Source organism: Tauraco erythrolophus, chromosome 9 (genome assembly GCF_009769465.1).
Source record: "Tauraco erythrolophus isolate bTauEry1 chromosome 9, bTauEry1.pri, whole genome shotgun sequence".
NCBI classification, from domain to species: domain Eukaryota; kingdom Metazoa; phylum Chordata; class Aves; order Musophagiformes; family Musophagidae; genus Tauraco; species Tauraco erythrolophus.
Window position 1 is genome coordinate 15,628,982 of NC_141473.1, and position 130,726 is coordinate 15,759,707.

Here is a 130,726-nt window from a genome sequence, read left to right on the forward strand (position 1 = left end):
ACTGCAGCCCTGCCGAGTCAAGCTTAGATGACCTCAAGGATGGGCAGTCTGTCCCCTCTGGTGTTAGTCCCAGGGCTACACAAGCCCTCCTGGGGAGAGAGTGCTCTCCCTGGACCTCCCAGGCCCTGGTCTGGGGCTGACTCCCCTACGTCCCTGGAGAACCCAGTACAGCCCTCACTGGCTCTGCCCCAGCCTCTGCCCACCCCAGCAGCCCCTGACCCTCTCCAGCTTCTCCATCTCCCTTCTGAGCGAATGTTTCTTGCTGCTCATCTCCATGTGACCCCTTGTCTTCCAGGCTGTTCAGATTCCCCTTGGAAAATTAAAGCATTTCCATGGTCAGGAGATGGAGCTGTGTTCCGGGCACAGAACAGGAGACAGAGCAACAGCCAACTCCCACATACCCTACTCTGATGAAACACAGAAAAGCTGACAGCAATCCCTTCCTGACTCCACACACGAAGTAAGAGCTCAGTCCAAGGCTTAGAGCTCTGGAATTGCTCCTTTCTCTGGCCACAACGACGGCTGGATGCCAGGACAGACCCAGGTCCTGCTTTGCGATGGGAGGATGTTGGCCAGCAACTCCTTGCCCTGAAAGCCAGAAGTGGTGATCCAAAAGCATGAAGGTCTCCACCACCTTCTCCCTGCCCGTACTGAAAACACGGAGATGGGCCAGTACAGGTGGGGCTTCTGGTCAGCCAGAGGGAAGAGTCCCAATGGTTGCAGGGCAGAGGGGAAAAAGACAGAGACGCAAAGGAGCAAGAGAAGGGATTTATTATACTTCAAATTTCAAAGCACCAAGACGTGCCAGAAGACATTCATTTCCATCAGGTGTTCAGTAGAAAGGCTGGGCTGATAAATGCCACTGCTGGGGTCACGGCCTCCCCAGCAAACACCCCAGCCCCACTACTGGTGCCCAGCAGCCAGGGCTGACGCTGCAGCAAGAAACTGTGCAAAACCACCAGGCTTAATGCCCTTGGCACCAAACACGCAGCTTGTCACTGCACGGACAAAGACTCAGCAAAGTGCAGAGCGGTGGTGGCGGGTTCTCCCACAGGACAAGGGAGCAGGAGGCCAGGCCAGGCCCAACAACGGGCCAGAGGGAGCCCTGGGGTCCTGGCACAGAAACGCCCACCATGTTGCTCCCAAGGAGCTGATGCCACAGAGCAGCACCTCTGCCAGGAGGAACCACTGCAATACCCGTAACAGAGACAGAGCACTAAGTCTCTGCAACATTCATCTCCAGAATATAAAAACAGTTTAGGCTTCCCAAGAAACAAAATTCACTCCCATGGAACTGACAGGGCCAGCACACATGTACATGTATACCCAAACACACTCTCTGATCACAGACCAGATGACTCCACGGCTTCCACACACACAAAGGGAAAGCTTTCTTTCACCCAAATTAGAACCAAATGATCCCCTCGTGATTCTCTCTGCCTCTGTGCCTCGTGTGCACCACACACACAGCCCTGCCGGGACACACTCACTGCCGTCACACTCAAACCCCTCCTGAGCACAGCTCCCCTGAGCTGTGAGGTCCGCTCCTCTCCTGCGCTGAGAGGAGAGAAGCCCTCGGGGGCCACAGGGGGAAGGAGATCACAGCTCTGCGCTGGAGGATCCTCAGCACACGATGGGCTGAGAGCAGCAGACACAGCACATCGGGTCCCTGCGCCTCCTCCACGGCGTACCTGGCACCAGGGGAAGCTGGTGGCAGTCGCAGCTGCCTGGCCCTGTGCAGTGAGAGCCACCAGAGGACGCAGGTCAGCCCAGGTGGAGGGAGGACACAGCAGCAGCACAGCGGGGCGCCTCACGATTTCCATAGTAGCAACTGTCAGCAGTAGTGTGAAGGGGGAAGGCCTGTTCCAGGGCCAGCCAGACTCTGGCTGCCTTCAAACACAGCTCAGGCCAGAGATTTTGGGGTGTCTGTGCACACACGCAGAGGAAGATTCCCCCATTCCCAAGCACTGGGAGGGGCTGGATCACAGGGCTCTTCAGCCCTGGTGAGAGTAGGGCCAGGGCAGCTGATGAGCAGCAAGGCCTTTTGGTAGCCAGGCAGCGCTTCCAGCGTGGTTCCAGCCCACAGCCTCTGCTGGGTGAAGCCACACAGCTCTGCCAGCAGCAGAGCCCTGCACTTGTGAGGAGCTCCAGTTTGCTGGGATATGTTCCCCAGTCTGCAGTCACCACAGAGCAGCACTGGGAAAACTGGCACCCTTCAAAACAGCAGCATGGCAGTTGGCCCAGGGTGCCGGGTGACAAGCGGGTGTCACCAGTCCCGTTCCGAGGGCTCCCGGTAAGGCAGCCCCAGCTGAATGAAGACATCTCTCTCAGTGGGAGTGGGCAGAGTATGGCCAGATGCCACCTTGACACCGCCAGGGCCTCGCACCACGGCCGAGCTGAGGGCGTGCTCCGAGAGGCTCATGCCCTTGGTCTTGGCCAGGGCCCGCATGGAGCGGTTGAAGTGAGCCGATCCGGTAAAGTAGAGCAGGGCGCAGGCAAACTCACTGTAAGGCACCACGATGATGTCAAGGCGGCGGTGGTGCCGGGCTGGCCCGGGGAGGCGGCACACCCCCAGGTACTTCTTCTGATCACCGTTGTCCTCCTGACTCACCAGGTCATCTGTAAGGAAGCCTGGAGAGAGGGAACAGGCAGAAAGGAGCTGAATGGCGCAGACCAACACCCCCACTCCAAACTCCCCACTGTCCAGGCAGCAGCTGAGGTGTCTCATAATGTGCTGCGGGGTTCCAAGGGCAATCTAGTCTCAGCCCCAATAGCCTTACACAGACAGGAGAAGCCACACTGAGCTGCAGCAATACTCCCTCCTCAACACTGGCTGCAGAGCTGCCACTGGAGCAGGGCCGCGACCAAGGGCAGTACTCTAAGGACTTAGAAGATGTCCCGTCCTTAGGAAAAGCAATCACCTGCTCTTCAATGAACACCATTCACCTCATTGCCTCCTCAGTTTGGCCGTGCTAAGAACAGGTTTGAGCACCACATGCCAGTCCCCAGCCCTCTTACCGCTCCTGTGGAGGCTGTCCAGCAGCTTGCTGAACACCCCACGGTGAGACTGCCCATCTGGGTGAGTGACCAGCACATCCACGTCTCCACAGGTGGGCTTCCCCCGACGGTAGGAGCCACATGCCACACACAGAAGCCCAGGCTTCAGCGCCAGGGCAGCTTGTTTGACCTGCAAAGAGAAAGAGGGATGAGGAGTCAGAGACCCGTCTCTTCATGCCCTTTCCATTAAGGCAGCAAAAGACCTTGTGCCTGCCTTGTGGCCTGTCCTGTATCTCCAGGGTCTCCATACAGAGCAAACACTTGGCAGACATGGCAAACTGCCCCACCAAGGAAGCTGTCTTGCTGTCAGGAGCCATGTGAGCTGAGGTGGCCTCCACCCACTCCTGCAAATGCCCAGCACACTGCCACACAATACAACGATCTACCATCAGTCATTAGCAACTGAGTGCACTGGGCTGGAGCTGAGTTGGGACAAGCAGGAAGATGCAGCTGAGGAGGCAAAGTACGGCACAAACTTTTAGAGCCTTTGGGTTTTGAGACAGCAGGAGAGAAGAGGTTTTCGAGCTCTCCCCTGGGCCAGGAGAGCAAAGCTCACCAGCTCTGCCCACAAACAGAATCAGTTCAACACAAGATGGTCACAGGTCCTGTTTTCAGAAGCAGAGGTGGGCTCATGGAGAGTCTCCCCAGCAGGACCCAAGACAGCAGAAAATCTGTGAGTGTCCCCTTGGAGTCCACTCCTGCCAGGAGCTCTGCCTTTGCAGGAGAGCTGGGCTCCGTGACCTGGAAAAACCATAAATGTCCCAGCGCTTTAGGCCAAATGAATGCCAACATGCTGCTGCCAGCAATCAGACACATAGAATCAGAACTTCCCCTAACAAAGCCACCTCCAGGCTGGACCCCAGCTCCTGTTGTGGGCAGACAATGCTAATTCTGATGGCTTCATTCATTAAATTCTTAAGAAAGGCTCCTAGGTCCTTGGACAGGAGTAAAGTATTCTCGGTCTGATCGTGCCAATCATCCTGCTGGCAACAAATAATTAGGGGCTCAGCAATTCCCAGTGACGAGGCCATCACAGAGGCTGGGGTTCAGGAAGGCAGTGTCCATGCCCACAGCCCCTTGTCACTCTTGGGGATCATCCTTCATTAGCAAGAGATAAACCCATTAACCTTTGCCCTAGAGGTGCTCCAAGAAGCCACAAGCCTTTCTCATGCGGAGCAAGGCCTCCTCTGGTGTCCTTGCCCCCCTTCTGGCTTTAAATGAAGATTTCTAGAAAACTCCCAGCCCCACCCAAGAGCCTAAAAGCTCCTCAGATCTCACTGTGACAGGCAGCACAGACAGTAACTAATCCCTCATTCTCTCTCCTGGGCCTGGATCAGAGGTGTGTGCGTGTGTATGGAGGGGAGCACAGTAATCCCATCAAGATAACAATAGACTCAGTCCCAAGAGCCAGCTCCTCGACCCAGCCTGCCTGGGAAAGGGACCACTCACCACCAAAATGGCTAATCCGGCACACGGGACTGACACCCCAGCAGGAGCCTGGCAGGAGTGTATTCTTCGTGGCCAGGCCCTGTGGCCGAGTGACAGGGTCACGCTGGCTGCTGCTTCCATGGTGATCAGAGAGCACAGGGGTAGCAATGATGGTGTGTCCCCGAAGCTCTCTGCTCACATTAGGGTACACTGGCTTAGCACCCCAGAATCCTGGAGTGCCATGGCATGGTAGAGCAAGCAGCACCCATCTGCAACGTGAATCCCCTTCGCTTCCAGCAAGGATATCCATGCTTGGTCTCCCCACTGACAACCAGCTCACTGGGTGCTCACAGTTTCCTTTGGAGAAACAGCACCAGGAAGACAGCTCAGCGGCCTCGGCTGAAAGCAGACACCTCAGAGGAGATGAGAGGCAGGAAAGAGGAGCTGGAAATCTGCTCATCCCACCATGCCACATGCAGCCTTTTTCAAAGCAGTGTGTAGAACTGACATCTGTGAAGCATCCTCCTCCTTACCAGGCGCTCAGACTGAACCTTCCTATGGAGCAAAGCAAGTGCCTTGTGTGCCCATGCCCAAAAAGGGTCCCCTAGGCACTGATCCTGCTCAGAGGAGAGGCTGAAAGAGCTCAGCTATAATGGCAAAGGACATTTCCACGGCATGCACCTTCCTATCAGGTCCCAGCAGGTACTGTACTCTGAGGGCCCAGGGCCAAGCTACTCACGGTCTGTTCTATTTCTGCAGCTTCCTCCCGAGGCATGCGCTCCAGGAAATCCGTGTAATGCTTCAGCCCCACAGCTTGCTGGCTGGTGAGCGTTGCTTTGGTGCGGATATCGTCCAGCGTCCGGAAACCCTAGTGCAGACCATGTGATGATATTCAAACATCTACTGAGACTTTGCTCTTCAAATAGTTTCAACCAAGATTCGGGGAGATTGTATTTAACCTGTCTCAAGTCCAGACCAGTACAGCTTCTGAGATCACATGTAGGAATCACCCTAAGTGATTTCTAAGTTCCTAACATGTGGTTCCTAAAAGAAGAGACTTAGGCAATCCCACTACCCATACACACCTCTAATCTCCATCTGACAATGACTCTGAATCTTAACTAAACCTGACAGAAGGCTACTGCTCTTAAGGCACGGTGTTCCTGCAGCTTGAAGGAAAACAAGCGATGCAGGTAAAGGAACAACACCTGGACTATCCCAATGAAGGAAAGCCTACAGTGTGAACACAACCATAAGACAGCAACGAATCCAGTCACAAACCAAACACTACAGGAAACCAGGCGTCGTTAGCTCTGTGATCAGGAAACAAACTGTTTTAAAGAAGGAACCCAGCAAGCAGCCTGGGTTGCTCATGTTGGCACAATTACTTTCACCTCATTTTTACAACTGCCAGACAAGGTGGACGGCTGCTCTGACAGCTACAGGAGCCAGCCAGGCCAACAGGCCAGCAAGTGGATCTGGAGCTTTCATGGCCAAGATGTCCTGGCTCAAGCCTGGCTCTTAGCAGCGTCATTACAATGAACGGTGGCTCCAAGCAGCAATGCTAATGGAAGCAGCAGTGTGTTCCCCACTCCTCCTATTGCCCATCCTCCACCCAAACTCAAGTCTCAGCCAGGTGCACTCCATTCTCCTCAAACACACCCACAATGGGACCCAGCCTCACAGCTCCTCCCATAAAACCAGACTCAAATCCCATCCGTGGATATTGATAATCAGAAACTATTTGTGAAAGCAGAAGCAGTCTCCAAACCCTAGTCTGAGAACCTCTTGCGTAAGGCTCTAAACTTACCTGCTGGTACCACATCTGAGCTGTCTTGACCCCTGCTCCCCAGATGTTGGAAAACAACTCCAGCACAGGCACACTCTCACTAATGTGATCCAGCTTGCGCAGATGCCCACTCTCCAAGATCTCCAGGATCTTCTCTGCCATTCGCTTCCCAATCCCAGGGATTTTACAGGCCTCCTAGTGAGAAACCAGAGCCGCTACTGGAAAAGTGAAGGCTACAGACAAGCTGGGGAGCTGCTACCCACTCAGAGCCTGGTTAGCCACTTGATCAGCAACTGATAAGCAGCAGGACTAGTTCTGTCTGCTGCTCTCTTCTCTAGGCCAAGCCTACATAGGCTACATTGATTCAATGCCAAGTGGAAAAGGATAAGCACGCAGAAAAGGACTGAAACACTAACACACTGAATGGCTGGACTGTCACAGTCCATCAGGCCTAGATCCAGCTAGTTTTATATATTATCTCCAACAGTGGCAGTTGCTGATGCTTAAGAGGTAGGTGAAAATTTCCCTGCATTGAGCCTGGAGAGGGCATTTATCTCATGAGTACTCAGATCTGGCCCTAAAAGACTCAGACTCCACTTTTCTGCTTATCTGAAAACACCACAGCTGGTCAATAGATGAACTTGCACTTGCTACACAACTTCCATCAAAACCCTCCCACAGGAGGGAACTGCCAAGATCTGAAGATAAACTATTCCAAGTACAGAAAGAGAAAGGAATCTGGCTTATAACAGAGTAGGATGCTGGGTCTATCTCCCTGCTCCACCATCCTGGGAAGGTGTTTTACCTGGTAGGAGGTGACTGGTTTGTGGTAGCTCTTGAGTGCATTGATGGCTTTGGAGTAGCCCAGAGCTCTCCACTTGTCCCCTTGGACAGAATAGGCTTTTGCCAGCACTTCCAGCTTCTCTGTGATGCACTGGTTGTGATTATCCTTCTTGCTGTTGGAGGAGTGGGCACAAACCCACTTGCTGGCAGGCTGGGCCACTGTGGAAGAGCTGTCACTGGTCTCCTCTGACGATTTCACAGGGTAGCGGCCAGAAATCAATGCTTCTAGATCTCCCTGAGTGACACCAGCATCTTCTCCTTCACTGTCTTCATCATCAGAGACTTTCTTTAGGGAGAAGTAGAAAAGCAGCCATGTGAGAATAAGTGCATCCTCGCATATGTCCCCTTGGCATAGGCTGCTCCTGAGGGTAGGAAGTCAGAGCACTAACCAACCTCCAGGGCATGCAGTGCTCAAATTGCAATCTCTGGAAGTTGTTGGTTATATGCATACCATAGCTCTTCATGCCCCGAGCTACACATACATCCCTTGAAGCCACATGCATATCTCCCAGAACACAGGAGACTACATGCTGCTGTCCACCTGTGATCCAAGCACACATGCACCTCCTATAGTCAAGCCCCTGAGCCCTAACTGAGGTAAGACACTGGTTAAGTGAGTGAGTGCTGCCAGCAGCATGGTACAATGCCGAAATCCCTAAGATCCTGACTCCCTGCTCCCACTGTGAAGCCTTTTGCTGGTCTGGTGGCTGCATAGACACATCTCTCACATTCAGACTCTGCACCCTCCACCCCACGATGCAGATCACAGAAGATACACACTAAACTCTGTTTTCATGTTACAGACACAAAATCTTAACAGGGTAGTAGATTACAACCCCCCATTTTCTCCATGGCTATCTGCGAGAGAAAAGGGGGAGGAAGGAATGACACAAAGGACTCCACATTCCTCAGTGACAGAAGAAAGAACCAATGTATACATTTGCTGATACCCTCAGCATTAGGATGCTTCAGTGTGGACTTAAGAAACAATGAGCCTTGGCTTCAGGTAATGAACAAAAGGGGATAGAGGTGGGAAGCCGCACAGAGGTTTTGTAGACTGCTTTACTCACTGGGGTCCCCCTCTCCTAATGTATAAACAGAGGAGTCCATGAAGATCCAAGAGCTCCTGTACTGTGGAAGTAACCCTGAATGGCACAGGGCTGTTTGGGATCAGTCCAGCAATTACAAGCGGCACACAAGACCTGTTACGAGTTTCTGCAGAGTGAGAGCCTAAGTCAAAGCCATATCCTTACAACCTCTGGCTCTGCTGCCAAGGAGGTCTGGAGAGACAATTCCTGCAAGATACAGAGCTAAAGTCTTTAGGAAGAAGAGGCAGGATGTTCCTCTTTTGTAATCTTGTTTTATAACTCTGAAAATTGGGCCAGACTGAGGATTTGGTAGACTAAAGCAGTTTTATTCACCTTGAAACTCAACTCCCTTAAGACGCTGCTCCCTCTAAGGGCAGCAAAGCCTCAGAGTGTTAAGATCAGTTAGTCAGACCCTGAAAAGCACCAAAGGAGCATATTATCCAAGCACAATGCAAACAACTGCAGCTGGAGCACACAACTCCCATTCTCTTGGCCAGCAGTATCACACAGGTAAAACAGCACATAAACCCCTAACCCTCTACGCTTTGCCAACGAAGCTGATGGACTCTTTACCACCATATTTACAAAACCAACTAGTCCCCTTAGCTTCTAAGATAGTCCAGGATCCTACAGCAGCTGATTTGCTAGAGCTGGTGAGACTGGGATGTGCATGGTTCATCTGGAGCACAGCACAGGAGCCAGGATAGCAGCTGAAGCCCAGAAGCTGGGACAATACACCACCTGAGGGAGGGGGTCAGGCAGGCAGTCTGGGCTAAGAGCCCCAGAGTTCAGCCAGTGAATAGCTGGCACCATTTGCAAAAGCTGCCTTGCAGAAAACTACTGCATCCAGTTGCCAGTCACACAGTGGTTGCTACAGTCTGACTGGTAATAGGATTTCCTCACGGTTTACATCCAAACAGAACTCTCAGAGCAAACCCTGTTCAGTATGAAACACTGGCACACTCATCATCCCATAGAGAAAAAACATTCACCTAAACAAGAAAAGACACTGTGCTTAAGCGGAGGCTACTTCTAAGCTGAGATTTCAGCTTCACTGTTGTAGCTGGGTCTTAAAAGTGGCTGGTGCTGTCTTTAAAGCATATCCCATGGGTTCTCCTCTCCTCTCCAAACTCACATAGCCTTAAGCTTGGGACAAGGGATTTTACTCAACTGTCTACAAATATTGCTTCTGCGCACAGACTAACAGGAAATATCATTACTTGAGAGGATTTAGAAGAAAAAAGGCAATAAGGCTTCAGACTACAGCAGCAGTCTGACCATCCAAAGTAAATCTGAAAAGAAAGCAGGGCAGATGCCACAGGACCCATGACAGTAGAAAAGCTCCTTTCTCCCGTTAAGTGTGGGATCTGTTAATAACGACTGCCACTAAATTAGATTCACAAGAAACAGCAAAAATGGGGTTACTGCAAAGACGACGTGGTGAAGCAGCAGCCAACTCTGTCTATAGCACACTGGATAGTAAGTCTGGGGAGAAGAGATCCCCCCTCCACATCTTCAAGAGAAAGTCTAAAACAAAGGAGCTGCCATTTAGTGAGTAACTACAGGGTTTTGTGAAACAAAATTTGCGACAACACCAGCATTACAAGGCAGCTGCTGCTCTAAGAGGTCTGGGGTAACTTTGCTACAGATAGATTTGAATGATGCCAACACCCAAAAAGAATTCAGCAAACTTCAGCAAAAATATAGAAAAAGGAAAGAAAGCTAACAGCAGGTTGGAGAAGCTGACTCATAGCAGAGGACACTAATAACCCAACACAGATATTTTAAGCATGCCACCGTAATCGTTAGAGTGGCAACCTGATCCACTGCCCATGTGTCTGAACAGAGTGCTTGCCAAGGAGTGGAGAATGGGTCAGTATGGCTCAGGCAGAAACATGGGATGAAATATCAGAGACAGCTTCCTGAAAGCAAGAGATTCTCAGCCAGGGAATATTCCTCAGAAAGATGCAGGAGAAACATGATCACCAGAGTGAGCCTTGGCCTGATCAGAACACCAGGACTACTTCAGCTGAAAATGTTCTGATGGGGATAGGAATTTAAGGGGTGTGTTTTCTACTTTTAACACCTACAAGGGACAAAGAGAAGCAGTAACCATGTACACAGGCTGAGTCTGCCAGCACCAACCCACTGAAACATCCAAACGCCTTCCCTTTGCTGAGAAAATCTGGCACAGTAGCCCTGCAAGGACAGTCTTAGCCAGGAAAAGCAGCACGCAGGGTCTGTTCACAAGGAGAAGGGTCTGTGTGGGAAGCCTCACCTCAGCCAGCTGCTGCTGCTGTCCAAGAGTGCCCAGGCCTCGCTGTGAGGAATCCTCCACCTGTTCTTCAGTATTTGTTTTCACTTCTCCCTCCTTTGCTGGAGGCTGGATTTCTTCACTGCCCAGGACCTGCTGCTGCTTCTCTTTCTGCAGTTCTCCCTCCTCCAGATACCTGCCATAGATCAGATGACTGAGTATAGGAGGAGGACTTTTCAGCCCCCAGAAGTCTGACTGAGAAATCCTTCTGCATGTTTTGGGATGGAGCAAAGAACCCACATGAATTCTACTCTCCAAGGTCCCAGATTAATTACTCTGGTTTTGGCTCACTTCCCCATTTTCCATTCACCTTGCTGACCTGCAGCTTCCAATCCTACTTACCTCACTCTTAGACTCTTTCACCAAAACTTTGCCAAAACATTTTGATCCTAACCTGTGGCTGCCTGCTGCTCCATTCCATATTTCATCTGTGCCTAGTTGTCAATTTTCTCTCTACTTTTCATCTCCAATAAGTAAGAAACAGCATTTAATCCTCAGTATCTTTAAAAGAAATCTCCTTGTTATCACTAATGGATTAGGAAGAGGCACCTTTAGCACCTGTAGCAAGTGATAGGACCCCTCTGAGCACTTCTGGGCTCTATTCCATGTTTTGCTACCCCACAGAATGGCAATTGGTCACAAGTCACGAAATTTCACAGTCTGTATGGGAAAAAGCAACTTTGAGTCATGCCCACTGGAGCTGCAGGGAGTTGCAGTCTGAGATTTTGAGCAGAGGTCAAATTTCAGTGCTGTTCAGTTTAGGATAGAAGTGCCGTAAGGAGGAATGACAGCATGGCATTTGCATACCTGTGAGGGATAAAGACTCGATAGCCAGCGGTATTCAGCAGCTTCTGATCTCTGAAGCAAGCACTTAGCCAGGATGCCTTCACTAGTTGCAACCCTGAAGGTAGCCTGGTTAATTTAAGGAGCCGAAAGGCCCGATCACAGTCCATATCTTCAGCCACAATGACATGTGTCACCTCCTTTGAGAGTTGGTTGTGTACGACACCTCCATTCTGGACAATCTGCTTGTGGAAGATCTCTGCCCTGGCTTGGCCGATGCCAGCTTGCAACACATAGGCAGTGACCGATTTCAGCCACTCTGCTAAGGAAAACACAGAGGCAGGAGCTCAGTGACAAAAGAAACAATGTCCCAAAGCAACTGGGCTACATATCTTGTGTAGGTCTTGATGGCACCAAGAGCGACAGGCAGTCTTTGGGAGGCATCAGCTGGACACACCAAAGCAAGCTGGTCATGGTCTCTACACAACACACCTGGGAGCCAGAAGTAGCCTTTGGAGGAACAGCACCTCCAGTTAAGAAGGTGGGTATGAGTCTTATACTCCACATCATAGGCACGCAGGACTTACCCTCAGGTATCTCTGTTGCTTCCTCTTTTGGGATCTTTGGAGGGACGCTTTTCCCTGAGTCATCCCTCACCTTCTTCCTCTTGGGAAAGGCTTTGACAATCCCTCGTGCCTCCATAGGCTTGGTGAGAAGTTTAGCTGCAACTGCTAAATACCAGTAAGAAAGAGGGAGGTTGCTTACAACAGCGATACAAACACAACAACTTAAGATTCACTTGTTTTTGTTCACTGTCTTTGTTGGTTTGAGGTTTTTTTTTGTTGCTGCCTTTCAAAAACGCTCACCCTGAGGGAGGCACCTGGAAACAAGAATTGCAACCCACAAGGCCAGAAAAATTAAAGTTAGAAACCACCAAAAAGCCACTTAAGAAGACCCTGCTTGAACACTGTAGAAACCACTAAAGCTAAAATAGAAAGTATTCAACTCCTTTAAAATTTCGGAACTCCTTCCTGCCCAGCCAACAGAAAAAACTTTATTTTCCAGACATTTCTTAAACATGTTCCCATGAAGAGGGAAACACCTCTCCTGCCAGTGCTGAAATCCAGGCACCAAAGAGAGGAGATAAAGCAGCTGATCAACACTGTTTCAGACAGGCACAGGCAGAAAAGCCCCAACCCAGCTTCAGCTGGAAGTAGCGGATTAGTAAAGATTAATCAGCCAAGTCCAACACAGTTACAACTGCAGCTTTACCCTCACAAGCCTTGCAAAAGGGAGCTTTGGAGCCTTAACTACTGGGCCAGGTTATTGGGAAGTTTCGTTTTCTATAGCCCAAACAAAACCCTCTCCCATTGTATATCCCAACGGCCCCTTCCACCCAGCTGCAGTGAAAGTTTCCTCTTTGTGCAGAACTTTGTGTTTTGCTTAGAGACTTCTCACACACAAGCCAGCAAAAACCTGTCATGCCAAACTTGGAAGAGCCAAAACCAGTCCCACCTGGCCATGTCTTCTCCCTGTGGCCACTTTCCTATCCAAGGGCTAAACCCAATCCTCCAGAAGACCAACTCAGGGCTGGACTCAAGTCCATGCTTCTGTGAGGTAGAGTTCAGCTTTATGGGAGAAGAAACCCCATGTTTCTAAAACTCAGCTTCACAGCAATGTGTGTTTTCAGGACATTTTGACCCCACCTCCTCCCCGCGAGCTGTAACACTTTCTGTTATAGGAAGGCAAAAATCCACACCAAAACCTCCCCGAGCTCCTAGGTGCCCAAGTCCTCCTCGGGACCGGGAAGGATGTTTTTCCAGGCAGCCTTTTAACTAATCCAAAGCCGCACACGCACACCGGGCACCGAGCTCGCCCTGCCGGCGTCCTCAGCCCACTAACCCGGCCCGCCCCAGGACGGGCGGACCCAAACCCTCGGGTGACGGAAACAATTTCCCCGAAACCTCGCGGCGGGGCCGGAGACCAGGGGAGGCGAGTGCCGGGGGAGGCGGACGGGAGCCCCGCCCCGCGCCCCGGCCTGAGGAGGGACGGCGAGGGAGCCTGGAACCCCCCCACACCAGCGGGGCAGCGGCCGGAGCCCCCCGCGACCCCGGTCCCGAGCAGGGGAAGGGCCCCTCCAACCAGATGGGCCGCGGGGGCTCCCCCGCAGCCCCGGCACCGGGCCCTGCCGCGCAGCGCCTCTCACCTACGGGCCGGGTCGGCGGGAAGTGCTTCCGGGCGGCCGCCGGAAGCGTCCGCGTTGCTGTGGCGACGAGGCTCGGCCGCCATGGCGGTATCGAGCTGGCTGGAGAAGCTGCGGGCCGCTAGCAAGACTGCGCTGGTGCAGGACGGTAACGGCGGCGGCGAGGCGGGATAGCCCCCTCTCTCCCCCTCGACGTGCTTTGGGGTGGCTTTAGGGGAACGGAGGCTGCGGGGACAGCCCGGGGGACGCTGGGCCGTCAGCGGGGGGACACGGCCCCAGACGGCGGGACGGGGCCATACACCCAGGGAGAGGTGTGTTCCTGTTGACCCTCACCACCTGCCTTGCCTCTAGGGAAGCGGAAGGTCCATTACCTGTTCGAGGATGGGAAGGAGATGGCTGAGGAGTACGACATGAAGACGGGTCAGTTAGTGAGTAAGTGGTGCTGCCAGCTGGCGCCCGGCAGACGCGGGGGGCGGCGCGCATGGCAGCAGGTCTGTGCTCACAGAACTGGGGTGTTGAGAGGGACCTCCTGGGAAGGAACAAATCGACGCTAAATGTTCTGGGAGATAAGCATGCCTGTAGCTGAGTTCTGCAGGGACATAAGGGGCCAGGGCTCTCTGACTTCCATGGTGTGGCAGACCTTCCTTTAGCCCAGGACCTTTCCCAAACAGCTCATCTGTCATGACAGACTAAATGAGATTGCTGTCTTGCATAGCCAAGAACCGAGTCTGTAGCACATGCTGGGTCGAAATATGCTTTTTGGTGGCTTCTGCAACTGCAAACAGCAAAGTGCCAGTTATGGCTCTTGTCCAAAACCACATCAGTTGCGGCACAGCACCTGCTGCAACCCCATCATGGCTTCAGCACCAAGTAGCAAAAAAGAGACACTCAGTACAGAATTTCTGACTTCAGGAATAGGCCATCTAACAGATCCACTCACACCAAAGTGGAAATGACTAGAATTAAGATATATATGTTTGTATCATCTCAGTGTGCTGGGCAGCTTTGGCAGTCATTTGCTGCAGTCCTTCTTATAGAGCAGAATAATGAAAACCCTTCTTCTCCCTTCCACAGGTAGAAAATGGCGAGAGAAGAACACCCTCGGGGGCTCCGGCAAGTGGCAGGTTGAAGTGGGAGAGCCAACCTTGCTGCTCCTGGGAGCACTGGAATCAGAGCTCATAAAGGAAAGCAGCTCCAATGTACGTAAGGGTCTGCAGGCACAACTGCACCTAAAACTACCTAGTCTTGTGCTTACAGCAGTAGTGGTGGGTCACAGATCACTCACAGCCCCAAGAGACAGCCTTAACCTGCCCAGCACTCTACTACAAATCATCCCAAAACTGTGGGGCTGGGTACAAAGAAGGCATAGCTTAGGTTCTTTTGGGGTCTTCAAGAGATTTGTAGTTTCCTTAAGTAGAGAAACCGTACTGCTGTGTTGGCCAACTACTGTTCTGGCTTCCGAAAGAGTAGGCTGAAAGGAAGGGTAGTGCCAGGACAAGTCAGTGGATGGAAAACAGAGGTAATGACGACAAAAGGCCGACACAGGCAGTGCATAGCAGGCTGCTCCTTGCCATAGCACAGCCTGTTTCATCGTTACGTACCTCTGGCTTAGGAGGCAGAGGCTCTTCTGAATTCAGCAGAGCCAGGACTGAATCCAGCAGGTCCCTACGGTAGGCAGAGCTCAGTATTTGGTTGCCTGTGAGGAAGAGGCCTGGTTTCCCTGTAAGCCTGTAGTGCAAGACTCCCTCACTGAACGTTCTCAGCCTCCTACAAGCAGAGCAGGCAGTGCCCTGGGTAAAGGCAGAGCAGTGCTAGCTCTGGGACAGCAATGCTCAGGCAGCTTCTTGAGTTATTCTGTAATGTTCCAGTGTGAAAAAAGAGCTACTCCCTCGTGGAGCCTCTCGAGGTGGTACAGGAAGAAGGGGACAGGGAAGAGAGGGGCAAGCTGGAGGGGCCTTGCTAAAGTTACTTGTTTGCTGTAGCCTGTCTTCATGAGGAAGGATACCCTGACCAGCTTCCAGTGGCGGATCCGTAACCTGCCCTACCCCAAGGAGGTCTACACCGTCTCTGTGGAGAAGGAGCAGCGCTGCTGCGTCATCCGGACCACCAACAAGAAGTCAGTAAGGACAGCACTGCCAGTGTTGACAGTCCCTCGGGGTGGGCTGGCACAGAGGGCAAGCTCGTGATTGCACAGAAGAGCTGTCCTCTCCTGCCTTCTATCCCTAGTGTGCAAGGGCTGAGGAGCCACACCACACAGCTGCATGTCTCCAGCTGTCCAGTTTCCACTCCCAACTGCCCCAGATACATTTATGGTAGAGCCCCTCCAGCTCTGCACTGGCCTTTGCAAACTTACCTTGCAGTTTCAATAGCATGGTGTTTGCTTTGTTCTTTCTGTCAAATGTCACTCCTTTAAAAAAATAGATCCCTGCAGACCCTTTGAAGCTAGGGCATCCCATCCTCTCCTCCCGACACGATACTTTGATCTAGTCATAGTATCTCGGAATGGTTGGAGCTGCAGGATTCAACAGGTACAGCAAAGTCTGGGGCACCCAGGCAGACAGATCTCCCTGCAAAACCTATCCTGTAGTCATAATGCCAGTGATATGATCTGGAGGTAGGCAAGAAAAAAGAAAAAAAGGCAGACCGAATCTAGAAAGGAAGCACCTCAATATTCTGCCAAAATAAATTTGAGATGGGAGGAAAAAAAGGAAAAGGCTTTTAAGCATCATTCTTATACTGTGTCATTACATGGCCTGTCTCATGGAACAAGAGACACACTGTGCCCCAAAGCATTTACAGCCTCAGTGAGATAAGCCAGGATGAGCAGTAGTGTTGGGAAGAGATAGCAAGGAGCGATTATTAGCAGAACAAGGGAGGATATTGGAAGAAAAGTGAAAGCTATTTACAAACTGGGATAATACACCTGTATGGAAAGCTGGGCAGGCTGCCCGCTGCTTGCCTTCCCTCCTCAACATTGCTGCAGAGCAGAGAAGGATCAGATTAATAGGTAAAAACGATCCCACTGTTTCCCCATCTCCCCTCTGCCCTCTTTAAGCCGCTCTTTGTAGCTGGCTGTAGGTGGTGCTGTTGGCAAAGAACTGCTCCACTTTGGCTGCTGAACGCCTTTCGGACTGCAGGACCCACAAGTTTTCTATCTACCACGTCAGAGGCCCTGGCAAGGGGATGTTTGAGCTCTGCACATGAGCACACCTGGACGCTCAAAAGCAGAAGGTGGCTAGACAGGGGGAAGGGGGAGTCTTGCCCCACGAAAGTAGCAAGCAATAAGCAATTACAGCTCTGATACAGAAAGCTGCTGGCCTGAATCTACACAGAAGGATTCACAGACGAGCAGCCATTTAGTAGGGATACCTATGTAGCAAAGATGAACAAGATTCCCATCAGCCACGTTTGGGTACCCATAGAGCTAGGACAGGAAAGGAGTATGTGACCTTATGTCCAACCCCATACTACCACAGACAGGCTTATCAACTCCTAATCTTACTAATAGTAGTGTGTATGTGGGAACTTCTTTGCCTGCTTAGATACTGCAAGGGTAGAGTGTACCACTGAGGCTTCACCCCTCCCCTCCCTGACTTCAGCCTTTTTTGTCCCACCTTCAGGAAAACAGTAGAGTCCCGCCACAAGCAGTCAACACCTACACACTAATAGCCTAAAGATAGTTAAAGGACCTGAAAGCAGCTCGTGGCCTGTATGTGAAACATAAGGACTCTTGGAATTAAAACTGAAAGCCTCCTTACTGGGGACAAGAATGACTTTGCTGTCAGCAGGGAGAGCAGGGACAGACTCCAGCACTAGAACACTTAGTACGGGAGTACAGGCTCCAGGATATCTTACATAATTTCTCCTGGGTCTTGGCCAGGGCAAGGCACCACTCAGCAACTAATTCCAAGATAGCAACAAAGGCATGGAGTCCACAGAGAGAGCATGCATCACTACAAGAGAGAAAGGAAGCCTAGGAGCCTCTCCAGCCCTTGGAAGTCAGCCACGCTGCTTCTGAGCAACAGAGCTGTGCTGACCGCCAGCCAGAGGCACAAGTAATGGGATGGGTTGCCAAGTCACTACTGAGTAGCTCAGCTCTAAATTCTCAGCATACCAGTAGCCGTTTTCCCTACAGGCTGACAAAAAGTGGGTTTCCAGGAAGAAAATAATAGAGGTGACTTCACATACGCATTGTGGATCTCAGGCCAGGACCCAGGCTCAGAGTGCAATACTGCCCTTGGCCATGGGGTGAGAGGCGAGGGCAGAGAATCTACCTGCCTCGGCAGGGATAACCACCCATCAGCTACCTCCTCAGCCCAGACAGGAGCTCTTCACTTCCACCAGTCACTCCCATTCCCTCTGGCCACGGCAAGGGCTGCTCAAGTGGGATTTGCTTAAAACCTCTTGCTGTAAAATAAATCCATTAAACTAAACTCTAAAAACAAACCCAGAAAGCCACCTCCCCAAACGCCAAACCTGATTCAATTATTGTAGCGAGAGGCAGTGGTAATGTTAGGAGGAGGAGGGGGTGGCTAGGCAGATCTAGTTTCCTTTGATCTTGTCACAGATTTTAGTTTGAGGCCAGCCAAAGCCATTCTTCTCCCCTTCTCCTTAGTCCTGGGGCAGCAGAATGCTGCTGTTTCATTGATGACTCCCAAGGCCCTTTGAAACAGTGGTTTTTTTTCTGTGTACTGCTTTTTTTTTTTTGTCTAATCGGTAAGAAGTTAACACTTCCTTAACATGTCTTTGTGTTCATCTAATCTCTGCTGTTTAACCTTTGACATCTCCCTTATTATCCATGTCTGCCACCTTTTCCAAATACCGACAGCAGTGACAACACAGAACGGTTTGAGCCCTGCGGTAACAAGCTGTGTACATTCCTCCCACTGCACCAGGAGAGCCATTTGCCCTTTGTAGCTGTTTTCACCGTGACTTGGAAAATAAACTACAATTTGGGCAGAGGTAGCTAGAGAGGCCAAGCCTCACACACAGCCAGCTGAATGGCAAGACCCCCTCATGACATGACAGCAGCCACTGCCTGTTCCTGCTCTGCTCTGGGCACCTCAGAACCAGCTACAGGCCAATTTCTTGTGAGGATTTCCCACGAGAGTGCTAGAAGAGTCTGAAGAGCCCAACCATGCTTCCACACGGCATAGAACCACTGACTAGTGTATTTGGTGCAGCCCCAGAGAGAAGCAGCAAGAAGGGCAAGCCATGCCAAGCAAGAAAGGTCTCGGGCAAACACAGAGGTCTACAAGGTTCTGATCCCAAAGTCTTAGAAAAGCTGCCTAGTCAGCTTATAACCCCTCCAGTTCTGAGACATATCCCCTTTCCTTCATATTGAGCAAATGCCAAGGTTTGGTCAGTGGAGGGGGACAGGCTGGATATGGAGCTGGTGCATCCTCTGCTTGGATGTGAGAGGTGATCAGGAGACTGAGATAGACCAGGGAAAGAACAACTAGGGGAGCTGGGAGTGTACAGGAGCATCACAGCCACCATGGGGGCTGCATGGAGACCCTGCAGAGCCAGGGCTCAGGTGACTGTGGGGAGCTACATCTGGCGCTCTGTGCCCAGGGGTATGCCCGAGCACCGCTGTGCCACTAAAGCAGGAAGTTACCTAGGAAGCACAGAAAGAGTCCAAAAAGATGGGTTTAGGAAGGACTGCAACACAAAATGGTGCATCGCTCAGGAAAGTAAGTCAGAGGGCACAAGGGCTTTGACAGCTGCTTTGACAAGAGCTAATGGGAGCTGGTACTTAGAAGGAGTGAGAGGCCATGAGCAGGGACAAAGACAAGGCACACCTCTTGGTAGGGCTGAGTAGTCTGTCCCTAACTATGTCTGTCACTACTCAAGGGCAAGCTGTATGGACCAAGCCCACTCTTACACACCAAAGCCCTTTATTACTTTGCCAGCTCTGATTTCCAGTTTGGAGGTTTGTTTCCAGTGCTCCTGTCAGCCTGGGGCTCCAGCAGGCGCACAGCATGGCACAGGGTCCTCCTGCCAACCCCGAGAGATCTGTTGTCCTCATCTGCACCTTGTAGAACAGCACTCCGTAGCTCAGCACTGCTACTGGGGGAACAGGAACTTCACTTTCCTCATTTCTGTCTCCTCTTATTTGTAGGTACTACAAAAAGTTCTCTATTCCTGACCTGGACCGATACCAGGTCCCCTTGGATGCAGCTGCCCTGAGCTTCACCCATGCCAACAACACCCTGATCATCACGGTGAGGTTTTAGCCATGCAGAAGAGCACTCTGCCCTTCTCTTTATGTCCACAAAGAAGTTAAAATTCTTAAACATGGGGAAATGAAGCAGAGCAGGGAGATCTGCTGAGGGTCACTGATGAGCCCCCTCCTCTGTCACACAGTCGGTGGGAGTTTCAGATTACACCAGGCATGCTGACACTAGCCCGGACAGCCCAGGCCGCAGGAGGGGCTCTGCTTGCTGCTCAAGGTGACTTGCAGGTAGAAGAGTGTCTGTTGTGCCCCGTTTCCATGTATTCCCTCCCTCAGGCCTGAGCAAGCTTCCACTCTCAGTGACAGCAAGTTTCTCTTGCCTCAGAGTGTAAGTGTTAAGAGTCCAAGGACCTGCTGCGATTAGAGGTCTCTCAGTCTTAAAAAAAAAAAAAAAAAATTAAAAAATACCACCTGCTGCTTTGCGTCAGAGAGGACACACTTCCACACACATGGTGGAAGTAAGAGACTAGCAAAACGGGCACTTACTTGTTGTTGTAAGGAGCAGACAAATGCTTCAAGCAGCAGGTGCTCGTCTTCTTAAACGTAGAAGTCAGCTACCCAGAGAGCATCTCCTCGGAGGGAAACCTCGCAGCAGAGCTGGGTGTGCACACGCAGAGGAAACAGGCCAAGAGAGCACCTTGAGTCCTTCTGAGCTGCTCTTTGCTATGGGCCAAACCCTTGCCAGAAAGCACCTGCATCCACCACTGAACTGCAGCTGGGCAAGGGAGCTCTGGGAGGGGAGACAGAGGAACTGCAACTCTTACTTCTCTGTCTGCCTTTTTAAAAAATGCATGTTGAATATATACAACATGTGAGCATACAGTCGGCGAGCACACCAGGGGACGGCACGACACAGCTTGCCAGGATATTCCAGAGGGTTGGTGGGGGCCAGGACTCCACATCCAACTGGAAAGTTTTACTTTCACTGTAAAAGACACTCCAGATCTTGGCAAATGTCCCTAGCTTAGTGGCACCACCTCTCCAAAGGGGCTTTGGAGGCAGCTGATAACAGAAAGACCTCCCTTAGCAGGCGGGCTCCAGCTGTGCTGGTAGCACCTGGCCCCAGTTGGTCTGCTTGGAGCAGAGGCTGAACAGGAGTGCTAAGGGAATTTCTCTCTGTCCTACAGTACCAGAAGCCAAAGGAGATCCTGGCTGCAGAAGAGCAGCTGCAGAAGGAGCTGAAGAAGATAAAAGCAGCGAACAACGGGGATGGTGACTGTAAGACTCAGTAGGCAGTGGCTGCCAAGAGGCTGAGGTGGGGGGCAGGTCTCCAGAACAGGTTCACGGTATTTATTTTGCCTTTTCCAATAAAAACTGGTCCTACTGTTAATGGAGACATTTGAAGGAATCTTTGCAGGCCCAGGGAGATAGCAGGGCAGTCAGTCTCTTTACTGCCTGGTCTGCTTTACACAGACATTTATGATCCTTCTACGAGTTGTGGGAAAGGAAGTGCACCACATCCACAGCCGGCAGTCCTCTCTCCGTCTTCCATGAGCAGAAGCAACATGAAAGCTGGGTAGTTCCCCTTGGGATTTCCCTCTGTGTGCCACCATCACTTAAGGCAGTAACATTTGGAAAAACAAGATCCCCCTCCTCACATCTGTTACCTGCCTGGGATGTGCTTGGAAGCAACTCCCTTCCCGTGCCGTTGTGTCAGGTCTTCTGTGCAGTTAGAAGGATCCTCTGGCGACTCTGGTATCTCTGCAAACTGCTTCAATGCTTGGACCTGAATGGGCACAGCCTACAAAATGGAGTGAAGAGGACACCCAACTGCTTCCTTGCCACCAGCCATGCGCAACGTGCATGACTTGCAGAAGGGCGGCTGTGCAGAGCACAGGAACGGAAATGCAGCCGCCTTCATTTGCATGGCATGGAAGGGAAAGTAACAACAGAGGCCACTGGCCAGCTCAGGAGTAGCAGTAGCACACCCCTTCCATGAGGGCACAAACATGGCTCATCACAAACCTCGCTGCACAGACAGCACCCCATGCACAGGACAACCCCAGCAGTGCTGCTTTAGCAGCTCTGTCTCCAACGAGCTACTGTCTCTACCCTGCACCAGCCATCCCTGTGCTTAGATTTTGGCATGTCCTTTCATCCCAATTCATATTTGAATATCTTCTACCCAAACAACCCCTACTTTTGAGTGTTGGCACCACCATGGCACTGCAGCTCTGCTCACTGCTGCTCTGCAGCTTCACCCTAACCTAAAAGCAGCTACAATAGTGCAGGACCCACCAACATGGGCTGTGGAAAGGCACTGGCAGTGTTGCAGGAAGGGCTGTCACAGGAGTCGTTGCCTGCACCAGTGATACTTGTTCACCTGCTCAGCTGAGATGCTCATTCCTACTCTGGGGCTTGCCCAAGTCCCAGTGCAATAAAGAACCTCTTCTCCCACCCCACAGTTACTCTGGTTCCTTCACAGCCTCTCCCTGGGGACACTATCAAAGACAATTAATATCTCCATCCCTCCCTCCCAATTTCATTAAAGGACCTGTAACACACCAGGATCTGAGAAAGAACAGACCTTCCCCACTCCCAGGCTCTGCCAGCTCTCCCCCTCATCTTCTATCTCATGCCTAATCACTTACCTAAAGCTCTCCTCACATGCAGAGCCCCAAGTGCTCCAAACAATACAGCAGCAGTGTTTAGCAGCCCCTGATGCAAAGCATCATCTTTTCAGCAACCGCTCAGTGTCACCAATAGCCCAGAGGTTCCCCCAGAATCATTATCTTGGGCTAGCAGTCTTTGGGATCTACAGCTTGGAGCTGATGGAAGATGGTTACAACCATGGCATCTTTTTACAGCAGCAGAAGAGTGCTTGGGGCACTTACATACCAACTCTGCCACTTACACAAGGAGAATATGTAACACCATGGTAGCGACAAGGGAGCCGGCAGCAAGCAGGCACGAGTGGCAGCAGAGCTGGATGAGGAACTGTGACAGGGAGCCGTGCTGAAAAGATCCTTGTGAGAATGTCGTCTTGCAGCAAAGCCATGCTTTTAAATTACTGCGCACCCAGGGCTGCTGCCTCACGTCTACTGGGAATGGAGGGCTGCCTTCAAGCAGGTGAGAAGCTGGTTGGTTCCACTCCCTCCTGCTCAGGCAAGGGCTCCAGCAAACATCCTCTTCCAATTTTTGTGCATCACAAGGGAAGAGCAGCCTCACGACAGTGGAAATTACCTATTAAGTTCTAACAAAGGACCACGCTGTGTGCTTTGCCCTAGAAGTGCTCCCAGTTTGTGATGCAAAATCTCTCCTTTACCTATCCATGATGCCTAAACTCACAGTCTAGTAGGGTTCACACGTCTCCTTCCCCAAGGAGTACCAGATCTCAAACACTGCTGCATTCATGCAGAGCGCATTGATCCACAGACATCAGCATTCATTCAGGCAGCACAGAGCACGCTGAAAGCTAGAGTTGTTCTGAGATCCTGCTCAGGTTCAGAAGGTTGACGCAAAAAGGAGCAGAGCCCACTTAGATGTGCCTACAGGATCCCAGTAAATCTCACCAAGGCCTTGGTGCTTGCACTAGTCCAGTTTGCTGCTTCGTTATGCAGGGAGCGAGCGAGTTGCAGATCCTACTTATTGATTTGTTGTTTAAACAAGTGACATGAGATCCAAGATCCCAAGAACTGCCTTCAATGCAGCAGTGTCACAGGGTCTAGGCAGGAAGAGAGATCTATTGGACATGGAGACAGTGTCTGAAAATAGGCCCAACCTCCTCTGCCCAGCCAGGCCTCTGTGATCAGCAGGTAACATCACAGCCCCTTTGGAACTTGAAACAAAACATACAGCCTCTTTTGTTTCCCTTCAGAGTTTTATTTAGCAAAACGCGACCATTTCAGCCCTGCCAAGTGCACAGCCCGACCTGACAGCCAGCTTGGGGAGGCATACACTGAAAGCAGGGCTGGCTCTGCCTTTTAGCTCAGTTCTTGCTCCTGGCTGAAGGACAACACAAGCAGCTGTCAGGAGAGCAAGCGCAGGTGAAAGGTGGGCCCTGCTCCAGGCACCTTTCCCTTCCACCAAATCAGTTCACCCCACACACAGCCTAGACTTGCTTCATATGGCTCAAAGCTTGGCTGATCTCAACCTGACCAGCACACACAGCTGATAGGGCATCCCGGCTCAACTTGCCCCTCAAATGCTGGATCCACAGAAAATCAGAAAAAAAGAAGAAAAAAAAAAAGAAAAAAGAACGCAGTTAAAACAAACCCTGACTTGCACAAAATAAAAAGGGTAAAGGACAATTGGCCTTTATTTCCACTAACAGGCAGGTGAGGTTGAGAAAGTCTGGCCCTTTGTGCACTCTTCAATGTAGCTTTCTGGCAGGCAAAAAATCTCCTTCAGAAGCCTCGAGGGCCATTCTCACCTCTCCTGCCCTGCAATTCCCTGAGCCAAGTGTCAACTCTGCTGAGTTGGGGTGACCAGAAGCAGCTGTGGTGCCCTTCAAGGAGTCGTGAAGTCTAGGACGTGCAGGGCTGATGCCAGGGCAGCGTACAGATGGGTGGTACTGAAACGAAGGCAGTACACTGGGCTGCTGGTGGGTGAAGACAGGTGAAAGCTCTGCAAGAAAACAGGAGAATCAACCTTTCCAGCAACCGGTCAGCCCAAAGACCCCAACTCATGTTGCAGACCCAAAGGCTGAGATGCCTGGGCAAAGCAGGCTTTTCCCTGCATATAGGTTAGGTTCCCCATGGTGGCCTCACCCCAAAGACAGCCCAGCAGCCACTCTCCCTTCTTCTCTGGCAGCCCAGTGCCCATGTCTCTTTAGAACAACTCAGAAGCTCTGCTGCTGCCCAGCCTCTAGCAGCCCTCACCTGCAGGCACCGAGTCTGCCGCTTATCCCAGAGGCGCACCACGCCGTAGTAAGAAGAGCCGCTTGCAATCATATGGTTCTTATCACTCCGTATGCAGTACAGGGCACTGTCATGGGGCTCTTCCCACTCCTGGACGCACTTCCTGCATGGGCATCAAAAAACAGAGTGAGGCTGAGCCTTCACTCCTCCACCGCTGGACCTGAGGCCTAATTGGCCTGAAGGAGCTGGTTCAGCTGCAGGCAAGTCCCCAGACACAGCACAAGGAGAGCCCAGGAGCCTCACGCAGGCCTCGGACAGCAGCAGAGTAGGCTCACCTGGTGCTGGTCCGTATGTCCCAGTAGCGGATGTAGGTGTCGTACCCACAAGAAAGCAGAAGAGAGGGCGTTTCGTAGAAGACATCAAGGACTCCAGCTCCACGGTGGAAGTCAGTCCCTAAACAGGTCAACAGCTGACCACTGCAATGAAACACAACAGGAGAAGAGTCATTCAGAGCAAAGCGCCCTCCCAATTCAGCTGGCCACAGCGGAGATGGTGACACAGAAGTCTCCTAGATCTCATCTCTGTGATTTAACACAACACAAAAGCCTGCACAGTTTTCCTCTCCCACCCCCAGCTTCTGGTACTGGCTGGGCCACTAACTGTCATGGATGGTGACCAGCAGGAGTCACAGCTGGTGAATAGGAGGAACAGGTGCAGCTGACACCTAGCAGAACAGGATCATTTTCTCCTTGGGACAAGTGACCAATACTCTGAACAATGGGGCTCTGTTTCCATGGGAGACAATGCTCAACTTAGTCGAACTCCAGATAATCTGCAACAGTCACTCACCTGGTCAATCCCGTCCCAGACTTCGTCTTTCCAAATACTTCCCACTGGGGTATTTCCCCATATCTTTCACACACAGCTCAGATCCAGAGGCAAATCAGACCCTCCTGACCCAGTCTGCCGTGGCTGCATTCCTCAACCCCCTCCAGTTACACTGGGTACTGCAAACACTGTATCTAGGGCTGAACATGACAGTCAAGAGCAATCACCCCAGGGCTGCTCTGGAGGTGACTTTCCAAAGGCTAGCTTGTTGTTGTGTTGTTGTGCTTTTGTTGTGGTGTTTTTTTTTTTTTATCCTCTCCTCCTTTTTAATTCCTTGCTTGCTGTCAAAGAGCAAAAGCAAGATCTCCGTGAAGCTCTACGCCAGAAGCTTTGTGGCCGTATCACTCTGCTGCTTGTTCACATGCAGAACCAGCAGCTCACCAGGTGGACAGTACCCGGTAAGAGCTCACCCTGCCAGACTGCAAGAAGGAGCTTGAGCCCCTTTCCTGGGCCATAGGAAATTGTGTCAGGCACATGGCACAGCCTGTCCCCGTTATCACTCCACCTGCCCCAGCAGCCAGCAACACCCAGCCATAGCAGACTCTTGGGAATGGAGAGGACAATCTGCCCAGCTGCTTGAAATGGCCACTTATTGAAACCCTCCTTTTCTTCCTCCTCTTCCTCCTCACACCCTCTAAATCAGAAATTCTGGACACAATAAACCTTGAAGCACCTGTTTTTCAAACCCTGCCGCACGACCACCCCTCTCCAACAGGCCCTTGGTTCTCAGGACAATGAAGCGGTCCTGAAAGCCGACAGCACGGATCCCGCAGTGGGGTCACTCCCAGCATCTCCCCCCATTATTTTGTTACTTTCTGCTCCTTGATCCAGCATCACACAGTTCTGAGGCACATTGCCAAATGCCTTAATTCTGTCTGTAATCTGGGCTAAAGCCCTCGTCGGGGGATAAAGACCACACAAAAGGAGAAATAGAGTCCCAGGAGATGTTAAAACAAGTAAACACCTTTGTGTCAGGAGAGAGAAATTGCTGATAAAGCAGATTAGCGCCTCGAGCCCTGGTGTCCCCAGATCAGAAGGCGAGCCCTGGCCGATCTTTGCAGCCAGCACGCTTCTATGATCACAGAGCTGGCGGCATGCTGGGGCCAGCCTGTTTCCCCACAGTCACTCTCCAAAGAGCAGATTATGTAGAATAACAATTTCTTTGTGGCTGTGTAATTCCCTCCGTGACCGTGGCTGTGGGCAGCTACATTGGCCCTTGATGCCAGGGCCCTAGCAACCATTTAGAGAGGCCAACCAGCCCTAGCGATGGCCCCCCCATGCAAACCTCTCGGACAAGCTTTAACATCAAGTGCATGAATTAATCCCCCCCAACACGAATCCAGGGGTGCTGGCTTATTGGACTTTGTGTTTCTCCAGGCAAGGGATCGAGGGGAGTCCAGGCTTCAGCCCTTTGCAACCTTCTCACAATACATTAACCCTTGGAAGGTTACTTCCAAACCAACCTGCACCTGTATGCAGGTCGAGAGGTTGAAGCATTTGCAGTCTGAGCACTGGCAGCAAGAGCTGTGGGGTTTGGCTGGGGCAGATGGGTCCTCAGCTCCACTATGGATGGATGCCCATGGATGGGCATCTCTGAGCTCTGGCACTGCCCTGCCCCTCCCAAGCACACAGATCCCCTCCATCTACCATTCTGCAAAGCCAGCAGGACAGACTGACATGCACACAACCTTCTCAAGGCTTCCACAAATCCTTCTTCATCCTACAAGTTATACACATAGCCCGGAGTTGTAAGACATACAACAGAAGCACGAGGAGGAGTCAGCTGCTCTCCCAAACAACAACCCCTGGACTACCTGCGAGATGCATAAGGGGCCAGACTGCCTAACCTGCAGAGTCCTCTACCAGTCACTCAGGCAGGAGCAGGAGTTACTCACGGGAGACGAGCTATCTCAGTGAGCCCTAGGCAGCACCAGCAGCTTAGATCCCTCTCTCCCCACTTCTGCATGCTACTGCTTTTTTCTTGGTTTTGCAGTGTAGCCCCTGGACTGGTGCTCTGAGCACATGGCAATGCGGGAGAGGAAACCAGGACTGGCCATGCAGCCCAGCAGCACATCTGGTGAACGTCTCCCACTAGTTAGCTGAAGCCTGTTTGTCTTATTTCTCCCTCACCATCTTCCCTGGTAACACACCTTTAATATGGAAAGGACTAAGTGAGCTCAGGGAGAGAGGAGCGCTGTGCTGAGGAAAGGTAGCAGGATGCAGAAGCACATCCAGAGATCTTTTACTGCCTGGGACCAGCCTTCTTCCTCCTCTCAGGTGCTTGAAATGGGTCACGGCAGATCTCCTCACAACCTCCCACCTCTGAACAAGCACCCGTCACACCCAGAGCAGCCTGGCCACACTAAAGCTTGTCTACAGTCTTCCAGACCAGACCTCAGTCTGCAGTGCTGCAAGATGGCAGCAATTTTTAATGGTAGCCTGGTGATGTCTCCAAGTGAAAAATTTCAGCAAAGTAACAGAGACAGGAGAAACCAGAGAGTCTGGACTATTGCTTTCAGAGCTTCCTGTGCAGCACTGAACACCACCTGTGTGCCTTGCTCCCAGTGATTCTCCATGCCTTCATACCTCACTGCAGCGGTACCCAAGCATCCCAGCACAGTCACATCTATTTTCCTCCCACCATTTCCCTTTCCAGCATAGGCAACAAAAAAGAAAGAAAAGGGGAAAAAAAAAGGGGGGAGAAAAAAAAAAAAGATTAGCTTTTCTCTGTAGGCAGGAAAGGAGCACAGATACTTGCAAGTTAGTGCCGCAAAGCAAACTTTGCTTTGCTGGTTTGTTAAATCAGTTAAATTCTCCTTCTCCAAGAACAGGTCAGTCAAAACACCTTTCGACTGGGATGTCCAGCCCCTGCATACAGCAGAAGTCCTTCAGCAGTTTACAGAAGTAACAAATTAGCTGCTACAGTGAAGCACTTACAATCTGACACCCAGGGAAAATCATACTGTGTTGTACACTGGGCACACAAACTAAAAGATCTAAGTGTTCTGGCATGGGCACACTTAAATTGATAAAGATGCAGAAGACAATTAATATTTTCCCCATTTTTCAGCAGATTAAAGTGTCTCTGGATCAGCAACCACTACGCCAGGCCAGCTCCACATCCCTGCAGCATATGCAGCCATGCTGAGCCCGTGCTAGAAAAGGAACTCTCTGCCACCATAACTATAACTCTCCCAGCCTTGGGATCACAAGTTAGTGCCCACAAATTATCCAGTCTTCATTATCCCAAATACTCCCTGCCCTCAAACCCCAGCCTCCAACAGCTTCCACTTCCTAGAAAGCAACACCCACAGCTAATCCTTAATAACCCATAAAGGGGCAACAGAAAAGCAGCAGATACACCAGCACATCACCAATAGTTTTCTAACAACTTACACGGGCAGAAGATATCTTCTCAACAAGGGAGAGAAAGAGATGTGATCGCTATCTTGAACCTTGTTTCTCACCAGCTTGCAGAGATCACCAGCACCAGCCAAACGCAGCAGGGAAACACCTTCTCCTTCCTCTGTGGGTCCTTTTTCACTCTCCGCACCCAAACACCTTCCAAACAACGTGGTTGATCCTCAGCACTTCAGAGGCCAGGGTGCCCTGTCCTTATTATGCACTACGAAGGTTAGTCTGTAAGTGACTGTGAAGCCTAAGCAAGACCAACCATTAGAAGATCCACATCACCTTCCCACCATGCCCGGGCCCTCCAGCAGTAGCAAGTAGCAGCTGTTTCACTCCCAGGCCTTCTTCAGGCAAGCCAGGTAGTTAGCTGTGCAGATGGTGGGAGTTTTGGTATGTTTTCTGTACTGAACAGCCTGGGTCAGACAGTGCCAGGGTTCAGTCCCAGTGCTGGGTGGCACCAAGAAAAACAACTCTGCACCAGTGGAGCTCTGTGGAGCAGAATCCAGATTTCCTGGAAAGACTACTCCAGAGCCAGAGCTCTCAGTTTCAGCACCTGAACCACAAACCACCTGGGCCAACGCAGCACCTACAGACACACAGGTAGGCCTCCAGTGCTGAGCAAGAACTCACAGATATTCCTACTTTCTCTTAAGCATCTAGACAGACTGAAATCATATTGGCAGTAACCCAGTACCAGCCCACAAGGAACAGAGCCAGAGCAAATCCAGCAGCCCATTTCATCCCTAGCACAGGAAAGTTGTGTTAGCACCAGGCTCTGGACTCCTTGCTGATAGAAAAAGATGTTTAAACAAAGTCCCTGTGTCTGGGAAATGTATCAAATGGATGAGTCCAAAAATGAAAGGCATTTTGTCAGACACTATAAAGAATCATTTGATTCATCTCCATCAATTCCCATGTTCTTCAGAAAAAAAGACTTAAAAATTACTTTTAAAATAAGCTATTTGTTTGGGATTTCCATATTTAACTCTTTTCTTTCCATGCTGGAAACCTAGCCAACCAGCACTGCTATTGTGATACCTCCAGAAGACAGGAGCCTTCTAGCCTGGAAGCAAAGTGAACTACCAAGGAATGGCAGAAACAAGCTGGGTTTTTAAAGTTTTTTTTTCTTTTTAAAAACAGCTACATGCTCTATTCCTTCTCACCCCAGCAATACGAAGACAAAATAAGATCAGTCACAGCACAGCCCAGATGGTTAATTTCCAGATAATTCATGGGATGCTGCTGTCATCAAGTTAAAGCCATATACAGCCTCCCAAGCCACAGTGATTATTTGTGTGACCATAAAAGTTTGGGATTTCCCTCAGACCTTGCTGATAGCTGGAGCCCAAAAGAACCTCCCTCTCTGTACACTGCTCATTTGCTGCAGGTCTTGGCCAGCTGTCTCCGATGCATATGAACTGCACTCCAAAAGCTAGGATGAAACAATAAACACTTTTCTCCCACCCTCAATTTCTGGTGAACCTGACAGATATTGTACAAACATGCAAATTCTACGAAACTGCTGAATTCAGAACATTTGCTGAGAACAGAGATGTGTGAAATTAAGGACATACTCATTCACTCTGGAAACCTCATCTGTGAACTGTGATCATCCCTCAAAGAGGAGAAGCCATTGCACACAAGCAGGTGACTATTCAGAAACCAACCAGAGTTCTAAACCAGTATTTTAGCCCCAATAACTACTTGCAACAAGCCAGGTGGGAAGAATATACTTCTAAAAAAAAAGAGCATAAAGAGCACCATTCAGTTCAAAACACTGGGATTATTTCAGCTGAGTATCAAACAGAGAAAGGAAACAAAATCCATTTAAACATAATTATCCAGAGTGCAGCTTTTGCACAACTTCTGTCATCCAATTTGGAGTGCGCACCAGAATCAAAGGGAAGAGCTGAGCTGTTGTCTCTTCCACGTGTTTTGCAACAGTGGCTGAGGCACCCAGAGGACGCAGCAGCTAATGCTAAGAAGGGAAAGGCTTGGTCAAACAACATCCATAACATACACAAGGAGCAGCACAGATCTTTGGCAAAGTTATTCTTCATAAAGTTATCCTACCCCAAGGGTATCTCAAGACAAGGCTGCTAATTCCTGCAGGGAGATGTGGGATTGGCTTGCGGAATTTTGAGGGAGCACCTCCATGTGAAATGGCTCAGAGATGCTGTCATAAGTGATTTTCAGGAGAAATGCCTCTCTCAGCTTCCTCAGCACAGCTGAAGGGACTCAAGGCAGTAGGGGGTAATGACACCAACGATGGTTGGAGATTGTGTCGGGGGGAGAGACAGAAGAGAGAGTGTTGCCTTCTTTTCTTCTGCTTTCTCTGAATTGGCCCACACACGCTTTAAATGGTCCAATAAAAAGATACAATTTCTTTACCTTTCCAGCTCTGGGACCCTGTGAGTTTTTGTTGTTCGGGTTCCCGTAAGGTTAAGTTCAGAGGATAAACTGACACACTGGGCTATGGGAAAAAGCCAGTTTCTTCAAATAAAGCCACAACGGTGCAAAAGAGACCCTGCTGGGGCTTTTATTTGGGAAAACAAACAGAAATGGCACCAAGCCCTTCTGCTTTACGAACCAATTTAACTATAAAACCAATGTTCTCCCTCTCGGGGGTGAGGAGGGGAGAGAGACAGGACATGACAATAGTCCAAAACCTTGGGGGGAGAAAAAAAAAAGAAGATAGGACAAAAAAGGTTGTCTGCCCCCTTTTCTTTCTTGCCCATGGCTCCTTTTCTTAGCACACGTGTGTTCTTGTAAAAACGATTAGATTGCAATTTGTATAACATGGTGACCCCCAAATTCAGACATTTAACCCCTTTTCTCTGCAAAGAATGTCAAGAATGTCTTCTCTGTCTTTCTTTCCAACGGGAGGAGTAGGGGGGAATTCTCTCAAACTGTGATTTCTTGGGAGAAGAGAAAAAGAGGGAGGCAAGGAAAAGAAGCAGAGAATTCTCAAAGCCTCTCGCCTTTCGCCCCACTTGTGTGGGAACAGGCGGCTGTATTGCTCCCTTTCTGGACAGAGCTCTGCAGGTCTCCTTTAGTAGGGAGACAAAAAAATGGAGAGTCCAAATCAAAACAAAGCCATCTGTTTAAATGAGCTACCACTAGCCAGTGGCAGAGGGGGTTCCTCATTCACTCCTTCCCATTCTTCTCTCTTGCCTCTGTTGATTCTCTCTCAACCCAGGGAAAAATAAAGATTGCTTTTGCTTTGGCTCAGAGGGATGAAACTGATTGATGCGCTTGGAGTGTCCAGCCCCCACCCACGCTCCCCGATTGTTCGGGTCCTTGTAAAGTTGTCATAAATACGCCTGAACAGGAGTGCAAAGGCCATAGCGTGCCCTGGACGTGCACATACCCAAAGGGCAGGAGCTGGCCTTATGCTCATCTGCAGTGAGATGGGGCCAAGACTGCCATGGAGAAGAAAGGATTTAGGATAAACACCTGTATATTCTTCCTCTTACAACAGTTTTACATTTAGTTGAAGATGCACCAGAGCCCTCTTAAAAAAGGAAGGCAGAAGATGCCCAGCTTATGCAAGAGGGTTCAAAAAGACGACATCAAAAAAAACCACACCTCAGAAATCAGTGAAGAACCACAAGGCCCCAAATGGTTTTGAGAAATATGCATACCATGAGAAATACGCTGCACAGACAAGACTGAAGTTATTCATTACAGCCAAGAGACTGAGCTCTGAACACGACAAAGTCTGCAGAAAGGAACAGCCATCCAAGAGACTGTCACTTAAGAGGCTCCCTGCAGCAGCACGCTTTCTCTAGCACCAGCTCAAGTACTTGGCCATAGGCCTGGTGTCCTGCCTCCAACAACGCCCAAGATCTCAGAGCAAGGGAATCAAACCCTACAGTTCAGAGCTGCAGAGCTGGGGTAGGAATTTCCTTCTGGCCTTGTCAAGTGATTAATTCATGCCTGAAGGCAGGAGACCTGTTTATACCTAGTCTTGTTGCTCAAATCACAAGTGGGATTGCCAGCTCCAGGAAGAAGGACCTGCTTTTCCCTTTGCCTAGATCTACATCCAAACTCTGAATCCTACCTACCTTACCGCAGAGGGAAGGGTTCCCAAAGACCAAATCAGAAATCCGAAGACAGTTGTTGTGCCAAACTGATTTAATAAGAACAGGCCAAGGAAGGGTTCACCTGAAGGCAAGAATTCCTCTATGACAGATCCCAGTCTGCCACTTCACCAATCTTTTCTTCTCTGAATTTCAGGAAGAACGCCTGGTGTTTATGTTCCTAATTAACCAAAGGACATATAAACAAAAATATTCAGAACTGATGCTTTAAAAGAGTAACCGAAGCCACCTGTGGACAGGATGAGGAAACAGCACAGCAAAAAACAAGGAGAGCCTTGGAAAAAGAGAATGACCAGCATCTGAGGAAGGGCAACTACCTATGGATCATCCCACTTCAGTGAGTGGAGGCAGTAGAAGGCACACATTTGCATTCACTTACCTGATGTAAGCACAACCCAGAAAGCTGTTTCGTTCACTGTTGGACAAGTTTTGGATTGGTTATTTTGATTTAAAACTGTGTTCAGCCAAGACAGAGATGCTGAGAAAGAAACCTAAGCCCAGAAGGAGTAGGGAGTCTCTTTCCCATAAAGCCTGGAGAGAGATTCCTTGGGGGGAAAAAAAAAAAAAAAAATATATATATACTTGGCATGATGAATCTATAGCAAAGCAGGGCAGGAGAGGGGATTCTGCATCTACAGCATAGTGGCATGATTATTCTGCCCACCAAATCCTGTGAAACTTCTATCAGTGCCAGGATAGTATTTGCTGTTGCTTGTCTCTCCAGTTACCAGAGATATCCACTCACTTCTCTGTACTGGATAAATCCAGTTTAAATGCTTGGGTGAAACAGACTCCGCACACTTCTTGAAGTCAGTTACCTTTCCTTCTGATCTAGCACCTCTAGTTCTGAATCCATTTGCTCTCTTCATCCAACTTCTGTCACTAAGTTGGAGGGTTTCAAACTTGTATAAACCTTGGAGTTCAACGCTGTAGAGAGAATGACCTTCTACAGAACTTGTTTTAGAACACAATACTAAGTCGTCTGCTTGTGCATCTTGGACCAAGCTTCTACATTAAAAGCTTTTGTTGGAAACATTTTGTAAGCTTTAAAACCAAGAACTAGATCTGCAGATTCTCATTTCATTTATCTACTTCCACATATAAAAAAAAAAATCTGAGCATGACAGGACGCAAAGCCGAGAAGGACTGGATTTGAGCAGGAAAGCATCAGTAGCGATCAGCTCACCAGGGTGTTCAGTACGATATACTGCAACTGTCAAATCACACTTGCTGTTTAAGAACAGCACAAGGAGCCTGAGTTTTGACACTCTCCCTCCTTGTTGACAATTGCTCACGTTCACTCGCTCAATGGCTCTGAAGAGCCACCAAAGTGGATGCAGATCAACGTATGCCAAAATTTGAAAGACAGTAACTAATTCTCGTCTGCCCCACTGCACAGACAGATGTAACCTAGCAAGGGTTCCACGGAAGCACATACCAGAGATCAGGCAGCAACAAGTTAGCAAACTTCAGCCAGCTGCTTATGATGGTAACGCGGATGCTGGCTCTCAGAGAGACAGAGCACAATGCAACAGCACCACAGGCAAATACAGATTACTAACCTGCTCAGCAATTACCTGGCTACCCTGAAAGACTCCTCCCCAACCCTCTGCTGAGGGCACCAGCTACACACCTGAATCTCCCTTATCCTCCACTCGCAAGTCACTCTCACAAATCCTCTACCTCCCACCTCCCCAAAATTTGCAGACATCAAAGGCACCTGCCTTGAACACCTGAAGAGCAGGGGAGCCTGACGGTCAAGAAATGCAACTCTGTATCTTCTCCTTCCATGAACTATTTTTTTTTTTTCCCCCATCCCTTTGAAAAAGGTGGCAGAGATAAATGGAGAACAAAGAAACAAGAAAAAGCCACAGCTTTGGCCCACACCCTGCCTATTACTTAAGGGGGAAGGAACTCTTCCGAAAGAGGAGGAAAAAAACGTGCTCAGACACAATGGCTCAAAAGGCCAGGCAGCAAACCGGGCCACTTTGTACTGCTAACAAGGGAAACCTAATTACAGGAAGAGGGCAAAGAGGGACAGATAAAAGGGATACAAAATTTCAACATCTGTTGCCATAAAGGGATAAGAAGTGGGGAAACGCAAAGTGTCAGTTTGGTGTCAGTGACGGTGTAAAGCCACTTTCAAAGGGCTCAGGAGAGGGAGAAAAACTGAACAAGAAATTAGAGGGTTCTTAAAAAAAAAATACAACAAAACAAAACAAAAAACACAAAAACCACTCTGCCAAAAATGCTTTCAAAAGTGGGGAGGAGATGGACAAAGACTGGATATTTAAAAGATAGAGGATGCAAGGTGGCTTGCAGGGCACGGCTACCTTTGGCTCAGTTTTCACAGCAGCTCTTGTGCCCTGCATCTGTCATGTTGTGTCACAGGAAAGGACAATGTAGGACTTGTGCATTCAAAGTGTTTACAGCATGAGGACTACCATGCCAGACAGATCACTGGTCGGTCCATTTCAAACACCAGGCTTGGCAGAATAGCTCCAAGAGTTGCTGCAAAGCAACCTATGGAGTATCCTACCTTATCGAGAAGCATCCTTGAGGCACAGGCATTTGTCTCCTAAAGCCATGATAGGCTGGGGAGTAACAGTTCTCCACAGGCAAATGGAATGCTGGCCTTGGAGCTATCCCTTTGTCTCCCAAGGAGTTGAAACTCCCAAAGAAGACAGGAGGTGGGAAGAGAAAGAAAGAGGAACAGGATCTGAAGAAAGGTTCCTTTTCACTTGCTTGCCATTAACTGGCTGTTCTGCTGAGCCACACGCTAGCATTGGAAGATAAGACAGGACGGTGAGAGCAGAGAAAGGCAAAAGGGAACAGAGGGGCAGCTGCCATCATATCCCTCACTGCCATGGAGTGGCAAGGGGACTTGCAAGAGGCCACAGAGTCAGCAGGCCTGATACTTGATGCACGGACACAGGTGAGTATCCAGTGGCCCATACTGTTAATTGCTCTCCTTTCCTGTGCAGACCTCTAATCACCTAAGTTATTCACAGCCCCCCTCCACACACACACACCTTGATCCTGAGCGGCAATAAGTGCATGGCAACTTCCCCACATCTAAAAGCAATCAGATGGTACAGTGTAGCATCTGTGGGATGAGATATGTCCTCCAGAGGTGCAACTAGTCAGCTTCAAAAGCATAAGGAAAAAAAAAAAGATATCCTTCATTACAGGAGAAAGGGCCAGGTGTAGCAGCAGCTGGAATTTCAGCCATCGGAGACAGTGTCTTGGCATTACACGGTCATTCCCCTGCTTTAGACTCCCCTTGACAATTGCTTGTTGCTGCCTGTTGCGGCTTTGATCCAACGCCATCATCTCAGCAAAGACAGAAATGAAAGACAGTTGTGGGGGTGGGATGCAGCAAGAGGCGTTTCCTCTCCCCACTAAAAATTTCCTTGCTGACAAACCCAACCAAACCCTTTTCAAAGCCCAGAACATATTTCCAGGTGAAGACATTATCCCTTCCTCATGAAGGGATGAGAATGGCTGCCTCAGGGTCAGGGAACAGCGAAGGTCATAAATACGAAAACATACCATGACCAAAAGCTACAAGCACCAGCCCAAGGACTTATCTGGCCTGGAACTAAGAAGATCAGTACACAAAAGGTTATTTAAGCTTTAAATCCTTTTGTAGCATGTTCCAGCTCTCAGCTGTCGAGGAAAAAGACCACCTACCCCAAGGGAAGAGAATGCTACAGAAACTGCTGCAGTGTTACTTACACACACCCCCATACAGAAAAACCAGCTAACTGAATTGACTGGTCTTGGACAGCACTAAACATCTAAGTGGTGCTAAAGATCTGAACTTTTAAACAATAAGTCTTAAGCATTGCTCTACCATGCCTTACTTTTTTGATAGAGAAGTTGCCTGGATTCTGCTCTTAGAGATCGCATCCTTGCCATGTTCAGCCTCTGCGAGTCAGACCCTGGCCCTTTGTGGCCACAGGGAAGGGGTAAGCAGCAAATCCGGGGCGCCTGGCTCTGTCTGCCAGATGTTATCAAGACACACTGGGCACAGGAGGAGCTTTTCAGTCCTGGGTAGCTCTAAGATTTTACGTTTCCATGCCATGCTCCCTCTTCTGGAGTCTCCCTGGTCAGACAACGTGCACAAGCCTCAAAGAAAGAAATAGCATTTCCCTACAAGATCACTTCTGGCAACCACTGGAGCCTTTGAAAATGAATCCAAAGCTCTGCTGGGAAGAACAGTTTACGCAGAAGTCAAGATCTGGAAGGACAGCTCTGTACTCCCTTGCTAGGAACGATCACATCAAGCTTCACATGCTAGTTTCCTGGCCATGCTCCCTACTCGGTGTCCTGCCCTGCATGTGCTGACAAGAATCCCAGCTCACAAGCAGGTCCCCGGAGAGGAAAAGACCCAGTGGCATGGTGCATTCCAGCTGTGACAGGTGAAGAGGGAAGAATAAGTTTGACACTCCAGCCACTGCAACAGAGGCCCAGTGGTCTAGGTTGCCTTGGCTTTTTTATTTGCCTGTCACTCAGGCTTTGACGTTATTGAAAGATCAAACTCCGTTGTGCCTGTTCATTACCTTAATCCTATTTTCTACACAGCTTTATTATCTCTTCAGGCTTCCTTGGGAAAGGCTGTCAGAGAGACTGGGGCAGGGGGGAGAGGGTTGCCTATCTCCTCACCCCTGTCAGATGCCTCTATTCAAGAACAGCTGGAAGACTTGATGGGCAGGGGTATCACAGCACAGTCTGGATCCCTCTAGGGTACTCCAAAGGCACCATTGGACTAGGTCGCCAGGAAACATGCACCATAGCTGAATGCACTGGCATTGTCTTTCCTGCTCTAGTTTGCCCTTTGTGAGATGCATCCTTTGCAGTCTTTATTTTTGTTGCTTCGGAGAAAACCAAACTGGTTTATATTTGCATTCGATGCAGCTGACTCGGACAATCTAAACTACAGGTTAGAAGGTAATTTGCCTCAGACCAGCTCTGCATCCACATCAATCTTCCTCTACCTCCTTTCCCCAAAAACAGCTCTGCTGACACCCCTCAGGCCCCTTCTGCCATTGCCCCCCTCTCTCCCCTCGCAGAGCCCACGAGCTCACCTCAATCCTGACGGCACTCCCTGGATAATCTGTGCTGTGCCACTCCTACCCAGAGCACACCAGTCCCGGAAAGTTGAGCTGCTGTTCAATAATCCAGCCAAATATTTGCTATCTGTCCATCACAACACAAAGACCCCCAGGCTGAGAGTTTCAAATTTGTCAGCAGTTGAGTCTCACATCAGGATTTGAGCCCAACATTTCCCCAATTGCTAAGGTCAGCACCTTCACCAAACAGGAACTACTCAATGGCCCCAAATCAGAGGCCACAGCAATTAACCTTCTCAATGCTTATTAAGACAGAGAGAAGACAACGTGCCTGAGTCACTTCCGTAGATAACCTGCCGCCACCTCTCACCTCCCTGAGCTACCAGAAACACCAGCCAGGGTGACATGACTGTAGAGCCTGTGTTTGCCTACGGCTTCTGAGCACCACAGACAAGTAGGTGAATGGGAGGATGCAGATCACCTTCCTCACCCCTCTGGCTCAAGCTGAAGCATCAACTGAGACAGATGAAAAGAAAGGTGTACTAGGCACATTCTGACTGTACATGGGTAAGGGGGAAAAAACAGGATGGCTGTGCAATCAATTAGAAAAGCTGGGAAGAAAAGTCGAGCTGCTCCCTACTGAATCAGAACCACCCCACACACACCCCTTTCCACACCAGCTTGTTCCGTCTGCTACTCCATCCCACATCTCATGTTTAAATATCCCTTGCCTACATGGACTATGGGAATGATTTTACAGCATCTCCAATATTGCATTTCTCACTGTTATTCCCTCCCTATAACCTGGAAGCTCACTCACCTCTCAAGGTCCCAGATTCTCAGAGGTGAGGTGTGTCCACAGCAGGCTGTCCCCGTCACAAATGAACTGTATAAAAAAAACAAGCAAACAAAAAAAACCCACTTACTAATCCTCATGTTCTGAAGAAATAGGGCATGAGCAAGACAGAGAAAACAGGCTACAAGACAGACTTTGAATTCTAGTTGAAGACTATTTCAGTATGTTCCACCATGTTTCACAAGGGGCAGGCAGCAGCAAAGGGAGAGGTGCTCCAGAGCTCTCAGAAGCTGAGCTTCCCAGATGCAGCAGGTCACAACTGCAGAGAACTGGCAGGACACACAGATGTATTTTCATATGCAAAGGGAAAACTTAAAACAGGAGCAGCTGTAAATTGCAACAACATTTTCAAAACAGTTAGCACAGTACTTGGCACATTTCATACACAGCGGTGTAAGCTCCGGAAAGACCCCATGGAAAACTCAGCTACATCCTACTTCATGTCTCCCTTCTGTTTGCTGGCAACTTCTGAGCACAATCATGAATTGGCTGCAGCATCACAGGCCTAACGAATCACAGAATAGAGGCCTCCGGTCCAGCCTGCTTAAAGCAGGGCCAATTTCAAAGCTGGATCAGGTTGCCCTCCCCAGTGTTCAAGCACTCTCTCTATTAGAGGCAGCACAGCTCTCCTGCAGAAATATTTGGCTCAGTTCATCCTCTCCAGCAGGGTCCATTCCAAAGTCCTTTCTGGCAATGCTATGTCCCTGCTGCACATGCTGCCTCGGGAGGTCGCCTGACAGCCGCTCACCTCAAACTAGTAGATAAGACAGGAGCAAGTCCTTAAAATCAAGCAGCAGGAACATGGGTGTTGTGGCTCTCCGCACCACACTGCTTGTTTTGTGCCAACTTCCTATCCTCAGTCCAAATAAGAGAAAACAGCTCATACAAAGATTTCTAAGTAAGCTACAAATGACCTCTCACAAAGCCTCGTTTATTGCAGCTACCAAGAATAAAATGCCAAAACTATGTTTAAGTCATTGCATGAATGCAGGAAACGGAGCCTGCTTTAAATAAAAGCCAGCTCTATGTTTTGCCTAGACATCTTTCGCAGCGTGACATGGAGCTGGCAGCTGAAAGAGGAAAGCAAAATAAGGAAACAGTATCATGTCTGTAAAAATAGCCGTTTTAAATATTTCTTTGATCCTCTACAACATTCTTCCTTTGGAAGTCAGAAGGTGTCTCCAAGCCTCTACTGTACTAGGAAGGCATTCTTGCAGTATCCTTGACTTCTGTGAGAAGCACTACTGCTCTACTGGTGTTACAAGGCACCCAGCAGCAAAGTGGTAAACACACACTCAACTCAATCAAAGCCAGAGAAGAGCCATGTGGAAGCAGGCTGAGAACTCAGAACTCCTTCTACTTTTAGCTCTGTGGTTTAGCTGAGCAACTGGTTTCTCCAAAGCATAGGGACAAAGCGGTATTGCCAATACACTCTGCAAAAGACTCAACCAGATAACATGAAGCCATCTCAAAGAGCTACAGGAACCAAGGAAGAGCTACAGCTACCAAGGTGCTCTTTTTTGGAAGGCTTTATCCCTTCTACCCAAACTCACATACCTGGAGGTGTCCACAAGTCCTGTGACCCTTAGCTGCCCTTTAGGGCTAGACAAGGCCTGCAGCACCAGAGCTATTTCAAAGCCTCTCCAATTAGGCCATCTTACATGCAAAATCTGAGGTTCACTGGCAGTGCGCATGCAATTGACCCAATGCACCTGTAGCACAGGGCTCTTTGCACAGATGCCACAGGTTGAACACATTATTCTTCTCCATGGAAGTCCCGGACCAAAGTGTGAGAGTCTAAGGAAAACCCAGTTCCTGTTGCTGTGCAGCAGCCACAAGGACCAATTAAGAAAGCATGCAGCATTTCATATTTGGAAACACAGTTTCTGCTCAATACCTGCTTTCTCTCCACCATAGTGCAGGACAAGAGGGAACATTTCCCTTTTGCCAATGTCTCCCATCTCAGAGGAAAACAAGCAAAAGACACCCATTCCGATAGCTCACCGTTCAAACCTCATGTCTGGAAAGTAGCACTTTGGTCAGGGAGTCCCTCAGCTACAAAGCTAGGTATTGGGTTCTGTCCCTCCCTCCCCAAACATAATCCATTAATAACTACTAAAGCCAATTACCGTGGTTAGAAACATAATAGCAGTCAGGGAGTCAGTCAAGCAGGCAATTGGGTGCTTAAGATTTTTCTTTTGGGGGACGAACTGACTCTGTCCCAGCAGAGAACACCCTCATGTGGGAGACAGGCCCCTTTGTGCAGAAGGTATGCACAAGACTTTGATGGTTGCCACAGGTCTAAATTAGCATGGAGGCACACCAACAGGGAGAAAAAGGTGGGAGGAACAGAAAGGTCTAATCCCTGCTCATGCTGTCAGTTCTGGACTTCAGCTTTTCCTCCTCAGTCCTTACCACCCACTCCTCCAAAAAAAAAAAAAAAAAAGAAGAAAAAGAAAAAAGAAAAATAGTATTAGATGAAAAGACTTCTCTCCAGCATCGCATACAGGCCTCAGGGCCATAAACAAGTCTCTTCTGGGTAAAGCTGACTCCATTCAGTCAACAAGAATTTTTTTCTCATACTTCAGCAGATCAGGTTTGCAGGCCTTATCTTTAACAGGCTGGAGCCCATTAGCAAGCAAAGATAAGACTTCTCCCAGAAAAGTGGGGCACCTTCACTGCCAGGATTAGAACGCAGCATTCACAAGACATGCACAAGAAGTGGTGCTAGTGATAAACTGTCAAAGCCTGGGAGCGAACTGACCTGGAAGTCTGGATTCCCAGGAGACGACACAGGGCTTCTCACCTCAAGTCTGGTCTGCAGGCATACATCTTCAACCCGCAGGCCTCTCATAACTGGGAACCTCACAGAGGTGACAGTTTCACTCCAAGCAACAGGGCAACGTACGTCAGCTGTGGTAGGTCTAAAACAACATGCAAATTGGAGCAAAGCACATAAAGCTTGGCTCCAAAACCTCTGAAACTGTTCAGCAGAACTGAGGCCTTCAACCAGGCTTGCTTGTCTTCTTCTTGCTTTTGTCTTAGGCAGCACAGAGTGCACACCAAAAACGACCTAGAGAAGTGCAATCTCTTCACAGTTGTTCCTGCCAGCTGCCCAAGAGGAACAACTCAAGCTGTTACCAGCTTAGTGAGTGTAATTTATTTTGCCTACAATGCCTTCAGGAGTCAGAGAGACTGAGGAGACACTAGCTTGGGAATAGCAGAGCACAAGATACTCTATTTACATCACTGCAGAGACGAACCACCTCTCTGAAGTATATATGATACTACTGATGTGCACAGACACTGACCAGATGCATCTACATGCTGCATAAAAATCGCTATGTCCAAGCTTCAGATGGCCTTGGAGATGCAAAGTCCCTTCCCCACTAAGCTTCCCTCTGCCCTGTGAAAGCTGCTGGGTACCAAGAACACAAGCTCCCACCAAAAGGCTCTCTAATGGGAAAATGAGCACCATTGCAGGGCTTCCATAACAGGGCATGTTGTCTTCACAGAGATTCCTCAGAAGGTAAAACAAGCAAGCCAACATAGTATTTCCACCTCTGCTGCACCAGGAAGGTGAGGATTTTGCAGACCATTGAGACATACACTTCATACACGGCATGTTTTTGTTGGCCGAAGCAAGCCATTTTCCAACTCATCTGATACTTTGATGTCCCCCTTCCCATTTTAAACTCCCTACTGAGAAGGAGAAGAGGGGGGGAAAAAAAAAAGGAAAAAACCCACAAACAACAAAAAAACACCTGCTTCCACTGAAGCCAGACCCTCTCTATGTTACAGAAGAGACATTTCATTAGAGGTCATTGTCATTCCCCCACTATAGAAGCTGGGCCAGGGGATGAGAGAGAACAAACACCCTGGCAGTGCTGTTGGAAGAAACACAAGAACTTCTCTCCACCTGACCAACTTGTGGTTGTTGATGATCCCATGGCATTTCTGCCAACAGCAGTAGTTCTCTGGCTACAGTCCAGCTGCAGGGATCCCATGCTGGCTCCCAAGGTGCCACCTACACAGTTTCACCCCACCTGTAGCATCTCTCTTTACCCCATCCTGGACAGAGCATTAATAGATGTGGATGAACCAGAGGCAAAAAGGGAGCTGCCCATCAGTCCTTTTGGAAAGATGCTGCTTGTCATAAGGCTTGGAAACAGTTTCAGCTCGAGAGACAAATCCCATTGTACAATACATACCTTCCTCATTGTCAACCCAGCCTGAGCTGGGAATCCTGCAATGCAAAGCCACTGAAGGAATCTGGGTGAAACAGGCCCTTTCCAACCTCTTCTCTCTAAATTTCCCCCATGCCCCAGGCTTGTGCCCTTCCCCTGTACTGTAAACAGATAGCTTCTCAAGTCCTATTCTGCTCTTTGGGGATTTCAAATCCAGAATCTGCTTGACGTGTGCAAGAGCCTGTTCCTTCCTCCTCACACGCTCCCCCCGCCCCCTGGAATTGGACATCGTTGTTTCATTTTGGAGACTATTATATACAGAGACTCATCGGACCAGGAAACAAAGAAGTTATTACTTGACAGAGCCCTGCAGCTGGGAATGTGGAAGGCAGGGGGAGAGGAGGGGGAGCACTGAGGGAGACAGCACAGGGGGGCTGGTAGCAGCGTTATGAAAGCTATCAACAGAAGATGGGAAACATCTTTTTTAAGAAGTCTCAAGTGGGATGAGAAAAGACGAAGAGAAAGCAAGTCCAAAATGGAGAGCAGAGAAGAGAGAAAGCAGTTGGTGTCGACAGTGCCACGGGTTAAACACACGGGTCTGTGGGTTTGTGTAGCCTTTGATTCAGCACTGACACGCTTTGGCAAGGGAGGCCACCAGAGCTGTCAAATCCTTCACCAACGTGCCCATCAATTGCATTCAGCTCTCCCCGACCCGCACTGGCATTTTAATTACTGTTGGGTAAACTAATTTGTACAAATGAAGGCAACTCTGCCTAATAGAATATGCAAGCTCTCTGACCTCTGACAGGCGATGACACAAGATACAAAGGAGGCAGAGGAAGGCTTTTTATCAGAGCCTTATTACTCTCTATTACTCCAATTAGTTAAGCTCCAGTGCTCCTAATTGGGGGGAAAAATTGCAATTAAATCAATTTTTGATGGGCTGAAAGTGGGTTACCGAACCGCCCTGCCTGTGAAACACTGATATTATAGCAGCAAAGGTCAAAGTCTTTGTCGGCACCTGTGGGGCCCCCACCTCCCCTCTCTAAGCCCCTCCGTGCCCCCCCCGACACACACACGCAGCTCGCTAAGGCGAATCATTAGAACATGTCATGTCTCATCGCGGCCGCCACCATCCTGCTAACCTCATCAGTTGACATCATTACGGAAGGTAACTCCTCCAGCATGAATACAGTGCTAAGGTCACATAAACTTGATGGAGCCCCTGCTGAAGGGCCCAGGAGGCTGGGGAGCAGATGCAACAGTAACAACATTGTGAAGGGGAGAGGAGGGGGACGGATACTCCGCGCAGGGAGTTTCGCACCTCTGGCATGAGCCTTCTCCAACAGACCAGATATACACAAAGGGAAGGAGGCCGAGATAGCAAGGGAAAGCAGGTGCTCCTTCCCCAGGGGCATTTAATTTGCAGGGGGGAAAAAAGAAAAAAAAAAGAAAAAGCACAGCACGAGTTTATCATTTTCTTCTCCATGAGAAAGTGGGCACCACAAACATGCAAGAAGTCCCACCTGCCTTTGATTCAGGTAATGCTGGACAAGCCAGGATTGGGTGGTCAAGCAGGGCTGGTGCTACCCCTTCAGTGCTCCAGACCAATCCCTGTAGCTCTACTTTATGCCTCTTACAGGATGACCAGAGAACTGAACCAAGCACTTCCCGTATCTCAGAAGTCAGTCAGGACAGCTGGGTTATATGCTAACTTAGTAACCACAAACTGAACAAAAATCAGCAGGTAAAGCAGTTGCACCAAAAGTCCAGCCCCTGTCCACAGGCCAAAATTACAACTTTCCAGAACCGGGAACATGGGGAGTGGAAGGCTATTCAGAAGAAGGTAAGACTGAAAAAGCTGAAGAAGCCAATGACAGATGACGTAACTGTCCAAAACCTGAAATAACAAGTGTAGGTTGCATCCAATTTACTACAGCTCTGCAATATCCTTGTGGCTTTTGGCTCTAGACTAAGTCTTCTCATACTCTCAGTCCTCAAGAGCCTTCTCATCCTTCCAGTCCCACATATCGCGCTCCTTCCGCATCCTTGCCACGCGATGCTTCAGCTCCGGACCTTCAGAGCAAAGACGGTGACAAGGTCCATCAAACTGACTTAAACATTTTCTATCTGTATTACTGGCTGCTGTTCTAGGCTCAAGATACTGCACTTCATTAAAGCCTGGTTTCAGGAGTCTGCTGCAGTCTCCTCAGGTCCCTGTACTACTCCATACTCCGCGCAAAGAAGAGCTTCTAGAGTGCTCTGGAACTGAGCTCACATTTGGGCCCAACTGCTTGCACGCATGTAAAATAGTCTTGTACATGGACTCAATAACAAGACTGAGCTCACCTGAGCAAGCAGAGACCCACCGCAGCATAGCCTCATCTTTGCTCAGCAGTGAATAACATTGCCAAAGAGAACCAACAACTGGAGTCAAGTGACCAGGCTTGTTCCACAAACGGACTGGAAAGCACTGGCACGCACGTTTGCTGCTGCTTCCTTGAGACCCGCGTGCACGCCACAGCGTCTCTCAAGGCATCGGTCAGCTCAGGGTTGAACTGTGCTGCTGATATGCATCGCAAATTGCACACAGAGAAGCAACAGAAGAGCTCTGCCTCTCTCCACCAGGGACGCAGCACAGAGAGAAAACAAAACGCATAAGGACAACTGCATGAACACCACAACATTTACAACCACTGCTGTTCCAAGAGGAAAGGTCATGCTCTGGCAAGGAGCACCAGGGACACAGGCACAGATAGACACACTAATAGCTCATTCACATGCTGTCTCCAGCCCCATGTGGACCACTAGAAAGTGGTCCCAGAAAGAAGGTATTTGCATTTTGTACTGAAGGGCACTGCAGAGATGCTGGGTTGAAACAACAGTCTCACATTTAAGGCAGAACTCCAGCGCTTTTGATAGGAGAAACACTCACGTCATTGTCTCCCACATCATTTACTGCATGCCTCAGGTAGAAGGAATGTCAGCTTCACCTCTCCAACCCTCTGCCTTGGCCTATAACTTCAATGTCTTCCTCCAGACTTCAGAGACCCACAGGCTGGAGAACAGAATAAGCCTTTAATATCCTCACAGGCCCAATTCCCAGCATGGTAGACAGGTCACCCCTGCTCTATCAAGTTGATTAGCAGGTACCCAACCCAGACACCTCCATCTTGCCTTCACTGCTTAGCAGCTTCACTGTCTATTGCCTGCCCAAGTCATCTCATACCTTGTTCACCATCCCCTCGCCAGCCCTGCAGCAGGTAAGTTTTGTGAAAACAGGTAGACAGATGTAGAATGTAATCCTCATTTCTGGAGAAAAACTGAGCACAACAACATCAAGACAGATTTCAGACAGGGCAGACACATGCCCACAGACCTCTTCCACACTGCAACAACTGAACAGGAAAATACCCTTTATTACAATCTAGTGAGACCACCCATAGAACAGTCCTGATGTTCCTAGGGCTGTTTGCATCTGAATATCACCCTCCTTTCCCCAAGAAAGTCACTACTAAGGTTACATTTGTGTTTTGAGGAGTTTAGGGTTTTTTTTATTGTTTCTTCTTCTTTTGCAAATGCAAGTGAAATAACCACAGCTGGTATCTGGACTTCCTTAATTACACTATGCATTCTCCCTTCCAACATTACTAGGGCAATCTGAGCCACCTGCACCAACTTCATCCAATGCTCTACTCCCCAGAGCAGCCACTCAAATACAGACTGGCAAGACTCCTGCTAGGTACCCACCAGACAGCATGCTCTACCACTGACTGCTGCACATGCCATCTGCAATACAGTGCAAGGGAACTGCAAGGTGACTTCATAAAATCTCCATCTTGAGCAAATCCCTTGGCTTTATTGGAAACAACTGAAAGGAAGAAACAGGTGAAGCTGCTGGCTGCGCAGCAGGAAAACGTGGTCCCCGGATGAGATACATTGGACACCATCTGCTCCTGGGATAGGGTAAGGCACCTACAGACTATCACACATCTCGGGCAGATCTCTGAATGCCTGGCACTCAATTCTCACCCATCTGCACACTCACCTCTAGCCTTCACACCCAGCACCTATCCCCACCCTTCTGGGCTCAACACCATCACCCTTTCCCCTCAACCCAATGGGGAAGACACTGTGAGCGTGACCCTCACCCACTTCCCCAGCTCCAGCAGCTCCCTCAAGCTCAGTGCTCTGGGCCCACACACAGCCTTACAAGAAGCTCTGAACTCCAGCCCTCGCTTTCTCAAAGCCTGCCCAGGTGTAAAGCTCCAGCGATTCCTTTTTCTTTGTCATTTTCCCCTCCCTCCTTTCTCTCCCCCTAGCCCCACCAACACTTTCAGGCCACACAGTGAGCCAGGACGTTCGAGTACACGAGGACCACTGCAGCAGTCGTGCTGTTTCAGGCCCCCCCAATCCCAAGACAATTTCCAAGAGCCATTTCTTACCCTCCCCTCCCTGAAACAATTTCTGTTAATTGCCTGGTGGGAATCACTTATAGGTGGGGGAGGCTCTCCCCACACACACACCCTAGCCCCTAATTGGCTTACTGAAGTTTTAACGGGGCTTTCACCTGGAGAAGCTGGTAATTATTCCCTTCATTCCCCTCTTGCTTGTACCTGTAGCTTCACACTTGGGGCCTGCATGGCTCCACGGGGGGGACTTTGTTCCCTCTAACTACAGGCCCCACACAAATGGGCCCAGCAGCAGGAGAACACAGCAAGGTGGTAATTTTCAGCCCAGTGTAATTAGCCGAGGTTCTTTCAGCCCAAACTACTGAATGGGGAGGGGACTGCTGGGAGGGTGCGCCATGTGGGAACAGTGGGATGGGGGCTGCTCTCAACAGGCGGACAAAGACTTCTCAGGGGCTCTCATCTGGGGCGAGCAGGAGGAGGGGGCTGAAGCAGGACGGCCGGCCTGGCAGAGGCAGTGGGACACGTGGCGAGGAGGTCTGCTCACGACAAGCATCTTTTCCCCAGCCTGTGGAACAGGGCCATGCAGGATGCCAAAAAGGGGTAAAGGAGAAAAGAGATCCAGTGATGCACAGTAGGAGCATGTGAAGAGTTATGATGCATGGCAGATTCTTGAAGGCCTAGTGCAGCCTACACTCCCAGGACAGGATTTCTAGTCCAGTACCTTTGCACTGAGATAAAGAAAGGCAACAGACTCAGGGAGAGGAAACTGGACAGTGCAGGTCCCAGACACAACAACAAGAACTGTGCTAAGGACAGTGAGAACACTTATTGCTGAGAAAAATCAGGGAAGAATCATTCACCTCCTCCAGCATCTGCACCAAGAGTCAGACAACAACCAGAACCAGGAAGAAAGCAATGAGGGTTCCAGGTTGTCTTTTTGATGAGCCATTTCCCCTTAGCAAAGCAAAACTGCTTTTCATATAGGGACTTCACTTATTCCACCTCCCTTTCTGCTACAAGTCTTCGGTTCTGCAAAACCTACCAGGAAACCTGTTGCATGTGGGTTGACCAAACCACTCGGCTCCCAGTATATTGCTCCTGTGTCGCACCAGACTGGCATCAGCTGTCCCACAAGCCAGAAACCAGCATCCTGTGGCACAGTGCCTCTGTTGATTCTCAGGACTTGTTACTATCTACGCTTTCTTTGAATTATCACCATTGCCTTCAGAATAGAAATCCTTGTCCTGGCTCATCAGCTCCAGGGCTGTAGACAAGTTAAACCTGCTCAGCTGACTTGATGATCACAGCTCCAGTGCAATGTTTTGTTGTTGGTTTTGGTGGGTTTTTTTACATTATTACATTTTGAAAAAACTCATCTTGTCTCCCTTATGACTGCAGCATCCTACTGGAAAGCAAGAATCTGAAAGTTCAGTCCTTATTCTGCAATGAAGACCAAATGGTAAGCAGGCAAGTGAAAAGACGCTCACTACTCACATCAGAACACTGGTTGCATAGGAGTGCTGAGCAAGCCCTAGGAGATGATGCCATCACAACAATCTTGACAACAGGGAAAGGAGATCCCCGGAGACTTGGCATGTATCAAGGAGACAGGCAGCACAACCCTCAGGGCACAGACTTGTAATTTCTGAGCTGCCTAAAATACACAATTGTGACCTGACGCTGCAGCAGGTTGCCTGATTGCACCCCATAATACTCTGTCTTCTCTTCAGATTATAGGTATCTTTCACATTTTATTAAAGACTTCCACAGAAAGGTCCATTTTTCAATTTCAACTCAATTTTTTGCAGCCTCACCCAAGCTGCTTTAAGTCCTTGCCACAGAGATGAGTTCAGCTAGGCATCGTGTGCCTTTAGCTCATCGATGCTCAAGACTTTTTCCTTAAAAGCAACCTTTGACACTTCTGAACAAAATACACTTGCCATGAAATCAATGCCACCATCTGAGAAGCAGCCACAAAGAAAAAATATAAGCAGGCTCAAGTTGACCAGGCCAGTTTCAAGGCTACACAGAGACATATAGTTAACATTCCCAGCATCAGTGGGAAAAGATATGTAATGTTGCCTATGATTATTCCTTACCACAAATCTTAGTGGCCAGGGCTTTTTCTTCTTACAACCCCACATGCTACAAGGGGACATGTAGAACTGATTTAAGTAAATACTCCAGCTATCATTGCTTTGGACAAAAGTCTAAATACATGCCTATGTGTAGAAAATGCCTAAAAAATCATGATGCAAAAGAAGAAAACCTCTCCTATTTTAAAAATATCTCCTTTCTACTTTTCAAGCTTCGGGACTGCCAATGCCAATATGTTTTCAGATGTGACTGGCAGAGTTTCCAGTTAACAAGTATTCCTTTAAAAAAATGCATACATATAATGACAGTTTATCTAAACTTTTCCACTAGAATATATGACAGAAAATGACTTTTCAATAAGCCAGAAATCCATGCATGCCGGCGAGGTCAGGGGGAGGGAAGAATCCTTTCACGTTTGCCAGAACAACTAAAACCCAAGAATGTTTCAGTTTAAAAGTAGGAGTGGGAAGGAATCTGTTTTCCTGGTGCCACAAGCCACGTGTTATTTTTGTCTTATTCTTTTTGCCATACATGCACACATATACAAAATTCATACTTCCCAGTTTAGGAGAATTTTGAAAAAAGCAATCAGGGTGGTGAGAAAGAAGAGAACTTTCCAACAAACATATACGTTCATCATGTTCCCACAAAGGACAGCAGTTCTTTCTCCACATTATGCAGAGGCAGGAGCTTTACTTGTTCATGCTCACAGGGGAAAGAAGCCAAATCACTTCGAAACAGAGTGCTTGATCTTCCTCTGCTTTATAATATTCAAATAATTTCCAAATGAAGGGTGAACAAGTTGTTCAGCAGGGGAGAAGGAAATAATGTTCAGGGGGTTTTAAGAAGCTAAAGACTAGGAAAGGTGAAAGAGGAAAAGTGTGTATATGTAGCACATGCTGCACACAGAGAGGGCCAGGACACTGAGCCATGGAGACACAGGTGCTCTGTGGAGGAGGCGACCAAAGTCTCATCTGCGTTTAACTCAGCCATGAAATGACTCCTAGAGCTTTTCTGCTCTGATCATTCCAGCCCCGACACGGACATGCTTGCAACAACCTCAATTCACTTGCCCTTAAAGCTCTGGGCAGCTTCCCCCTCCCCAGCTCTCCACTCTGCAATATGATTTGCTTCAGGGTTTCCATGCTAAGTGTCCGGAGCATTGTCGACTGTTTGCCCCTAAGCGACCAAAATCCTGAATGAAGCCCCTGTCCTCCATCTGCAGGTTCAGGGCATGCTAGGTTGTGAGCAAGCATCAGAGTGAGAAATAAAAACTGCCAGTCAGGCCAGAAAGGACAGCCTCAGCCCTGTGTGCAGAGAGAGGCACATAAGATTTCATTAAACAACCAGACAACACACATCTAAGACATAAGGATGTTTAGTGGCCATCTCCCAGACAGATCCTGAACTACCCAAAAACCTGCTGAAAAAGTTTTGCAGGAGCCAGAGCTCAAACCATCCTGACATCAATATACAGTAAAACACTGGTTCACAGCACAAGTTATCATCTTCAGTATCTGTCATCAGGCTGGGCTGCAAGGCAGGCCAAGCACTATCGAATTTCAGTGATAACTGAGATTAGCCAGATGAAGACAGGAAAGGGATCAGGCAAAATAGATGCTGTAGATACAGGGAAAAGACATGGCAAGAAGGTGAGAAATAATTTATTATGATGCTTAATGTCAATGTATTGGGAAAAAAATGACACAGAAAACGGGAGCAGGAGGGAAAGGATTGCACTGGAAAGGACTGGGAAAAAGCCCCTTCAGGTCTACGCCTCCTAAGTCTGAAATGGAACAGAGGATTCTCTAAAACACATTGTCCTGTGATGTCAAGAAATATCTGATAAAGAGATATGAAATGCCCCACTGCCTCCTGCCCCTGAGTAAGCTGCTGTCTAGGTGAAGCAGGACAACCTGCTGGCAGTCAGACCTTCAACACTTCATGAAGAGAAGTCTGGAAGCTTTAGATGCACAGGCAGCTTTGCAGGAAACTGTGAAACCACAGTTTCCTCCTGCCCCATTCCCATGTGCTCTGAGAGTTTAGGAAGTCTCATCCAAAAACATACTTGTTAAATAACCATTTTTACTTGGCAAGTCAAACACCCACATGAAGAAATGCCAGAACCAAGCTCGCTCACACATCCTCTGCTGAAACGAGCACATTACTGAAGTATCAGCATTTGATTCTGCAGCAAGTTAGGAGTGTCCCAGTTGAAGCTGTCACTGATCTTTATTGTGTGGATACACAAGACCCAATTACATGACCACCAATTCAGGTTAGGCTGCATCTCTGTGGACTCCAGTCAGAGGCTAGACTGGGAGAAAATGGTGAGCTTACCACATCACCTACATGTGAAGTCCACTCTGAATAATGGGCCAGCATGTACTCGCAACAGTACATGGTTTGCTACTGCTTTGCAGAAGACCATCAATACCAGAGTTGGGGTGGCTTGGGAAAAATACTAAAATCGTAAACAGAGCAGAGGGTATCCTAAGGAAGGAATCATTCACTATATACTCCCGTAAGAAGGTCAGACAAAAGGTTTAAAAATAGAACCAAGTGTTTCTTCCTCAGGACACAACACTGAACTGGAAAGGAGCCTATGAATATCAGAACATTAACGCGTTCAGAAAGAAGAGATGAGCTCTTCACAGAGCTAGTCTCTGCAACTATGAAAGAAATACTGGTCTGGATGTAAATTCTGTCCACAAAAACCCTAACCTCCCCATCACTGGATGTTGGGAAGGAACAGGCAGGAAAGGATCTTTTTGTGCTTGTCTTGTTTCTTACCCCTCTCCCTAGACATGTACTGCTGACCACTTCTGGACACCAAACACCCTCGGGGTAGACTGATGCTGGACTGACCCACCATGGCTAGAAGAACATGAGAAATGTCCACCTTGGTCAAACCATAGTCCATCTAGCTCACTGTTTTGTCTACAGCAGTGGTACTAGCGACACCATTTAGGAAGAACACGCAAGCTTAGCAACTTTCTGTGGTCACTCTCTTTGTACTGCCCCAGCATGCACCATTGTTGTATTAAGGATTTTAGAGATCGTACCCCCACCTAGTCCTTCATTACCAACCAGCTATCCATGAGTTTGTCAATCTCTTTCAAAATGGCTGGCATCATCCACCTCCGTAACCAATCGGAGAGTTCACGCTGCGTGAAGAAATGCTATCTTTTGTCCATTTTAAAGCAATCTCCTAGTAATTTTAAATGTCTCTAGTTCTACTATTGTAGGATTTGGTGAATAACACTTCCACACTCAAGCTTACCCACCACCATCTTACCCTCTGTGTTTCTTTTCAGGCTGGTTTTACCAGAACTGCCTAATAGAGGCAACTAAATATCAGCACATCATTAAACTTCTGCAGAGTGTTTGACTTGGGACCAAACATGGGGAAAGACCACAAAACCAAGATACAAACTAGTAACGCAGCCATTTCTTTGGTACAGAGGAGTGTTCCTCTGTCCCATCTCCTTTTCAGACCCTCTTGGTTCATTGCCCCTTCTGAGGCAGGTTAGAGTTAATTGGTTGCTCCGAGCTTTGATGCTTCAACCAGTCTCAGTCACTCCTAGACCAGCAGGGACCCATATCATTGGCTTCACTGTGAGAGCTAGAGAGCTAACACAGGTTTGAGGACCATCAGAGTCTTGCAAACCATAGTTTGGGAAGCAGAGGACAGAGCCATTGCACAGCAGGAACAGTACTGTTCACCTGCACTCAATACTATCAAAGTACCTGATATTTTCCACCACATACCAGAAGCACGAAGTTCTTGCTCTGCCAGGCTACAAACTTATCTGAAGTGTTCTGCACACAATCCGTGTTCCCAGATTGCTCTGAGAACATCAGAAGACAGATGATAGAGAAACATTATTGCTTTTCTAATTTCTAGAGCAGGTCCCTTGCTTCTCCACTGTCAAAGAGGAGAAAATCCAGGGGGAGTATACGGAAAAGGAAAACATGCTCTAGACCACATGCGCTAATCAATACTCTGTGCAAGACAGAAAATAAGCAAGAGAAAACCTGTTCCATCAGACAGTTCTGCTCCATCCCTATCCCTAATTAAATCAGCCTGAACAGGCGAAGCAGGTCACCGAACAAAGTGCAGGTGCAAAGCTCAAGACAGCTGCACCAGGAGGCAGAGACCAAGCACAGCAATAGTAGCAGTTGCTGCTTGGCTCAGCTTAGTCTGTAATTGCTTCCTCTGATCAGTTCACTTCTTTCTTCAGTCTTTTTTGTCTTTCTTTTTTTTTTTTTTTGGAGCGGGGGCGGGGAGAGGTACACACGCAGATGACCACCAGACTTCTTTTTCCCCTAAAAAAAAAAAAGGTTGTTGGGTTCCAGTTTGCAAGTCTCTATCCAACCCCCACACTAATAAATCTCTGGGACTATCAATCACCTTGGTACAGGTCTCTCTTCTCAAAGGAAATGGGCTCTCTCTCTTCATTAGCTGCCCATGTCTACCAGCCATAGCAGGGCCTCATTTCAAGTCCTCTTTGATAGACAGCTAGGTTTAGAGGAATACGTATCTCAACCTCAGAGGAGAGGGAACAAGGATTTACTAATTAGACAGGGAAATGCACATTAAAAGCTGGCTATAATACCTAGCCCCAAATTAGCCCTGCATCTGTGAAGTGTCAGGATGTCTACAAAACAGTATGAGTACATCCTACACACAGGCATGTGCAGAGGTGGTGAATGAAGCATCATGAACCCACAACACCTTTTTAGAGCAAGAAAGTGGGTGCAGTGGTTGTGCTTTGTGCAGATGGAAGGGAAGGTAGAGAAGATCTGATAAATCCTAGATAAAAAACCACAGAACACACTACTGGCCACACTAACACAGAGAGAACAGACTTTCCAATCTGCCTTCCAGTCTGGAGCTGTCTCGCACTGCTCTGAAAAGAAACCAGAGGCAACAGAGAAAGTCACAGCCATATAGTCATGTCCACACGTTTCCAGTGTCTGATTCCACTTGCAACAGAGGTGCAGGATGCCAGCTATCGAGGGAAGCTGAAGCTTAGCTACAGGCAAGAGGCACTCTGGCATTCTGTATTTTAAAGCATATTAGCACATAAGCCCGATGCACAACTGCATACATTAAGAAGAAATTCCCATTCTTCAGAAGAACCGGTTTCCCTTCAAGCCTGACTATCTCCTCCTAGTCATCTGCTCCTCTCCAAACTCCAGCCTCTCTGGTCCTGCTCCCATCTCTTCTTGACCTTCCCCAGCGTTTCAAAAGTAGCTTGCTTTACTAATCAAGAGCCAGAGTGATATATTTGCCCGTTTTAGACCATCAGCCAAGCATCTTTTGTGAGAACTGAAGTGGCTGGAGAAGGCTGGGCTAAGAGACATCATCATCCTGATGTGTGCCAGACCAAATGTGGGAGAAGTCCATCTCTGAGCCATGCCTGCTCTGCATCAAAATGCCAAAATTCAGCAGCAAGGGTTAAGTCAGAGATTTACATTTATGAATTCTGTAAATACATCACATCTGCAACCTCATCCTGGGCGTGCAAATGACAGAGCCAGCCCAGGATAAAGGCACTGCTGCTATAAACATCCTCCCACTTTGCTAGGAACCACCTTCTGTGCAGACAGGACCTTCCTTCAGCAGTTTCCTACAAACCACATTTCTATGCTTATATATTCCCTCTCCTGAACTGGAACAGGAAATTTTGTAACCGTAGATTGGCAGAGGAACGTACATTGCATATCACACACCTGAACCAAGTCCACTTTTCTTTTTTTCTTCTTTTTCCCCTTCCTTTTCCTGAGAGCACTGACTGATAAATAATCCAATTCCTGCTTGGAAAAAAGAAACTGTCTCCCCCTACTCCTAGCCCAGAGATACAATGCAAAAACTTGTCCCTTGATCTTCCTCTAAGTTATTCCTAGCACCCATTTATAGGTGAAGATGCACATATAAGGAACATCCATGCATGCCTGCTTCTCAAGCTGGCATAAGCCATTTGGACCACAAAGCTATGCACAAGCCCCAGTGCAGCCACAAGACATTCCATGCTGGAAGTCGGACATTGCCTTCCCAGGGATATATCCAAATTCCTGTTGGATACAATAGCTCTAATTAGAGGCAGAATCAGACAGACATGCCTTGAACAAACACTTTGCACAGCATGGACTTGATATGCAGTGTAAAGCTGGCTTGAATTGACTCCACTCATCTCAGTCATAAAACACACATCCCTCTGCTTCAAACAAACTAGTGCATTTTGGATACAGTCTACGAAGTTGATTTAGCAAGTACTAGCATCAGAAAGTTACCATCACCTGCAGCCTACTGTAAACTTTTTAGTTTACTTCAGGAAAACTAGGACTAGCACCTGACTTCATGTGCACACAATCATCACTTTCTTCTCCTAATAAACAGAGAAATGGTAATTTATCATCATTACTCTTCCTGCAGCAGCCTGACACCTTCACTCTGGTAAATTCAGTCCTTTCTTAGTTCTCTCCCAAATATATATTTCTACTTTTAGAAGAACTGAAGGCAGGGGGGAATCCCCCAAAGAGGCCCAGTGCTTCCCTCCTGGTAATGAAACCCTGTAATGGAATGCCCTGCACTCCAATTAGGAAGAAATGCTAATTTTCTCCAGTTGAGCACCCCCTCTAGATGTATCTAATTTGTTTCACTGCTTTCATCTCTCCCCTCCATCACATTTTCATTTAAAGGTTATGATCTGTTTGTGCCCTTCATGCCGCGCCCTGACAAGACACCCCTATGAGAGGTTGCAGGGGCCACGTCGCCCTTCCTAACCCCCTTCCCAAACAAAAACCAAAGCTTTTTTCCCTCCACTGCCTCTTTAAGAAATGCAGAAAGATGAAGAGGAGGAGCGGGGAATTGGGAAGACAATAATTAAAAATAAAAAGTAAGCCCTCTTGCCAGTTGGGTTGTTGGTTGTTTCCAAGAAAAGGTTAGAAACCTTTGCACCATGACCAACACCAGTATGACCAGTGCAGGCCAGCCAGGAGAAACAGCACTGCAGAGCTTTGCTACTTATGCAGATCCATTTTAGGAACAGCTGCCATGCAAGAATACCCTGTTGCAAAAGGTTTTGAGATGCTGAATTGTTTGGCTTGCTGCAGGGCTGGGGAATACATTCTCTCTCATCTGTCACAGAGAGAGTCTGGTCAGAAAGGACAAGGAAAGTTGGCTTAGCTGAGGAGAAAGTCTCAGTAAAGCTCTTCTCACTCCTCTCTAAATGGGTTATGCCTTGTTCTGGGAGTCTGTTTTGATAAGTTCCTTCAGGAGAGCAGAGGCTTGAGCTAGGTAGCGTAGGCTTTGGAATAGCTCTTCATGGCATCCATGAATTTGTGCTTCCATGGTTCTGGCTGGCTGCAGGTAGGCTTGTAAATCCTCAGGGCAGAACCCATCTGGACAGGATGCTTGCCCAGAAGAGCTTTCTACAAAGGCTGTATCTGTAGCATACATGAGACAAGCATCCAGATCACCATTCTGGTGCCACACCACTCCCCACGGAAATTTCAAAGGGCATTTTCACCAAAAAAAAAAAAAAATTAAAAAATAGAAAAATCCACCCACCAACCTACCTCTGTTTCGTCCAATGAGACCCCTTTGCAGCCTGCCCGAGTATTCTCAAATAAAACAGTATCCCTGGAGCTGGGTCTTCCCTACATGCACACCCTGCTCCTAAGCTAAGACATTCATTGCTTGTCTTCAGTCTCTCCCTCCCTTCACTTCAATTCTCCTCTTCAATTCTTGTCAGTTAGAAGGGAAATTTCTGACCTACATTCTCTAGACACGAGTTTCACCACACATGTTGTCAACACCCTAAAAGTTGAAAATGCCCAAAGAACCTCTTTGGAGGCAACACAGCTAAGTGGTCTCTGACTGAAATGGAGTGGGAACGGCTGGGTTCCACTTGTGGTACCGCCTGAAACAACTACCCTCTTGAAAAAAGGAGAGGAACAGCTGGATACCTTGCTCAGGCCGAGCATCGATCAGCCTGTTCTTGCACAATAAGATGAAGCTGGAAAAGTACTGCAAGAGTGTTTTCTGTTATTAATAGGCACTTTGCTAACACTGCCCAAGATAACCAGCTCCCTCTCATTCATTTCCTGCTGCAGCCCCTGAATCCCGTCGGTCAGAAAGCTATATGCTCCATTACAAGCTATTTCCTCTCCATGTTTGCAATGCCTCCAAAAGCTTTTGCAGAAAGTCCTGATGATCCCCCCTCCTGCCCCCCTCCACAGACACGGCTTCCTCATAACTCGACTTTCTGGGACCGCAAACGGAGCGGGTAGGAGGCACACAAAGATTTACTCTTTACAGATAGCACCCTTGCCCTTTCCTCCCCCCAGGCCCCCTCTCTATCTGGTCCATGCGAACAAACCCCGAGTGGGAAAGAGTGTTTGGAAGAGGCCTGTGTCTGGGCCAGCCGCCTTTCATCCAGAAGATGCCTCTTCCCATTGCAAAATACAAGCATTGTGTGAAAACATTTTAATATATTCATGCACATTCCTATAGCTCACAGGAGCGAGGGGGTCCCAGCACCCTCCCTCCCTGCCTTCCAAATGATTTTCATAGGCAGCAACGCACTGGGAATGCCACCTGTTTTCTCGAATGCCCGCGAGTATGTAAATTGTGGGAATATGCGGGCCAAGCACTGCGGTTTTATTGTGCTGCAGAAAAGATTTTACTAATTACTTGCCTAAACTCCAAAGCAGTACGCCTGGTTTTTCACAAAGCGGGAGAGCAGGGAAGGTGGGGGCAGTGGGAAGAGGAGGGGGTGGGGGGGTGGGGAAAGGGGGTAGGGAGGAAGAGAGTAAAAGGAAAGAGAGAGAAGGAGAGGGAGCGCAAGGGATGCATTTCAAAGTTTCTCCAGCAATTGGATGGGGGGGAGCTGGGCCCAATGTGAAATCATAGAGGTCAAAGGTGGGTCTCCCTCCCTTGTGAGAAAGTGGTGAATCAGGACGGTTTATCAAACGATCATTTTCTTTTGAAACTGGGAGGCAGCGGCTGGGACAATTCTGCAGATGTGCTTGATGAGTTCGGGACAAAAATGGGCTGCCTCCTCCCCCCTCCCCCCTTTAAGGTCTCCCATCAGGGGTTGCTTCTCCCTCCACTGCTTCCAGGACCCTCCCCTCCCTTCTTCAGTGGTCAGCTGAGACCCCCACCCACTGATCGCCTTTGTATTCCTGGCCTTTGGACACACTGACAGGGCCCTTTATGAGACCCCAATCAAGACCCCCATGTCACAGGTACCTAGTAGAGATACCAGACCCTTTTCAAATGAGGAACAACAAGGAAAATATGCTGGCCCATTGTCCCAGCACGGCACCAAGGGAGATGAAAGGGACAGGCTGCTCCCTCTCCGCAGACCGCCTGCCAATCAACCCCAGTTATTAAGGTCACGATGTGGAAATTCTTTTGACCTACACCTAATCAAAGATGCACCAGGGCCTTTTGAGACAACATGGGGGAAGGTGGGAGGGCAGGCATCCCCCTGCCCTCCCCACCCATAAATACAGTGGAGCTTCCAAAGAGAATTTAGTAGGAGTTACCCCAGTTAGTGCCACGGCACACTTGCCCCAACCACCGCTGGGGCAACTGAGCTATGCTCCATGCTGGCGTCCAGTCTCAGGAGAGCTGAAGCTAAAAGCCTTCCTCACTGAAAAGTTACAGACTGAGCAACACTGGAGGTAGCTCAGAAGTCACAAGTGAGGACTCTGTGTGACAAGTACTAAGCATCCTCTTTCCCATTCCCAAGAGCTTTGGTTTGCATAGGCTGTAGGCTTCACGAAACATGCTCAGCACCATTTGAAGTCCACCACACTGGACCCTGAAGAAAAACTCAGTGGGCACAAACCTATGAACCTCCAAAAGCTGAAGCACCTGGAAAAGTGGATGCCAGTAGTGCAGAGCAGACATTCTGAATCCTCCTTGCACTATGCAGGATGAAGATACCAAGATGACTTTGACAGTGGTAATTCTTAGGACTATGCAGAAATCTCTCACAGAGAGGAGTTAGGACCCACCTACAGTGACAGAGCAATCAGATTAGTGGTACAAAACAGTCAGAGCATGGGTCAGATGGGATCAGAGAAACACATCCCACAACACAGCTCCAGAGCACTTGGAATATGGACAAGATCACTTGGCCCTGAAAAGTTGTTCTGTATCACTCAGTGGCTGACAGCCATCACCACGCACTCAGTAAGAGAACATTTATACACAATACTTCAACCTAACGACAGTGACACAAGAAGTGACAGACTACAGTCTGTGGTAGTTCACACAAAAGGGCAAAAAAATCCAAACCCCAGAGCAGAAACGTTTTTTCAACATATATAGATAGGAGGCTTCCGCAAATATATGATTTTGAATTAGGTCTTTCAAAAGAGCCACATAGTATAAATCATGGCCACACTGGCACACATAAGACCAATCTTGAAGAAACAGAAACTTCTGGTACCTCTCTATGTACCATACCTACTAGCATGCAGGGAATACCCTTCCTGATCCCATTGCCAGCTTGCTGCTCTCGTCCTGTTGGCATCCTTCAAACTCCATCTGGATCAAGCTCTTAGAGAAAGGCAAGCAAATTTGGGGTGGTGGTGGCGTGAAGACATGCACAGTGTGATAGTCACAGCAACCACGCAGCAGGTTTCATTATGCTAAACACTTTGCTCATGTGTCAGCTCATTTTCCTCTGCCTTTTATCCACTTTTAGCTCAAGAAAAGACACCAGTTCAGCGCAGTTATGAGTTCCCCAACTCCCATCGGAGAGCCCACAGAAGATATCAGCCTACCAGTGGTGACCAACTGGGTGGAAGATGAGAAGTGGAAGATTCTAAAAGAGCTTTGGGACAAAGCTCTTGTGTTTACACAAATCCTACTATACTGCTGCTCCACTGCAAGTCGTTGCCATTTCTAAAATAGTTCCCTTGTTCCTTGGCTCTTACACAATTGTTGAAGCAGGTGTAAGACAGTTTTTTCTTCTTGATGTTAAACAACTAGCTCCTAGTTGGTTTACTAGGAAATTACTTAGCTACAGCAAGGCATGGCCTGGTTTAGGCTGTTGTAAGTCAAGATCCAAATGGTCATCCGTAAGGTGCAGTGCTCAGAGCAGATAGGACTTCAGCACTGCAGCACAGAAGACAGAGGTTAGTTTCTTACTTCAGGGCAATATCCTCCACTATCACCCTCCTTTCAAATGCCAATGGCAGGCTGAGGACCAGCCTCCCGCTGTCCTCCGAGTGAATCAACACTCCTTTAGAGGGGCTAGGCTGCTATCTTAGGACACTACACCTCCTCTTCCCACCTCAGGGCATCAGCTCACATCCTTCGAGTGACATCTCTGGCCTCATCTGGGAGGAGTAATAGTGGAAGCTGAGCCTGGTTAGAACCATCTGCACCTGGGGCTCTCACCGTGCAAGAAAGGTCCATCCCTCTCTGTCCCTTCCCGCCCCCAAAAGCAGCTCTTTGAAAGGCAGGGGAGGGAACAGACACCGCTCTAATTGTAGGAGTGAAACCTGGCATCCTCCTGCCCATCTACCTTTGCACTCCATTTCTGATTCTCTTTGAACCTCTGGTACAGCTTGTCAGGTCGCTGCCCTTCCGAGAGATCAGAAAAAAAAAATATGGCAGTGATTACTATTTTACACTGATTTGCAAGCTAGGAAAAGAGAGAAGAGAGGAGAGAGAGAAAGAGAGAGAGAGAACAGCCTCCATGTGTCAGGCTATGAAAGGGCTGTGACTGAAGCCACCTGAAAAACAAACCCTTAATTTAAATGTTAATGAAAGTGCTGAAGAGACATCAGAGGCTTTCCTTTCTCTATAAGGAGCAGAATCACCAGGTCTAGAATTTATGGCCCCCTTCACCTCCCCTCTCCCCTTCCCTGCTTCATCAGCCAGAGAAGTTAGGAAAGGAAAAAAAAAAAAACTAATTTTAACATTAACTCCACACTTCCACCCTGGGATGCAATTGCTAAATTATCTGTTGGCAGGACACTGATCAAAGGTGGAAAAACAAAGGCACACTGCACAACCGAGCAAAGGTAAACAGCAGCCAAGGTCTGGTGAAGTTACCTTCTCCCCCTGCAAATTTAAAAAGCAAAGAGAAAACGATTGGAAACTGCAAATAGAAACTGCAAACCATAAGGCTGCCAGCCCTGTCAACTAAGTTTCTTCTGTCACATCGATTAAACAGACATGGATTCTCCTGTGCAAATCAAGCAGCACAAGAAAGATGCTTCCTCCAAGCTTTCCGAGACAGACTTTCCCCTCAAGCAAGGGGAAAGATGAGAAAAAAACTGCAGAGGAAGAAAAAAAAAATTCAATATGCAACACAGCTCCACAGGATTAGAAACAGATGTCTGGACTCTCAGTTAGCTACTGCCTCTCAAAAGCTGCTCACCTGTCCACAAACACTAGAGAGCCAATTCACATAGTCACAGAAAATATATACGTTAGAGTACTGGCCAAAAGTGACAAAAAAAGGAGCAAGTTTTCTGTCGTGTGAGCTTTAGAGGGCAAACGAAAAAAACTGAAGTGAAGAAAGGTAAGTTGTCGTTTCTCAGCCTGTAGAAATGCTTGCATATGTGTTTGTTTCTAGAGAAGAGAGAAAAGGGACATGTTCATGTGTTCACCCATGTGAAGAAGACTCAATACAGTCATTATCACACAATTAAAGAAGGTAAAACAAAGTCGTCTTCCTCCCAACATCAAGGGAACAGTCAGGGCACATGGATAAGACACAGGTGTCATTTTAGCTCCAGAGGGGAGAAACTGATACTCATTTCCTGCTCTTCAGCTTGGGGGTGAAAGAGCACCAAGTCAGTTATGACTATTGCATACATCTAGAAACCCGCAGCCAGATCCCTCTCCGAGGTCAGTAAGAGATGATAGTTAACGCCACCACTAACTCTGCACGTCCACCCTGGGATCTCACACTTGAGCAGGTTCTTCCTGCCCCTGCTTAAGAAACAGCTGCAGGTCAGAGTCCCCTCTCAATTATTCAAATCGAGCAGGCGCTACAGAGATCCCCAAGGACAGCAGAGCTATTGCTGCCTGCTATTTTGCTGGCAATGCACAAACCAGAATAAAACCCAGTTACTTGTCCCAAGTCCTAGCAGACTCAGAGGTTAATTGCACAAAGCTAGGTCAAAACAGAGCACCACTACAGCCAACAGCTCATCTTGAGATGCAGTAGGGGATATCTGCTGATAAAAGCGGAGGAAGAAATGAGGCGGGGGGGGGACATTATCAAACATTTTAACTGCTGCACATTAGGTACAGTTAAAACCACTACAAAGTTGCTCTGACTCAAGTGGGTTGTTTTGTCCTAACGCAATCTGCAACATCAGTTTGTTTCACTTTCACAAAAAGTTTCCAGTTAAGCATTAGAAAGAAGCCCTTACAATTAATCATTTTGATTGTTCCCAATGGAAGAGAGGCTCAGGCAGTCAAGGTGCCTATCAGTAAGGTGCCTTCCTTCCTTTGCCCAGCAAGTTTTGGGTATGTTTTACAACTTGTCTGAGGGGCAGAGGTCTCCCCAGATTGTGCTTCCCCATAATACTCCATGGGAGAGGCAATTAGAGTAACAGATACTCAAATCAGCGTGTTAAAATAGAGGAGCCAGGTCTCAACTACACCACCACATAAACAGAAGAGATAAGCAAGCCTGGCTTTTTAAATTCAACTGCTCATAGAACTACTAATTTTCCTTTAAATTAAACATTCAGTGCAGAGAGCTAGTCTTTGGTACAAACTTTCCTCCTCTCTGAAGTAAATCTGCAATTCAACAAGGCAATATTTGCACGGAGAGGTCATATACTGCAGTAGACCAACGACACAGTTGGAAAGGAGAAGACCGTCTTTTGGGCTTACACATCCAAAGCACATCTCTGCTGCGATAGGGCACATTACGGTTGCCTGACATTGCCTCAGACTGCACCAAAGGTTTCCTAGCTCTCTACAGTTGCACACTGAAAACCATTTTTGTGTCTCCATCATCTCTTTTCATGGTTTAAAATCTGACACACTTCAAGTACGACATGAGAACACCAGCTCATTATAAATATTTTAAAGTCTAAATAGCAAATGCCAGTGGTCAGACTCAGCAGGAGAAGCCCTCTTAGATTTGAATACTTCAATCCAACACCAGAGAAATCCTGAATTCGAGATTAATAATGAATTTAACATCAAGGTCCACTTTTTTCTTTCCCCTCCAGCTTACAAGCTTCTTTATTATTAGGGAAAAAATTGCAACAAATTTTCCCCTAAATAAACGGACATTTCAGTAGTACAACATATATTGTAAGACTTATGTTTCTGTAGCCATAAATGCCAGGCAATCAGACCTCATTTTCTCCATAAACCTGCCCCTCAAATCAAACAGTGTACAGTGGTCACTTCTCTTCCCTGGCTACTGCCACCTCAGGGAATCACAAGACATGAAGGTGCCGCTATTCCACTAGAAACCCTTGGGTTTGACTCACTTTGCACATTTGAATTGGTCCACTGCACTCAGGCTTGCCCTGGTCCCTGAGCACACATAAGTCACTGCAGTAAGCACCAGTAAATGAAAGTTTAACATCTGCATGACGCAGAGTTCAAAAGGCAAATGAACTCGGAGGGAAGGGGATTACAAGCAGCTAAGAAACATGGTTTAGGGTATACAACCTCTTTAAGTACAGCATTTTACTAATCCATGGAAAAGGACAGCTTTGGAGACCAATTAAAACAGTTGCTGGAGCAAGCTGAGGCACCCTGTTTTAAGGATACTCTCAGACTCTTTCCTAGTCCCTGATGTGGCAGGCAATGCGTGACCTGCTGTCCCCAGCACATTGACCAGTACATCTATGCAGAAGACCTGAAAACCCAGAAGAAACACAGTGCCCTCCGCATCCCCACTACCCCACAGGGCACTGTTAGGGATTGCCAAAGCAATGAAGGTCCAATAACACACATGGATGTGAAGGCACTTCCATGGCTGAAAAGGGTATGTTTTAATAAGAAGGTAAGATCTAGTATTCTTGGTACCCTTTTACTGCCTTTTACCCTACTTAATCTCCCTTACAGGGACCATTCTGTTCGCAGGCCCTTCGAGCATCCAGCCCAGCAACACTACACAAAGAGCAAGGAAGCTTCCTGCCTAGCTCAGCACATCTGCAGGAGGATCTCTGTAGTGCTACAGGGAAACTGCGGACAAATCAAAGCAGAATATCCAAAAGAGATGCCTGAAGCCAGAGGAGCTGCACTTCAAGGGCACAAGTCTCTGAAGTTTATTTTGAGCGTACAGGCACTGCCCATGAGAGCAGCAGTCCTGCAGAGCACGACTACAACAGACACAGAAAAAAACCCAGCTGTGGGTCAGGAGCACATGGGATGCTTTCTAAGGAAGCTTCACACACAGCGAAATACCACTGAACAGCAGTAAGAAGTTTCAGTCCTGTCCATTAACAGTTGAGGTTCAGTAAGAATACGACCCTGACTACTCTAGAGACTTAGTCCTGGCAGCCCTCCAGGTGAGGAAACTGCAGCATTGCCAAAGTGCTTTTGAATGGCTAGAGCTAGAGAAGCCCTCCCTGCTTCTATCCCACCATGCACAACTGCTTTGAGCTGTTCCTGAGCTCTATGTGTCCATAGTAGAGAGAGCTGCCGGGTTCTCAGCAACGATGGACCAAAATACTTAAGTGGTTGGAGCCGGATTCTACAGCAGTTCTACACCAGCAGAACTATCCGTTCTTATGGAGGAGCTCTCAGTTTACACGAGCACAAGCAAGAAGTGAGAATAGGGAGGGGACATCAAATGCTTAAGAGGAAGTGAAGGTTATAGGCCACGTTCAGCCTCACTGAGGAACAAATGCATCCAAGCTCCAGAGAGAACGATGGGGACTGCAAGGGAGGAAAAGCTTTACACACAAGCACATAGGGAATACATATGGGTGAAATATGGGCTCTTGCAAACAAAACACAAACCACAGAGCTCCCCAAAGCAGATCTTGCTAGAAAGCAGATATTATCTTTTTGATACTCACCCTCATTAGACAGCAAGCAATAAAACCTATTAGTGAAAAATTCATCTCCCCTGCCCCTTGCCCTGGCCCTCCCCCACCACATGCCCTCCTGCTCTGATCCTCTCTCTCTTCTAGGATGGCTGTGATTTGTTCTGAGAAGCGACAGGTTTATAGGTTAGCCGACACCTTCTCTCTGTGGAATTTTAATTAACTTCTCCCATCGTCAATATGTTAAGGAGCAGGGTTCCCATTATACGAGGTCAGCAGCGTGTTTCAGGCCCTGCTATATCAGCCGTCAAATTGAAGAATTAATGACGTGGCTAATTGGCTTTAATTCTCCACACCCCCCTCCCCAAAATATGGAGGGGTAAGGCAGGGGCAGTATGGTGGGCTAGTGGAGGAGGCTGGTACAGTCCAGAGTCTCATAAAAAAATGAGAGTGCACAATTTAAGCCCACTTGTTCATGGAGTAGCTGTTCCACCACCTCCCATTTATCACCCTGCAGGGAGGAAAGAGGTGGTGAGGAGACAGTGGGTAAATATTGTGACAGAGAGCGTGCACAAGCGTACACAACAGGGAGAAGAACACTGTCCTGACAAGAGGCCACCTCAGTAGGTCATCACTTAGGAGTAGGAAGCAGCATGCCACTGGGCTCTAACCAGCCATGGTGCAAGAGACAGAGCCTATCTGCTAGAAAAGGGGCCCTCACAGCATGGAAGACAGCAAAAGGCTTCTATCTAACATCTTGCAGCAGCATTAACACACATGGTGCTTCTTCAAAAACACTATCTGTCTCAAACACTCGGAGCAACGGGATGAGAGAATGGCAAAATTATAGCAGGCCTCAAGGGTCATTTCCCTGATAATGCCGTTAGCTCCATACCACTAAGTTTCTGCCCGCAAAACATGCCTGGAAATCTAATGGGGACAGCAGTTGTGGGAAGTATTTTGCTTTTGCACAAGCCTAAAATTCACTGGTTGCAGACATCATACGGGCAGCAACAATAGCTGTTCTTCCCTCCCTTGAGGAAGAATCTCTCTTGCAAGCAGAAGACAAGCTTAACAGTGAACCAAAGAGACAGATCGCTGCTGGCCAGTGTAAGATTTTAACAGCAAGAGTTTAAGTTTCTCAGATTTGCACTTTCTCAAGAATGGGAGCACTTTGAAAAACACCCTGGAAGACACTGGTGTAGGTACTGCCCTTGCCCCCCATGCTGAAGTTGTAGCATGATGCCCACACCAGAGGCACAGGGTTACAAGCATGAGAGGCTGGAAAACCTCATCCCTGAACTCCACTTCCATCTTTCCCAGTTCAGTATGCTCTATGCTCCAAGGAAAACGAGCTCTAACCACTGAACACAGCCTCCAGCAGGGACCTTTTTGCTTGGCATCTCTTCTGCCAAAGAATGAGAATAAGAGTTGGCATCTTTTCAACACAGAAAGCCTCAAGGGGATCCAGCTCTTTGCTTCTAATTAGCGAGTCAGAGTTTACTCTGCAAGTAAGAAGGAACAGGTCCCATCTGAGACAGTAACAGGAACACAGGGCCACTTTCACAGCCTCTTTATGAGGGGATCACTCTGCTGTTATGGGGAACACAGATCACACACTCTTCCTTGAAATTCTGTTGCAGGCACAAGCACATGATCAGCCTCTGCCCAAATCAAGTCCCTGAAGCATCACACTGGTGCCTCGGAAAGATTTCTGGATGCACAGCCTGTCCAACTCCTTTACTTCTCTTTGTTGGAAATTGGTAATAAAGAGATCTCAGTTACCTTAACAATGGGCTGATAGCAATGGACCACACTCGATCCTCTGTCTGCAGTGTATGTAGACACTGTCCAACTCTGCCCGCGGACAGGGACCAAACCTAAAGAGAGAGATGCATGTTATGCCACATCACCCAGGAAGTGCAAAAGGTAGGGTGCACGCTGTCAATGTTGTGCTGGAAGAGCTGTCAAAACTGCCATGTTCACCTTCCCTAAGTTCCTCTCCCTGAATTGCCATTACCTATTTTTGAGGAGCAGAGCCTTCAATCACTGGCAGAAACAAGCACTTAAAGTTACACAGAGATCCAGCTCATGTGTGTCACCTTCCATCCCACTGGTAATGGAGAGAGCTCCCCCATCACCACATGCTCTCTAGGGCAGCACTCAACACAGAGACTTTTCATCTTCTGTAGTTAAATAAACAAGAAGTGGGATTTGTTCAAATCTCTGCTGTTCTCATGGAGAGACTTCATACCATCCCTGAAAAACTTCCACTCATTATCTATAAAATTAACTGTTTGCTACCCTGTAAAATATTTTTTTTATAAACCCACCCCCTTTCGACCAAGTTTCTTCAGTGTACCCCAGGGTATTTGCAAATACGCCCCCCTTGCTCACTTACAGTGTGAGAGAATCTCTTCCCTCCCCCATCAGTGCAATACATGCACATCACCTTCCACCAGTTCACCACACACATCCCTTTGTTTCTGAGTCCTAACAGAGTCCCCCGGATTCTTGTTGGGCCTCTGCTTGTGACCCTCATTTTCCCTACTTTGCCCTCTTTCTTGGCCCACAGGACTCGAGCCTCTCAGTTCTCTTTAACAGACCCCCAATGTTTCATTTCAAGACTTCAAAGCTGGGAGTGCCCTATTTGTTTGTTTGTTGATAATGCCCAGGATTGCAGGCTATTCTTGTCAGCGGGGAATTTAGCACCTAGTGTCAGCAAAAGCAGCAGAAAAGCTTAACTCTTTTAAGGCATCCCTATCTCCTACAGGTTAAAAATATTGGTCAGAGCACACTATCTGGTGCCTATCACACAGGAATGTACATTAGCAGCTCTTCAGGGCTTAGTCCTAATCAACAGTCAGCAGAGCCCTCAATAGCTTAGACACTTAGAGCCCCTTTAAAAGGCTGGTAGGGATTCCCTTCCACCCTCCAAGAGTCTCATTCGTGCAAACAAGGCAGCCTACAAAATAGATGATAAAAAATAAGAAGTGAACATCCCTGGAGTCTACGCTGTGGGGAGCGCTGGGTGGACAAGATCTCACACTAGCTCCCAAAAAAATAGCCTTAAAATTCCCCACTGGCCTTCAGGAATTTGTTCTCAAGGTCGGGTAGGTGTGTCCTCCAGCTGCCAGAGAAGCAGCAAGAAGGCACTCTCCCAGCAAAGAGGCTCCACCAAACAGAGAAGAGCAGTGCTGCTTAAATGTGAGACACAGCAGCATCAAGGCCTTGCTCCTAGAAGGCAAGCAGCATCCCCAATGGTGCCCTTTGCATCTGAACACTGCTCTACCTGGGAGTGATTTTTACCCAGGAGTACATCCACACAGGGGACCAGAATAGATAGGGTCATGCTGCTCAGAAGCCTGTCAGATAGTTACCCATTACCACACACTTCCTGTAAGACCTTGAAAGAGGCATTTAAGCCTTTCTTTGCCCCAACTTCCATTCTTGCAAAACAGGAATAGCAGTTTTTCCTCTTACCTTCCTTAATGCTCTATGATACATATCAGGGACCAAGAGTATCCATCAGCGTACCCTGAGCAACAGTCAAAGCTTTCAACATACAGAAACTACTTCCAACAATGAAATAAGTGGTTATGAAGATGCTAAAGGTACTGCATCATGCTAGCGGGACAAGGGTGAAACACTTAAGTGGAGTTTCCTGAACTACTAAACCAGAACTGGTTAAAGTTCAGCAGAACTTTCCTCCAGTTCCACATAGGAACAGAGCACTGCCAACCAGAGCCAGAAGGACAAAAATCAACAAAGTCCTGCTTGAAATAGTCAAGAATTATGTGACAGGATTCAGTGATGCCAACTGGAAAAAAAAAAGGGAGCTAACAGCATTCATAGTCTAACCTCACTCCTGGTTTGCAAACCAAGAACCATAAAATAAAACAAAACCAACACACACAAAAAATCCACCACAAAAATATCACAAATCACAAATAAATATACCACAAACCCACAGATTTGGAAAAGACATCATGCTAAACCTTAAAGAGATCAAATATACAACAGAGAACATGTGAAGCAGCACTGCATCAGAAAGCAAGGATGTGCTCAAGATAAACCGGCAAAGTTCAGACCAACTGGCATGGATCTCCACTACAGTGTTAGACAGATGTACAGTGCAAGAAGCAAAACATCAGCTGCTGCTTTCTGCACTTCCTAGTTTAAGTCAGCAGTTGATGTCGTAAAGCGCTGCCAAATCTCTTTCTTAAAAGCCTGGCACAGGAAGCGTCTTTTCAGAGACACGAGCCTACGCCAAGATACGCAGTGCTCCTTCTGCAGACACACAAGACGAGGCTCACAACAGTTCTGCTGACACTTGAACATTCACAGCACAAGACCTCCGAGGTCACCTCTGCAGCAGCACCTGCAGGAACATCACTGCTCACCTTCGCTGTTCTGTCCCGGGAGCCGCTGACAATGAGGCCACCTTGGAAGTCCACGCAGTTCACCTCCTGTTCGTGTGCAGAAAACTTGACGCTGTAGGAGCCATGGATCTTGTGAAGGACAATATTTCCATCTCTGAAAAACAAATCCCCAGGCAGGCAGTCTGTATCCGCTGCATCTCTCTTGAACATGCACCTTCCATTAGTGCTTAGGAGTACCACAAAAAGACCAGGACTGGTCTCTCATGGGAGCTGAAATTTACGCAGCATTATTAATCCTGCACTCCTCACACATCACCTGTTCTCTTGCAATCCCACATCTGGCCAGTCAAAGCCTGATCTGCTGCTCATGAAAATTTTCCTGGCTATCTTTCCACCTTCCACTTTGCGTTAAGCTGCAGAAACTAGCAGAGCAGCCATTCCTCCTCCTACTGCTTTGAGTTTGCCAGAATCCTGGCTGGATGCTGAATGGCTGGAGTAGGGGAATAAGCGAGAGGTCATTTTCACTCATGTCCAAGCCTCAGCTTTTCATTCATTTCAGAGCAGCTGTGCAGCGTACTGTGCTTTGAATTAACTACAAAGACATTTAAACTTTTTTCAACCAATACAGTTACTGGAATTTTAAATGCATTCCTTCATTTTCACCTGTGTTTTGGGCTACAGTTCACAGGGGAGAGTCTCAAGATAACCAGGGCAGACAGCCATGCTTGCATTTCCCAATTCTGTGTTTAAGTGCTGTGTATACTAATAGCTAAAACTTTATAAATAACAGTTCTGTCATTTGCTGTAATTGAAAAAGGTCAGACAAATGCAAAATTAATTGGAGAAGCGTGTGAGTGCTGGAATGCTTGGCAGTTTTCCCCTCTCTCCACAATTGTATCAGTAGGTCTGGAGACAAGGATATGTTTATTAGAAAGCTGTACACACCACTGCAGTGCCAGCAGTTCTGAACATTGGAACAGAGTCTGGCTGCCCTGACTCTAACAGGGAAAGGAGTGAAAATTGCACATCAGTCAGGATTGCCTGATCAATTGATCCTGATTCAAAAATCCTGTGGACACCTAAACAAGTTCAAAAGACAAAATGACACTTTATGAGGTCAAGAGCATGAGACTCAGCTCTTCCACTGCTGTAGTAGAAGCATTTTCAGGACAGAACCAAATCATAAAGAGAAGGAGCAGCAGCAGTTGAACACAGGCAAGCATGAGGACACTGTGTGGCAAGATTGACCCCTCTGCTCTTGGCTGAAGTTAGACAAAACCTTTCCAGCTTCACTGCCACACTCCTTGGGCTTCTTTATTCACCCAACTTACCCCCCTCCACTGACGATGTGGGAGTTGACAAGAACAAAGCGACATACGTCCTCCTGGTGGCCAGAGAAGATAGCCTGAGGGTGACGCTGCAAACCTGTACCGTCTGGACAGAGCCGGTGGGCCTGGATGTTCTCCGCTTGAGACAGGTAAAGATACTCGCCACCCAGCTCCAACCAGGGCATCAAACTGCAAACAGAGAGCAGGTTGTGGGGGGTGCAGGGGCGCCGAGAAGAAAACAAAACAAAACAACCTCACACACAAAAAGATCGCCTATGTAAACATATCAACAAAAGCAAAGGCCCCCTCAGGAGAACTGTGAAGTTGGAGCTGCTGGTCACATGCAAAGGCAGGGCTTAATATAGTAGCACAGCTAAGAAGTGAGTCTTCTCCAGCAACACACAAAGCAGATCACATTGCTGGCATTTTTCTGACCAAGAGCTGAGGAAAATGAAGCATGGAATCTCTGAAAGAGAAGATGGCCAGGAATCCAGTGAGTTTAGATAGGAAATACTTAAGGCTCCCTGACCTCTCTTCATGAGCCCTGTACTTTTTAAGAAACTAGACCATCAGGCATTTGCAAGCTATGCCAAGCATTTCTAACAGAGCCTTCACTGAGGCGCTCAGTGCAAACAGTCAGTCTTGATCCTGCCCATTATTTGCTGATGCCCAACAGAGACCACAAAGCTGCTGCTGTTTCACATATCAGGTCACATCAAATAACACAGGTCTTCCTACAGACACAGTCTTCTACCTCCTGCATTCTCTGTATGCTAATACATAAAGCAGCAGGGTAAGCCTGTGGCTACCCAAGAACTTCATGCTCATCATGTAGAGGAAGTTATTTTTCTACATTCACATCTCTTCCACTGCTGAACCAAAAGCAATTGCAAAGCAACCTCTCGATTTGTGTTGCCCATCTTGTGTTGCCCATACACTCTATCTGCCCCTTGCTATTTACAGGACAGTGGCAGCTTCCCACAGACAGGTTCCAGGCCAAGAGCAGTGGAGTACTAAAGGAGCTGTTCCAAAGTATTTTGAAGACTGAAGTGGAAAATATGCTTCACAGCCTGGGAGACCAAGAGGAGGAGACACTCAAGCAATGTCTGAATCAAGTCTGTCATCACAAGAAGTTTGTTTACTCCTGAAACAAAACCAAAATACAGAAAATAGAACAGGCTACAATGCACATTTAGGCAGTGAGCTCTGCTCAAGATCTTGCTTTTGTGTAGCCACCAGAGAATCAGCAAATAGGCCTTCTGGATACAGCAAGGCCAGATACAAAGAGACATGGGGCTTTCATCCTATGGGGCATGGATGCATAAAATTCTCTCCACTCTGCAGTCACTGCTGAGTGCATCAATACCTATGCAAACATTGAGCAAAACCAGAGCCTTTCCATAGAGCAGCCTTTCAGTTTTCAAACTACTCAGGAATAAACTATTTTGAAAGTAGGGAGGCTTCTCATTAAAACCTGTCTCCCTCTTTTTTGCAGATCATTCATTCTCAGAGGCCATGATTTTCTGCGTTAGAAGAGCCATCATGCACAGCTGCACCTCATAACATCACAACGAGGGACTAGAAACAAGCAAGAGCAGAAGATTGCTTATTAGATAGAAGGTTCCTGCTTGCCTGCATTCATCTCCAATAACAGGCTTTTAGTCACACAAAGCAGTTGAGCATAGGTTATAATGTTCATTTGGGACTTGATCATATGCATGGAAAAAATAAGAGGCACCTTTAGAGCACCAGCTCTGGTTTTAGGTGGACTTTGATTTCCCCTTCCTTCCTCCAACTCCTACGCAGTCCTCTAAAAGCAAGTGAATATCCAGCTTACCTAGACTACAGCCAGTTTCTGTGGCTGTCCTCCTGCTGCAGTTTAGCTTTTTACGTTTTTCTATGGCTTTTTCATAAGGAGAAGTAACACATTTGAAGCAGGATAAATGAAAATTAGAGGATGCAGTTTGGATGGCAGCCTCATTAATTCAGTCCTTGCCTTTTCACTTGGGAAGCTGGTTTAGTAATGATCTCTAACATCCACAGAGCCCATCTTCACAGATGGTTTCAGGCACTTCAAAGGCAGGTATACAACCTGCACCAAAAACCACTCTGCTCTTTACAGCTGTTCCCAGAACTTTAGACAAGCAGTGGCACATTATCCATCGCTTCAATCTACACAGCACAAAAAGGCATGAAAGCTCAGTAGCAGGTCCCTGTTCTTCAGCATCTAACAAATCATAGTCTTTCTCATTTCTCCTTCTATCTGATGATGCGAAGGCTGAAAATTCAGATGTGCTGTTCAGACAAGACCTATCTCATGCTTTGCTTTGAAAGCTGAATACACCCCTTCGCAAGCAAGGATTTAACAACAATCTCCTCTCATTAATGTCAAATATGATTTTTTTTTTTAGTGAAGGAGGGAAGTGTAAGGTAGCAGAATGGCAATTGGCATTCTAGATTTGTACATCCAAATCAGGGGTCAGGAGAAAGCACAGAAGACAAACCAAGCATTCTGAGGGAACACATAAGCCCACATCTTGGATCAAGACATGCTCATTGTGAGAGCAGCACAGAAAACTGCTCATGGTATAAAGCAATAGATAGGAATGTAACAGTTTGAAGCCTGTAGCAAAGATTGCTAAATCCAACTAGAACTGCACAGATCAGAATTAGTGCCAAATTCAAGCTCTTACTAAGAGAGGAGTTCTTGACTCTCAGAGCGTGTTTCTAGGGCAAGACAGCAACTCCAGTTACCCCACATTCAGCTAGCCAGCAACATCCAAAACAGGCCAGCGACATCAGACCCCGTGGATCACAAGGAGCTGGAAACATCTCATTTCAGGGCACAGATGCAAACCCAAGGCCCTGCAGCAGCTGTCACAGAACAAAGTAGAAGAGAAAGGAGCCACTTGCTTGCATTTCCATTTCAGGACTGTCTCCCTCTGGCAGCGTCCGTGCTTCCAGTTCTGAGATATTTTCACCCTTTCCTTCACTGGAACACCAGCTGCTCTGCAGACAAAGGACAAAAGATGAGATTAGCAACCAGGACTGATGCTATACTGACAACAAATACACTCAGGCTGGTCACAGGTATACTCTCATTCTGGTTCCACAAATGATGGAACTGGCAAACATTGATGGTGCCTGAGCCACACTAGAGCAAGCGCACTCCTGAGAGCTGACAAGAAAGGAACACTGAGCAGAATGGGTGCTTATCAGCAAAGAAAGCCATCCCTGATGATAACTAGTGTACAAGCCTTAAATCTGATCAAGGCCTGACATAGTATACTGAATGCAACACAAGTTCAGACAAAATGCAATCAAAATAAGATGACTCAGAAAGAAATTACCAGAACGATCAGAGAAAAAGGACATCATCTTCTAATAAAGACTAAAGAAAGTCATTTAAGATAAGGACAACACCATACACGAACAGATGGAGGAAACACTAGTCAGGAGAACACTGAAACCAGAAGAGTGCGTCTAGCTAGAAGACAAGTAGAGAAACTGCTCCAGACCTTCACCTGACTGACAATCACATAGAGATACAATAATTAGAAATCAAGATACCTTCAGATTAAAAATAAAATTCATTCATCTGTATAACCACCCAATGCACACATGCCCCAAGATGGACCCTCTTTTGCAGCCACTCACCAAAGGTTAGGGAATTCCACCACATTGCTGGAAAATTCTCTACTTACAGTCAAAGTTACTAAAAGAGAGACTGTGGTTCAAAAGCAGTTGCTGGGATACAAATCAAAGCTATTGGGACAAGCTGACACAAGCCAAGATCAACATAGCTCAAGAGGTGACAAAAGGTAAGTACCACAGAGACCTGGGACCAAGGTCTCTTTAGAGTCTACATGAACATACCCAGTTCAAGCAGCTGTTCAACATCTGTTTTGCTTTCATGATCCAAGGTTGATTAAAGAGGGAGGAAAAAGACAAGTTTAGATCCCATCTTTCTCATATCATGAACTTAATTATTCATTATCTTTGCTGGAGCTGCTTAGGTAGAAAATACCAGAAAAATATAAACGAGAAGAAACTCTTGAGGCTACCTTTTGCAACTAGGGATTGTGAACCACATACTAGATTACAAAGGTTTATCCCCCTTTCATGCACTTCTCAACGGCCAGTGTTCCCAGATGCATAGGACGAAGGAAAGATTCTCAAGAGATGGAGACTAGTGCCTGATCAGAACCAGTTCTCTCCTCCCATCGCTACTGTGCCCCCAACTCACTTCCCAAAAGTGGGATTTTTGGGTACTCTGTCATTTTTAAAGTAAATATTAGCTTCCTGTAAATAAACATCTCCTGTGGTTGTTAATGGGTGTAGGAATCTCTAACCTGGCCCTGGGGCCTGGCCAGATTCTCATTTTCCCAGCCTTTCTTCCATAGCCTCAGGCTCCTTTTTTTCTGCTTACCCTTTCCTCCTCTTTTCTATGCTTTCCGGCACTTAGTCACCATTATAATTTGACTGCATTCCTGGGCATGTGACCCATTTTAAACAAAAACAAACCACATACAGAAAAGCTTTTCGACTCCTAGAAAGCTTTGCAACTATAAGTTTATGACCAGTAGAGCCACACCAAATAAAACTGAATTTAGGAAGCTCCGAGCTCTTCACTTCTCCTAACCCTTAAAAAAAAAAATCGTAAAACTAGAGTTTTATGCAAGAAAGGCTAGGCTGCAAGAAGAGGAATTCCTTTTTTAAAGAGAGCACTTCCAGGAGCTTGTGGGGCCAGAGAGTGTCTGAGATGAGGAATGCACAGCACTGAAAGAGTCAGGTCAGGTCCAGCAGCCTCCTCATTGCTTATTACTCTCCCAGACAGACTTCAGGCTCTCTGCCTACATCCAATTCCATTCATTACTCCAAAACACTTCTACTCCCCACACTCAACCCCCAGTTAAGTTCTCCCCACATACAGATTTTAAGTCACCAGCTTGTACAGTGATGGAAAACGCACTCACACTACCACCCCCTCCCAACACATGCTGGCCCAAGCAGACATCCTGAGCTCAACGCACAAACCCTACTAAGACTAGATGTAATTTCCAAGGCTCAAAAAAAGGTGAATCCAAGGTCAAAAAGTAGCGTCCATCTTACACTGCTGGTCACTCCTCTAGTTCGGGGCAGGGGGTGGGGGGTAGGCCTTGATCCTTCTGCTGCTAAAAGAGGAGATTCAGAAGAGAGTCACACATTGCCTTGGCCCACAGCACCAGTTCGTTACTGCAGTTACTCCTGTAACAGACACCTCATTCTTTCATGCAAATCTACAGTTCCTGATGGAAGTGGCAAGGGTTGGGTGAGGAGGCCTTTACAGGGGAGGTCTGGTGGGGTTTTGTTTGGCTTGGGTTTTTTGTTTGTTTTACTGTTAATAGATATATTATTCATGCAGCCTGCCTCCTCCATATAGCAATTCTGGATCCAGCTAATTTAAACGTCTTAGAAGCATCTAGCTTTTATTTGCCAGACGTTTTATTTATTCAAAACAGAGGCAAGGAGGGACAGAACATATGGAGGCCATGAGAAAGGAGATGTAGAAATTGGACTGACACACTCCCCACTTTGCCAATACCAGGGCAGCAGATACTGAACTGCAATGATTTTCAAGTGTTGGTCAGAGACATTTGATGTCCTATTCCAGAAGAGAGTTCAAATCAAGCCCAGTGATGGAACCAAATGCTGAGATATAATTTGATAATTTGATTTGCTTCCTCAATAGCACCTCCCAGAGCAATTCCCAGAATACATCAAAAAACGTGATGATCATCACTGTAATGCATGAGAGCAGTTCTCAAATCTTAAAGTTAAAAAGGGCGTCTCCGTATAAACTTAATCATTTGATAAAAAAGATCTTTTTCTCCCCTACAAAGACTAGTTTGCTTCAATCATGATTAACACATTTTCTGTACATGCAAATCTAAGAATTGTCCCATGATGACCTGAGACAATCAACAGACATCACACATCTACACTGAGTGGTTGACTTAATGAAGTACCTCTCACTTCAGCAAGTTGATTCAGGAGACTAACTCACCTTTTGAAGACAAATGCCACGTAAAACGCTGTAATGGGATCACTATCCACCAGCTAATGAATACCTTGACTTTTCTTAGTATTCAATGCAGCAAAATACTAAGCCACGTGCTTTAAATTCAGTATATGCTTAAGCACTCTGTGAAATCAAGATCTTGGCATTCATGTTCTCAGAGAAGCCACCCAACAGTGAACTTCAAGACTGCTGAAGGCTGACTCACTGAGGAAAGACTGCTATTTCTACCAGGACCTACACAGCCCTGCATCAGAAAGCAACTGAAGTACAGCCCAACATCCTAGAAGGATGACAGGAAGCAGAGGATGAAGGAACCAGAGAACACTGAGTGTGAAAACTCAGTGAAATTCAGGCAAAATGTTCTTAAAGCCCAGAGTCCATCATTTTACCACCTTTGCCAGGGTGTCACAATTGTCAACAGCTGACAAAGTTACATGATCCAGAACATCCAAGGCTGTCTTTGTAAGTAGCTAATTAATCCAAAAAGCACTCCATCAGGATTCCAAACCATACAGTGCAATATATGACCTGAGTTAATGCATGCGTCCAGTTGCATGCACTCCTGACAGAAGCTCCGTTTACAAAGACTTTGTTATACTAACAAAGAGAAGCCGAACATTTCTTACTGCCTGACAGAGAGTTCGAGGATAAAAGCCATCCCAAGCAAACCATTATAAAGGAATTTTCATTTCCCCCTTCCTACCTCACCCCATCCTACAAAAAAAAAAGTTAAAGTATTTTGCTCAAATTATGGATTTCCTCTCTTTCTTGGCAGACTTACCAAAAGAAATGTAATATTCCTTCTGGACCCCACTTCCCAGCTGCTGAAGTGAGAGACCAGGACTATCCCCCTACAGCACCACTGACCCAGGTGACCTCAGCCACCATGGCAGTTGCTGGCCTGGGCCCCAAAAGAAAGCAATGAAAGAATCACTCAGCCAGAGACGAAGCACATCTCCTCCTAAAGCTTCACCTCCAACAGTTTTTGTCCTTCAATGATCCCCTCCCCAGTGAAGGTCCTTTGCCACCAGAAATGGTATTTCTGCAATAGCAAGAGCTTCTGTGCTTTACTGCATCCCGAGGACATTTCTACTGGCCATCTACAATTTCAGCATGTGCCAAAACAATGGTGCCTGCAACAACACATACCATGTTACAGAAGATAACACCAACATGTCATATTGTATATTTTCCCAGCTGCATGGGGCATCCTAACCCACCAAGGTTCTTCACATTTTGCTACATTTTAGGTGCTGAAGAGCTCATCTGGAAATACGAGTCTGCAGAGACCTGCTGAGACCAAATCTCTTCTGTGGGCAAAATCTGCTGTCTGCATAAAAGCTGTCACCGCCTGCCTCAGGCCTGACTGGAAGGGTCATACAGAGGAACAAACAGGTCACAGTGGCTAAGCCCCACTTTCAACCTTGGCCCTGTGGCAGGGGTGGCTAACACAGGGACCAACTGCACTTATTTGTGTAATTGGGACACACCTGTTGAGTGGCAGAGTCTCAGTGCAGTTAGAAGTCATGGGCCACCAACAGACAGCCGAGAGGGAAAAGCTATTTATGTCAGGAGCTCCTGTTGCTGTCCTCAACAAGTCAGCTGGCTTTGAAAACGTCTCTTCCAGGACAAAAATTCCACCTGAATTCTTTTAGCACATGACCTTTATTTAGCTTACCACCACGTTCGCTCTGTCTTCTATGCTCCCCTCTTCCTATTTGACACAGGTTCAAATAACTCTGAGATGGAAGAGAGCTCTGCAGACTGTTCTCTTGCTGTTTCTTGCCTCCTTTTGCGTGTCTGTGCTATCTCAGCTACATGTCACCAGGCTGTGCAGGCTTACTGCTCCACCTCACAGCTCTCATGAATGATTCACCTGCATGAAGCAGCCAGGGACTCTAATAAGAAACAGAGCTGCAGGTAAATTTCTGTACACACAGCAAAGACACACACCTTCACATAGGCTTCCCAAAAAAACATCATCACCAAGGCTGAGACAGACCCCTCTGCCATCAGATGCCCTCTCCTTTACAAGTGATGGCAATGGGAATGTGGCTAGAAACTCCAAGCAGGATTTGGCCTCTCTCAGGGACTTATGTAGGCTTTTTGGAGATGAAATGTGGGCTGCTTCAAAAAACGCATAGCCTTGGGAAGATCTGAGAAAATCTGCAGCTGTTCAATAGTTGTCACATATAGTCTGATTTGAAAGAGTAGACTGCCAGGGCAGTATCTGGATAAAGCGAAATAACCCATAGCTAGTTCACTTATGCAGGTTACAGGGATAACAGCAACAAGCACAGCACACATTTTTTTTTAAGCCCTGAATTAGATAAAATTCTTCTTCCACTTTGAATTCACAAAGATTTCAAGGGGAGCGTAGGCAGGCCTGAAAGAACTCTTACAAACAATTTCACTTTCCCAGACAAAAGGCGGTTTCGATATTGTGGAGCTGTCCTGGCAAATCTGTCCCGCCCAGGACCAGCAGCTTAGGACAGAACATGAACAAATCTAACAACGGTTTCTAAAAAACACTGACTTTTCCAGCACAAAGCAATAGCTGTGTGCCCTCTTCCACGCTTTTGCCGTTATTGCAATATCCTCCCCAGAGTACTTCCCTCTGCATCATATGCACCAGTTCATCACCTACTTCATTTCTGACCTCAAGTAATGAAACTTCGGGAAAACAAGTTTTAAAAGATGAAGGAAACTGAAGCAGTTTTGTGAGCATTCATGCTCCCTCCCCCTCCAGTACTGAAGGCAGGGGTCTCCTATGATTGCTGCAGTTTGCATTTGGATTTGACTTGCATAGATTGGCCACTTCCTGCTCCTGCAGGTGGATATATTTTTCCAAGATCTGGAGAAAACACAGCTTTTATTAACTCACAGAAATGCTTACACAAGCTCTTAAATACTCAAAGATGATAAATTCATCCATTAATTAATCTGTTTCTCTGAACCGGAGAATATACCCTGATCCTAGTAGGTAAGGCAGAACAGGAGACAGGGAGAGACAAAGCATGCAGTGCGACACTTCTATATTTTGACAACAGCTATTAATATATTACAAAGAGCACACTGTCAAGCTATTTAGGTTGAAACTTTTAGCTTGCCCTCTAAAATTCCTTTGTAACAAAGAGGAAATAAGTTTAGCCCAGCTGCAACTTTATTCCTTTCTTCCATGCTTTAAATAAAGAATCACCTTGCAACGAGCTCTCTGCCTCTCCGATTTCTCTAGTCCCAAGGTGGTCCAGCAGGCAGGCACTGGATGAGGGCTTAAAGCACCCTCTGCTATTCCTGGCTCTGACACTGACCTGCTGCACAGAGGGCAGCTTGGTTGACATCTCTCTGCCTCTGTTTCCCCTCCCAGCCCTTGTTTACCCTGGCTATTTAGGCAGCAAGCTCGTCAGGGCAGATACTGCTCTTGGTGGGCCTGTACAACAGCTGGCAAAACAGACACGGGCTACCAGACACAACTGCAATATCACTATGCTCACCAAAAACCCCAAAGGCTTTGTGCTACTGCTCAGCTACAGTTTAGCAGCAGAAAGTGTTCTTAAGCCTCAACTTTTCTGTGATATGCTGCCATGTATTTTTGGAACAAAAATACTCCATTCACCTTACGTCATGAAGACAGGGCCTGACTCTTGCTTCAGCTGCTTCTATGACTGAGTGAAGCAAAAATCTTCAGCGTAGGGACTATCTTTTTACCATACCCATGACAAGGTCTTGCTGCAGTACAGGTCTGTACATAAAATTAACATGACTATAGAGAACAAGTGGCAGCCTGACACAGAGAGATTTGTAGGACAGGTGCCAAGAACCACATCCATCTAAAACCACTCTATACTTCCACAACAGCGGCACAATATTCTATTAAATATTTACTTACCGCTGATTCGAAGAAGAAACAGCACATTTTTAACACGAAGAATGTACTTTAAGAAAGCTTCCGAGTCAGGCCCTGCTGTCCCTCATATGCAGTACTTGTCACTGATGTGAACCTCGTGATTTTTTTTTCCACCTTCTAAGGAATGAAGCGTACAGAAACATTGCTCTAAGCAAACTTCCCTCTTCTTCTGCAAGTGCACAACTGAATCAATACCTTAAATGTTTAACTTCGCTTACATCTGCAAGTCCTGGTTAGCTGAATCTACCAGAAAGGGCAAATATGAGAGATTGCCAATGTTATGAATATGTCTTTCGGCACAACAGCTAGTGTCTGGGATTAAGTCCACATCTTCCTTTGACAACATTAGCACATCTATTTAACATTATTTAAGCCTATGTGTCTTGAGATAATCGTAGCCGGCAATTTTTAAAGGTAGATCGTCAGGATGAGTAGTAGATAATTTTAAAAACTAAATCAAATTGTTTCAGGTATACTACAATTTTTCTTATCCATGCTGCTAACAGCTAGGGTTTTGCAACCAGTTTCTCACAAATTTTCTCTCTTCCCTATTTCAGCATAAAGAAGTTTTATAAGCAAGCTGACTGTGCAAACAGTTGTTTCACATACAGGCTAAAGCCCATTCCCTCTGATCTTCTTGTTACAATTATCTGAAGATATACCTAACAGAAACAACATTTTAAAGAAATGGTGTCATTTTCAAGTTAATCACCCTTTTAAAAAACAGGAGAGTGGGGGTGGGGGGATAAGTTTCACAGCTATCTTACACTCTAGGCTCAAATTTATCTCTATTTACATAGCATTAACAGATGGCTTATCAAATGCCATTTAACAGCAGAAATGATAAAACTATTCTGAGATGGTTTTTTGTTTTAAACAATAAATACTCCCTAGACTACTTTTTAACTTATGCCAGCCTCCCAGGGACCATCAGTTTAAGATTTAATGTTAGAACCATGTACGTTATTTCAGTAAGTACATTTACCATAAACGGTTCCAGCCTTTGCTTTCTCAATTGCGGACAGTATTGCAGAAAAAGCTCTTAAAAGCAAAAACCAGTGTTCACCTCATGCAACGTTATCCAGAACGTGCAACAGAAGCTTAAGCTCTTGAGCAAGTCAAAGCAAAGCTTGACAAACTCAGGATTTACTCTGTATCACTAAGAAAGCACAGTTATCAAGAAGGTCCAGCTATCCATCATCTTCATCACCATTCTATTTACTCAGTGATATTTTAGCTTAAACACCTACTCAGCTCAAACTTAACCTTCAGTGAACAACCTACTAGGTTCCTACTTAGAATTACCATCAGGAAGAAAGACTGCATGTCCAGAAGCTTACCTCAACCCTCTCCCCAACTTGCATTGGTTAATCAAATAAAATATGACTTCTCTCTGCAAATCTCACTCACTCAATTGCAAGAGCAGTGATCTTGGAGACATGCACGAGGAGCAAGTGGTATGGAAGACACATGGCTATTGTGAAACTCTCAAGCTGCCACAGAGACTATTGAACTCTTCTTCAGCCAAGTACAAATTTTACAGCTACACCACAATTCAACACGTGCACTCATGCTGGTTCTTCTGGAGATGTACAGATCCTTAGACCCCCCTGGTACCGTGATACGCCCTTGTCTTTTATCTGTTGCCAGAACTGTCTATCCTACTGGAGCAAAACTCCTGCAACTGTCCCAGATGCTAGATCTCCACACAGGGAAAACAAGTGCTTGGCTTCCAGGTACTGTCCATGAGATCTAGCATGCTATTTCAAAGCACTGAAGATTGTCTGAGCCCTTCCATGAAGTTAAAAGTAATTAAAGGATTCATCGTCCAGATATAGCTCAAGGTTCCTGTATAACCAGCTTGTGATGTCACTTGGTATGTTACCCATGATTGAACTCCCTAGGACAAGGGCAGCGCTGACCAGTGCTAAAAGTAGCACTCAGTACTGGAGTTGTTTAAAGAAAATATGAAAATAGGACTCAGCACAAAAGCACACCCTAGAATTACTAAAAAAACAAAAACAAAAATCTGTTCATAGCAAAACTAACAGCATTGAAATCCCTGGGAACTTATGATAGTCAAACAGCCTTCCCTTCACTTAAACCTTCTGCCCTAGTAAACCTCTTCTGTAGCTGTTTATAGACCTGCATTCCTCTGCAGGGGGAAGTGGTGGTTCTTACACACACTGCACCTGCTCTGCTGTACACCTGATCCCTCCTGCAACTGAAGGAGCATAGTATCACCTTATTCTTAATGAAAAATATAGAACTTCATTTCCTCAGGAGACAAAATCATATATCACAGTAGACAGAGTCCAACACACAGCCATTCTGCAGTGCTTATTCGTGATAACTTCCAAGGGAACTGTGTTTAATTTTCAAGCTGTGAAGACTGAATGGGTTGAAGTGCTGGCCCAAAAACCCAACACAAGGATTTTCAGCACCACTAAAGCTCTGCTCCTGCCTGCAGGAGCCATAATAATTTCTTTAAAGTCTGTGCTATTGATGAGATAGTAATGTGAGACAGCAAAACAGGACTCAAAAATTGACATCCCTTCTTTTGATTTGAGTCACTGGATGACAAACAAGATCCTGGGCTGGCAGCTAAAGAGAAACACAGGAAGGGATTCATAGATCCTAAGACCATAAACTTCCTCTTGGGATCCTGTAAGTAGCAAGGAAAGGCCATCTTGCGCAGCTGTCACAGAGTGGTGTTTCATACACTAGCGTATTTGAGAGAGGAAAGGCCATTTTTGGGTCCCTTCCAACCACTGCAAAGGCCCAAACCCCAAAAGAACTTCATCTAGAAAGATACCGGTGTCACATACTGTAAAGCCAAGAGGGCTCACACCCATTCTTAACCCATGATGTGCTGTTGAACCGGGGTGGGGGGGGGTGGCGGGAAAGAAGGAAAAACCCCAAAAAACAAACCCAGCCTGTCCACAAAACTTTTAAAACCCAGAAGCCAGGAAAAGTCCAAGAGTCACTTCCTCTGTGACAGCCACCACCAGCTATACCAGCAAGCTGCTCCACGAGCAACTAAAAACCACATTACTAGGGCCCCCTGCTGCAAACGCTCATGCACCCAGTAACATATGTAAGCACACTCTCCAGCCTGTGCCCAAACACCAGCCTAGGCCTGGCTCCCTTGCTGTTTCTTCTCTGAGGGCCGTGGAGATCATGGCAGGTGCCACTGCTCAGAAGGAGGGAGGGAGCGTGGGCACACAGCAGCTCCGCCCGTTTCCCCACGCTCCCACCTCCCCCAGCTCGAAGCCCCGCTCAAAAACGTGTTTTCTCAGGGGGAGCTTAGGGGACCGAGCCGATCTGGAGAGCCCCGGGCTCCAACACTTGAGGGCCGCTCCTGCGGGGCCTGGCGCTGAGGAGGCCCAGGAAGCCCCCGCCACGCTCACCTGCTTCCCTACGGGAATGAGAAGCGCCTCCCCACAAACCCCCAACCCTCCTGAGTGAAGTCGAGGTCAGGCCCCACGGCCGCCACGCGCGGTCCCTCCCTTGCCAGGGGCGGCCCCACAACGGGCCCGGCGCCACAGCCCTCCCCTCGCTGTTGGCGCAGACTACAGACGGCGCAGCCGCGCTTCGAGAATAGCACCCTCCCTCCTTCCCTCCGCCTCCTCACGGCAGCGGGGAGCCCCCCTTAGCGACTACGCCAGGAGCGCAGAACGCCCCTTAGCAACCAGCTAGGCCGCAGCATCCCCGGCCTTTCCCAGCCGCCGCGGCCGCCTTCCCCCCCGCCCTTCCGCCGGGAAGGCCGCGCTTACAGGTCGGTGCCGAGCTGAGTGAAGCCGGAGTTGAGGCAGCCACGGGCTATGCGCCTCCAGAGGAGATCGCGGCTACTGAGAAAGCGCAGGCGGCGGCAGACCTGGCCCAGGCGGCCCAAGGCCTGCGCGTCCAGGTAGGAGCAGATGAGGAGCAGCAGCTCCTCGGGTAAGGCCCAGAGCGGGGAGGGGGGGCAGGAGGAGGGGGGGGAGGCGGCCCAGGATCCCCCCTCCGCCTGGGGGGATCGGGGGCTGCCCTTCCTCCCCATGGAGCAGCAGCTCCTGCCCCTCCTCCCCGGGAGCCGGAGCTGCTGCTGCCCGGGGGAGGCCAAGCCATGGACGGGGGCAGCCGCTCCCCAGTCACATGGGGCAGGAGCCGCTGCCTGTCACTCCCCCTCTCCGGGGGAGGAGGCGGTTACCGGAGCGGGAGGGGGCACAGGGCCGCCGAGCCCACTCTCGTTAGCGAATTAATTCATTAACGGGACCCGCTCGGACTCCCCCCGCGCAACTGCCCCTCCCCCGCCCCGGTTCGGTGCACTGGTCGGTATTCTTCCGAGCTGGGATTAGTAATGTCACCAGACCCACGTATTCATTAATAACGTGAATAATTAATGGTGAGGACGATGATCTCAGGTAATCAGAGCATCTGCTCCACCACCTGGAGCAACCCCAGCTCGGCACTGCACCCCTGCGAAGGAAGGTGAACAGCAAGGTGATTAATGCTCATTAATTGTCCCTGAGCAGGGGCAGGAGCGCCTGTCACCCACGAAGTGACGGCAGGGGTCATCTGGTGCTGCACAGCAGTTTTCAATACTCCCAAATTCCTGGGCTCCGTAAAAGAAAGGGTCTTGTCCAGGTAAGAACAGGCCCTGCTACGGTGGATTTAAGGCTGCCTTTTCACACAGACCCTTTGGTGTGGGCCAGGGCTCCGCAGAGCGGGGGTCAGAAAGTGCTTGCACTTCACACGTGTGTGTACATATATACAAGCACATTGCCATGAAAGAACAGTTCATAATAACTGAGTCATTGTTGCCATCCACAGGAGCCTGGAGTACTGACAACACAGAAGAATTCTGGTCCAAAATGGCAAAGTAGCCCTCCACAGACAGTGGGGCAGGAAAATGTGAGTCAAGTGTTGTGTTATTGTTACTTACAGTACTTTCCACTCTACAGAAGCCTGAAACACTTGGGGAAATTTCTCCCTCAAAATTAAAAAATAGATAAATTATAAGAACTTCATCATCTGCCTAGAATGCTTTGAACAGGTATCACTTACCCACCACAGTCTACATCTTTTGCACAGTGGAGTAGGAAAATAAATTTCAGCATATAATGAGGTTACCATAGCATACAGGCCTTTAGACAGTACTTGCATCCTGTTCCAGAAGGTCATCTGTGTAATCTCAAGTATTCATATGACTAAATCACTGACTCTGGAAGCCTTGTATCTGAGAGGTTCAAAACTGCTGGCTGAGAAACTGTCTGGTCCATTTACACCAAGTTTCAATACACCCTGGAAGTCAGGGAGGTTCCAGAAGGCAGCAAATGTTTTATCAGGATTTATAATGAGTGAATCAGATGGCCCAATTAATTAAAAATTTCTCAGCCTAAGTCTGAGCTCAGGTGAAATAGCAGCACATCTGGTAGAGGACTCAAGTAGCCATTTGAAATGGAGGTAATATAACAAATTTTGCTTAATATGAGATTATGGAAACTTGGTGTGAATGCAGTTTTATATCAATTTAATATCTTTTTGATGGCATTAAACTTAGCTCTTTTGTAATAGACTTCAGCAATGTCTGAAACATCAAATTTATTACAAGCTGAATGATTTTTCTGTCTTAAAATTGTTACTGTAAAGACAGATTTATTATCGAGTTCGTCTTTCTCTAGTGGGATCCCACAGAGACAGCTTATGGACCCTACATTATTTAATATTTTTACTAGCAACCTGAAAAAAAAACTGAAATCATTAGCAAGGCTTTGTAGAACGCGCAAAGCGTCAGGCAAGAGGCAAAGGGCGCTTGTGGCTGCATAACCCTATGTTAAGTTTAAGCATAATCAAATCGTGTGTATTTCTATCAAGCCAAATGTAAAGTCTCACATCTAGGAACAAAGAATGTAGGTCACACTGAAAGGATGTAATTCTATCCTGCAAAGCTGCGGTTCCGTAAAGACTTCATTAAGATGAATAATCAGCCGAACGTGAGCTCCTTCTGCAGTGCTGTGACCAAAGGGCTAGTGCTGTTCTGGGAAACAAACAAGAGCCGAAAGGTTCTTTTACTTCTGGTTTTGACTCTGTTGTGACTGCTTTGGAAATAATTTGTCCAGCCAACGTTTCAAGAAGGATGTTGAAAAACTAGAGGGATTTCAAAGAAGAGTAGTAAGAATGATTACAGGACTGTCAAACATGTTTTATAGCGAGACCCAAAGTGCTCAGTCTATTTAGCTTTCTAAAAAGAAGGTTAAGGTGCGAGGTGATCATACCTTGTGAGCACTGAAACAGGAAGAAAAATCTGGTAATACCAGGATCTTCAATTTAGCAGACAAAGAGATAAGATCTCTTGACAGATGGTGATGGGAAACAAATTCATAAATAAAGCATGCTTTTGTAGTGAAGAAAGTTAACTGTTGAAACAGCTTATCAAGATTTGTGGTAGAATCACCATTACTGCATTTTTTTTTTTAAAACAATATCAGATTTTTTTTTTTCCCCCTAGCAAGAGAGCGTAGCTAGAGCACAACTACTAAAACTTAAACCAGGAATTGACCTGGTGAGTCCTAACTCACAGTATCAGACTAAGACAGTCAAAGGGGTCCCTTCTGGTCTTAGGCCCTGCTTACTCTATAGAGGCTACATCTGCATAGTGCATGTCTCCCTGCACTATGTGACACCCATATTCCAGGGTACAGTATTCTCCAGTATGTACCTGTGCCACTTTACCAAGGAGACTACTTGGTGCAGTCCAGAAGGAGTCTGGGTGCAAGTGACACATGCAGTGTGACCCTCTGGGATAACTAGAACCAAGGTATGGACAAGAACATCTATAGAAGCAGGGCCTTAGTGCTCTCCACTTTGTGACCCAAGGTATAAAAACCTGAGATATTTGGCTAAGAGGAAACATGTTTGCATCCATTAATCGTGGAGAGGGCCAAATACGTTCCAGACGGGACACAAAAGTAATAGGAAGAAAAAATTACATTATGTTGCTCTTAAATGTAGCATTGTTTTCTAATATGGGTAATTACCTTACAACATAGCAACAATAATTATTCTTTGCCCAATACATAGGTATCGTGTTATTTTCTTTGTTGTTTTGTTTTTTGGTTTTTTTTTTAAGATAAATGGACCTGCAACTGCCTACACTTGTTCTCAGGCATGGTTTCAGCTACTGTGACTGCTGTGGAGCTGTCAAAGCTGGGCATCACAGGCTAAGAACCCAACAGCACTCGTCTTCCCAGCAATGACAAAGTAAGTGCGTACGTAGTTGTCTGCAGGAGCAAAAACCAAGGAAGATTCTGAACCGTTACTAAAACCATATCATGTGTAGCATGATTATTTCCATTACATTGTTCATAATCTAATAAAGGACTCAGTGCAGGTGCTCAGTGCGGTATAATAATAAAGTCAGTAATATTTCCTTCCCAAATCTTACAGTCAAAGATCCTAATCCTTTCGTGGCCTATGACCATTCTGAACCTCTAGAAAACAGGATAGGGTTCTGTGCTGAAGTAGCAGAGCATTCCAACATCATGGCTTGCAGAGCTAAAAAAAGGGGGCCTTGTACCTGTGAAGCTTGTGCTTTAACAGTGTAAGTCAATGAAATCCAGCTTAGAAGAAACACCATTTCAATACCTGCCTGTCAATTTTTTTTTTGCCGTCTTCAAGGGGTTTTGTTATTTGCAGTGCCCTCAAATACACCTTTCCAGCTAAAGACACAATCATGTGGACAGCTCTTTGTTTTGTTTTTCCTTCCAACCAATGCTTTTGTATATTTCTGAAACTTAAGACACCTCCTCTGCTACTACAGTACTTATCTGTAACACCATCGCTTTGAGGGATTAAAGCGGGTTACTTGTTACACACTTAGATCAAGAGTTATCCGAGTAGAAAGTCTATCCCGTTAGGGTTGGCGGAATCTGTTTTTGATCTTGAGTTGTTTTGATTTTCTCTGAGAGCAAGTAACATGTTATTTTAACTTCTGAATAAGGTGTGCTACCTGACTGTGTCTCTTCTGTTTGGCAGAAAGGATTAGAAACCTCCACGGAACTTGCACTCTATTAAAGCAGAGTGCTCACCGTTGAGAAGCAAGGAGCTGAATTGTTTTCAGATTATATGTGTGTGTGTCTTTCCCACATCAAAGACTTTGATGGAAGCTGTTCACGCTATTGTCAGGAATGCAGAGATTGGCACAAAGGTGATTAGCAAAATTGCTTTTCTGCAGGAGAAGCACAAAAATTATCAAAGGATTAAAGAGGATAAAATTAAAAGGTTATGCTGAATTTAGGGGTAAATTTTCTCCTTTTTATCCCAAATTATGCATATTGGTTTGGTTTTACCTATAAAAGGTCTGCCAGAAGAAATCAGGACTAGAAGCTATTTGTTGTGGGTTCTGTTAAAGGGCAAGGAAAAAACTTCCCTTAAAAATAATCCCAACAGACCCTATTCTGTGTGCTTCCAAACCACGTCTACAAAGAGCTTTTAATGAGTAGTAAGGGCACCCAGCCAGCAGCCATCCCTACAAGGTTCTCAGCAGCCACAGGATCGAGGCTTTTAGTCACAATTATGCTGAAAATTATGAAAGCAAACAATTCCATAATTCAGTTTGTCATCAGTGATGCTGTTTGTTTACTTTTCTTGCTACACTCTGCTGACAAAGATACTAAACTGAGGGGATCGCTTTCATTATCCACTTGCTAGGCACATGCAAGCTTTTGTATTTTGATCAGCAGCTGAGCTGCTTGAATGGTTTGGAAAAAAAAAGGCAATAAAAATGGATTCTCAAATATTTTAGTGTATCAAAAGGAACTGCCGAGCCTTCCAGAAGCTCTCTTGCTTGGCAAAACTGCAGTGCAATAAAAAAAAAAAAAAAGTATCACCTCCCATAGCCAGCAGAATTGTCTGATCTTGCTGGTTCAGGCCCTGTTTATCATTCATTTTATTTTGAACAATCCTCTATTATTTGCTAAGTACCAGCCATATACCTATTTCTTGCCTTTGCACTGTGAGTTTTGTTTGTTTGTTTTACTAATCTGTTATTTTCTGGAAGTCACCCAGAATATTTTATTTGTTTTTAACCTCATTTATCAAAGTATTATCTAAAGCATCTGTTCAGAAAAATGTTCATTTTAACTGTTTTCCCAACAATGACCTTCTTCCTTCCCCCCAGGCCACATCAAGTTGTCACTCACCAGACAGCTGTGGAATTTGGAATCATTCCTTTTAAACGCTTTACAATTCCAAATGGTAGATTTCTAATGGCACAATATGATTGCCACAAAGATCTTTAAATTTCCCAATCCTCCAGGCTTCAAAGGCTGGACCGTCCTTGATCTCCTGAAGGAATGCTTTTGAATCTTGTTCTTTTATAGGGGCTACCTATGAAGATATTTTAGGGGCTTTTTTCTTTCATACTTAGAGCCTGAGGAACTAAACATTCAAATACCCACCGGCTTCTTTGAGAGTAAGATCAAGACTTACAAAGTTGTTTCTAGAGATTCTCAGTTCAGTTTTCATTACTTCCACAGGTTGTTCCAGAACTTTTTGGAGTGTTTATAAAGCAATGTAAGAGTATCCTCAGTCTAGCAGTGACTATGATACTGTTTTATCCTGCATCTGCCTTCCACCTACATAGCCAGTTCATGCAGTTCCTAGCCTGCCATGAACAAGTCTGACAGTGTCCTGACTCATCACGTGCCCGTGGCTACAGACGGGTCCCTTGCTCTTAGACGATGCTCCACTGTCATATCACTTACAAGGTAATAATTTGCTCAAGAAAAGTGAGCATACCTAATCCTACAAGCAGTTTTGGGTCTGCCTTGACCAGGCAGCCAAGACAGAGCTTAATTACCTGCAACAATTACCAATTTTCAGAATTACTAGAGTTCTAGGCTTCCTTCTCTCTTCCCATACAGCCAGAGGAAACATTTCACTGGTAGGCCTTTCTTGCACAGTAGGATTTCTCAATCAGGAGGCTGCCATTTTTTATTTCTTGCTGGTTAATTCTGGTTTATCTTGTCACTGAAACACAGAATTCATCAGTCTGAATTTAGGAGGTTTATAGCGCAGCAACAAGAATCCAGCTGGTGCTAGAAACAGCCATTATGTCTATTCAGTTCAGCTTATGCTAAGCCATAAGGCAAATTTTACCCTCTATCCTCTTATTAATGAAGCAAACATACATATAAAGAATGTAAAGTAAGGTATCCTCCTGTTCGTACGCTGTAGGTCCTAGTTCTGCAATGGAGCACCACACGAGTGTGAGGTCCCACCTAGCAGATTCATCTGTAGGTTTGGGGCCTTTGGCCATAAAGCCCTTGGGAAAAGCACTACTGCTACAGTCCCTCACGTGACATGACCTCTGCTGTGACTGCAGGCTTGGGTATTATTATAAGGAGCAACTGATGCTCTGTTGCTGCAGTAACTGTATGTTTAGATATCCCATATTGCTAATGCACATGATTTTTAAATAGTCTTCAGCCTAACCTCGGGTTTTGTGATGACAACAACAAACTGCAGGAACAACTGATTACTAACCCAGTTTATGGGTCAGGGAACAGGCCTTAGATCCTCATTTACACAGGTTTCTTATGATCATGTAGGCCCTACCTCTCCAAGACCATTTTTGTTTGTTTGTTTAGATCAGTTAAAAAAAAAAAAATCCCACGTCCTAAAATAAAGAATGTTTTCCTTTGGAACTGGAAGCAAACACACTTGATGGCTTTAACATCTGCTGGACAATGCATGGATGGGTGGTGGGCACCTCACACAGATTTTTGTGGCAAACACATGTGCGTACAGCGTGTCAGATTATAAATCCAAGAATAAAGAGTCATTAAAACCTCCCTTCTCTAGCCCACCTGCCACGAAAATAGGCCTTTCAATCTATCTATTTAAACTGAAAATGAGTATCAGGAAGGAAAATGCCGACATTCCAGGGATTCAAGTAAAAATCTCCTCCTCCAGTAAGGGAGGTCTGTCAATTGAACATAAATTGATGCATTGTCTGTCTCCCATCAGGACCCACAAGCCACCCCATGCGTGCATGCTTCTATTCTTGCTAGAAACTGAGATCTCACAGTCCAAGACCATCACAGTAACATTTACGTTGTTGCCTTGATCTGAAACTCTGCATAATTCTCAAATACCTTGTCTGCTTTTGCAGCCTGCTAGTGCCTGGTGCAATTTTTGGGTGCAGATTCTAGTAAGATTAGTTTGCTACCCAGCAGACCACAAGCCCTCTCAACTCTGCCATCAATGCAAAGCTTTCTGCTCTTGTAAGGGAGGAAAGGAGAAAAAGCCACTTGCACTCTGGATCGACTCTTGCCAGAATTCACTTGAGTGCCACGAGTGATAAATTTGGTCCTATTCTTTCTCTTTTCCTCCAGGCTTGCAGTGGACTTATCACTGTTAGTATGTCCGAATTATTAGTAGCATTATATGGAAATGCGTCTCAAAGGATGAAACAACCTGACTGTGCAAGATGCCCATGACCCTGCAGAGGAGAAAGAGCTTCTGACTTACAGGCATCAGTTGTGACTCCTGAAACTGAATTTACTCGTAAGTGATGACCGACAAATCACAATGCTTCTCATAGATTGTTCTCCTTAACTGTAACTGTGCTGCTTCATCTATTTAGATGTTGTGTGCCTCGTAACACGCTCTAAGCCTTATAACTGCGTTAGTAATGCCAGGAAGAAAATAGCTTTTTAAAAGGGGGAAAGCCCACAGCACTTTTTTCCTGTTGCTTATATCTCTTTCCATGCACACAAACTTAAAAATGTGCTTTTTTTCTTTTTCAGCATGAACCTCTGTACAAGGAGTCAGTGAAGCCATCTGCTTGCTTATTTTCTGTCGCCTGCTCTGAAGTGCAAGGCCCATTTGCTGTGTGGATGCCCTAGCAGGTGTTTGGATGTGCAGGTGTGTGCATAGGCAAAGTCCTGACCGCAAGCACAAACAAAGATTCAAATACCAGGGCCTTTCAGCCTGAACCTGACACTGCCACTTTAAAACCAGAGACATGAACATCAAAGTTTTCCACTTCCCAGAAGGAATGGACTATTTTGCACCCTTCCAAATGACGTCTCATCTCTTTGCCTTTCCTACGGAATTCTCTCTCTCTCACACACACTTTTTCTAATGCCATCCCTCCCTCTTCCCTTCAAACCATGGGAAAAACCTAGGAAAAGAAGCTTGCCGACCAAGGGACCGTTTCACTGCATTGTGTTTTCCAGCTAGACCTGAACAGACTGAAATCAATTCAGCTCTCTCTCTCTCTCTCTTTCCCTCCCTCTCCCATGTCTTTTTTTGTTTCTCTTAGATCGTGGTCTCTGCCTTAAGAAAGCCCAGTTTAGTTATATCCATCCCCATAGCAATCAAGTGACCAGTGGTTTTTTATTGCTTGTAAAAACACAGTATCTTTTTCATGGGAGTCAGGTTCGTCTTTGGTTTGAAATGCCCAGTGAGCAGTGGCAACAACCAGCAAAATCTTTGATCAATTCTCACATATCCATTTGAAGTATCTTTAGTAGACCCATCAAAAGAAAGGGGCTTGGTAATTGATATTTTAATATAGTGTACCAGCCTCTCATTGTGTTGTTGGCGAGAGGCTTGATTTGACAGAAGCATGCAGAAATACCTGTATCTGATCTGAAACACTGTGTGCTCTGAAAAATATACATTATTAAAGCTGAAGTCCAGCTGTTGCTATATTAATATCCTCTGTTTTTTATTTGCTCCTACCTTTTGGAAGGTTTCAGTTTTCATTCTGAAATTTTCCAGGCTTGCTCCCAATACCGAGGTTATAACTGCAGGGTAAGAGTCAGAGGAGAATGCGAGAGGGTTCACTGGAAATTTGAACAGGCGAGATTCAGCACAGCAGAGCCAGCAGCCTGAAGAAGGCAGAAGTGTCACTTAAATTTTGATCATACCCCCTGTTGACAAAGGGACAGAATTAAAGTGTGTGTGCAGCCTGACTTTTATGCCTTCCAGTCTTTGGAATAGTTAATTATGCAGTTAGTGTTCCCTTAACATATTTTTCCTTTCCTTGAGTTGTCCACGGTCTCAGGGCCAGATGTGAAGTTGCTGTAAAACAACAGTTTCACTGAATTTAACAGAACTATGCTACTTTACATTGAAACAGGGTATCATCCAAAGACAACACAAAAATTATCTATTTGGCCTATCGAGAGCTTCCATAATAAAGAAAACCCAGCAACCAAGATTAACCACAAAACAGAAGTGTCCAGTGAAAGCCAAAGACCACCTTTGCAGAACACTTTAAGCAAGAAAAATAAAGGTGCTGCAGGTTGTCACCACCACCCAGCAGGCATGAGCCCCAGGGGGGATTATATAGCTTGCCCTAAAAAACATCAATTCTCTCCCAGTCAAACTAGAAAAGTCCAGCCAGATGACAACAGCATGCCAAGAGCTTCTTCTCATGTAACCCCAGTTGACCACAAAATAGCAGGTCTTGATATGCTTTAACAATAGCTAGATCAAAACCAGCACTGCAGAAATCCACTCACCACTTACAAGGTGTTCCACTCAGGCCATGTCATCCATCACCTGGTCCCAGGGTGGGTACATCCCATTTAAAGACTGAATCGTCACCACCTGTGCTACCTGCAGTTTCCAGCTGGAGGCTGGAGCAATCCTAAATACAAGCCATTGCACTAAAACCTGCCTTCCAGTTGGTTGTCTGACTGGCACTGCCTGCTGAGTGTCGGTGAAAGTCAAGCAAAATTGTTGGATGCTCAGCACCGCTGGAAATGCCATTTTATTAGGTGCCTAGAAACTGTTTTCTGTGTCTGGCATCTGACCCTTAGCACTGCGCGTGCTGTGGCTCACCTGCCTTTTGCACCACTTTGCTGTGATTCGAGCTTTGATACTACATTCCAAATCATTTCACAATCGGTGCAACACAGCATAGGCTGGTTTTGCTCTCCCACCTCAAATACGCTGGTAGTATCTGGTAATTGCCTTGCAGCTTAAACTACCAGAGATTTGTAACCAGTATCTTCTAAGTATCTTTATTTTGGCTGCACTCAGAATGTGGCCTAATTAGTTTCAGCCAGCTGCACAGCTTTTCAGAGCTATGTTTCAGGAGAAGAGGTGATTAATTATGACCCTAATTTTGTGCAATACAGACTTCTAGGTAAAGGAATTGAAGTGCTCAGCCATTCAGGTCAGCAAATTTTGTTTGGTTTATACATGTCAGTATTGTGTATGTGTTTATAAATGTTCTCTATATTTAATAAACAACGTATCCTGTAAGTACAGTTTACCAAGTGTTTTTCCTGTAAATGAATATATGCCGAGTAACATGCAGTATAACAGATTCTATACAAAATTGCAGAAAAGGGCAAGTAAATTACTGCACCATGAGAAAATCCTATATGATAATAGATATTTGTCTAAGAGCATAAATGAAAGTGGTTAGAGTTATTTATCTGTACTGCGAGGTACCTCCTGATTAGCGTGCTTAATCATACAAACCTAGCAGTCTCCTAGAAGCTTTAGCACTGTTTTTTCCTTTTTTTTTTTTTTTCCAGAAAAACAACGCTGTGATAGAAAGAGAAAAGAAGTAAAAAAACTTAAATACAGGGCAAAGCTTCGGTATATTGTCATTGTGGGTGTATTTTCAGGAACAGTTTCCCAAGAGCTCTGTCTCTTATATGCTATGATTTCTTCTGACTGTTCTGACTCCTTATTTTATGTAATATAAGATTAAAATCCGAATATAAGCTTTTTCAAACACTTGTAGGTGCTGAAACTGCCTGGCAGCTCTAGTTGCCCACTTCCAGGACTGCTGAACTTTTCTAGCTTGCACATAATTGTCTTGATTGTGTGTAAATGCCATCTCTTGGGACTCCTGTGACAGATACTGTAGGAATGCAATTCCCCTGGAAGTAGCCAAGAGGGATCCACTTCCCTGCACATCTTAAAACATTCTTTGGGGAAGAACTCTTTCTCTCCATCCAGACTCTCAGTTATGTCCCTGAAAATCCTGGGAAGAGGGTTGAAAACAGGGTACACACTCCAAGAAACAAAAGATATCAAAATTAACAAGGGAATGGGGGAGAATAAAGACATTTTACTGCTCGTACAAACAGACGGACAAGAACAGCAGCCTGAGCAACCTGAACTTTGTACGGGAGTATAAAGGCAGCAGATGAACATTGTATAAGAAAGGCAGAGGAGAGAACTACAGTGAGAAAGCGGAGACATGGTGTTGAGACACTTTCAGGGGGTGGAGGGGGGGGGGGAAGATTCGTTGGGCCAAGTGACCTTTTCCCATCCAGCAATTTCTTCTGTCCCAGTGCAGAATGACAATGGAAACCCAATGGCAGCGCAATCTGACATCCACGTCCATAACGAAAGAGATTCAACTCGACCGTGCTGCGCTGCTGCGACCATGGGATGCTGTGAAACAAGCCAGACCCAAGTTTCCAACTTGCCCTCTTTTCTGTTGTTGTTGTTATTGCTGTTTGTTTCCATTCACCCCCTTTTATTCTCCATTTTTTTCTGTCTTGACTCTGATGGGGGCTCTTTTTGTGTGAAACAAGCCCTTCTGATCTCTTTGAAAGGCCAGCTCTTGTCATTCTTCCAGATCATCATTGTATGACATGTTTTTATATCAGACTGACAAAGGAGCTATTTGATCAGGGGGTATGGTGTGTGATTGTAAGAAATTCAGCTAGCCGGTGGCAACCATTGTTCCCCAAAGCGGCTCCCTGACCCCATTCTATTCAAGGAAAAACTCCCTTGGAGTGGCCTCTATTCATTGAGTAACACCAGTCCGCAGTCTCACTCCAGGAGTATGCTCAATTCAGAGGTGTGTCACCGATATTGCCCATCAACCAGCCTTTAACTCTTTCATCAGCATTAGGTTTCCAACACAACAGCTGTTATCATAGGATGAGCTGGGAAGGGGGGGGTTGTGATGCATTCCAGCTCACTGGAGCTCTCCTTATCTTGGAGAAATTTAACCTTCCTTTCAAAAGTTGCCTTGGAAAATATCCGTCTGCTGCTTTACGCAAAGTGCAGCCCAAGTTTGCTTTCCCGTCCCTGTGCCCTGAAACATCCCAGTTTGTTACTCAGCTTCTAAAACAAGTATCTGTGTGCTCACTCAGGCTAACAAGGGACTTTGGATTGATGTAAATGATCTTTGGATTTGGTCTAAAATGATCTGTGACCCTCCTGTGTCCCAGTCCCACAACCTTCCCTCTCCCAAACAATCTTGTACCCATGTGTCCATCCATGGCATCAGTGCAACTACTGGCTGTAAGAAAGAACACATAGCCAAGACTCATCTGTCTCCCTAGGAGGCATTCCATCTCACATTATCAGCAGAGAAAACTTAGGGCATTCCCACGAGCTCTGAGAAGGCTACTCACTAAAACTGCTCCTGCTTCCTTGGATGGAGCCCTCCATGCACTAACACAGAGCCTCCAAAACTCAGGGAAATCAGTGCAAAAGCTCCAGTTAGGTTTAAGAAGCTGTGGATCAGCCCCACAGTCCTGTGCATGCAGTGGTTATAGAGTAGTGCTGTTATCCAACAACAATTTTGGACAACATTGCCATGCAGCCAGAACGGGATCACACTCAGGCACGAGATGGCAAACAGGTATGGGTTTGGCACTGCTGTGATCTAAGGTTTTGAACACTATTGGGAGAACTGCCTAGATGACAAGACTAAAACTGGCCAGCCCAGTACAAATGCAGGTACACAGGTCACTGGCTGTATCTTGGAGAAGGTCTCTAAAGCAAATTAAACTCAGTACATCCACCTTGGCATGGCTCTGCTGCATCTTTCAGTGCAGCATTTTTTCCTCATGCAATGAGCACATCCACTGGCTCTTGCAGACCATCCATCTCTTGACGTGGTCGCAGTGTCCCAGGAGTAGGGTTACTTGCAGGGTCTCCTGGTGAACCGTTAGCTTGCTTCCCTGGTTGGGAACACAGCCCTGCTTTCAGCATCACCGGTAGACCCTCTCCACTTTCTGCAGCCTTCCTCCACCGGCATGCATCCTGCCCGGGGTTTGGTACCACCTTGGTAGCAGCCGTCTCCGGGATCGGGATTTGTTAATAAACTCGGGCTCCCTCTGCTGGGACAGAGCACAAAATACTGGGGGGGTGTCTGTCCGCAGGACAGGGTGACTTCACTGCTGGGCTTTTTCCTTTTTTTCCCATGACATTTCAGTAGATGTCATAGTGAGCCCTGCATTTTTCTCCACTGGGTGATAACGGTGGAATAGACAGCAATGCTTCGCACTGCAGCATCCTTCACCGCATGCTCCAAAACCTCTGGGAAACTTGCATTAAACTTCCAGTGACCTGTAAAGTGATTTGGCACCATCTTCGTTTTTTACACAGGGGACAGGAGGAGCTCAGGTGGTCGACCAATTGTTCCATGTCACCAGCTGAAATGTGTGGCCCTCTCCTCTGTCCACTGAGACATACGTATTCCCACACTACAATGCTGGATTTAATCCCTCTGAGAACAGTCCTTTAAAATGCTTCTGCCACATATCGGCTGTCCACCACAGACAACTTTTTACATCAACCTCAGATGACCACAAAAGCTACAGCAGATTGGGGAAATCCTCTCCTCTCCTCACCAGGAGTGTAACTCTGCAGTAAGACCCAGTTGTGTGTATGGAAAACTGCTTCTTGAGGGGGCTGTGTCTGCACAGTCATTGCTGCATCACAAGCAGAAGGTGCTTCCCTGCTCCACCCACACTATGCTAAGCTGCCACTCCATGATTTAAAGCATGGGGGAAAGATTCAGGTGCACAGGTGTAACATCCCTGAGCAAAATCAGTTAGCATGGCAAAGAACTGCATTAAGTGGGGCTTCTAGGATAAATCGAGAAAAGGGGAATGTGGATTAAAACTCAGGAAAAAAGTCCAGGCAAGAGTGAAACCTGCTAGGAAAGAGGAGCATATCCAGTCCTTCAGTAGAACGAACAAAGCCACAGAGAAGACACTTCAGGGAGACTTTCCCAGTGGGTCTAGGACTTTTCCCATCTTCTGCCTATGAATTCAGCATGCTACATTATCTCTACGACCTTTAATCCACCCCTGGTTACTGTGCAGAATGTTACTGCATCAACATTTTTTCCAACAAAAACTGCAGTGTAGATCAAATTAAATGCATTTCCTCAGCAAAGTTGCTGCCTTCATCGCTCACATCGGTGCTTCCTGCCCGAAGAGCACTGCTGAGGGTAAGCAGGCTGGTCTGGATGCTCTGGTTTCAAGGAAGGTCAGACATTTCCCTAGCAGCTCAATACAGGCCAAATAACTCAAGGAGACTGTTGCTTTCCATGACATCAGTGACAGCTCTCACCAATGATTCAGGCACCCAGCTTGCAGCTGAGTCCACAGCACTGTCCTGCAGTATCCTGACATTCACTCTGCTGCCTCCAGTCTTATCTAGGACTGAGCCTTCACTGTGTAGGCTGTTGGTAGAGGTATGGATTCACTGCTTTGACAGGAAAAGATTTGCTTCCCTGCAACGTGTGACTCTGAAACAAGCAGATTCAGAATGCCTACCTCCACAGGGACAAGCTACAGGTCTAAATCAGAGCAAGCAGCAACACAGAAAGGTTTGTGGGGATGAAGGCTCCATACTATGTTGATGACTCTTCTCTTCCTCATCCCAAGCTCTTCATGCCTCACCAGCACTCACCCTACCTTTGCCTGGCTGACTGCTCTCTGGGCTGCTTGTGGCTTTTTGTATCATCACCACTTACCAGGTGGCCCTGCTTCAAATAACAGCTCCAAACCTGCTTCGGATAACAGCAACAGCAGTGTGTATCCCGTGTCTAAAAACCAGCAGGGGAATGCACTTGGGAATAAGTCAGCGCACTCGGAGCTTTCCTACACAGATGGCAACCAGGAAGGCCAGACCCCTAAGTACCGATGGCTTTGGTGCACAGTACCTGTGATGCTGCCCAGATAGCGCAGCAGAGCCTGGCCTCAGTGTCCAACATCGCCGCTGAGAAGTCAGTGGAGCTCTTCTGGACCATGCGTCAGGACAGGGTATGGCCAGGTCAGCCCAGCTCGCTGTGCCACAGGGCGCATCCAGCTCTGGGGTAGAGCAGGCAGTGGAGGTGTAGCAAGCCACAGGTGCTACCCAGCAAACTAGCCATGAAACAGCTGCCCACGTCACTGGGGTTTTGCCTCGCTGGCTGGCATTTCTCTAGGTGAGGATCCCGTGAAGCAGCCCATTAAGGGTTCACTTGGTCTCAACCACAGAGGCTGCACATTTGTCACCTCTGAGTGCCCTCGAGCCCTGGACTTGATTTGGGGAGCTATGGCTTGTGACTGGAGTGCTGGAGGCTGCCACATCCCACCACCCCATGAAGCCCATGTGCTTCGCTGACTGTTTCGCGCTGGCTTCCCTCTCCTTCCCATGGACATTCATTCCCAGGGAATGTACTTTGGGGAGCACAGGGATGAGACCCACAGCTCCTCCTTCGCTCTCCACTGGCGAGCCTGGCTGCCTGGCAGATAGGGCTCCTCTGCCTTTCCAGCTGGGATCTACCCACACTCCTGCCCACTTTGTCCCCTCTGCTGTTTGTCCCTTTGCTCACATCACCAGAAGAGCCTTCCACACTGTAGGTAGCAAATATGAAAGAAATGCCCCATCCTCACCACATGTAAGGTGATCCCACCTCACAGCACTGAGGATTTGCCTGAAATTCCAGCTCATGGAGCCTCGCCATCAGGGTGAAAATCTCAGCTGTGATTTTCTCTTCCCTATAGGGAAGTTTCTCATCCTCATTGATGCTTAAAGCAAGCTGGCTGCCCCAGGGAGCCCTGGACTTGATTTGGGGAGCTATGGCTTGTGACTGGAGTGCTGGAGGCTGCCACATCCCACCACCCCAGCTGGCAGCATGGCCGCTGGGGAGGCCACCTCCACGTCACGCCACCCTCGTGTTCAGCCTCGCACTGGGAATGGTACCTCTCCTTCTTGTGAGGCAGTCGGAGGGGACCGCTGATGGCGCCGGTGTCAAGTGCACAGCGAAGCCGCAGCTCTCCAGGCGGGAGGTGGTGAAACCATCGGCTGCTCGCAATGATCGCTCTGAGAGGGAGTGAAGCGCGGACACTTCTCCAGGCCCCACGACAAAGGCTGTGAGGGCTCAGCATGTGTCAGTGTCGTGGGCTGGGCTGCTCCAGCAACTGGACCCCCACACACAGCCAGTCACTCACCCTCCCCTACCCCCAGGAATGAGGGAGAGAATGAAAGGAAAAATGGGAAACCCGTGGGTTGAGATAAGAACAGTTTAATACAGATAAGTAATACACAGTGTAGATGCTCACCACCCCCTCTTATCCGCAGCCTGTCTCGTCCCGAAGCTGCAATCCTGGACAAATGCGAGGCCCCGAAACAGAGAGGGGCAGAGAGAGAGAGAGTACTCCGAGAGTGGGAGTACTGGAAGAAAGAGGAAAAAAAAAAAGGCAATAGAGCAAAAGCGCAGCAAGCGCAAAAGAGCAAAAGCGGCAAAAGAGCCAAAGCGCAAAAGCCCTTCCGTCCGGCTGACCCTCACTTTTATACTGGGCATGACGCTGCATGATATGGAATACTAATTGGCCAGTTTGGCCCTCAATCTTAAGCTCCACCACAAATCACAAGGGGAATCGTGTCCCCCTTGCCCCAGCTATGCCCCCCCCTTATCCCGCCGTGCTTCTGCACTCCGGCACACTGAAAAGTCCTTAGAGTCTCACGTCCAACCACAAACATCAACTTGCTATCAGCATTCTTCTCAGAGCGAGCCTCTGAGTAAAACCAAAACACGGAGCTCTTCTAGCTGCTAAAAAGAAGAGCTAACACTGTGCCAGCTAAAACCAGGACAGTCAGCAACCACTGCTCTCCCTTCCCAGTCCACCCAGTCCTTTAGGGGCTGGGAATGCTCCTTCATCAGCAAGCAGCAGTTAGTAGCAAAGAGCTTTCCTTATAATTAACCATGTTGTGCTAGCAGTGGGATTTGGGTCAATGCGGCAGGTGCTGCACCTACTTCCACAAGCTACAGCCATCACCTTGGGAATTTGCAGCTTCCACAGCCCCTTTCCTCTCCCTGCCCAGTTGTGGCCTTTCCATCTTTCGGTCACACCTTGGCAAGTGCTGTGGAACAGTATCTGGGGCCAGTGACCAGCTCTTGAAACACAGATTCTGCCAAAATCTTTGGGTACGTGAAAACCTCTGCACTCACTGTGGTCGCTGTGCTGGCTTAGCGTAGGAGAATTGCAGATATGGGCAGTGAGGATAATTAGGTCAAACCAATCTCTACTCGCATCTTAACTTATCCAGAGCGGTTCCAATGAAGTCAGAGGAACGACTGTGGCTTTACTCATCACAACTGAGAGCAAAAATAGCTCAGAATTCACCAAATGAATATTTTAATGACCAGAGATGGAGCCCTCCTGGGCAAGCATGAGGCCTGGGATTTCAGAATTCATTATAAAATAAAAGCGACCTTTGCTTTAGAGATGTGCTGTAGCCTTTGCAGCAGGAAACAAGGGACAGGAGACCACAACCGTGCCTCAGCGGCACCTCCTGTGGGGACCATCCATGCCTCTCTTCTTCAAAACAGACTGGAGTTACAGTCGTCTCAGTCAAATGAGGGCTACGGCTCCAAAATCAGCTTCAATTGCTGTGCAAGTGCGTGCAAGAACCACTTGGAAAACACCAGCCCTGAGCAGAGAGACATCACTCCAGTGGGTGGTCACTGCATCATTTCTCCTCCCAAGATTCTGGACACAAGCAAGCCAACTCCAGACTCCATCACCAGATGCTGTGGCCAAAACACTTGGCTGCACTTCACAAGAGATGTTGACAGATGGGAATCAGCTTTAAAAATCCCTACAAGAGCTTGGAGAAACTTGGAAGCTTGCAGTGCCTGCAGAAGTTTGGTCAAGTTGGATGGCATCATAAGCTGGAAGAAAAGAGTGTGAGATCAAGTACCGTGAGTTGAAGTTAGGCAATTTTAAACTGAAAATACCAAATTATACTGAAATATGGAGTTCCTGCAAGATATTCTTCCTTCTTTCCTTTTCCTTATATAAGGACTATGGCTTTCATTCAGAAGGCACGGAGCAGGATCTTCTCATCTGAGTATTGCAGAAGACACGGGTGAGCATTCAGAGCAATACCCATGACCTTGAAATCTGCTCATGTACAAAAACAGTACCCAGCCAGGATACGGGACAGATTCCAACCTACAGTCAAAACTGGAGAATTGGACATGAGGTTTAGAAAAAGATCAGTTTTGTGGTTTTGTATTTCATTTATAGCTCAGATCATTGCATATATACATTGCTTCCCCCATTGGACCACTTCCATACCTTTTCTTGGCCTCTTGCAGATTGATTCAGCTGATTCGAAGCTCTGCCAGGATTTCTTTCAGATCTTAATCTTTCTGTGCACTGATTCCCCCCACTCCTTCTCTAAAATGGGACTATGCCACTTGCTTTCAGCTCCAGCTGGGAGCTCTTCAGGGCTCACTCTGTGTCTGTGCAGAGCCCATATGGGCATCGGCCACGGCAGCACAAAGTATAAGGAGGAATGAGGATGTGAGGCTTTGGCAAAATAGCCCTGGAAAGTCTATGCTATTTCTCTTGTGGAATTCTCTGCTGAGGGTTTGGCTCCGTTTGTGTTGGCTGCTGAAAGCTAAGCCAGCCTGATGATGATGGAGCATTTTTGATGTCTAAAAAAAGCCCCCAACAAAACCAACCATTTCTGTTTATAACCAACCTTCTCTGTTATACAGAAAAAGTCTAAGCAGCCAGAATGTAGCCAGCTACAGCAGGTGAAAGGTACCCGTCACCACGTCCTGGAAGGATGCATTTAGCAACAGCTGAGGGGGAATGAGACAATCAGAAGTTGCACAGACCAGGATTGCTGTATTCAGCCCAGTTAAATACCCAAGCTGAAGATAAAGCACCTGCTCAGGAACCCGAGGAGTAAGAAAATTGGGTTGTCAGGTCTCCTGCTTACCCCAAACATCTCATTTTTCCCTTTGCGAGAATTATTTTCTCCTTGTACGGACCAGAGGGAGAACCCTGCCCGACCCCTGGGATGCAGAAGCTCACTGCACGTGCGCTGGACAGCACAGGGGGAGTCCCAGCTGCAACCCAGCCTCCACGGCCTCTTCAATAAGAGTGGCAAGGTAATTCCAACGTGGGAGAGAGTAGAGCTACTTTTAGAAGGTATTTGATGAAATAAGCAACTTTTGTCCTGTTTGCACAAAGAATATCTAATACAGCTAATTACAGAAAACATGCACCGTGCTGGGGGTAAGTACTGGTGGGAATCTGGGATGACTGTACCTCTCATGAAAGGATGGCAAAAGCATGGCACCAGGGGGAACCAGAGCCACGCTTGGAGAAACGTAAGATCTTTGAAATGTCTACATGAGTCTCAGGTGCCCATGTCCTGCTAAAAGGTATTGGAACGCAACTTCAGAAACAGAGCTCAGGCTGCAGTACCAAGGCCCTGGCAGGATTGCAGGTCCCTGAGTGCCCTCAAAAGCATGAGGACCATGGTGTTGTATGCCGAGGTGCTCACTCCTCACCCTGCACCACTCTGCTACCCGGCGCCATTGGAGTTTACGTTTCACAAGGTCAACCTTTGCAGCACATCCTCTGCATTATCAAAGTCTTTCCCTAACAGGTGGCTGTCTCCCTCCTCCCCATACATGCTACAGCTTGAATCGGCCACTTTGATCAGCGGTAAAATATCCCGAAGGAAAAAGCCCTTGATGTAGCACCCGTGATGTGTTCAAACCAACCTGCCAGTGTACAGCGGAGAAACAGGGCCTGAAACAGCAGAGGGAAATGGATGAAGACTTGACCAGTGATCTTAAACAAAACCCTGCCTGAACCCTGGGACTCATGCCTGAAACCTGGGACTCAAAGAGTATTTTATGGCTTTCATAGAGATACTCACATCTGCAGATGAGTCTACATTGCCTACCAGCAGACTCAGTCCAGTGTTCCAGGCTGCTCTGGAGGCATCCTCAGGCTTGTATATGCTGATGGGAACCGCTCTCCCTGTACAAGCTCCCAGCTCGTTGTGCAGATGGAAATGGCTTGGGTGATTTGTGGGAACATCCAAACTAGACAAACTAATCTTTGCAGGTTCGCTGGCTGGAACAGTAACTATGGAAAAGAGCTGGACACCAAACAGTTCCCATCCACTGGGGTTCTGAATGTCGTGATGCTCCACGAGTAAGAGTGGTTGCCCCACAAACAGTGGTGGCTGATTACCTGGAGCATGGTGCAGTGGCAGCACTGGTCTGCTGGCTACCAGTTCATCCTAACCCCAAAGACCCATGCTTTAATCAAAATAGACAGAAACTCTGCCATCACCTTGCGTGCTCTACTGGTGTGGGCAGCTTGAATGTTTGTCTGAGCCAGATGCGTTCACAAAGTCTTGGCTTTAAAGGCATTTTGTGAAACAGGTTGGCTCCTCCACTGCAGCCCCAACTGCTGAGAAATCAATCATTACCAGCAGTTAGCTGTTTGATGGTTAACAGCCTGAACCGAAGCCAAACTGGTTGTTAATTGGGCTAACAACTGATTTCAAGGGGTTGTTTTGCAGGGCCCAACACTCCCAGCAATTGACTTGGAGTTGTAACTAGCAGCCAGGCAGCAATTAACGGAGCCGAGGGAAATTCGCAGGCCATTACCAAAGGGCTGGCTCCCAGCTGGGCATCTGCTTCTCACGGGGCAATGGGGAGCACAGCCACGTCCCAGGGCCTGACCGCACAAGTACAGCCAGCACACAAGGTCCCATCTCACATCTCAGCAGCCAAAATTTTCCTATCACTGCACAGCCTGGGTCTCGTCATCCAGCATTTCAGCTATTCCAGCAGCTTTTTTTGGTAGGGGGATGTTGCGAATGGACTTTTTCTCATGTTTACTATGAACTTCCACAGGGATGCCTTCCAGCTCTCCTTCAAATCCCATCCCAGGACTCTTCTTTGCTGTGGTAACAACTAAACCTGCGAGAGTGGTTAGGTCCGTCATGCTGGCTTGTGCCACCTGCTACAGCCAACCATACAAACCAGCATGTCTTTGGGGCAAGGGCTGCCATTTACTCTGTGAGCAGCTCGTAAAAGAAGAGACCCCAGCCATCAAGATGTGCTGCTACAGCGGAAAGAGCTGGCAAAACAATCACAGCAAGAGTGAGGCTGAGTTTTTCCTTCTCTTTCTGCTATAAAAGCTGTAAGAAAATAAAATGCAAGAGACTATTGGCCATATTGGCAGGAGAGACTAACCCAGCAAGCGCGGATTCTTCACAGTTCCATGACCATGGCTGAAAGGGGTTACACCACAGCTGAACAGAGCACTCAAATGGGAGCAGAGGCATAGATCGGGCATCCAACAAACTGGGGTCCTGGCAGCCCTCAGCATCCCATTTCCAGTCTGCAACGATTGGCAACACAAGCTTCGCAAAGTAGTAATACCTGGGCATGGCTGGAGTGGTTCTTCTCAACACAGCGAAGCCTCCTCCAGTCTCTGAGCTAGGACATTGCAGCCACAAATTGTGACTTGGTCATCACATCTGATAGCCTGGAGGGACCTGCTGCTACAGCCACTAGGAATATAGGAGAGCTGCTGTAAGACACATGAAGCCCAAGAACATCCCCTCTACTCCCAGTACAGCACATCTAAAGTGTGTTTAGGCCATTAATCAGGTAATCTGGAGTAACAGCTGTAATCTTCAACCCATTCACATATGAGCCCTCTCTCATCCTCTGGCTGACGTGGCACAGGACCATGGGCGGATAAGCAGCTTTGCTAGAGCCCACCACCAGTTTCATGCTAACTCTGAGTCCCAAATATCCTTCCAACATCTCCCAAAAGCTGCTCTGGTGCACCAAGCCACAGCTGCTATGCGTCCCCAGACCCATGGGTTGTCACACCAGAGGACACAGGCTATGCCTTCTCAGTCCAGGAGGAAGGCAAACAGTAAACTTGGCTATCAAAGGTCTTCTACAGCAAAACCTCAGCAGCCACCTCAAAGTGCTCACCCCAGTCCTGGAGGACAGTGTCCAGCCCCAACCCCAAAACAGAATGTGGCTGCAGCTTCCTGCAACCCTGTCCTGAAGGAGATTTCCAGGAGAAAAATTGAGAGGTGACCCTATTTCTAGGGTAGAGCTGTTACTGTTGTAGGTGTGCATGGGGAGGGGACAGAGACACTGCAGATGGGAAGCAGGGTGGTAATGAGGAGCAGATGTGTAGGTGTTTGGAGCATCCCAGGTGTTACAGAAGTGCTAAGTGTTATTATCATGGCCAGGAAACAGGCTATGAAAACCCACTGTACTCCACATCCCCTCTCGCTCTGTACCTTCTCCACAATCTGGAGGTCATTCTCCCCATCAGCCCCAGGAAAACAGGAGACAGCCTGGAGGTGCCTTCGGCTGCAGCCATGCTGGGACACCGTCGTCAGAGGGGTTGTGTGGAAAGGAGAGGAACACAGAGAGACCTAGACCCAACAGGAGAGATGGGTCTGGTCCACGTGTGGCCAAGAAGCCTTCAAACCCTGTCACAGCGTGGCACAGTCCCCCTACACATGCATTTCAGTAGCAGCATGGAAAGATATTTCCCTACATGAGTCTAATTTTGCGGTCACCCTGCCCAAAGTCACCCATCTCATGAGCTCCTGGCCCTGGCCACTCCCTTGAGACAGCACTAAGATTTTTCTGCTCCATCCCACTCCTCCCTCCAGGATGCTCCCAGGGCACTTGGGTCCACAGCCAGGGCTTGCTGGCACTGAGCCGGGCATGGGGTGGTGCTGAGCCCTCCCTGCCGGCAGGATGCATCCAGCTGATGAGCCAGTTTGATTTGGAGTATCTGTGTGAGAGCAGAAATATGGGATCCCCCACTGAGCCCCTGAGCATCCGCGTTTCTGGCTATAAACCCCCTTGCAAGGAGGGGTCTTTAGAGAGCAGACAAGACGATCTGCAAGCCGTGGCCATCCCCCGCCCCCTCCCCAAGAGGAATTGCTCTCACACAAATGAAATGTGTGTAATTAATGGGCAGGGGGCTGGACAGGTCCGAGATGAAAGCGTTTCCTGGACTTGTCCTTCATTTGCATGGTATCAGAAGCTGTTCAGAAGGTGTGACTTTTCCCACAGGGAGCCCTCAGCTCGGTGGCACAATAAAGCCAGGACTTCTTACCCAGAATTAATTAAAAGAGGGGGATGGGGATGGCAGGGAGATGTTTGAAAGCTGAGCCTGATGCAATAAACAAACACCCCAGTCCTCCTTCCGCCAAAGGGAGCCTGGGGGAACCCCATCCCTGCCACAGCATCGCACAGCCCACCCTGCTCGGTGTGCACCCTTCCCCGAGCAGACCTCACGGCAAAGTTGTTGTGAGTTGGACCTGCAATGAAGACCAGCAGTGTTTGTACAGCGAGAGAGGGGATGGGAGTGGAGACGGCGTGTGCCGAAAGGTTTGGGGCTTGGTGGATCAAGCCCTGGTGTAACCCCTGCTTAGACAGCAGGGACCCCTGAGCTTGCCACTTGTCTTCTGTTTCTCTGCTATAGTGGCATTTAACCTAAAACCAGCTCTTCTCCCTGCCTGGCGTTGTGCTGGTGAGTTCACCTCACATTTACTTCTTACCCAATGTTGGCTGCCTGGACCAGCTGGGCTTCCTGATATCATCTCACAAGGCAGAGTCTCTCAAACATCACTCGGCTCCGGTCTTGTCGCTGTGTCCAGACAGCATCATGCAGCAAAGTCCTGTACGGGCAGGAACACGTGTGCACCACTGCTTGGAGCTCAGGGCCAGGCAGTCATCCTTGTGCCAACAGCCGGGGCAGTACGGCTCCTCTCCTGCTCCATCTGCCACCTCCCTCTGGCCAGCCAGTGGCAGCGAGGGGACAGCAGGGTGACACTGGAAGCAGTGGTGCCAGTCCTTGTACATCCCCATCGCAAGGACTTTGCTAGCACGGAGCAGGGATGTCTGCCCAAAACACCCATGCTAACAGCGTGAGTTGGTGGAAGCAAACACACACCTCCAAAGCCTCCCATCCCCAGCACTCTCCTGGGTCCAGCCCTGGCTCAGTGTCCCCCAGTCCCCAGGGCCTTTGGGTGGCTGTGATTCTCAAGCTTGGTCCACAAAAGCTGATGATGAAGGAGGAGGAGGGAAAGGTCCCAGACTCCTGGGTTGACAATTGACCTTGCACATTCGATCAGCAGCCAGGGTTTCTGCATCCCTGGAGGAATAGCAAGTACCACTAGGGACTGTCGCCATCTCCCTGCAAGGTCCTACCAGCCATGGAAGACCACACGCTCAGGATCCTGGTCACCAAGAAGAGTATGAGCTGCTCCAGCCATGCCAGGGACTAAGCGGTATCAGTGCAGAGACAGGGTATGAGGAGCCGTTAATTAATTCACTTACTCATTAACTAACTAATAGTGGGCTCTTTAATCTTCCAAGCAAAGGCAAAACAATGTTTGCTGGCTGGAAGCTGAAGCTGGACAAATTCAAGCAATAAACAAAACCCCAAGTTGTGGTGCTCCTAGGCATCATGGCCACCCAAAAGCCCTTTAACGAAAAGGAGTAAAGTAACCACAGGACTAACCGAGCTGGGAAAGCAGGAGGTCCTTTCCCATGAGCCAGGCCTGGGTGCCTTTCTTTCATGAAGACAGGCTGCAGCAGAGCAGATGGCAGGACCTGGGGCTGGTGCGTGGTACAGAGCTGCACAAGGACACAGGGGTATCCTTCCCCGGCTCAGACCCCAGGGTGCTGGGTGACCCCTGCTCCAGCCCTCGGCTGCTGCACTCCGGGATGTCAGGGATGGGGGAAGGGCCTTACTGGAGGCTGAGCACCCACACCACACCCTTCCCCGTCATCGACTGTCCCTAGGGGACAGACAAGGGAGGAGACGTCTGCTGGCCTGCATGCAGCCAGTCCTGCCTCTCTGCTGCCCTTACCTGGAGCAGCAACCCGGCACCAATTCACTCGGGTTCACAAAGCCATTAGGGAAAGCAATTAGACAAATTAATGAAAGAAAAGCACCCATTAAGGACTATCAAACACCATCTCTGCCCGGGGGAAGGCCGGGAGCCACTCACTTTTAGTTCCTGTAGTCTGGAAACCACACCATGGGCTTGCCCTAGCACTGTCGGCTCCAAGCTTCTGCAGTCCTTGGGTCCCCCCTGGGACAGCCAGGCAAATGCCATCGGCCTTTACCTGCTCTGTCCTGCGGCCCAAGCATCACCTACCACCTCTGTGACGCAGCAGCGACGCTCAGACATAGAGCATGGCTGAGCACTCAGTTCCCAGGCTTCCCTCCTTGAAATTAATGATACATTACATTACATACAGCTCAGCCCAGCCTGTGGCATCAGCCAGAGGATGGCTCATCCTCGCATCCTGCAGAGAAGCAACACACTGGGCACTGAGCAGTGCCACAGGTACCTCCTGAGGCCGGCAGCACCAGCAGGGCTGGCACAGGAAACGATGAGATTCTCACCGTGTGAGACTGCTCTATTTCTACAATTATTATTTTTAAAAGACATATTTAACAATTTCATCCTTGCATGCTTCCATATCCGAGCTGCTTATCAGCTCCCCTGAGCAAGACCCAGCATCTCGGCAGGGCTGAGTATCCACCAAAGGAGGGGACCCAACACCTCTTTTGCACAGACACCAGGCTCATCTAGACCAGAGGGGAGCAGACACCGGCTTTCTCTCCTGGAAAGCCTCATCCCATGCTTAAATCTGGTGGTCAAGGCTCCGCTGCACTATGCCCCTATCCAGCCTGCAATAGGCCAGTCCCCACAGGGCAAGGAGCTGGCATCCCCCCATTAAAGCTGGAATTCGCTGCAAGGAAAACCATGATTTCCACAAGAACCATCTTGGACTGCAATCTCAGGGCGTCCTCCAGCTTCCCACATCTGCTTCCTTGGGAAGGGGCTGGTGAAAAGCAGCAGCCTCAGCCCCATCCTGCACCTCCCTGTCCTGCTTCGCCTCTTTCCAACCTGCCTCTCCAGCCTCAGTCTCTCCTGGGAAAGCATCAGGCTCTGTTAGACTAATACAAATTTTTAATGCACATATTAAATAAATATTTCAATCATTTCATATTCAATTTGTACACAACCAAAACAAAACAAACATCTTCAAGAAAACAGAAAAAAAACCCAACACCAAACAATCAAAAAAGATTGGATGAAAAGTCACCCCTGGTTCTGGCTCCTATCCAGTGTCTTTGCCCCCCCCGACCCCCCCCCCCCCCCCCCCCCCCCCGTGAAGAATAATTGCTTTAACCCTTTGGAGAGAGTTGCAGTCCCAGGGCAGCATGTGCAGAGCGGGGCTGGCTGGGGACTTTCACTCAGGAGATTTTTATGTTTCCTTCGGGGTTTTTTTCCTAAATAGAAAATTGGGCTTCTGTCCACAGAAATTTTGAAGGAAAATATCTCCTTTCCTAGGAGGATGAGGACGGCAGTATTTCTCATCAAAGAACAAACTTGGAAGAGATGGTTGACAATGGAAGTGCCAACCACAAACTGAATATTTTGAAAAAAAAACAGCCTGAAATGGCTCCATGGTAATTTGTAAACTTTTTTAATTTAATGGATGAAAACTTCGATCTGATAAAAAAATATAAACAGAAAAAAACACCGGTTTCCGGGGAGAAGTTCACATTTTCTACATGGAAAAAAAAAAAAACAAACAAAACAAAAACCAGTTCCCAGCCCGCTCCATGGCAGCTGTCACCCACTGCCTCACCTTGGTAGTTTAAAACAAACCAAATGCCAAAGAGTCTCCTGTGGGTAAGAGGTACCAAGTCAGTTCAGGACTTTCTCTGGGGCATCCATCACCCCTGTCCCATCCTGAGAGAAAAAAATACTTTGGGAGTTATGAAGCCAGCAGCTTTTTCAGAAGGATGCAAGCGGCTTCCAGCAACCCCTCGCCCAGCCGAAGAAGTAGGTGCAACTGAGGAAGGAAAGTACCCAGCGGTCCCCACTGTGGGCGTCACAGCCAGCCCCTGCAAGTAGTGCTCACACATCACCCGGGCTGCCAAATTCACCCAGGGGGGACTCAGCCCACCTCCGAGAGAAATTCCCTCCCCTTAATTGTTTTCCAACCTCTCCATCCTCTCTGGTAAGCATTATTTCAGTTCATTTAAGTAGCACATCACTCTCAGATTTGGATTTCTTTTTTGTTGTTGTTTTTGCTTGTTTGTTTTAAACAGTGATTTTTTTTTTCCTCCTTTCCCCCCTAGAGCTACAAAAAAAAATTACAAAATAAAACACGACCCCAAAAACAGACTAGAACATTTCTAAGTGTAGGGCTCCTCACCCTTCACCAGTCTTTGAATTTTTCATTACTTTTAAAGTTGGAGTACAAAAATAGAGCCTCTCTCATTTTTTTCCTTTTTTTTTTTTTGTAAAAACCAAGCCAACCCCCCCCAAATTATCAACAACTAGAGCAGGTAATTTTGTCTTTTATCATCTGCCTCTCTCTTTCTTTTTTTGTTTAATACCCATATGGGAAAGTCTCTACATATAGTCCACCAAGCTTGGAGGAGAGTCCTCTGGGAGAGGTGCAGGCAGGGCGAGCAGAGGCGAGCAAGTCAAGGACCCGCCCTGGAGCTGGAGTTTCTAGTCCTTTTACTTCTCCGGTTGAAGGGGTAGTTGAGAAACTCAAAGCGCCTGTGGGGCTCAGTGGTCTGGTGGCCCTTGGGAAGCCTCTTCATGAAATGCACCTCTCGTTGGTGCTGTCGGGTCTTGGAGCCCTTGCGCGGGCGGCCCTTGCGGGTGAAGGCCATGTACCAGCCCTCGTACTTGGCGTTCTGCAGCGCTGTGTAGTTGTTCTCCAGGACGATCTCCGTGAAGACACAGTCCTTGCCTTTGCCGTTGCTCTGAGAAGGGGACAGAGGAGGATTTAAGCAACAGGCACTAGATCAGAGAGTTTCTTCCCGCTACCCCAAGCTGGACCAGCTGGTGTGGCATCAGGGTTGCAGTGTTCATGAGCAGCCAAAGGCTCGCTTTCTCCATCTCTTCCCCTACAGATCACAATTGCCCAAAACCTGCTTTTTCTTAGAAAGTTGTAGGGAGCAGGCATTGTGGCATGGGCAGATGCTGCTCATTGCAGCTTGTGTCCCCAGTGTGACTCCAGCACCAAGCTGACCCCATGCAGCTTGTTCCAGCCTTCATTTTTACTGCACCCGTAAGGGGACTTTTGCCCGCTCCCATCCTGTCCTCATCCATGCCAGAGACCGGATTCCCTCGCCAGCATGACCATAAGCAAACTCTCCATCTCAGTGGCAATTCATCTACCCATCCTATGCTCCCCTGAGGTCTTTAATATAGAAGGGGCATCAAGGGGCAGGACAGGCGATGCAGGGTCCGTGGGGACGATGTCCACAGACACGGGTGGCAGGGAGCCTGGAGGCAGCTGGAGGCTGAGCTCCTCCCGGTCATGGGCAGCAGTGAGACCAGGGAGGGGATTCACATTGGCCAGCCCCAGGGAAGGACCCACCATGGAAAATTCTCCCAGACAATCCCTGTCCCAGCAGGATTTTGCACATCCGGCCCCCTCTGCCCGCAGGGAGGAAGCATTGAGGCTCAGAGGGAGCGTGACTAACTGGTGCACGGTGGGGCCTGGCTTTGGGGCCAGCCCAATGGAGCATCTTAACATTCTTGACACTTGTACCATGTAATCGGGGAAAATAGCCCAGCAATTCGCCTATTTGTTCGGGGGAGATACAAGGAATGCACCCCACACAGCACCCGCCTGCCTCCCTTGCTCCCCCCATCCCTCCCACCTCCCGGGCTGCAGGACGGCTCATCCCCCTGTCCTCCAAAGGGATGTGCTGGCTGAGCCGTTGGGACCCACATCCCATCTCCCCATCCACACAGATGGGCTCCATATGGGGCAAGAGCTCCTCTCCCAGCAAACCCTACTCAGCACCCACAGTGCATCCCTGGCTCTCCTGTGCCCTTGATCCCAGCCCTTGATTCCAGCATCCTACCTTGCCAATCAGCTTCCCCTTCTTGTTCATGCAGATGTAGAAACCTGTGGCCGCTCCCTTGATGCGCACACGGCTCCCAAAGGTGTCTGTCTCCACAATGAGCTTGGCTGGGGAGAGCAGTGGAAGGAAAGAGAGAGGGAAGTCAGAGGGCTCTGAGATGGGGCAGGCATGGAGATGGAGACCCCAGCACTGCCTGTTGCTGGGCACTGTGGGCACACGCTAGGCAGGGAGGCGACTGGGCCAGAGAGTGCCCTGGAATCAAGGCACAAGGGTAAGAACCAGCCTTGGCCTCTCTACCCTGCCACTGTGTCCCTGCATGACATCGGTCACGTCCCTTTGCCACCCTGAGCCACACTGGACAGGGAGATGCTCTGACTTGTCCAGTTCTGTGGGGCTCAGCATCACAGGTGTCACAGAGACATCCCAGAAGGGAGGCAGGGCAGCAAGCAAGGCACACACTGGCCAGTGGAGAACAAGCCAGTTGCCCTGCAAAGCGAGGCAGGTCTGGACGATCCTGCAGGCAGGAAGCAGACAGGCACCCTCTGGAAGTACATGGCATGCTGCCAGCTGTCCCCAGCCCAGGGGACACCGCTCCGAGTCTCTCTGCTGGGCCAGGGCTGCAGGAGGAGCAGTGACTTTGCAGCTGGCAGGGGAGGCGTGAAGGGTACGGCCATCCTTTTAATGCCTTTCACCTTTGCACGAGTCGAGAGGGCATATTGATTTGGTCTCAGTTTTTTAATGGAGGCATCGATCGACTTCCGAAGGAGCTATGCAAATCGCCGGGTCGATGAGCCGCCTATAAATAGACCTGTCACCTTCCCTCCCTGCCTCCGCCCTGGGAACCAGAGCTCCGGAGCCCATCCATCCCCAGGGAAGGGGGAGGACGGGGACAGGACATCCTTCTCCTCAGCCCTGCAGCTGCTGTCCCCAGAGACAGCTCCCCTCCCCACGGCAAGCCCCAACAGAGATGGTGGCTACCTGTTTGCACCTCAAAAGGGCTGTGCTGTGCCAAGCACCAAAGATTCCCCATGGCACTAAAAAGCCAGACAGGACTGTCCCATCTCACCACAATCACCTCTTGCCCAGCATCAGCCCCTAGTACCGTAGTGCGATTTGGCAAGGTGACTAGAGCGCAGCCCACAAAGCTTCCAAGTCTTTAGCCTTATTATGGGAATAAGCCCATTGATGCCTTAGTTCTCCTCTCCGATCTCTGCACAAGGGCTGCTCAGTTCCTCAGCACTGCAGTCCACCCCGGCTTGCACATCTCTAGCCCAGGACACTCAGTCACCTGGGAGCCCCAGCAAGGGCAGTTGTGTAGCTCTGGAGCTGGTGGCTTTGCAGGAGGATGCTTTAAATGGCGGAAAGGGTCTGTGGACACATGCACAAGCTAAAGTGAGCCTAGATCACACTCTGGGCTAGGAGCAAATTGCTGCCTCTCTGTGTCTGCGATGTCCTGATCCTGCATCCCTCGCATTACAGGCATACGGGCACTGCTGAGGTCAATGGCACTGAGGGTGGAGACAGCAAGCGGGCCGTGCTGGCAGCAGCTGAGTTGAGCAATGAAAAGGACATCCCAAAATTTGCTGAGGCCGACTGGTTTGGTGATGCTGGGCAAGCCAGTCTCCCTGCACATGCAGGCACCCCCTTCCTGAGCTCCCTCCTGCCAAAATCACCCTGCAGCACCTCTCATCCCCAAGCTGCCCTGCAGCCCCCCCCATCCCCAGTCAGGCACAGACTGGACTCAGAGCCGAGAAATGTCAAAAGTGCCAATTCCAGACCGTGCCACCCCGGGCACGAATGCCCAGAGCCCAGCACACACTCAGCATCCCCAAAATGAGCCACGAGAGCCACGGCACTCTGCAAATGAAGCTGCAACAGGGACCCCTATTTATCTGTATTGGGGAAAGGGGGGGGAATTGATCTCAGAGGCAGTAAAAGGTTTGAGGAGAATTGATTTTTCTCTCCCAGAGATAGAAAGAGCAGGGAGGGAGGGAGGAAGGAGGGAGGGAGGGAGTGGGGGAGGCCTCGGCCCCAGCGAGCACAAAACCCCGCTTTAAAGATGCACATCGCTTCTCTTTCGGCCTTTTTTTTTTTCCCCCCCTCCCTCCCGTGATTTACAGCCGCCGACCGGCTTCGCCGCCCCGCAGGAGCCCGGCCGGCGCACAGCACCGGCCCCGCCAGCGGGGAACGAGGACAACCTGTCCCCGGGGACCTGCACCCCCAGACCCGTGCGGGTGACCCACGAACCCCGGCCCCGACCAGTGGAAAACTCCGGGGGCCGGCGGGACCGGCCGCTCGAGGGGTTCGGCCCCGGCTGGAGCCGCCGTCGGTTTGCTCGGTGCGGCAGCCACGGCCCGGGAGGGACGAGCCGGGCTGCACCGCCCGCCCGCCTTCCCTTAGAATTGAAAAAAGTCAATCAAATATTGACAATTAAGACAGATAACCGAAAACGCCGGACTCGATGTTAAGTCGGCTGTAAAAACGTCAGCGTGCGGAAAGGGGTCATCTGCAAAAATAAATCAACCCCTTTTACACGCCCACCCCCAAAACTGAGATGAAAAAAAAAAAAAAGCAGAAGGAAGGGCTCGGAGAAGGGGACTCTCTGCTGCAAAAGCAGATTTCTAAATATCGTTTTGGGGGAGTCTTCCCCCCCCCCCCTTTTTTTTTGGGGGGGGGGGGGAAGCTTAACATTTTCAACCCTATTCTTTCACTTAAGTGACAGATTTATCCCAGTAAAATTATGTTTCGTGCTCAAACTTTGAAGGGAAAGTGGCTACGTAAATGCTGAAAAAATGCAGCGAGACACACTTGATCCCCCAACTGGACTGCGAAGAGGAGAAAGTATTCAGGAAATGTTAAAAAAGGTGAAAGTAAGAAGCGTTTTAATAGTTCTTCCAGACATGGGGGCCTCCCTAGAGATTCATATAGAACAATCCTGAACCTCTATTTTAACATTTACAGACTTGCAACTCTTTTAAAACTTTACATCTGAAAAACTGCTTGTTCTCTTTCTGGTTTAGATCAGTCTTCATTTTCCTCCTTAGCTCTTCAAATGCCTAACCTTTTTTTATTACATTTTAATAGAGTTTTTTCAAGTCACCACCAGTCCCCTCCTTCTGGCCTTATTTAAACCTGGTCGTTATTTAAATATGCACTAACTGCTTTTTAAAATCCAGGCATTATAGCACTAAAACAAGATGGGATTTTTTGCTTGGGAAATTAGATAATGCTCTTTCAAGCCAGAGCTGCTCTAGGGTGGGAATAATTCGTTTGGAATATTAACGCTGGAGGTACGGAATACCATATAAATGGAATCTGCGCTGTGCTTAAACTGCTAAGTCCAGCATGAAATTTTCAGCCAAAGCAACAGAAAGAGAAAAAAAAAAAAAAGAACACACACATCCAAAAACAGAAGGGGAAGGAAGAAAAGTGTTTCTACTAATCTCCCCAAGCAAGAAAGGGAAATTGCAGCTAATACCAAAGAAAAACAGTTGTGATTCCTACGTACAACACACACCAATACAGGCACTTCCCTGATCTGGGTGCAGGATCAGGCCTCCCGCAGCGGTGCTGGGGCTCGCTGGCCCTGCTGACCCCTGCGTGGCGTTTGACTGTCCCAATGTGTCAATAGCGCACGCGATCAAAGTATTTGGGCTTCGAGTGTCCCCAGCAGAGGGATCGGTCCCCCTGTCCCAGGGGGGCTGCCGTTTTGGGGAGTGGGTGCCTAGGTGATGGCAGAGGGGCTGCAGCATAGCGCAGGCTCTCGCACTCAAAGAGTTCCCTCTGCTCGCCCTGCTTTGTCTCTGGAGACGCCGGAGCATCTTCACCCGCAGCCAACTGCCTCGCTGACCCTCTGCTGGGGATTTGTTTTGAGAAAGGAGGGACAGGGGGTATATGTCAGGAAAATGCCACTTTGGACAGTTCTAGTTCAGGGAAGATTTCCAAAGCAGCTGCTCACCTTTTCCCCCACTCCCCCTGCTTTTCTTTTTCAGCTTTCCTTTCCATTTCTTTTCCAAAATGAAGTCTCAGAGACATCCAGCCCTGCAAAGAGCTGGGCTGAAGTGACTGCTGCTGCTGTGCACACTGCAGCCCCAAGCCCTCCAAGTCAGGTGCAAACCAAGAACGAAAAAGAAAGGAGCAGAGCCCATCCTGCAAGCTCCAATCTCCTCCCTCGGCACGGGGAACCTGCCCTCAGCTCGAATCACGCATCCGCTGATCGCTGACCCCTATGTTCTCCCTTTACAAGCCCCCACAAGCCGAACGATTTTAATGATTTCTGGCTAACAAACAGGACGGAAATTATCAATCGCCGCGCTGGGCTACGAACACCTCCCCGGCTCCCCCCCTCCGCCCGCTCCCATCGCACATTCTTACCGTGCACATCCCCATCTTCTGCCATCGCATTGATTTTCTTGTTGTCCAAGATCTGCACATGTTTCCCACTGGTCCGGCTGTACAGCTGGTAGGTACGGACGAGCCGCCGGCTGAGCTGATCCGTCACCAGGCTCTGCTCCCTCACATGCTGTGTAAAATTAGGTGGGGACTGAACAGTTACCTTTAGGAAATTAAAAAATATACGACACACCATTATAATCTCTACTCCTCAGAGGGGCAAATGGGCTGAGCCGAGATTGCTGGCCTCCAGCTGGGCTTTACTGGGAGGCACAGAGCTGGGACCGCGGTGGTACCTCCTGCACTAGCAAAGCCTCCCTGGGAGAAGGAGCATTAAGCCCCAGGACACAGTGATCAGAGTCCTTTACAGAGCCATGCCAGCTCCAGATATGCCCTAAGCAGAAAGGTGCAGGTGACTCGAGAGCGCAATGGGGCTCAATGACCCCAGAGGCCTCCCTGTGACTCAGTGGGTCCTGGCTGGCACTTGGAGGACACGAGATGGGCATCAAGTCTGGGTGCTGGATGAGGTCTCGGGGGAGGTCATGCAGGATGGCACTGGGTTGCCTCCCCAAGGGGCTGACACATTTGTCCCACACCCCTCCTGCCTCTGCAGGAGCATATGCTCCAGCTGCCCTGGACATGTACCCTAGTCACTGTCCCATCAGTTTCAACAGCTGCCTTTCTCCTGTGTCCCAGGCTCTTTATTTGCTCCCAAACACCCCACTTACTGAGATCTTTAAATACAAAGTCCCCAGAGAAGGTAGAGCTATGAGGTATAAGAATTCTGAAAAAACTATGCCCCAGCCCAGGTACTTTGTGGCATAAAAACCCGAGGATACTAACACGCTACCTGTGCGCACATATCCCTCACCCGCAGCCAGCTGTTTGGTGCCAGCAGCGGGGTTGCCCCCATCCCTGGCACACCAAACCTGCTAGCCCCTGAGCCCCAGCTGAGCCCATCCCCTCCAGAACCGATGCTGCTGCTCCTGGGCTTTAAGTGATTTTCATGAGCAGCCAAACCTGCTCCCCCTTCAGCCCCGGCTCGCGAGCTTGCACAGAAGTCTTTTTCCTCCCTCGTCTCAAGTCCCTCTTTTAAGTCTGGAAAGTTTCGCTGCTCCCTGACATTTATAAAGATGTATTCTGAGCAAATGTTAGGAGATAGCTCCTTTCAACATCAGAAGGCTGGGACTACCCCCCGCCACCCCCACGTCAAATGGGAAGATTTCCTCCCGTCTTAAACAACAACAGAAAAACCCAATAAAAGCAGAAGCTGCTGCTCTCCCAAAGCTGGCTTTATAGAGATATCTCCCCTTGACAATGTCATCTCTCTCCCTCTGCTCCTGCCTGTCCATGTGTGTTTCCTATAGACGGGTTTTGGATAATGCAGCAGGATTCTCTCCCCGGCTCTGATGAGGGTACCATGTGGAGGAGAGGTCATTAACCATGCTGCTATTTGGTCTCCATCTCATACTCCAAAATATTACAGCTATGTTTTTATACAACTCCACGCTCCCAGTGCTTCGTTCCCTTTGCTTTTCGGCTGGAAATTCAATTTTTTTTTTTTTTCTCCCAAGCTTCCAGGAAAATAATAATAATAAAAAAAATCGCTTAAAGGGCATTTTAAACAAAGCTTCTGCACCTGTGATCCCAGGGGGACGTGGGGCTTCACCCCGGTTTGGAGGCACACCGCTCCCAGCGACGCGTGCCTGCTGGTATGCGGGTGTTGCACGAGCTCTGCCCGGGCTGTTTAATCTATTCATAACACTTCTGTCTCTGGCGATACAAACCAGCAATGCTAAAGTCTGACAATTTTAAGCTGAACCCAAATCTGCACTTCTTAATAAGATCTTGGTGGAGGGGGAGGTTCCCTTTTTTCATTCTGCTTTACTTTTTGGATGAAGCGGTGTAGGAAAACAACCCCGGACAAGAGGAACGGGGGTATCCACAGTGCCATTTAGAGCTGGTGGCGGGACGGGACCTAAAGCTACTTAAAAATAACCCTGTGGAATTCCTAGAAACCCCGGGTACTCCCTGCCTCGCAGCCCGAGTCCTCCGCACCTTATTTTGCAGCCCAGGGGGCTCCCCCTCGGTCTCGGCTTTTTACAGCCCGGCGACTTTTGTCTCCTGGGTTTTACACTGTTCCTCCTCCCTCCCTCCTTCCTTGCCTCCCGAGCCCGGGGCGCTCGGCGGCGGCCGCGGGGCACCCCCCATCCCCGAGGGGCGAACAAAGCCGGGCGGCCAAGCGGGCACTTACCTGGGCTTGCAGGCAGAGGACGAACAAGTGCATTAACCTGAGAGGGGGAAGAGAGAAAACAGGAAAGAGGTGTGAACCGGGGGGCTGCGGGCCCGGGGCGGCAGGGCGGGGGGCTGCCGGTACTCACACGTAGCTGAAGAGCGAGGAGCAGGGATCCATCGCGGCGCCGGTGCGGGGCCAGGAGCCCGGGGCCCGGCGGCGGCGGGGAGCGCCCGGGGGGGCGCGGCGCGGCGCTGCCTCGGCTCCTCGCCTCCTCTCGCCCTGCCGGCGCGTCCTCGCCCCGAGGAAAGGAGGGCACAAGCGGCTACAGAGGGGAAAGGCCCCCTCCGGCCCGCCCGCCCGCCCAGCCCCCGGGGCGCACGGCCGGCGGCCCCCCGCCGCGGGGCGCCCCCCGCCCCGCTCCGCGGCCCCGCTGCCGCCCCGCTGCCGCCCCGGGGACGGACCGCAGCCTCGACGGCGGGGGCGGGCGCGGCCGGGGGAGGCCGCCGCTGCCGCTGCAGCAGGGGAAAGCCCGGCCGGACCGCCGCCCCAGCTCCCCTCCCCAGCCCGGCGGTACCTGCCGAGGCGGAGGGGGCGGCGAGTCAAGTGTCGCCACGCTCGGAGCTGGCACTAAGGGCAGAGCTCCGCGGCCAGCTACCGGAAGAATGCCCTCCCCACCCCGTGCCTCAGTTTCCCCATCTCTAAAACGGAGTTTAAGGGCTGGGAGGGAAGGGGGCGTCGGGGCCGCGGTTCCCCGCCCTCGGGGCTCGCCGCTCCGCGGGCGCGTTGTGGATTGGGACCGGGCGGTCGAGCCCTCCCGAGACGTGCCAGACATTAAAAGGATTACAGGAGGGATGGGGGTGGTGGGCAGTTTCGAGAGGGAGCGAGGCTGAGCAAACACCGTAGCCAGGGTGGGGATCGGGCAGCGGGACTCCCCCCCGAGCATCCCCGCCGGGCGCTTACCTGGTGGGGCGGGCGGGTGCCCTCAGGGCCGGCGGTGTGGGGCCATGGGGCCGGGCGGCAGTGCGGGACGGGGCTCAGCCCCGCAGCCCGGGCAGGGCCGCCGAGGGCTGCATTGTTCCGGCGAGCCCCGGCTATCCCGGCCCCGCCACCTGTTGCGCACCGGGGCGGGGGCTGCGGCGGGGCTGCGGCGGGCGGCCCCCGGGGCCGGTACCTGGCCGGGGCCGAGGCCGGCGCCGCCTGCTCGGCGCTGAGTGACAGCTGCTAATTTGCCGGCCGTGCCCCGCTGCCGGTCCCCGCGCTCCCCGCGCCCTCCTTTATCTTATCAGAGCCCATAATTACAATTGCTATTTTGTTTCCTCGAATCAGCAATCAGCGCTATCTGCCGCCGCTGGAGAGGCAGCTCCTGTCAGCCGGCCTCTGAGTGACAGAGCGGCGGGCTGCACCGCCGCACACGCACCCGGCCCCGCACACGCCGGTGCAGCCCTCCTGCACACACTCACGCGTGCACGCAGCCCCCGGGCGCGCACCCGTGCAGACCCTCCACGCAGGGCCTTTCACGCATGCACAGCTTGCACACGCGTCCAGCCCTTCCCGTGCAGCCCCCTCCTTCCCACTCGCACCCCTCACACGTGCAGCCCCCCTATACACACGCAACGCTGCACACACGTGCTGCGCGCCCCCCAGCACGGACACACACAGCTCTTATTGCTCACCCCTGCCCCAAAAATACAGCCCCCACCCCGCACACACAGGCACACGCCAGCTGCAGTCACAGAACATTCCTCTCTCGCAGACGCTGACATACAGCTCGCACGTTTTTCCCCTTGCTCGGGCACCCAGCAACCCTAACACGTGTGCCCGCACCTCTCCCCACCGCACACTCCGTGTGTCACCCCAAAACGCTGCCTACAGTCACCCCCAGGGCTGGGTCTCCCAGGGGTCTTCACCTGGTCTTGCCCAGCATCGTCACTGCCGATGGGGTGCTGCAGGTGGGCACTGGGCACTGCCCCATCACTGGCCTGGCCCCACAGGGCTCGAGGAGAAAAACAGTTCCTGCGTCAGTATTGTCAGACCTAGCACAGCATAGGGCAGGCAACTGCCTTATTCCGGCCCAAATTTACCACAAAATCAGCCCCTTGTGCATTTTCCTTCCCTTTTTCTTGCTGCAAAAGGCCAGGAGGATGTTTCTGAGGGGTTTTGCTATATGTAGAAAGAAGTCTTGAGCCAAGCCTGCGTTTAACTGGAAGACTTTAGGAGCACCACAGGAATGGGCAGGATGGGTACTGAAGGTGCTCAGCTGAAGCAAGAGAGAGTTTCCGCGGGCAGCACACACTCACACCCTCAGCTCATCAGTCCAGCACATGCTCGGGAGAACATCCCTCCGTGTCGAGCTGTGTGAACAGCTGATGTGTCACGGCACGGGTGAGGCTGCTCCCCACATCCACCTCTCCGCATTGCCTAAGGAAAACCAGGCAAAAACAGAGCAGGCGACACTAGATATTCCCAATGCTCTAAACTCAGACAATCCTTGCTTTTTTATATATAAAAACCTAAAGGGTTTTAGACACTGTCTCTTTCCCAGATGCTGCTCTTCCTCACCGGCAGCCACCCCTGCTTCACCTCCGGTGGGCGCAGGGTCGGGCCGCACGTTATCCTGCACAGTGCGTTCAACAGCACCGTGTCCAGAACAGCTCAGGCTGCCTCAAACCAGGAGATTTATGGTGTCCCGTACGGGGTCAGAGGCAGCCGCGAGCTGACAGCCCCGCGTGCCCCCTGCCCTCGGCAAACAGGCTCAAGTGCCAGTCATGGCTGTAAAATCAAGCCGGTGCGGGATCAGCCAGGGGTGGCCACACTTCGCCTGACAGCAGATGACAGACGATGCAATGCTCCTGCCAGCCATCCTCGGGCCCACAGCCTAGGCCTCTGCAGCCCCCATCCTACCCCACCTTTGGGCAGGGGAGAAACACGAGCACGTTGGTGATGGCAGCTGGGGACAGGCAGCATCACAGCTGCCAGGCTTACCCCACCTCTGCTGCTGCCTTGGCTCGTGGCCATGATCTGCTCCTTGCGGGGACGCCGGGTGCCTGCACAGAGGCATTTGCCTCCTTCCCTCGGTGCTTCCCAGCCCACCATGGGGTCACCTGTGTTTGCAGCAAGAATGACATCCCCTGCCCCTTTTGTTTTCTAAGTTAAAAACAAGCCTCTGGAAAGTCTTTCTCCTGTGCAAGGCAGCGCAAGGGAAATCAGCCTGCCTATCAGCTCCTTCACAGGCCATCTGAGCTAAGCCCCCTGGTCCATGGGGTGAGGGTCTCCTCCATCCCCAGGCACTGAGGCTAAATGGCTTGTCTGGCTCTCCTGCGGAGCAGAGAAACCTCAGCCCGGCACTCCTGAGACCAGCTGGGCCTCAGGCCAAGCTGCTGTGGAGCTGGTGGAAGAAATCCCCTCCTGGCAGGAAGACTTGGGGACCTGCTGTATCGCCTGTGCTCCAGTGATCCCTGGAGGATGCTACCAGCATGGTCCCGTCATGTCACATCCCATCCGGATGCACCATTCCTCTGTTGCCCTGATTCTCAGAACTGGGACCATGTTCAGGTTGGGCAGGCACAGGAACGTGTCTCTCTCAGAGAATAGCTCATGTATTTTATGTTCTTCAGGGATCTTAAATGCTGCAGACGAAGCATCAAACACAGGAGATGTGAGCTGCAGCCCCCCACCCCTTTTCCCATAAAGCTGAGGGTGCCCAGGTGCAGGCACAAGGCTGCAACACCAAGAAGCAGGAGTGGGGCGAGGAACCAGGACACAGAGATGGCTGACCCAGCCTGACCAGGGGTCCAGGTTTGTTCCCAGACCTTCTTCCCCTCTGCCTCCCCTTCGTACCCCACATAGAGCCTGATGGCAGCTGGAACCATGGGGCCAGCTCCTGGAACAGCTTAGACCACAGTGTGGAGCAAACTGGGAGAGGATTTGAGGTGATGGAGGGGGCAGCAGGTGAGGAACTGTGAGACCCTGGGAGGGCTGCCCGTGCCCCTGTACAGCAAAGACTGTAGAGAGCACAAGAGGTGCGGTGGGGAGGTCTCTCTCTGTTCCCCCTGTGATGCTCAGCACCTCAAGCACACCCCCAAGGCCACCACAGCACCATCTCTTCTCTCTCCCAGGATGTCCCTTCATACACCTGCAGGACAGAGCCAGGTTCCAGCTTCAGCTTCCAGCCTGCTGCTTCTGGGGCTTCATCCCTGTCTGGCCCCATCCAGGTTAGAAGTGGCTCACTGACACCCCTTTCCTCCTGCGGAGCAAGGGACAGCAGAGCAAGCCCCGGCTCCCCACAAGAGGTCAAAGCCAGCAAAGTGTACCTCTTACCAGCTCCTTCCTGAGCATCATCTTGCAACCTCCCTACTGGCATCACTTAATTCAGAAAAGCAGAGCCAAGAAAAGCAACACCTAGGATGGCTTCAGGGCAACCAGTCCACACTGGGGCAGGTCGACACAAGGGTTCCTAGCAAACTGGGAGTTCACATAACAAGAGGAGGCTGGGAGAATTTGGGGTAAGGGGTATCCAGCAGAATATCCACAGGAGGTTTGACTTGAACATCTCTTTACCAGGTGAAACTATCAGGCGGAGAAGCAACCAGGATATTGCTGTCACTCGCAGAGAAGGGCTAACAGGCACAGTTCTCTGCTCCTGCTGGGCCAGGAACGTAGACAGGACCACAGCTCTAATCCCGACTGACGGAGGAGAGCAGCACCTTCAACAGCACACTGCAACACTGAGCTGGCCAGAGAGCGAGGATACCTCTTGTCTGCGGGCACAGAGGGCTCGGAGAGTCTGCAGGGCAGTTGCCTTTGGAAGAAGACAGACAGGGTAGGCAGTGGGGCATCTGACATGGGGCTGAGGGTCAGTCAAAGGCTGGGGCACGCAAAGATGAGGACACCGGAGCGCAGGCAGAACTGCCTTGCACCTGAGCATCTCCTTCCCCTCCAACACCATATGATGGAGAGCCAAAACACATGAAAACCAGGATCCTGTAACACTTTACAGCTGTGCCTGGAGGATGCTTGGCTGTAAACCAGCTTTTGCCTCCTCAGAATAAGCATGTGGAGGCTTCCCAGCAGATCCAGAGGGATGGTAGCCTGCTCCACCCATACCCTTCCCAGCCCCATGGCCCAACGCCCCCAGCCTTGCCCGCTGATCCTTCACAAAAGGACCGCAGCATTAATGGGGCGTTTCAGAGGCAACAGCAGCTCCTCCATGGCTGAGCAGCACGGAGCAGCCTGGGGCGATCCCACCGCTCGCCATTAACCTGCCCCCCACCCTCGAAGGGAAGGAACTTGGCCGAACCCCGCCAGGATGTGTTACATGGGAATGACCTTGTCTTCGCTACCCACAGTGCCAAGGCAGCCCCGGGGCAAACGAGGTGTGGGGCGGGGAGACACAGCCCGCTCACAATTAATTCTCCTCTCTATTCAATTACTAGCAGCAGGGTTGAGGCATGTTTCGTGGGTGGTGGGAACACCAGGCCAGGAGACCAGCCCTGTGTTCTGGTCACAGCCCTCTGGAGCTGCGCCCACCCCTGAGCAGGACCAACCTGGGTGAGGTGGCTCGGTTACGTCCCCCTTCGGCAGTCTGCTCTCACAGCTTCATTTCAGGGAACTGGGCTTACTCCTCTGCCCTTTGGAGATGGTTTCATCATCTCTTGTCCCTCCTGCCCAGCAGCTTTCTGGAAATGTGGCCTTCGCTTCCATAATTTTAGGCTGTGCTAGCGTCAATACTGGCTCCATCATTCTCTGGTGGCCTTGTGTTGACTCCCAGGCAGCGATGTGCCTGTGGATCAGAGGAATCCAAGCTGGGCTCAGCTTTCTGTCCAGACTGGGTGATTTAGAGAAGAGCTCACTGCCCACATCAGTGTGGCAGGGGCAGCACAAGGCAGCTTTGCTCCTGGCCCTCGGGCAGAACCGGAGATCATCCAGGGCAGTCCATGGATGCACGGAGGGATTTTCTGTTGGTGTTAAGCATCTGTCTCACGGCTGCATTTGGCTCTGCCAACACCGGCGCTGCTGTCACCTTGGCATTCACACCTAGTGCACGGGGGGCTCAGAGGTGAGCCAGGCACACGGGTACATGTTTGGCCATGCTAAGCGAGGCCAGGAACCTTGTGGAGGGCAGTGACAGGGAGATGCACCCCCAGGCCACATCCACCAGCAAGGAGAAAGAATTTGGATGTCTCCGCAGCCACCCAACTTGGGAAGGGGTTTATACAGAGTCCCACAGCTGACCTTGAGCTGGGCAAGCTGGAAACAAAGACCAAAGGCTCCCAGTGAGGGCAGTTCATGCGGGAGCTCAGGGAGAATGTGGCATCCTCAACCCTGAGTGATTTATACCCAAGGTTGGACATTTTTGTGCAAATCTGCTCTGCATCTAACAGTGATCAGTAAATGAGCAGCCTGTCCAGGAATGGCCATGGCACCTGTGCGTGGGGAAGGAGTGAGACACATGGATAAGGATGTGCGCGCTCATGGCATTTAGACAGCTCTGCTTCATTCCTGACCCCATTGCACAGACCAAACAGTGTCTCCAGTACCTGGTCCCAAGACATTCCCAGCTGGCACCACTTCCCCAGCATCGTAGCCCCAGCCCCAGCAGCAGCACTCTCCTCAGGGTCTTCAGCCGCACATCATCACACAGGGCTGGGAAGGGGAGTCAAAGCCAGACTGAGTGGGAGGGGGCTCCACTGGCCACCCAGGAAGGTAAGAGCCGTCACTCAATGCCGGGGGTCACTGTCCTCTCTGTGGGACAGCCTCAGAGGCTCCTTCGAGGCCACGAGGAGCTGAGACAGTGACACAAAACACCGGCCCTTTGCTGCCCAGGTCCAGCCTCAGCTCCCATATAGCTGGATTGGATGATTTGGCTTTGGTTTGGGTCCTCTTAGGAAGAGGACTCCTGTGCCCAGGCTGCAGGCCGGTTAAGCCTAAAACTAACAGCAGTGGCCGTTGAGGGGGGGGTGTCTGTCCGTCGGCTGTAACTCTACCTTCATTTGTTTGCTTACAGCATCCACCCAAAATGCCCGTGTGTGTCTCCGGGCCCCTGTGTCAGTGGCAGCTGAACTGCTGACCCCAGGAGTTTGCAAAACACCAGGGTTATGGCCCCTTTGACATCCCAGCCCAGCAGAGCTGCAGCTCATCCTGACCCTGGCCCTGGGGAGCCAGCCCCCGGGCACCCCACATGGTCTGGCAAGAGCTAGGGGGATGAGGGGAGGCAGCAGGGCCAGCGAGCGTGAAACCCAAAGAAGCAGTGAGGTGGGCACAGTCTCCATGGCACCTGCTGCTCCCCTGGGTTGGCCGCAGCCCCTCAGCTTGCTGGCCAGCCTCACAAACCTGCCCCAAACCCCCATGCTAGCCCATCCCTCTGGCTCCTGTCTTTTCTACAGCCCCAGCTCCATACTGACACTGGGCTGGCGCACAGGAACCTTGCCCCTCTCCAGCTCCTCTGCCCAGGGCCATGTCTGGTATCTGTGCCACTCTGCACACCCCTGTGTTTTGGGAAGGTGGAGGGCTTGTGGCCCTAGGCAAAACCACAGCCAGAACCTGGAGACAGTCTGTAACTGGTTTCTCCCAGGCACCGGCTGTGGTAGGGGACTTCACACCGTCCATGGCATGCACGAGATGCCCAAGCTCTCATCATGATGCAGACACCATCTCCAGGGTGTGCAGGGATGGGACAGGGCTGCAGGGAGCCAGCCCAGGCACAGGAGCAAGCACCCAGGAAATTCAGATGGGGTTTGAGAGCTTTCCCATAACTCTGCTCCCATTTTTTCCCCAGAAGCCAAAATCCCATCTTCAGAGTGCCCAGTGCCACCACTAGACTCCGCTGCCTTCCCCCGTGAGCCAAGCACCCGGAGGTCAAGAAGGGAAGACCTGCCACAGACAAGATTTCTGTCTCCTGTGCTCTCTTCATCCTCTGCTCTGCCCATCAGCAACAGCCCTCCTATCCAGCCCCAAAAACCTTGTGTGCTGCAGCCTGGAGGTCTCCACTGCTCCACTGCCCTGAGAGTCCATCGGCGAAGCAGGGGCTAGAGGCAAGGAGAGGGTACAGGGTGTCCCACAGCCCCTGTTCAGAGCCATCACTAGCAAGGACACTGCGGAGGTCAAATCCCACTCATCCAGTCTAGGGCTCTGCCACCGCTGGGGCTGGGAATAGGGGACTGCAAGGTCCCTGCACTCCTTGCATCGAGGTGCCTCCCTGGGAGGATCACTCCAGCAGATCCTAAATTCCCTCGGGGTACAGCCCAGCCACCCAGTCTCCCCAGCTGCCACCAGCCCTGGCAGGGATACGCGGCAAGCAGTGATGGTCCTGCCAGTGTCAGGGACAGCCTAACCCACAGCGATTAGATTCGCACCTCGGAGGGGTCAAAGGCCAGGACACCTGCGACCTCTGGGTATCTTGGCCGCGGCTGTCGAGTTGAGCGCAGAGCTGCTAACGCCGCCTCAATGCGAGGTGGGCTGCACTGGGGACGCTGCAGGACAGCTGCAACAAAGCCTTGCCCAGGCTGTTGTGCTTAGGGCTCTCTACCACGGCCCAACTACGTTCACTTTTAGCACCTATTTTATGTGCTTGTGAGTTGAAACCCAACTCGTGGCACAATCACTGCTCCAGCATCACTCCATGCTCCCCCAGCACCTTCTGTTGTGCCCCTGCTGCAGACCATAGAGCCATGGCTGTCACAGCAGCACCTTTGTGGAAACAACCCTCTCTTGTACCTTCTGGGCAGCACTGGGGAGCCAGGGACATGCGTTCCCACTGCAAGCAGACACACTGGGCAGCTATTGCAGCCTGCGGATGCCCGGAGCAGAGCTTGGCTGTGAGCAGCCTCCTGTGCTGGGATGTGCAGCCCAGAGCAATGGTGGTAAATCAGCCACTGGCATTCACTGCAGAGCTGAGAGCTGGAGTAACCTCTTCTCCTCCCATAGAACAGTCAGTGGGGTGAACACCCACACATCCAGGCTCACAGCCAGTTTGTGGCATGCTGGGGAGGACTCGGCACATGACTGAACACCAGTGCGCAGGAGATGACCCCAGACCTGAGTTTCAGCTTCTCCAGCAGACAGGGCTGTTCCCACACAGTGCACCAGCGGCATTTTCCCCTCTACAAGGCGTGTTAACAGGAAGAGGATGGGAATTACCATCAGCCTGGCCCTTACAGATCCTGCTGTTTCCTCTGTTGGCTGCAGTGTGTCCCCAGATCAGCTCGGCCAGGGCCAGTGCCGTGATTTAGGGTGCCAGTCATTCCCTGAGGCAATAGCAGAGGTACCTGTGCCTACTGCCCGGCAGGACAGAACAGGGGTAGCAAAGTCAGCTAACACTGCAGAGAACGGGACACTCATCACACCCACCACCAGAGTGGTCCTGGCTGGGGGTGGCTCTGCTGGCCCTTTTCCTGGCTACTGCTGCCACCAAGGTGCCACATTTCCCACGGCAGAGCCGCTGCACCCTGGGATAACAGGGCATGCTGCATCTCCAGGGGTGTCCTACTGGCTTCCTCCGTAGCCTAGGCAGCCCAGCCTTAGAGACGAGCAATATTACCCCAGTTCAGCGTGGGAACCAGCCGCAGGGAGCTCATGGAGCAGGGGACCAGCCCCACCTACAGCACGGTTACAGCTGTGCCTCTCGGCCTCCCTGGGACCGAGTTCTCGGTCATGGAGGTTTGAAACCCAGCAAGAAAACCGGTGGGGCAGGACTGGCTGGGGCATCCCAAGGAAAACCACTGCCTGGCCACGCTCAGTGGAGCAGCTCCCCATCCTGCTCCTCCATCCTTGAAAAAGCAACTCAAACCTGACCTCTGAAACTAGAGCATCCGCTGGGAGCCACTGGCCTGGCCTAGTCACCTGGCTGGAGGCAG

The 130,726-nt window shown here is 49.0% G+C and overlaps 4 protein-coding genes across 7 annotated transcripts; 1 reads left to right on the forward strand and 3 right to left on the reverse strand.

Moving 5' to 3' along the window:
* Nucleotides 1–2,266: 2,266 nt before the first annotated feature.
* Nucleotides 2,267–12,012, reverse strand: POLL (DNA polymerase lambda). The gene is made up of 8 exons (XM_009979951.2): nt 11,890–12,012; nt 11,327–11,624; nt 10,484–10,655; nt 7,080–7,403; nt 6,296–6,469; nt 5,225–5,353; nt 3,019–3,187; nt 2,267–2,631 (listed from the first exon to the last, which is right to left on the reverse strand). The coding sequence occupies exons 1-8, from the start codon at nt 12,002–12,004 to the stop codon at nt 2,267–2,269; spliced, it is 1,746 nt and encodes a 581-aa protein (XP_009978253.2). The 5' UTR covers nt 12,005–12,012.
* Nucleotides 12,013–13,577: 1,565 nt separating this feature from the next.
* Nucleotides 13,578–21,053, forward strand: DPCD (deleted in primary ciliary dyskinesia homolog (mouse)). Of its 3 annotated transcripts, XM_086616232.1 has the most exons (7): nt 13,578–13,653; nt 13,857–13,937; nt 14,580–14,704; nt 15,488–15,621; nt 16,278–16,284; nt 19,670–19,729; nt 20,868–21,053. In XM_086616232.1, the coding sequence occupies exons 1-7, from the start codon at nt 13,590–13,592 to the stop codon at nt 20,970–20,972; spliced, it is 576 nt and encodes a 191-aa protein (XP_086472358.1). In that variant the 5' UTR covers nt 13,578–13,589; the 3' UTR covers nt 20,973–21,053. The 3 variants fall into 3 exon arrangements, with proteins under 3 accessions (XP_086472358.1, XP_086472356.1, XP_086472357.1); XM_086616230.1 differs by lacking the exon at nt 16,278–16,284 and having other exon boundaries at nt 19,627–19,729; XM_086616231.1 differs by lacking the exon at nt 16,278–16,284 and having other exon boundaries at nt 13,857–13,925; nt 19,627–19,729.
* Nucleotides 21,054–23,541: 2,488 nt separating this feature from the next.
* Nucleotides 23,542–85,296, reverse strand: FBXW4 (F-box and WD repeat domain containing 4). Of its 2 annotated transcripts, XR_015222322.1 has the most exons (10): nt 85,031–85,296; nt 74,200–74,295; nt 71,290–71,475; nt 69,980–70,112; nt 67,362–67,456; nt 38,837–38,902; nt 24,875–25,015; nt 24,561–24,702; nt 24,113–24,306; nt 23,542–23,887 (listed from the first exon to the last, which is right to left on the reverse strand). XR_015222322.1 is itself a non-coding variant. In XM_086616229.1 (9 exons), the coding sequence occupies exons 1-9, from the start codon at nt 85,294–85,296 to the stop codon at nt 24,190–24,192; spliced, it is 1,242 nt and encodes a 413-aa protein (XP_086472355.1). In that variant the 3' UTR covers nt 23,542–24,189. The 2 variants fall into 2 exon arrangements, 1 of the variants encoding a protein (XP_086472355.1); XM_086616229.1 differs by having other exon boundaries at nt 23,542–24,306.
* Nucleotides 85,297–112,846: 27,550 nt separating this feature from the next.
* FGF8 (fibroblast growth factor 8) lies at nt 112,847–121,052 on the reverse strand. The gene is made up of 5 exons (XM_086616582.1): nt 121,021–121,052; nt 120,894–120,930; nt 118,622–118,802; nt 114,248–114,354; nt 112,847–113,134 (listed from the first exon to the last, which is right to left on the reverse strand). The coding sequence occupies exons 1-5, from the start codon at nt 121,050–121,052 to the stop codon at nt 112,847–112,849; spliced, it is 645 nt and encodes a 214-aa protein (XP_086472708.1).
* Between the last annotated feature and the right edge of the window lie 9,674 nt (nt 121,053–130,726).

Excerpts from the sequence above, each read along its gene's own strand:
- POLL (XM_009979951.2), bottom strand. The coding sequence starts at position 12,004 with ATGGAGGCACGAGGGATTGTCAAAGCCTTTCCCAAGAGGAAGAAGGTG. Across the intron at positions 5,354-6,295 it reads CTCAGATGTGGTACCAGCAG|GGTTTCCGGACGCTGGACGA; the intron begins GTAAGTTTAGAG and ends GGTCTGCACTAG. Across the intron at positions 3,188-5,224 it reads CTGCAGAAATAGAACAGACC|GTCAAACAAGCTGCCCTGGC; the intron begins GTGAGTAGCTTG and ends TTCTCTTTGCAG.
- DPCD (XM_086616230.1), top strand. The coding sequence starts at position 13,590 with ATGGCGGTATCGAGCTGGCTGGAGAAGCTGCGGGCCGCTAGCAAGACT. Across the intron at positions 13,938-14,579 it reads GAAGACGGGTCAGTTAGTGA|GTAGAAAATGGCGAGAGAAG; the intron begins GTAAGTGGTGCT and ends TCCCTTCCACAG. Across the intron at positions 15,622-19,626 it reads ATCCGGACCACCAACAAGAA|GTACTACAAAAAGTTCTCTA; the intron begins GTCAGTAAGGAC and ends TCTTATTTGTAG.
- FBXW4 (XM_086616229.1), bottom strand. The coding sequence starts at position 85,296 with ATGGGGAGGAAGGGCAGCCCCCGATCCCCCCAGGCGGAGGGGGGATCC. Across the intron at positions 70,113-71,289 it reads CACATCGTCAGTGGAGGGGG|AGATGGAAATATTGTCCTTC; the intron begins GTAAGTTGGGTG and ends TTTGTTTTTCAG. Across the intron at positions 24,307-24,560 it reads GGCAGACTCGGTGCCTGCAG|AGCTTTCACCTGTCTTCACC; the intron begins GTGAGGGCTGCT and ends GTTTTCTTGCAG.
- FGF8 (XM_086616582.1), bottom strand. The coding sequence starts at position 121,052 with ATGGATCCCTGCTCCTCGCTCTTCAGCTACGT. Across the intron at positions 118,803-120,893 it reads TCCTCTGCCTGCAAGCCCAG|GTAACTGTTCAGTCCCCACC; the intron begins GTAAGTGCCCGC and ends AATTTCCTAAAG. Across the intron at positions 113,135-114,247 it reads AGGGGAAGCTGATTGGCAAG|AGCAACGGCAAAGGCAAGGA; the intron begins GTAGGATGCTGG and ends TCCCCTTCTCAG.